Source organism: Elephas maximus, chromosome 25, assembly GCF_024166365.1.
Source record: "Elephas maximus indicus isolate mEleMax1 chromosome 25, mEleMax1 primary haplotype, whole genome shotgun sequence".
NCBI classification, from domain to species: Eukaryota; Metazoa; Chordata; class Mammalia; order Proboscidea; family Elephantidae; genus Elephas; species Elephas maximus.
The window spans coordinates 40,281,194-40,424,421 of record NC_064843.1 but is presented as its reverse complement, the minus strand read 5'-3'; the positions used below and the strand labels follow the sequence as shown (position 1 = coordinate 40,424,421).

General features: G+C 47.1%; 2 protein-coding genes and 1 long non-coding RNA gene across 7 annotated transcripts; 2 read left to right on the top strand and 1 right to left on the bottom strand.

Annotated features, from left to right (window-relative positions):
• Nucleotides 1-53,583: 53,583 nt before the first annotated feature.
• Nucleotides 53,584-104,586, bottom strand: LOC126067442 (tyrosine-protein phosphatase non-receptor type substrate 1-like). Of its 5 annotated transcripts, none has more exons than XM_049869317.1 (9): nt 104,501-104,586; nt 103,582-103,669; nt 81,609-81,980; nt 75,191-75,505; nt 73,673-74,002; nt 70,925-71,035; nt 67,979-68,003; nt 58,710-58,761; nt 53,584-56,247 (listed from the first exon to the last, which is right to left on the bottom strand). In XM_049869317.1, the coding sequence occupies exons 2-9, from the start codon at nt 103,658-103,660 to the stop codon at nt 55,984-55,986; spliced, it is 1,548 nt and encodes a 515-aa protein (XP_049725274.1). In that variant the 5' UTR covers nt 103,661-103,669; nt 104,501-104,586; the 3' UTR covers nt 53,584-55,983. The 5 variants fall into 5 exon arrangements, with proteins under 5 accessions (XP_049725274.1, XP_049725276.1, XP_049725275.1 ...); XM_049869319.1 differs by having other exon boundaries at nt 104,487-104,565; XM_049869318.1 differs by lacking the exon at nt 104,501-104,586 and adding an exon at nt 104,042-104,063.
• On the top strand, nt 103,659-141,454 carry LOC126067347 (translation initiation factor IF-2-like). The gene is made up of 4 exons (XM_049869146.1): nt 103,659-103,695; nt 104,026-104,928; nt 123,896-124,034; nt 135,770-141,454. Exons 1-4 carry the CDS (start codon nt 103,659-103,661, stop codon nt 135,825-135,827), a joined length of 1,137 nt encoding a protein of 378 aa, XP_049725103.1. The 3' UTR covers nt 135,828-141,454.
• LOC126067446 (uncharacterized) lies at nt 105,109-115,803 on the top strand. The gene is made up of 2 exons (XR_007515402.1): nt 105,109-106,464; nt 115,190-115,803. It is a non-coding gene; the product is annotated as an uncharacterized LOC126067446 (long non-coding RNA).
• Nucleotides 141,455-143,228: the final 1,774 nt, after the last annotated feature.

Here is a 143,228-nt window from a genome sequence, read left to right as displayed (position 1 = left end):
TTCACACTGTAGAAGAAGATAAACAACACCCATCATAACTTTATTTGTTATAAGAGCTTTACTTTTTATTGAAGTTATAATTTAATTATCATAAAAAATTTTTATTGCCCTTTGTATGGGTGGGGGTAGGATGGGGTGGGCTGGCTCTTTTGACAATATGGATCAGGGAAGGTCTCTCTGGGGAAGTGACATTTACGGTAAGACCTGAAGTTTGGAGAAGGAGCCAACCACAAAAGAGCTAAGCAGAGAGCATCCCAACCGAGGGGACAGCAGGTTGCAGTCCCTGAGCCGGGAACACACTGCATGGCTGGTGGCGTGGAGTGGAAGAGGTGAGGTGTAGGCAGGCCTTTCCGGCCACAGTTAGCATCTGAGATGTCATTCTCAATGCTCTGGGAAGCCACTTGGAACCTTTAAGTGGGACTGAGGTGGCTTAAACACTGCCAGGTGTTTGCAGGCATTATCTCAGAGATGTTCTCAACCCCAGAAAACTGAAGCTCAAGAGGAAGAAGGGTCGCACTTCCTGTCTACCTTGACTTTGGGGATGTTACAGCACAGAGTCCAGAAAGGGGCCTGAGAGAGATGCAGAATCCAAAAGGCAGCATCTTATCTCCCCATGTTGCAGCCTGGGCAGACAGCAAGGGCAAGAAAAGGCTGCAGAATTCAATTAGGTGGTAAGGAGATTATCGAAGGAAGCTGGCTTTGACCTCCTGAGCAGGGGGGTGGACAAGGCGGGGAGTGTGTGGGGGGGCTGTAGTCTCAGATCAGACAGAAGAATTAGGTAATGGCACGATTAGAATCTAATTGCTCACAAGACCAACCTCCTTAGAGGAAATGGAGTCCCTTGTTGTTATGGAAACCAATTTTAAAAGGGCTCAGCATGTCCATCAGCAGCAAGAAAGAACCGCTGTGGACATTGAGGTGTCACCTCCCTGCACAAATCTCTGGTCCACAGGTGCCTCAGGATTCAATTCAACTGAGGCCCAGAGCAACAGTGGTTAAAGAAGACCAAAATTTCTTTCCTTCTCATGAAAAAAAGTCAGAGGTGGGCAGCCTAAGGCTGTTTAATTTAGCTCTTGCTGCATAAACAAGCCCCCCTAAAACTTAGTGGCTGGAAACAGGATTCTGTGTGCTGGTGGAGCACTGCCCTGCAGGTATTGCTGGGGCTCCCTCCTACAGCTGTAGTCGGTGGCAGGAAGGTTCACAGGACCAGGAGCTCCAACATGGCCTCACTCGTGCATCTGCAGCTGGTGCTGCTGGCTGGGACCTCCATTTTCCAGTAGCCTGGTCTGGATTCCTCACACAGGGTCCCAGGTCAGCGTTCCAGAAGGGCAAATGTGGAAGACCTAGCTTCTGAAGCCACCCAGTGCCAATTCTGCTGCATACAACTGACCAAAGCAAGCTCTAGGACCAGCGCAGGTTCAGGGGGAGGGAAACAGACCTCATCTCTTGATGGGAAGAGGGCAAAGTCACGTGATCTTTCCAAACAACCTGTTACAGGTGGAAATGAATGTCCTGCCCCATGAAACTGTCAAGATCCCAGGCTCCTTCTAGCTCCCTCTCCACCATCCCTAGAATGGGACCCTCGTCTTCCAGGTTCAAGGTAGTGACTAGAGTCCAACTGTCATACCCATAGTCCAGGTGGCAGGTTGGGGGGATGGACAAAAAAGATGAGAAAGGACACATACATAAGCGGTCTTTTAAGAAAGGTTTCCAGAAGTTGCCCCATTACATTTCTCCTTATATCTCACTGACCAGAGTTAGGGACATGGCCACACTTAGCTGCCATGGAGGCTGGGAATACAGTCTTTATTCCAGGTGGCCAAATGCAGGTTCAGAATCTAGGGTTTTATTTCTAAGGAGCGAGGGGAACACGGACATTTGGAGCCCAGCAGTTTCTGCCACGGCATGGAACTTCTGCCCCTGGGACGGTATAGTGTGCTGGAGGAGGTCACCCCAATTCCCTTAGGATGGAGAACTTTTCCCTGCAAACGTTTAGAAATAAAACCCATACCTATGGTATATTTAAGGAGCCCTGGTGGTGCAGTGGTTAAGAGCTATGGCTGCTAACCAAAAGGTCGGCGGTCTGAATCAACCAGCCGCTCCTTGGAAACCCCATGGAGCAGTTCTATTCTGTTCTATAGGGTCACTATGAGTCAGAATTGACTCGACGGCAAAGGGTTGATGGTGTATTTAAAGTATTCATAACACTGAAGAGATTTTCTGGCATGTTAAAGTATGAACAAATTAGCCTTGTGACTCCAATTTAAAATGTGTAATTGATTTTAGACTTGTGATTCTCCCATCAAGAAGTGTAAGACTCTTCTTATACTAAAGCTCTAAGTGATTCCAGAATGTATGAGAGACCTGGAGATGCACTATATGTATACATTTTTAAATTAGATTTTCCAAAGTGGTTTAAGTACTTGGGAAAGTTTTGCTTTTTGGGTCAGGCAATGGAAATGTTTAAAAAGGAAATTGAATGTATTAAATTAGTAAACCCTGTGGAAAATGTTGAAGATAATTTAATTAACCAAGTTTGCAAATGGGCTGGATCATTTAACTGAGTCTGAGTAGATTGACCATGAATCAAAAGCCCCTTGAAAGTGACTGCATCGTGTAGAATAATAACTTCTGTAAATTGAACTTGTTTAATTACTACTGAAATATGCTGAGTGTTAATTAAATAACAAGCATTGACGAGGGGCCTTTTCTGTATGTGAAATTTCTCTCCCACACTGACATTCCCAAGATGATTCAGGTATGAGTTGGGGTTTCTGGGTGACCCCAAAGTCCCTGCTTGTTCCCCTGGCCACACAGTGGCTGCCAGCCTGGGTGGGGGACATCAATGCGATGGATTGGCAGGACATGGTCCCTGACTGGTTGAGGCAAGCCAGGGAGGAGGTGTGGAGAAATAACTCCCCATAGGCTGCACCCGCACCAGTGCACATGCTCAGAGAGCCCACGTGGGCTGGGAGCCCACAGAGTGTCCCTGCCTCTGTCTCACCTCATCTGAACTTCTCGAGGTTACACATTGTTCTTCACTGGAGACTTTCCTTTGGAGAGAGGAATGGGCTCCTGGAAGACGCTCATAAAAGAGTTGAGGCTGAGCATGGAGGCCTCAGAGGAGCCCTGGAAGAGAGGGCATCTCCCAGAGGTGCCTTTGCACTCTCTGCCTGGAAAGGGCTGAATCCTGGACATAATGACGCCCATAATGATGTTGTTAATTGCTGTGGGGTCGGCCTTTGACTTATGGCAGCCCCATGCACCACAGGATGAAATGCTGCCCAGTCCTGTGCCAACCCCATGATTGGGTTTGGATCAGATTATTGTGATCCGTAGGGTTTTCATTGGCTGATTTTTTTTGGAAGTAGATTGCCAGGCCTTTCTTCCTAGTCTGTCCTAGACTGGAAGCTCCACCGAAACCTGTTCAGCATCACGGACAGAGGGGTGGTGGCTGTGCTTGAGGTGCGTTGGCTGGGATTCCAACCTAAGCCTCCCGCATGGAGGGTGAGAATTCTACCACCGAACCACCACTGCCCCGATACCATAACCTGACACCAATCACCGCTGACCTTAGGAGTAGATGCTGTGGGGGGCCACATCCAGGTCCCCATTTCTGGCTGGTGCTCCCCTCCCGGGTTGAGCCCAAGCTGCTAAGGCTCACAGCGGTCCCCTTCTCTGGAAAACTGCCGGCTTCCCCAGGAGTCTGCCCCCAACCCCGGAACTGGGGGTACAAAGGTCCAGTCCCTCACCTCCTGGTAGTGCAATTTACACTCCAGAGCTTATCTGGGACCAGGCTGAAGCTGGTCCCCAGCGCGGACGGACCATTTTTTTTAGCAAAATGCTATGGAACGTCGGACTGGCTGCCAATAAAACTCATCTGAAGGCCAAACTTCCCCCTCGACCCTCAGCTTCCTCACCTTGCTGGACAGTGAGCCCCTGGAGGGCAGGGACCATAACTTAGTGCACAGATGGACTAGGGAGGTAAGCACAAGGCCTGCCCCTCGCCGCTGGCCTCTAACGTGTGTAGTGAATGGCTTGAGTTATGGAAAAACCTGGCGCACAGCAGGCCCACAGCTTCGTTTCTATCGCCCAGCGTTTTTATAGTTACCCAGGGAAGTCTCTAGGAACGTCCTGTCCCTGCGTCTGGACTTCCTGGAGATCTTAAGGGGCAGGAGACCCCTGGCCCTTTTCTACCGGGCAGATCTGCAAAGAAGCGCCTTCCCCAGGAGGTGGCAGCAGCAGGGCAGGTGGGCTGCAGCCGCCTGTGTCTGATCTGGGAGTGCCCCCTCGTGGCGAGACAGAGCAATGCACATTGAGGGTGTTTTTCCCAGCAGTCTAGATGGCCTTGCTGTGAGTCGAAATCCACTCAACCGCGACGGTTTTCGGTTTTCGTTTAGATGGCTTTGTGGTTTGAACTTCAGGGGACAAAAAGAAAATGAAGGGATTAAGGAGGGAGCTCAGGGGCTGATATAAATGGGCGGCCGTTATCGTTAAGTTGAGAAGTCTCCATACTTCCTATTGAACGCTCTTCTCCAGTGCTGTCTTTTCTCTTTGGCTGCAAATATATGATCAAGCAATTTCCTCGTCACAGAGAAACGGAAGTAAGGTTTGCCATAGCTCTCATCTGCACCACTGGAGAGTGAGCTTCAACCATGGGCTTTCAGAAATGTAAGCCTCACTCCAGAACAAAGCACCTTTTCCCCCCACCCACTCCATCCTTTCTCCACTGGAAATTAAAAACAAAACAAAACAACAAGAAAAATAGGCCCCCAGAACAGTCCACTTAACCCTGCCTGAAGCTCTGGGGAAATTTTAAACAGTGATGATGATGATGACGATGATGATAAAGGCAACAATAATAAACTATATAACTGATAAGGGCTCTCAACCAAGACTGAAATGACCAGGATGCAGGGAGGAGCAGTGGGTTAAGGTCAACTGCTTAGCTGTATGAATGAGAAAGTGCACTTCTGTTAGAGACAAGGGCATGCTAGGGGCTTTGTAAGAGGGGAAAAAAAAAAAATCCTGGAAGGATTTCAAGTTATATACAGTCTCTTCCCAGGAAGGAACTAACATTTGCTGAGCCTCTGTTAAGGCCATGTAGAAGTAAGGATAATTATGCCCATTTTACAGATGGGGAAACAGAGGCTCAGAGAAGAATACAGATGAGCTCAGAGTGATATTGCGTAAAAGTGAAGGGCTGGAATGAGAACCCAAGTCTCATCTTTCTCTCTGTCTTTTTTTTTCTTATATGATTTCATTTATATAAAATGTCCAGATTAGGGAAATCTAGACACAGGTTAGTGGCTACTTAGGAGTGTGGGATGGAGAGGGATTGAGAGATAGGAGGGTGATGGCTAAAAGATCTGGGATTTCTTCTAGAGTTGATGAAAACATTCTAAATACGACTCTGGTGATGGTTGCACATATTTGAAAATACTAAAAACCACTGAATTGTACACTTTAAATGCACACATTTTATGGTACGTAAATTATATCTCAATTAAACAAACAAACAAAAAAACCCAAACCCACTGCCGTTGAGTCGATTCAGACTCATAGCAACCCTATAGGACAGAGTAGAACTGGCCCACAGAGTTTCCAAGGAGGGCCTGGTGGATTTGAACTGCCAACCTCTTGGTTAGCAGCGGTAGTACTTAACCACTATGCCACCAGGGTTTCCCATATCTCAATTAAGCTGTTACCAAATAGAAGAAGTAGTAGTGCACATACTTATTAAGTAAAGAAATGGGTTGAAGAAACCAATTTTTACAAGCTTCTTGACTTTTTCTACAAAGGGATCTTGTGGGTTGTTGAGGGAATCGATGTTCACTCCAAATGATGAGCTGGTGATCGCATCCATGCTGCAGGCCCTGAAGATGCTTTTTAATGCCACAGGCTTGCCTTTCTCTGCTTCTTCTCTCAGATGCTTCACCAACACGTCTCCATACTGGCTGATGACGGAGAGCCCAAGCCTCTTAATATCTATGTCCCAGTGTTTACAACTGCACTGGATCAACTGGTCATTAGTTCATTCATTTATTCAACAAATGTTTACTGAGGACCTTCTATGCACTGAGCACAATTCTAAGCACTGGGCATACAGCAACGCACACAACCAGCTGAAGAGATTAGGACTACAAATGTTGCTTGGGTGGCCCGAATTACCCATGGCGTTTACTCATTCACCACTCTCAATTGTTTACTTACTCACCCATTCACTTGCTCTTTGTTTTGTTCATGCACAGTTTATTTAATTCTTTATCCATCCCTTCATTCTCTGGATCAGTTAGTTCCTCATCCGGTATTCTCTTCCCCACTCGTTCACCAGTTTGCTTGTTTATTCCTTCTTATGGTCATTCTCTGATTTACTCATTTGTTTATTCACGTGCCCATTCTATTACCCCCTCAATCACTCATTCATTTACTGATTCTCTGACTAATCCTTACACTCACCTATCTGTGTATCTTTCCTTCCTTCCTTCCATCCATTGATTCATCTACCCATTCCTTCATCCATCAATTCCTCCATCAGTCCCTCCCTTTCTCCTCACATCTACCTACCCATCCATCTTTCCATCCGCCCTCCCATTCTCCCAGTCTTTATGCTGACCCTGAAAAGTCAGAAATGGATAAAACCCAGCTCCAGTCTCAAGGCACCACCAGCGAGTGGTGGCCTATGACAAGAAGAAAAGCCATCAAATCACTGTGATTAGAATGATGACAAGGGGGTGGCAGAGCACAGAGGAGGGACCCTAAGTCATCTGAGAAATGGGAAAGTCCTGGAGCAGATGGGGGTTGAGCCCCAAAAGAGGCGTTAGCCACAAGTGGAGCAGGATGGAGGCAGCAGGGCTTTCAGGTAGAGAGAGCAGCATGCACACATGCTTGGAGGTGGAGCAAGCACAGAGCTATTGGGGACCTGCAAGTGGGACTGGATTTACATACAAACAGGGCAAAGGGCAGGGAGGCAGCCGAGGGTAGGTCTGGTTGCCTGAGATCACACTCGTCTCTCCCTGAGGTTATTGCCTCCTAAGGCTCTCGGCTTTGTGTATTGTGAGGATGGCCATGTTTGGCCTCCATCAGCCCTGTGTCCATGGTAACGGAGCACACTCTCCTGACCACTGAGAGCCAGTGGCCAGAATCATCCTCGTTTGTGCTATTGCTCTGGGCAGTTGCACCTCCCCACGAATATCTTCTAGATCAGCTCCAGTACAGCCTTCCCCAGCGTCTGCTTCCTGCCCCATGTCTGCTAGATTATCAGGCCCCACCTCTTCCACCTCTTCACTTCACCCATTCCTCCTTGTCACCCACTGATATTTACCTAAGCCAGATCCCCATTATCTCTTGCCAGCATCTCCCTACCTGCCCACTGCCTTAGCTCTCTGCCTTCAGTGGCCTCCTCAGCCCCTGCTGGCCATTCCTCTGCCTCTGGAGTGGTCTCTATGAAGCTCTAGTAACCCCCTACATAAAACTCTTGTTCCAGGCTAAGGAGTCAAGTCCAAACTCTCCGGCCTGGCATTCAAAGTTGTTTACCATTTGGCACATTCTATTTCTCCAAGCTTACCTGGCTCTACTTCCTCACATGTACCCTCCATGCATACCACACCCCTAGAAGCTTCCCAACACCTCCTGCTCTTACTCACCTCTGCCTCTTGGCACCTGACTGCCCTCTGCCTGAAGTGGCCTTCCCTGCTTGGCTACCCAGAAAGCTCCTGCTCATCCTTCAAAAAGGTGCTTCCACTATACTGCTATTTCACTGGTCATCATGTTCTATTGCAAGGACTTCTGTCTGTTTCCCTCAACTGGACTGTGAGCTCCTGGGAGTCAGAGACCTTTTCACAGCCCTCGCCTATTCCCATGTCTAGAACAGTGCCTGGCACACAATAGGTGCTCCATAAATATTCTCTGAAAGAATGAATGGACGAGATATCTCTATGGATGCCTGGGTCTAATAACTCTTTCTTGGTCCTCTGAATTTGTGTCTAGCAGCTCTGCAGACATTGACAAAGGTCCACTACTCATCACCAGGGGATGCAACGTCAATCTGGTTGTTCGACATTTAAGGCAGCTTTTGAAGAGCTTGTCTGTACAGGAAGACCCTTTCTCTAATGCTGACCCAACAGAACACTGTCTTGAGGGCGGGCTGGGCCACCCAGAGGTTACAGGCTGCTGGGCTGACAGTCAGCTGAACTCTGGAATCAGAGCCAAGGCCCTGGGGCAGAAGGTGGTGGCAGAAGAAGGTTGGGAGGTGCTGGCAGCTGTTGCCCGAGGCTAACTTGCCTGAGGCTAACTTGCTGCTGCTCTGCGCTGATACTCTGTAGCAGATGCTGGGAAGGCTCCTACATTCTCAGCCCCCAGCACAGATGGCCCTGCCTTCCACTTTGATCCCACAGGAAAGGGACCACACGTTCAAGAGGAGGCAGAGTGAAATGTCAGAGGACAGCTGCTGGGACCAGCCGGCTCCACCTCTTACTAGGAGGTGACCTTGATAAGCTCCTTCAATCCTTTGGACCTCAGTTTATAACCTCAGCCATAAAATAGGATCTACCTCATGGGGCTGCTGGGAGGATTAATTTTAGGTGAGATAATATCTCAAACTGTACCATGCATTACATTCCTATTGTTGAGTCGATTCCAACTCATAGTGATGCTATAGGACAGAATCCCATAGGGTTTCCAAGGAGTGGCTGGTGGATTCAAACTGCTGACCTTTGGGTTCACAGCCTGAGCTCTTAATCACCGTGCCATACATTAGCTGTTATCATTTCCCAAGTCTTTACTATGAGAGTAGCAAACCCAAGTGCCTAAAGAGGCCAAGCAGGCAACCCAAAGTCATCCAGATGGAGATTTACGCTCCAGCGAAGGCCAGGGTGAGAACACCGCTGACTGCACGTTGGAGGCACCCAGGGCTTGAATCACAGACACCAATGCCCAGGTCCAAGCCTAGATCAATTGTCTTAGTCATTGCGTTGGTCATTTAGTGCTGCTATAACAGAAATACCACAAGTGGATGGTTTCAACAAAGAGAAGTTTATTCTCTCACAGTCCAGTACGCTAGAAGTCTGAATTCAGGGTGTGGCGCCAGGGGAAGGCTTTCTCTCTCTGTAGGCTCTGGAGGAATGTCCTTGTCATCGGTCTTCCCTTGGCCTGGAAGCTTCTCAGGTGCAGGTCCAAAGGACGCGCTCAACTCCTGGTGCTACTTTCTTGGTGGTATGAGGTCCCCCTGTCTCTCTGCTCACTTCTTTCTTTTATATCTCAAGAAACTGCCTCAAGACACAATCCGATCTTGTAGATTGAGTCCTGCCTCACTAACACAACTGCCACCCATCCTCCCTCATTAACATCATAGAGGCAGGATTTATAACATGTAAGGAAGTCACACAATACCAGGAATCATGGCCCAGCCAAATTGATACACATATTTTTTGGGGGGACACAATTCAATCCATGACAGTTGTGCAGTGCTGCTATAACAGAAATACCACAAGTGGATGGCTTTAACAAACAGAAGTTTATTCTCTCACAGTCTAGGAGGCTAAAAGTCCAAATTCAGAGGACAGGGGAATGCTTTCTTTCTGTGTCGGCTTTCTGGGAAAGTCTTTTTATCAATCTTCCCTGGTCAAGGAGCTTCTCAGCTCAGGTACCCCAGGTCTAAAGGACGCTCTATGTTCCCGGAGCTTCTTTCTTGGTGATATGGGGTCCCCATGTCTCTCTGCTCACTTCTCTCTTTTATATCTCAAAAAAGATTGGTTTAAAACACAATCTAATCTTGTAGATTGAATTTATAAAACTGCTGCTAATCCCATCTCATCAACATCATAGAAGGGAAATTTACAACACATAGGAAAATTACATCAGAGGACAAAATGGTGGACAATCATACAATACTGGGTATCATGACCTAGCCAAGTTGACAGATATTTTGGGGGTACACAATTCAATCCATGACACCAGTGAAGTCAAGATCCCTGAGAAATGGGCCCAAGTCATTAATATCTTATGAATTGACTCCTTTATCATTATGAAACAACTGTCTTTATCCCTGGCAATATTCTTTTACCTGAAATTAATTTTATCTGAAATTTATATGGCTACACAAATTTTCTTTCTCTCTCTTTTTTAACTGTTGTAAATACAATATGTAACAAAACATTTGCTATTTCAACACTCTTCCCATGTACAATTCAGAGCTGTTTTTTTTTTATTATTGTTTTAAGTGAAATTTTACAGTTCAAGTTAGTTTCTCATACAAAAATTCATACACACATTGTTATGTGACCCTAGTTGCTCTTCCTATAATATGACAGCACACTCCTCCTTTCCACTCTGTATTTCCCATGTCCATTTGACCAGCTCCTATCTCTTTCTGCCTTCTCATTTCATCTCTGGTCAGGAGCTGCCCGTTTAGTCTCATGTATTTTTTTTTTTTTAATTTTATCTACTTGAGTTAAGAAGCACGCTCTTCACAAGTATCATTTAATGTCTTATAGTCCAGTCTAATCTTTGAAGAGTTGGCTTTGGGAATGGTTTTAGTTTTGGGCTAACAGACTGGGATGCCTCCAGTCTCAGTCAGACCATTAAATCTGGTCTTTTTACTAGAATTTGAGTTTTGCACTCCACTTTTCTCCTGCTCTGTCAGGGACTTTCTGTTGTGTTGCCGGTCAGGGCTGTCATTGGTGGTAGCTGGGCACCATCTAGTTCTTCTGGTCTCAGGCTGATGGAGTCTCTGGTTTAAGTGGCCCTTTCTGTCTCTTGGTCTCATATTTTCCTTGTGTCTTTGGTGTTCTTCATCCTCCTTTGCTCCAGGTGGGTTAAGACCAATCAATGCATCTTAGATGGCCACTTGCCTGCTTTTAAGACCCCAGAAGCCACATTGGTGGGATGCAGAATGTTTTCTTAATATGCTTTGTTATGCTAATTGACCTAGCCATCCCCTGAAACCATGGTCCTGAGAGCCCTGCCCCTGTTACTCTGTCCCTTAAAGTGTTTGGTTATAATTAGGAAACTTCCTAGCTTTGGGTTTAGTCCAGTTGTGCTGACTTCCCCTGTATTGTGTGTTGTCCTTCCCTCCGCCTAAGATAATTTTTGTCCACTACCTAGTTAGCAAATAACCCTCTTCCTCCCCGCCCCACCCTTGTAACTATCAAAGAATATTTTCTTCTGTGTTTATACCTTGTCTTGAATTCTAGGAGGTCTCTCACAGTATTTGTCCTTTTGAGACTGTTTGGTTTTTAATTTCACACAGCATAATACCTTCCAGGGAAACCCTGGTGGCATATCGGTTAAGGGCTATGGCTGTTAACCAAAGGGTCGGCAATATGAATCTGCCAGAAACTCTATGGGGCAGTTCTACTTTATCCTATAGGGCCGCTACAAGTTGGAATCGACTCGACGGCACTGGGTTTGGTTTTTGGTTTTAATGCCTTCCAGATTCATCCATGTTAGGAGATGTTTCTCGGATTCATCATTGTTCTTTATTGTTGTATAGTATTCCTTTGTGTGAATATACCATAATTTGTTTATCCATTCATCTGTTGATGGGCACCTAGGTTGTTTCCATCTTTTTGCTATTGTGAACAGTGCTGCAATGAACATGGATGTGCAAATATCTGTTAGTGTAAAGGCTCTAATTTCTCTAGGATATATTCCAAGGAGTAGGATTGCTGGATTATGTGGTACTTCTATTTCCAGCTTTTAAAAATTTTTTTTATTGTGTTTTAAGTGAAAGTTTACAAATCAAGTCAGTCTCTCATTCAAAAACTGATACACACCTTGCTGTGTACTCCTAGCTGCTCTCCCCCTAATGAGACAGCACATTTCTCCTCTCCACATGTATTCCCCACGTCCTTTCAACCAGCTCCTGTCCCCCTCTTCCTTCTCATCTCTCCTCCAGACAGGAGTTGCCCAAACAGTCTCATGTGTCTACTTGAGCCAAGAAGCTCACTCCTTACCGGTAATCATCTATCTTATAGGCCAGTCCAATCCTTGTCTGAAGAGTTGGCTTCAGGAAAGGTTCCAGTCTTGGGTTAACAAAGGGTCTGGGGACCGTGACCTCCAGGGTCCATCTAGTGTCAGTCAGGCCATCAACCCTGGTCTTTTTATGAGAATTTAAGACCTGCATCCCACTGTTCTGCTCCATCAGGGATTCTGCGTTGCGTTCCCTGTCAGGGCAGTGATCGGTGATAGCCAGGCACCATCTAGTTCTTCCAGACTCAGGCTGTTGGAGTCTGGTTTATGTGGCCAATTCTGTCTCTTGGGCTCATCTTTACCATATGTCTACGATGTTCTTCATTCTCCTTGCTCCAGGTGGGTTGAGACCAATTGATACATCTTAGATGGCTGCTTGCTTATTTCTAGATTTTTAAGGAGGCTCCAAATCAATTTCCAAAGCGGTTGTATGATTTTGCATTCCCATGAGCACTGTATAAGTGTTCCAGTCTCTCTACAATGTCTCCAACATTTATTATTTTGTGTTTTTTGGATTAATGCTAGTCTTGTTGGGGAGAAATGGTATCTCATTGTAGTTTTGATTTTCATTTTTTTTTTTTAATGGCTAGTGATCGTGAGCATTTCCTCATGTATCTGTTAGCTACCTGAATGTCTTCTTTGGTGAAGTGCCTGTTCATATCCTTTGCCCATTTTTTTAATTGGGTTGTCTTTTTGTTGTTGAGGCTTTGCAGTGTCTTGTAGACTTTAGAGATTAGACGCTGGTCAGATTTGTCATAGCCAAAATTTTTTTCCCAGTCTGTAGGTTGTCTTTTTACTTTTTTGGTCTTTGAATGAGCCTGTTTGATTTTTAGGAGCTCCCAGTTATCTAGTTTCTCTTCTGGTGTTTGTGCATTGTTAGTAATGTTTTGTATTCTGTTTATGCCATGTATTAGGGCTTCTAACATTGCCCCTATTTTTTCTTCCATGATCTTTATGGTTTTAGACTTTATATTTAGGTCTTTGATCCATCTTGAGTTAGTTTTTGTGCATGGTGTGAGGTTTGGGTCTCGTTTCATTTTTTTGCAAAGGGATATCCGGTTGTGACGGCACCATTTGTCAAAGAGACTGTCTTTTTCTCAGTTAACAGACTTTGAGACTTTGTCAAATATCAGCTGCTCAAAAGTGGATGCATTTACATCTGAATTCTCAATTCAGGTCCATTGGTCTGTGAATCTGTTGTTGTACCAGTACCAGGCTGTTGTGACTACCATGGCAGTATAATAGGTTCTAAAATCCGGTAGTCTTCACATGTGCAATTCAGTGACACCAATTATTAATTGTTTTTATGTTGTGCAACCATCATCATTATCCATTTCTTAATTTTTCCATGACCTGTAACAGAAGCTCAGTATCCTCTAATTGAATCCTCCTTTCTCCCTCCCTCTCTCCCACCCCTGGTAGCCACTAATAAACTTAAGTCTATTATATACACTTGCCTATTCTATATATTTCGTATACATGGAATCATACAGTATTTGTCCTTTTGTGACTTATTTTCACTCAGCATGGTGTTTTCAGGGCTCATTCATGTTGTAACATGCATCAGGACTTCATTTCTTTTTATGGCTGAGTAATATTGCATTGCATGTATGTACCATGTCTTTTTTAATTTTTTTTTTTTACATTTAACATATTTGTACTTAAAGTGGGCTTCTTGTAGGAAGCTTTTTTTCCTTTTCTTCTGCCTTCTTTTTGATTGATTATTTTTTATCATCCTATTTTATCTACTTTGTCAGCTTATTAGCTATAACTCTTTGTTGAGCTATTTTAGGGGCTGCTCTGGAGTTTATAGTACACACCTTTAACTTCTCACAGTCTACATTCAAGTCATATTGCACCACTTCACACGTGAGGACCTCACAGCATTATACTTCCTTTTTTCCCCCAGTCTTTGTGCTATTGTTATTACATATTTTACAGCTATATACAGTATAAACCCCACAGTACATTGTTGTTATTTTTGCCTTAAAGAGTCAATTATATTTTAAAGAGATTTAAAAAATAAGAAAGTATAACTACTGTACCACTAGTTTTTCCTGATTTTGAACTTCGTAATATGTCTTTGTATTCTTTTGGGACTGGCTTTTTTGGGTCCAACATTATGTCTGTGATATTCATCCATGTTATTGCATGTAGCAGTATTTTGTTCATCTCATTGTGTAAATATATCACAATTTATCTATCCAAAGGACAGTTGAGATGCTTCCAGTTTTTGGCTTTTATGAATAAAGCTGCTATAAACCAAAAAAAAAAAAAAAAATTTTACCCAAGTAGTTACCATTTCTGATGCTCTTTGCTCCTTTGTGTAGATCCATGTTTCTATCTGATATCATTTTCTTTCTGCTTGAAGGACTTCCTTTAATATTTCTTGTAGTGCAGGTCTGCTGGAGATGAATTCTTCCAGCTTTTATACCTGTGAAAACATTTTGATTTCCCTTGCATTTTTTTAAAAGATGTTTTCGCTTAATGTAGAATTCCAAGCTGACATTTGCCCCTGTTTCTTTCAGCACCTTAAAGATGTTACTCCTCTGTCTTCTCACGGACATTGTTTTTCTGAGAAATCCAACAGCCTTTTTACATTTGTTCCTTTGTACATAACCTGTTCTATTTCCTCTGGCTGCTGTTATGGTTTTGAACAATTTGATTATGATGGGCCTTGGTGTAGTTTTCTTCATGTTTCTTATGCTTGGGGTTCATTGGATTTTTTTGGACCTGCGAGTTTATAGTTTTTGTCAAATTTGGAAAAATTTCAATCATCACTTTCCTTTCAGGGGCTCCAATTTATTTCTCTCTCTGTGTGTGTTTGTGTGTGTGTGTATGTTTAAGATCCCCCGGTGGTACAAATGGTTTGCACTCGCCTACTAACCTAAAAGGAAGCCCTGGTGGTATAGTGGTTAAGAGTTCGGCTGCTAACGAAAAGGTCAGCAGTTTGAATCCACTAGGTACTCCATGGAAACCATATGGGGCAGTTCTACTCTGTTCTGCAGGGTTGCTATGAGTCAGAATTGACTCAATGGCAGTGGGTTTGGTTTTATTTTACTAACCAAAAGGTTGGAGGTTCAGGCCCATCCAGCAGTGAAATGAAAAAATAGCCTGGTGATCTGCTTCCATAAAGATTACAGTCAAAAAAACTCTATGGAGCAATTCCACTCTGTAGTATATATAATATATGGGGTCACCATGAATTGGAATCCACTTTACAGTTATATATGTATACATATGGTTGAAGTTGTCTCACAGCTCACTGATACTCAGATTTCTTTTTCAAGTCTTTGTGTGTGTGTTTTTTGTTTTTGCAAGGTGTGGAATACCCATGTAGAAAGCAATGTGGTCTTTGTTCTCAGTTCTTTTGAGCTGGCCCCACACCTGAGGCTAATGAGTGGAGGCTGACTACACCAAGGTGGATCACTGGTGGACTGATGTTGACTAAGCCTCAGGAGGCATGAAGTCATCCATCATGACCACATTCTGAGGCTGATAAAAGCTTACTGGCTGGTGACCATATGGGAGAGAGTAGTGTGTCCCTCTTTTGGATGTGAAAACTTCTCATTGGGACTCCTCCCAGACCTCACTCTATGTGTCTCTTCATGTGTATCCTTTTAGGTAGCTTTAAGTATGGTAACTCCCCATGAAGTTCTTTGTGTTGTTCCAGTGAATTAACGAACCCACTGGGGCAGTGAGAGGCAGTAGGGGCTGGCATCTGCCTATTTGGCAGTCTGAAAGAAGGTATAAACTTGTGTGCTCTGATCCACCCAGGTGCCTAGCGTTGGAGAGAGAGAGTGTACCACTTGGGCGGCTGGTGACAAGGATGAAGAAGTGCGATGGTGAGGACTGGATCCATTTCCACACGTTGGGAATTGGGTTCACTCTGATCTTTACCAGGCAGTTAGTAACAAAGGTGCAATTTTGGATAATATGTCTTGCTATATCTTCAAGTTCACTAGTCTTTTCTTCTGTGATGTCTAATGTTAATCCCATCTAGTGCATTTATCATTTTACACATTGCATTTTCATCTCTAGAAGTTTGATTTGGGTCTTTTTTATGTCTTCCTTTTCACAATTTAACATCCTCCATCTTACCTATACCTTCCTGGACATATGAAGTACAGCTATAATGTCAGTTTTAATGTCTTTGTCTATCTATGTCATTTCTGGTTGATTTCCAGTGGCTGCTTTTTTCCCCTCCCCATTGATATGTTACATTTTCTTGCTTCTTGCATGCCCAGCAATTTTTTTCTTTAATTTAAAAAAAAATTTTTATTGTGCTTTAAGTGACAGTTTACAAATCAAGTCAGTCTCTCATACAAAAATTTATACACACCTTGCTATATACTCCTAATTGCTCTCCCCCTAATGAGACAGCACACTCCTTCCCTTGGCTCTCTATTGTCGAGTCCATTTGGTGGGCTTCTTACCCCCTCTGCCCTCTCATCTCCCCTCCAGACAGGAGATGCCAACGTAGTCTCATGTGTCTACTTGATCCAAGAAGCTCATTCTTCACCAGAATCATTTTCTATCCCATAGTCCAGTACAATCCCTGTCTGAAGAGTTGGCTTTGAGAATGGCTCCTGTCTTGTGCTAACAGAAGGTCTGGGGACCATAACCTCTAGGGTCCTTCTAGTCTCAGTCAGGCCATTAAGTCTGGTCTCTTTACGAGAATTTGGGGTCTGCATCCCACTGCTCTCCTGCTCCCTCAGAGGCTCTCTATTGTGTTCCCTGTCAGGGTAGTCATTGGTTGTAGCCAGGCACCATCTAGCTCTTCTGGTCTCGGGCCGATGCAGTCTCTGGTTTATGTGGCCCTTTCTGTCTCTTGGGCTCATAATTACCTTTTGTCTTTGGTGTTGTTCACTCTCCTTTGCTCCAGATGGGTTGAGACCCATTGATGCATCTTAGACGGCTACTTGCTAGTGTTTAAGACACCAGAAGCCACTCACCAAAGTGGGATGCAGAATGTTTTCTTAATAGATTTTATTATGCCAATTGACTTATATGTCCCCTGAAACCATGGTCCCCAACCCCTGCCCCTGCTACGCTGGCCTTCGAAGCATTCAGTTTATTCAGGAAACTTCTTGGCTTTTAGTTTAGTCCAGTTGTGCTGACCTCGCCTGTATTGTGTGGTGTCCTTCCCTTCACCCAAAATAACTCCTATCCACTATCTAACCAGTGAAAATGCCTTTCTCTCCCTCCCTCCATCATCCCTCTTGTAACCATCGAAGAGTATTTTCTTCTCTGTTTAAACTATTTCTCCAGTTATTATACCAGCGGTCTTATACAATATTTGTCCTTTTGCAGCTGACTAATTTCACTCAATGTTATGCCTTCCAGATTCCTCCATTTTATGAAATGTTTCACAGATTCATCATTGCTCTTTATCAATGCTTAGTATTCCATTGTGTGAATATAACATAATTTATTTATCCATTCATCTGTTGTTGGGCACCTTGGTTGCTTCCCTCTTTTTACTATTGTAAACAGTGCTGCAGTGAACATGAGTGTGCATGTATCTGTTCTTGTAAAGGCTCTTATTTCTCTAGGATATACTCCAAGGAGTGGGATTGCTGGATCGTATGGTAGTTCTATTCCTAGTTTTTTAAGGAAGTGACAAATAGATTTCTGAAGTGGTTGTACCATTTTACATTCCCACCAGCAGTGTATAAGTGTTCCAGTCTCTGCACAACCTCTCCAACATTTATTATTTTTTGATTTTTGGACTAATGCCAGCCTTGTTGGTGTGAGATGTAGTTTTGATTTGCATTTCTCTAATGGCTAATGATCATGAGCATTTCCTCATATATCTGTTAGCTACCTGAATGTCTTCTTTAGTGAAGTGCCTGTTCATATCCTTTGCCCATTTTTTAATTGGGTTGTCTTTTTGTGGTTGAGTTTTTGCAGTATCATGTAGATTTTAGAGATCAGATGTTGATCAGAAATGTCACAGCTGAAAACTTTTTCCCAGTCTGTAGGTAATCTTTTTAGTCTTTTGGTGAAGTCTTTGGATGAGCATAAGCATTTGATTTTTAGGAGCTCCCAGTTATCTAGTTTCTCCTCTGCATTGTTAGTAATGTTTTGTATACTGTTTATGTCATGTATTAGGGCTCCTAACATTGTCCGTATTTTTTCTTCCATGATCTTTATTGTTTTAGATTTTATATTTAGGTCTTTGATCCATTTTGAGTTAGTTTTTGTGCATGATGTGAGGTATGGGTCTTGTTTCATTTTTGTGTAGATGGATATCCAGTTATACCAGCACCATTTGTTAAACGGACTATCTTTTCCCCTATTTAATTGACTTTGGGCCTTTGTCAAATATTAACTGCTCATATGTGGATGGATTTATGGCTGGATTCTCAATTCTGTTCCACTGGTCTATATATCTGTTGTTGTACCAGTACCAGCCTGTTTTGACTACTGTGGTGGTATAATAGGTTCTAAAATCAGACAGAGTGAGGCCTCCCACTTTGTTCCTCTTTTTCAGTATTGCTTTACTTACTCAAGGCCTCTTTCCCTTCCGTATGAAGTTGGTGATTTGTTTCTCCATCTCATTAAAAAATGTCGTAGGAATTTGAATCGCAACTGCATTGTATCTATATATCACTTTTGGTAGAATAGACATTTTTACAACGTTAAGTCTTCCTATCCATGAGCAAGGTATATTTTTCCACTTATGTGGGTCTCTTTTAGTTTCTTGCAGTAGTGTCTTGTAGTTTTCTTTGTATAGGTCTTTTACATCTCTGGTAAGATTTATTCCTAAGTCTTTTGTCTTCTTGGGGGCTACTGTAAATGGTATTGGTTTGCTGATTTCCTCCTCGATGTTCTTTTTTTTTTTTTAATAACTTTTATTAAGCTTCAAGTGAACGTTTACAAATCCAATCAGTCTGTCACATATAAGTTTACATACATCTCACTCCCTACTCCCACTTGCTCTCCCCCTCTTGAGTCAGCCCTTTCAGTCTCTCCTTTCTTGACAATTTTGCCGGCTTCCCTCTCTCTCTATCCTCCCATCCCCCCTCCAGACAAGAGTTGCCAACACACTCTCAAGTGTCCACCTGATATAATTATCTCACTCTTCATCAGCGTCTCTCTCCCACCCGCTGACCAGTCCCTTTCATTTCTGATGAGTTGTCTTCGGGGATGGTTCCTGTCCTGGGTCAACAGAAGGTCTGGGGAGCATGGCTGCCGGGATTCCTCCAGTCTCAGTCAGACCATTAAGTTTGGTCTTTTTATGAGAATTTGGGGTCTGTATCCCACTGATCTCCTGCTCCCTCAGGGGTCCTCTGCTGTGCTCCCTGTCAGGGCAGTCATCGATTGTGGTCGGGCACCAACTAGTTCTTCTGGTCTCAGGATGATGTAGGTCTCTGGTTCATGTGGCCCTTTCTGTCTTTTGGGCTCTTAGTTGTCGTGTGGCCTTGGTGTTCTTCATTTTCCTTTGCGCCAGGTGGGTTGAGACCAATTGCTGCATCTTAGATGGCTGCTTGTTAGCATTTAAGACCCCAGGCGCCACATTTCAAAGTGGGATGCAGAATGATTTCATAATAGAATTATTTTGCCAATTGACTTAGAAGTCCCCGCAAACCATGTTCCCCAGACCCCCGCGCTTGCTCCGCTGACCTTTGAAGCATTCATTTTATCCCGGAAACTTCTTTGCTTTTGGTCCAGTCCAATTGAGGTGACCTTCCATGTATTGAGTGTTGTCTTTCCCTTCACCTAAAGCAGTTCTTATCTACTGATTAATCAATAAAAAACCCTCTCCCACCCTCCCTCCCTCCCCCCCTGTAACCAGAAAAGTATGTGTTCTTCTCAGGTTTACTATTTCTCAAGATCTTATAATAGTGGTCTTATACAATATTTGTCCTTTTGCCTCTGACTAATTTCGCTCAGCATAATGCCTTCCAGGTTCCTCCATGTTATGAAATGTTTCAGAGATTCGTCACTGTTCTTTATCGATGTGTAGTATTCCATTGTGTGAATATACCACAATTTATTTACCCATTCATCTGTTGATGGACACCTTGGTTGCTTCCAACTTTTTGCTATTGTAAACAGAGCTGCAATAAACATGGGTGTGCATATATCTGTTTGTATGAAGGCTCTTGTATCTCTAGGGTATATTCCTAGGAGTGGGATTTCTGGGTTGTATGGTAGTTCTATTTCTAACTGTTTAAGATAACGCCAGATAGATTTCCAAAGTGTTTGTACCATTTTACATTCCCACCAGCAGTGTATGAGAGTTCCAATCTCTCCGCAGCCTCTCCAACATTTATTATTTTGTGTTTTTTGGATTAATGCCAGCCTTGCTGGTGTGAGATGGAATCTCATCGTAGTTTTAATTTGCATTTCTCTAATGGCTAATGATCGAGAGCATTTTCTCATGTATCTGTTGGCTGCCTGAATATCTTCTTTAGTGAAATGTGTGTTCATATCCTCTGCCCACTTCTTGATTGGGTTGTTTGTCTTTTTGTGGTTGAGTTTTGACAGAATCATATAGATTTTAGAGATCAGGCGCTGGTCGGAGATGTCATAGCTGAAAATTCTTTCCCAGTCTGTAGGTGGTCTTTTTACTCTTTTGGAGAAGTCTTTAGATGAGCATAGGTGTTTGATTTTTAGGAGCTCCCAGTTATCGGGTTTCTCTTCATCATTTTTGGTAATGTTTTGTATTCTGTTTATACCTTGTATTAGGGCTCCTAGGGTTGTCCCAATTTTTTCTTCCATGATCTTTATCGTTTTAGTCTTTATGTTTAGGTCTTTGATCCACTTGGAGTTAGTTTTTGTGCATGGTGTGAGGTATGGATCCTGTTTCATTTTTTTGCAAACGGATATCCAGTTATGCCAGCACCAATTGTTAAAAAGGCTATCTTTTCCCCAGTTAATTGACACTAGTCCTTTGTCAAATATCAGCTGCTCATACGTGGATGGATCTATGTCTGGGTTCTCAATTCTGTTCCATTGGTCTATGTGTCTGTTGTTGTACCAATACCAGGCTGTTTTGATTACTGTGGCTGTATAATAGGTTCTGAAGTCAGGTAAGGTGAGGCCTCCCACTTTCTTCTTCTTTTTCAGTACTGCTTTGCTTATCCGGGGCTTCTTTCCCTTCCATATGAACTTTGTGATTTGTTTCTCTATCCCCTTAAAATATGACATTGGAATTTGGATCGGAAGTGCGTTAAATGTATAGATGGCTTTTGGTAGAATAGACGTTTTTACTATGTTAAGTCTTCCTATCCATGAGCAGGGTATGTTTTTCCACTTAAGCATGTCCTTTTGAATTTCTTGTAGTAGAGCTTTGTAGTTTTCTTTGTATAGGTCTTTTACATCCTTGGTAAGATTTATTCCTAAGTATCTTATCTTCTTGGGGGCTACTGTGAATGGTATTGATTTGGTTATTTCCTCTTCGGTGTTCTTTTTGTTGATGTAGAGGAATCCAAGTGATTTTTGTATGTTTATTTTATAACCTGAGACTCTGCCAAACTCTTCTATTAGTTTCAGTAGTTTTCTGGAGGATTCCTTAGGGTTTTCTGTGTATATAGTCATGTCATCTGCAAATAGTGATAACTTTACTTCTTCCTTGCCAATCCGGATACCTTTTATTTCTTTGTCTAGCCTGATTGCCCTGGCTAAGACTTCCAACACGATGTTGAATAAGAGCGGTGATAAAGGGCATCCTTGTCTGGTTCCCGTTCTCAAGGGAAATGCTTTCAGGTTCTCTCCATTTAGAGTGATATTGGCTGTTGGCTTTGCACAGATGCCCTTTATTAGGTTGAGGAATTTTCCTTCAATTCCTATTTTGGTAAGAGTTTTTATCATGAATGGGTGTTGGACTTTGTCAAATGCCTTTTCTGCCTCAATTGATGAGATCATGTGGTTTTTCTCTTTTGTTTTATTTATGTGATGGATTACATTAATGGTTTTTCTGATATTAAACCAGCCTTGCATACCTGGTATAAATCCCACTTGATCAGGGTGAATTATTTTTTTGATGTGTTGTTGGATTGTATTGGCTAGAATTTTGTTGAGAATTTTTGCATCAATGTTCATGAGGGATATAGGTCTATAATTTTCTTTTTTTGTAATGTCTTTACCTGGTTTTGGTATCAGGGAGATGGTGGCTTCATAGAATGAGTTGGGTAGTATTCCGTCATTTTCTATGCTTTGGAATACCTTTTTAGTAGTAGTGGTGTTAACTCTTCTCTGAAAGTTTGGTAGAACTCTGCAGTGAAGCCGTCCGGGCCAGGGCTTTTTTTTGTTGGGAGTTTTTTGATTACCGTTTCGATCTCTTTTTTTGTTATGGGTCTATTTAGTTGTTCTACTTCTGAATGTGTTAGTTTAGGTAGGTAGTGTTTTTCCAGGAATTCATCCATTTCTTCTAGGTTTGCAAATTTGTTAGAGTACAATTTTTCATAATAATCTGAAATGATTCTTTTAATTTCATTTGGTTCTGTTGTGATGTGGTCCTTCTCATTTCTTATTCGGGTTATTTGTTTCCTTTCCTGTATTTCTTTAGTCAGTCTAGCCAATGGTTTATCAATTTTGTTAATTTTTTCAAAGAACCAGCTTTTGGCTTTGTTAATTCTTTCAATTGTTTTTCTGTTCTCTAATTCATTTAGTTCAGCTCTAATTTTTATTATTTGTTTTCTTCTGGTGCCTGATGGATTCTTTTGTTGCTCAGTTTCTATTTGTTCAAGTTGTAGGGACAGTTCTCTGCTTTTGGCTCTTTCTTCTTTTTGTATGTGTGCATTTATTGATATAAATTGGCCTCTGAGCACTGCTTTTGCTGTGTCCCAGAGGTTTTGATAGGAAGTATTTTCATTCTCGTTGCTTTCTATGAATCTCCTTATTCCCTCCTTGATGTCTTCTATAACCCAGTCTTTTTTCAGGAGGGTATTGTTCATTTTCCAAGTATTTGATTTCTTTTCCCGAGTTTTTCTGTTATTGATCTCTAGTTTTATTGCCTTGTGGTCTGAGAAGATTCTTTGTAATATTTCAATGTTTTTGACTCTGCAAAGGTTTGTTTTATGACCTAATATGTGGTCTATTCTAGAGAATGTTCCATGTGCACTAGAAAAAAAAGTATATTTTGCAGCAGTTGGGTGGAGAGTTCTGTATAAGTCAATGAGGTCAAGTTGGTTGATTGTTGTAATTAGATCTTCCGTGTCTCTGTTGAGCTTCTTACTGGATGTCCTGTCCTTCTCCGAAAGTGGTGTGTTGAAGTCTCCTACTATAATTGTGGAGGTATCTATCTCGCTTTTCAATTCTGTTAAAATTTGATTTATGTATCTTGCAGCCCTGTCATTGGGTGCATAAATATTTAATATGGTTATGTCTTCCTGATCAATTGTCCCTTTTATCATTATATAGTGTCCTTCTTTATCCTTTGTGGTGGATTTAAGTCTAAAGTCTATTTTGTCAGAAATTAATATTGCTACTCCTCTTCTTTTTTGCTTATTGTTTGCTTGATATACTTTTTTCCATCCTTTGAGTTTTAGTTTGTTTGTGTCTCTAAGTCTAAGGTGTGTCTCTTGTAGGCAGCATATAGATGGATCGTGTTTCTTTATCCAGTCTGAGACTCTCTGTCTCTTTATTGGTTCATTTAGTCCATTTACATTCAGGGTAATTATAGATAAATAAGTTTTTAGTGCTGTCATTTTGATGCCTTTTTATGTGTGTTGTTGACAATTTCATTTTTCCACATACTTTTTTGTGCTGAGGCGTTTTTCTTAGTAAATTGTGAGATCCTCATTTTCATAGTGCTTGACTTTATGTTAGTTGAGTCGTTACGTTTTTCTTGGTTTTTATCTTGAGTTATAGAGTTGTTATGCCTTTTTGTGGTTACCTTATTATTTACCCCTATTTTTCTAAGTAAAAACCTAACTTGTATTGTTCTATATCGCCTTGTATCACTCTCCATATGGCAGTTCAATGCCTCCTGTATTTAGTCCCTCTTTTTGATTATTGTGATCTTTTACCTATTGACTTCCATGATTCCCTGTTATGTGTATTTTTTTTTAATTAATCTTAATTTGTTTGTTTTTGTGATTTCCCTATTTGAGTTGATATCAGGACGTTCTGTTTTGTGTCTTTGTGTTGTGCTGATATCTGATATTATTGGTTCTCTGACCAAACAATATCCTTTAGTATTTCTTGTAGCTTTGGTTTGGTTTTTGCAAATTCTCTAAACTTGTGTTTGTCTGTAAATATCTTAATTACGCCTTCATATTTCAGAGAGAGTTTTGCTGGATATATGATCCTTGGCTGGCAGTTTTTCTCCTTCAGTGTTCTGTATATGTCGTCCCATTCCCTTCTTGCCTGCATGGTTTCTGCTGAGTAGTCAGAACATATTTTTATTGATTCTCCCTTGAAGGAAACCTTTCTTTTCTCCCTGGCTGCTTTTAAAATTTTCTGTTTATCTTTGGTTTTGGCAAGTTTGATGATAATATGTCTTGGTGTTTTTCTTTTTGGATCAATCTTAAATGGGGTTCGATGAGCATCTCGGATAGATATCCTTTCGTCTTTCATGATGTCAGGGAAGTTTTCTGTCAGGAGTTCTTCAACTATTTTCTCTGTGTTTTCTGTCCCCCCTCCCTGTTCTGGGACTCCAATCACCCGCAGGTTATCCTTCTTGATAGAGTCCCACGTAATTCTTAGGGTTTCTTCATTTTTTTAAATTCTTTCATCTGATTGTTTTTTTTAGCTATGTTGGTGTTGATTCCCTGGTCCTCCAGATGTCCCAGTCTGCATTCTAATTGTTCAAGTCTGCTCCTCTAACTTCCTAGTGTGTTGTCTAATTCTGTTATTTTATTGTTAATCTTTTGGATTTCTACATGTTGTCTCTCTATGGATTCTTGCAACTTATTAATTTTTCCAGTACGTTCTTGAATAATCTTTTTGAGTTCTTCAACAGTTTTATCAGTGTGTTCCTTGGCTTTTTCTGCAGTTATCCTAATTTCATTTGTGATATCATTAAGCATTCTGTAAATTAGTTTTTTATATTCTGTATCTGATAATTCCAAGATTGTATCTTCATTTGGGAAAGATTTTGATTCTTTTGTTTGGGGGGTTGGAGAAGCTGTCATGGTCTGCTTCTTTAAGTGGTTTGATATGGATTGTTGTCTCCGAGCCATCACTGGGAAACTAGTTTTTCCAGAAAATCCGCTAAAAAAAAATGCAGTCAGATCCCTATCAGAGTTCTCCCTCTGGCTCAGGCTATTCAGATGTTAATGAAGCCGCCTGGGGAGGGTGGGGGAGGGAACAGAGAGATAGGAGAGTAGCACCTCAGAATATAGCCCGAGTTGCTTGTCTTGCTTGGAATGACTATTATATCTGAGACTCCCGTGGGGCGCGTCGCCTATGTGTGCTGGCTGTGTGGAGATTGCCCCCGGGGGGTCTGGCCAGCTGGAGTCACGGTCAGATCCTCCTCTTCCAGCCCCACGCCCAGCGTCAAGGCTTCCCTACTGGGACGGTGCACTCTCGACTCCAAAATCAGTCGCTGCCTCCCGGGGACTTCTCGTCCCTCCAGCCGCGTGGCCGTGCCGCCCCCGAGAGTCAGTTGGGCCTCCTCCCGGGGTTAGTTCAGATGGGTGGAGCAGCTCCCCTTGCTTGTGCCGTGACCGAGTGTCCCAGCTGGGACGCTGTTCTCCCCGCTCCAATACCAGTCGCTGCCTCCCGGGGACTTCTCCTACCGGCTGCGTCCCACGCCACCCGCGCGACCCAGCTGGTCCCCTTCCCAGGGTTAGTTCAGGGGGGTGGAGCAACTGTCCGTGTTTATGCCGTACCTGCGTCCAGTCCAAATCTCTGCGGGACGGCTCCCCGGCTCAGATGCTGCTCTTTCTGCTCCAATACCAGTCACTGCCTCCCGGGGACTTCTCCTACCGGCTGCGTCCCACGCCGCCCGCGGAACCGGCTGGTCCCCCTCCTGGGGTTAGTTCAGGGGGGTGGGGCAGCTCTCTGTGCTTGTGCCGTACCTGACTGGTACGCTGGCTCCAGGCTCTGGAAACAATCGCTGCTTCCCCGTATTAGTTCGTTCTCCATCTCTAAATCTGTGTTTGTTGTTCAGGGTTCATAGATTGTTATGTATGTGATCGATTCACTTGTTTTTCCGTGTCTTTGTTGTAAGAGGGATCCGAGGTAGCGTCTGCCTAGTCCGCCATCTTGGCTCCGCCCCCCTCAATGTTCTTTTTGTTGGTGTAGAGGAATCCACCTGATTTTTATATATTTATCTTGTATCCTGATACTCTGCTGAACCCTTCTATTAGTTTCAGTAGTTTTCTTGAGTATTCCTTAAGGTTTTCTGTGTATAAGATCATGTCATGTGCAAATAGAGATACTTTTACTTCTTTCTTACCAATCTGGATGCCCTTTATTTCTTTATCTAGCCTAATTGCTCTGGCTAGGACCTCCAGCACAAAGTTGAATAAGAGCAGTGATAAAGGGCATCCTTGTCTGGTTCCCGATCTTAAGGGAAATGCTTTCAGGCTCTCTCCATTTAGAATGATGTTGGCTGTTGGCTTTGTATAAATGCCCTTTATTATGTTGAGGAATTTTCCTTCTATCCCTGTTTTGCTGAGAGTTTTTATTATGAATTGGTGTTGAACTTTGTCAAAAGCCTTTTCTGCACCAACTGATAAAATTATGTGATTCTTGTCTTTTGTTTTATTTATATGATGGATTACATTAATTGTTTTTCTAATGTTGAACCATCCTTGCATACCTGGTATGAATCCCACTTGGTCATGGTAAATTATTTTTTTTGATATGTTGTTGAGTTCTTTTGCCTAGAATTTTGTTGAGAATTTTTGCATCTAAATTCATGAGAGATATAGGCCTATAATTTTCTTTTTTTGTGGTATCTTTACCTGGTTTTGGTATCAGGGATATGGTGGCTTCCTAGAATGAGTTTTGGAGTATTCTGTCCTTTTCTATGCTCTGAAATACCTTTAGTAGTAGTGGTGTTAACTCTTCTCTGAAAGTTTGGTAGAACTCTGCAGTGAAGCCATCCGGGCCAGGGTTTTTTTTTTTTTTGGGAGTTTTTTGATTGCCTTTTCAATCTCTTCTTTTGTGATGGGTCTATTTAGTTGTTCTACCTCTGTTTCTGTTAGTTTAGGTAGGTAGTGTGTTTCTAGGAATTCATCCATTTCTTCCAGGTTTTCAAATTTGTTAGAGTACAATTTTTCAAAGTAATCTGATATGATTCTTTAAATTTCAGTTGGGTATGTTGTCATACCACCCATCTCATTTCTTATTAGGGTTATTTGTTTACTCTCTTTTCTTTTGCCAGTTTGGCCAATGGTTTATTGATTTGTTGATTTTTTCAAAGAGCCAGCTTTTGGTCTATTAACTCTTTCAATTGTTTTTTGGTTTTCTATTTCATTTAATTCTGCTCTAATTTTTATTATTTGCTTTCTTCTGGTGCCTGAAGGTTTCTTTTGGTGCTGTCTATTTGTTCAAGTTGTAGGGATAATTCTTTGATTTTGGCCCTTTCTTCTTTTTGGATGTGTGCATTTATTAATATAAATTGACCTCTGAGCACTGTTTTTGCTGTGTCCTAAAGGTTCTGATAGGAAGTGTTTTCATTCTTATTGGATTCTATGAATTTATTTATTCCATCCTTAATGTCCTCTATAATCCAGTCACTTTTGAGGAGGGTATTTTTCAGTTTCCAAGTGTTTGATTTCTTTTACCTGCTTTTTCTGTTATTGATTTCTACTTTTATGGCCTTATGGTCAGAGAAGATGCTTTGTAATAATTCGATGTTTTGGATTCTGCTAAGGCTTGCTTTATGACCTAACACGTGGTCTATTCTAGAGAATGTTCCATGTGCACTAGAAAAGAAACTATTCTTGGCTGCTGTTGGGTGGAGTGTTCTGTATATGTCTATGAGGTTAAGTTGGTTGATTGTAGCATTTAGAACTTCCGTGTCTTTATTGAGCTTCTTTCTGGATGTCCTGTCCTTCACAGAAGGTGGGGTGTTGAACTCTCCTGTTATAATTGTGGAGCTGTCTATCTCACTTTTCAGTGCTGCTTGGATTTGTTTTACGTATCTTGCAGGCCTGTCATTGGGTGCATAAATATTTAATATGGTTATATCCTCCTGGTATATTGTCCCTTTAATCCTTATATAGTGTCCTTCCTTATCCTTTGTGGTGGATTTAACTTTAAAGTCTATTTTGTCAGAAATTAATACTGCCGCTCCTGCTCTTTTTTGATTGTTGTTTGCATGATATATTTTTTCCATACTTTTTTTTTTTTGAGTTATAGTTTGTTTTTGTCTCTAAGTCTAAGGTATGTCTCTTGTAGGCAACATATAGAATGGACCATGTTTTTTTATCCAATCTGCCACTCTCTGTCTCTTTATTGGTGCATTTAGTCCATTTACATTCAGCATAATTATGGATAGGTATGAGTTTAGTGCTGTCATTTTGATGTCTTTTTTTTGCATGTTGTTGACAGTTTTTTATCTTTGGTTTTGGCAAGTTTGATTATAATATGTCTTGGTGACTTTCCTTTAAAAATCTTCCATATGTGGAGTTCGATGAGCACCTTGGATAGGTATCTTCTCATCTTCCACTGTGTCAGGGAAGTTTTCTGCCAACAAATCTTCAGCAATTTTCTGTATTTTCTCTTATCCCTTCCTGTTCTGGTACTCCAATCACTTGTAGGTTATTTCCCTTGATAGAGTCCCACATGATTCTTAAGTTTTCTTCATTTTTAAAAATTCTTTTATATGATCTTTCTTCAGTCATATTGGTGCCAAGTGCTTTATCTTCAAGTTCACAAATTTTGCCTTCCACTTGCTCAATTCTGCTCCTCTGACTCTCTATTGAGTTGTCTGATTCCGTAATTTTATTGTTAATCTTCTGAATTTCTGATTGCTGTCTCTCTATAGATTCTTGTAGCTTATTAAATTTTCCATTATGTTCCTGAATAACCTTTTTAATTTATTCAACTGCTTTATGTGTGTGTTCTTTGCCTTGTTCTGCCTATTGCCTAATCTCCTTTCTAATCTGGTTCCTGAGGTCTTGAAGAGTTCTGTATATTAATCTTTTGAATTCTGTGTCCGGTAATTCCAGGAAACCACCTTCATCCAGAAGATCAGTTGATTCTTTGTTCTGAGATCTTGTTGAAGCAATCATGGTCTGTTTCTTTATGTGACTTGATATTGACTCTTGTCTCCGAGCCATCTGTAAGTTATCATATTAGTTTATTTTATACTTGCTTATTGTATCCTACCTTATATGTGTCTGTCATTTTGTCATACTGTGGGGGCTTGTGTGTTGCTGTGATGTTGGAAGCTATGCCACTGGTATTCATATACCAGCAGGGTCACCCATGGAGGACAGGTTACAGCGGAGCTTCCAGACTAAGACAGACTAGGAAGAAGGACCCGGCAGCCTACTTCTGAAAAGCATTAGCCAGTGAAAACCTTATGAATAACAGTGGAACATTGTCTGATATAGTGCTGGAAGATGAGCTCCCCAGGTTGGAAGGCACTCAAAAGATGACTGGGGAAGAGCTGCCTCCTCAAAGTAGAGTTGACCTTAATGACTTGGATGGAGTAAAGCTCTTGGGACCTTCATTTGCTGATGTGGCATGACTCAAAATGAGAAGAAACAGCTGCAAACTTCCATTAATAACTGGAACCTGGAATGTATAAAGTATGAATCTAGGAAAATTGGAAATCATCAAAAATGAAATGGAACACATAAACATCAATATCCTAGGCATTAGTGAGCTGAAATGGATGGGTATTGGCCATTTTTAATTGGACAATCATATAGTCTACTCTGCTGGGAATGACAGCTTGAAGAGGAATGGTGGTGCATTCATCGTCAAAAAGAACATTTCAAGGTGTATCCTGAAGTACAATGCTGTCAGTGATAGGATCATATCCACACATCTACAAGGAAGACCAGTTAATACAACTATTATTCAAATATACACACCAACCACTAGGGCCAAAGATGAAGAAATAGAAGATTTTTATCAGCAGCTGTAGTCTGAAATTGATCAAACATGCAAACAAGATGCATTGATAATTACTGGTGATTGGAATGCGAGAGGTGCACACAAAGAAGAAGGATCAGTAGTTGGAAAATATGGCCTTGGTGATAGAAACAATGCCGGAGATCGAATGATAGAATTTTGCAAGACCAACGACTGCTTCATTGCAAATACCTTCTTTCACCAACATAAACGGCAACTATACACATGGACCTCACCAGACAGAACACACAGAAATCAGAGTGACTGCATCTGTGGAAAGGGACGATGGAAAAGCTCAATATCATCAGTCAGAACAAGGCCAGGGGCCGACTGTAGAACAGACCATCAATTGCTCATATGCAAGTTCAAGCTGAAACTGAAGAAAATCAGAGCAAGTCCACAAGAGCCAAAATATGACCTTGAGTATATCCCACCTGAATTTAGAGACCATCCAAAGAATAGATTTGACACATTAAACACTAGTGACTGAAGACCAGATGAGTTGTGGAATGACATCAAGGACATCATCCATGAAGAAAGCAAGAGGTCAGTGAAAAGACAGGAAAGAAAGAAAAGACCAAGATGGATGTCAGAGGAGACTCTGAAACTTGCTCTTGAGCGTCGAGCAGCTAAAGCAAAAGGAAGAACTGATGAAGTAAAAGAACTGAATAGAAGATTTCAAAGGGCTGCTCGAGAAGACAAAGTAATGTATTATAATGAACATGTGCAAAGACCTGGAGATGGAAAACCAAAAGGGAAGAACACGCTTGGCGTTTCTCAAGCTGAAAGAACTGAAGAAAAAATTTAAGCCTTGAGTTGCAATAGTGAAGGATTCCATGGGGAAAATATTAAAAGATGCAGGAAGCATCAAAAGAAGATGGAAGGAATATACAGAGTCATTATACCAAAAAGAATTAGTCGATATTCAACCATTTCAAGAGGAGGCATATGATCAGGAACCGATGGTACTGAAGGAAGAAGTCCAAGGTGCTCTGAAGGCACTGGCAAAAAACAAGTCTCCAGTAACTGATGGACTATCAATTGAGATGTTTCAACAAACAGATGCAGTACTGGAGGTGCTTGCTCATCTATGCCAAGAAATATGGAAGACAGCTTCCTGGCCAACTGACTGGAAGAGATCCATGTTTATGCCTATTCCCAAGAAAGGTGATCCAGCCAAATGTGGAAATTATAGAACAATATCATTAATATCACACGCAAGCAAAATTTTGCTGAAGATCATTCAAAAACGGCTGCAGCAGTGTATCAACAGGGAACTGCCAGAAACAGGCCGGTTTCAGAAGAGGGTGTGGAACCAGGTTATCATTGCTGATGTCAGATGTATCCTGGCTGAAAGCAGAGAATACCAGAAGGATGTTTACCTGTGTTTTATTGACTATGCAAAGGCATTCGACTGTGTGGATCATAACAAATTATGGATAACATTGTGAAGAATGGGAATTCCAGAACACTTAATTGTGCTCATGAGGAACCTTTACATAGATGAAGAGGCAGTTGTTCAGACAGAACAAGGGGATACTGATTGGTTTAATGTCAGGAAAGGTGTGCGCCAGGGTTGTATTCTTTCACCATACCTATTCAAACTGTATGCTGAGCAAGTAATCCGAGAAGCTGGACTATATGAAGAAGAACGGGGCATCAGGCTTGGAGGAAGGCTCAGTAACAACCTGTGTTATGCAGATGATACAACCTTGCTTGCTGAAAGTGAAAAGGACTTGAAGCAGTTACTAACAAAGACCAAAGACCACAGCCTTCAGTATGGATTGCACCTCAATATAAAGAAAACAAAAATTCTCACAACTAGACCAATGAGCAACATCATGATAAACGGAGAAAAGATTGAAGTTGTCAAGGATTTCATTTTACTTGGATCCACAATCAATAGCCATGGAAGCAGCAGTCAAGAAATCAAAAGACACATTGCATTGGGTAAATCTGCTGCAAAGGACATCTTTAAAGTGTTGAAGACAAAGATGTCACCTTGAAGATTAAGGTGTGCCTGACCGAAGCCACGGTATTTTCAATGGCATCATATGCATGTGAAAGCTGGACCACAAATAAGGAAGACAGAAGAAGAATTGATGCCTTTGAATTGTGGTGTTGGCGAAGAATATTGAATATACCATGGACTGCCAAAACAACAAACAAATCCGTCTTGGAAGAAGTACAACCAGAATGCTCCTTAGAAGCAGAAATGGCGAGACTGTATATTACATACTTTGGACATGTTGTCAGGAGGTATCAGTCCCTGGAGAAGGACATAATGCTTGGCAAAGTACAGAGTCAGCGGAAAAGAGGAAGACCCTCGATGAGGTGGATTGACACAGTGGCTGCAACAATGAGCTCAAGCATAACAACGGTTATAAGGATGGCTCAAGACCGGGCAGTGATTCGTTGAGTTGTGCACGGGGTCGCTATGAGTTGGAACCGACTCAATGGCACCTAACAACAACATCCTAGCTTATTGCTTTGTTTTGTTTTGATTTGCCCAGATGGGTTGCTTGAGTGAGCTAGCTTGATTACTTTTGTCTTTGAAGCTCTGACATCCTGTCAGGAGATGGTTTGATCTATTATCAGGTATATCAGTCTAGGAGTCCATTCACTTGTGTGAATTCAGCTCATGTGTCCAGGTAGCTCGTCATCATTTGTGTGGTACAGCCTCTGTCCTACAGTCTTAGAGGGGCAGGGGTAATTGATGTAGGTACCGGTATGTAGTTGAAGCAGGGGTCATGCTCTGAACAAGGCAGGGGGCTGGGAACTGTCCCCCAAGTGTCTGTGAGCAAAGCGTGTCCCTGTTCTCTAGAGTGTACAAGTGGGTGGGTTCTGCAGGCAGACCATGGGCACCCAATGCTTTTGGTTGTAAGGACTGGGAGGTACCACTTTTCCTTGAACCCATGTCACAGGTGGCTGAGTGACCCAAGTGGAGCCACCAGTCCTCTGACCCCTGATGTGGGTAGGTGAGGACTCTGTTCAATAGGCAAAGCAGTGTCAAATATCAAACACCCACCTCTTCACCGCACAGCTGAAATGGTTGCACTCTGCCAATAAGGGTCTATTCTCCTGCAATAGGACTACACAGGTCCATGCAAGGGAGAAAGATATTCAAAGTCCATGGACCATTTATGCCTGGACAGTAGCTGCTTCTGTTCTGAGCTCCCCAGCTTAGTGGAGCTGGCACATTATCTTTTCCCCCAATTGTAAATTTATTCCTACTCCAAGGCTGGCAGGATGGCTCCGGGTGGTCAACAGGACCTATCTCAGGCCTAGGGAAATCAACAGCCTCTGAAGCTGGCTTGGGGGCAGGGGCATGGTAAAATATATGCAAGTACTTAGCTTTTGCTGAGTGCACCATTCTTCTCTCGTTTCAGAGGTGTGAGTAGGCTGTGCGGCTGGCTGCTTCTCCCTGAGGAAACTGCGGCCAAACACTACTACCAGCCCACCACAGCCGCTCACAGGGATGGTGCCTGAGGGATCCGGCCAATTCAGGTCCAGCAGCTCCTCTCCACTTCTGAACCGTATCCCCCTCCCCCTGCTGCTCAGTCCGTTTCTAACTTTGCCTTTGATGTTCAGGGCTCCTAGCTTGTCATAAATATAATCATTTCACTTGTCTTTGTTGTAAGAGGGATCACAAGAAGCATCTGGCTATTCCTCCATCTTGGCCCAGCCTTTTCTTTTTTTTTTAATTTTTATTGTGCTTTAAGTGAAAGTTACAAATTAAGTCAGTCTCTCATACAGAAATTTATATACACCTTGCTATATGCTCCTTGTTGCTCTCCCCCTAATGAGACAACACACTCCTTCTCTCCACCCTCAGTAATTTTTTACTGGATATCGGACATTGTGAATTTTACCTTGTTGGGTGCTGGATTTTTTTTTCTTAATTTCTATTAATAATTTTGACTTTTTTTCTGGGATGCAGTTAAGTTACTTGGAATCAGTTTAGTCTTTGCTTTTAAGCTTTGTTGGATCTGACTATGGCAGTATTTAGTTTACAACTAATTTTGCCCCACTACTGAAGCAAAACCTTGTAAGTATTTTGCATTTTGCCCTGTGAATTTTCAACTTCAACTTCTGGGCACAGAAATTATTCCCAGCCCTGTGTAGGCTACTAGGAGTATTCCTTTTAATCCTTCCAAGTGGTTCTTTCCTGGACTCAGAAGCATTTGGTCATCAGTGCTCAGATGAAGACTTAAGGGGTCCTTCTGCAGATCTCCGAAATTTTCTCTCTTTCTGCAGCTCTCTCCTCAGTTATGCTCAGCCCTGTGGACTCTAGCTGCCTTAACCTCCCAGGTGCATCTTTTCGACTCCGGGTGACCACTGGGCTCCACCTGGGTCCCCCTCTTGTGATGTAGCCTCCAGAGAATAAGCTTGGACAATTGTAGGGCTTACAATTTTTGTTTTCTGTCTCTTAGGGATGTCCTTTGTTACCTGATGCCTAATGTCCTGAAAACTGTTGTTTCATCTATTTTGCCCAGAGTTTTGTTTCACGAGAGGATAAATCTGTTCCCCATTACTCCACGTTAGCTGGAAGCAGGAGTCAGTGAATGAGCTCAGATCTTTTCTAAAAAGGAATCAGTATATCTCTAGGTATTACTATTGAGTAACTAGCATGGAGAACTATTAATCGAAACTGTTCTCATTTCTCTTTAAACTTTTTTTCATAAACACTGGATGGACCAAAAAAGACCTTCTTTAAGCTATATTTGGCCCTTGGGCTGCCATTTTGAGACTTGTACCCTACCTATTTCCAGACATTTTTTTAATTGTAATTGAACTAGTTCAAGCCTCAAAATAGTCTTTCCATTTCACAGGTGGAAAAATGAAGACTCAGAGACATTAGGCAACTTGCCCAAAGTCAAAAGCTGGAAGAGACAGGGTTTGAGCCCAGCTTCCCTCTGACTTCAAAGCCAGTACAATTTCTTCCATGAAATTTCTACCCCTCTGTCCCCATCTACACGGTTACATTTCACATCGTTTTGTTCCCTGTGTGCACATCTCCTGGACTTCGAGAACCTTGAGGAGCCGGGTGCTCTCTTCCCTGCCTTTGCACCTTAGGTGTTTGGCAGAGCGCCTGATCCACGGGAGATGATGAGGAATATTTGTTGAACAAATGACTTCTCTCCGTTTCCCTCTTAATGATTCATGGTTTCTCTAATCCACACCTGCCTATTAAGTGGGAGGCATGTTATCGGCAGCATATGTGGGGTTTCAATCAGGCAGCTGTTACCTGTGAGACAACACCTCTGCTTCCACAGGGGTGAGGAGTGTGGAATGACGCCCAGAGAGAGAGATTCAGTTCATTAGAGGGGAAAAGGGCTGGTTGACATCATGTAAACACAACCTTTGAGGGACCGTTTTTTTAACTTAAAGTCCTAAGAAGGGGGGAATATTCAACTTCAATAGTCATCAAAGAAATCCAAACCAACAACATATTGACGTAATTTTTAAAAACAGTAACACAGGGTATTGATGTGAATATCCTTCGTAAAAGTGTCCTCCTGTGCTGCTAGTGGCATTATAAATCAGTATTATTTTTCTGGAAGGCAATTTAGCTAAACTTATCAAAAGCTTTAAATATGTTCATGTCATCTGACTCAGCAATTTCATACCAATAACATTATATCCTGAAGAAATAATCAGACAGGTGCACCAAGATTTATCTACCAAAATGCTCATGGCAGCACTGTTTATATTAGTGAATCCATTAACGCGAAGGACAACCCTGCAGCCTTTATAAACAAATATGCAGAAGAATCTCCACCCACTGGCGTCGAGTCAATTCCAACTCATAGCAACCCTATAGGACAGAGTAGAACTGACCCATGGGGTTTCTGAGACTGTAATTCTGCCACATCTTTCTCCTGCAGAGTGAAGGGTGGGTTCGAACCACCGATCTTTTGGTTCGCAGCTGAGCACTTTAACCACTGTACCACCAGGGCTCCTTTGCAGAAGAATAATGGCATGAAAAGTGTTTAGGAACAATTTTTAAGAAAACTCAATTATAAAATGACATGTATATTAATCATAATTAATGCTGCCTGTGTACTTTACAGCTATGAACTCATTTAATCCTCATGAAAGTCTTATAAGGCAGGTACCATACTTGTGGATAGAAACCCTGCCAGTGTGGTGGTTAAGAGCTAAGGTTCCTAACCAAAACATTGGCAGTTTGAATCCACCGGGTGCTCTTTAGAAACTCTATGGGGCAGTTACTCTGTCCTATAGGGTCGTTATGAGTTGGAATCAACTCAATGGCAAGATTTTTTTTTTTTTTTATCCTTGTGGGTATAGAAACTCGAGTATGGAGAGGCCAACCGACTTCTCTGTGGGCAGGTAGCAGGTGACAGAGCCAGGATTCCAACCTGGTTATTCCCGGAGTCCAGGCCCTCAACCTCTATACCAGTGGTTCCTGAAGCGTGCCCCCTGGACCAGCAGCTCTCTCGGTATCACCTGGGACTTGTTAGAAATGCTTATTCCCAGGCCCCACCCAGACCTCCTGTACCAGGCTCTGTGTGGTGGAGCCCCACAATCTGTGTTTTAACAAGTCCTTCAGGTGATGCTGATATTCACTCAGGTGTCAGGACCACTGCTCTGCATGATTCTACCTCTCCTTGGAGTTTTGTTTTAAGAAAAGTCTATATGCAAACAAAAAATGTCTGATGGACTGGGCACTAAAATAGTAATGGTGTCATTTCTGGATGGTAGGATTCTGGATGATTTTATTTTTTTTCTTTGTGTGTGTGCGTTGTATTTTGTTTTGTTTTTTGCAGTTACCAAAAGTTACACAATGAACTTTTGGGACCAGGAAAAAAAAAACATATATATATAATTTTTTATATATACAGTAAAGTGAAAAACAAAAGCCTGAACCCATATGAGGTGGAAACCTGTCAGAGAAAGAAAACTCAAATACTTTCCACTAATAGAGAGTGAGGGAATGGGGTAAGACTGCACCCTGCCAAAAGAGGCAAAAATTGCAAGACCTGGAAAAACAAGGCAGTCCTATCAAGTTCTGACTCTCACAGGTTTCGCTGTACCTGTACAGGTGGTCCCCAACTTACAGTGGGGTTCCATTCCCATGACTCTGTGGTAAGTCAGTTCTAACACAAGCCAAATACGTCTTTTTTTTTTTTTTTTCATTATTTTTGTCTTTTATTATCAGTATCTTTATAAATCTGATCTTTAGTTGTCTTGGGATATCACAAAAAATACATACAAATTTACAGATATATTTTAATATGTACATGCATAAAAAAATACACAAATCATAAAAATTAACTCTGACAATGAAGAAGAGTTGGATGACATTGGCATTTTGTCAGTTGGGGTAATAACTCCACTTGTGGAAGGATCTGGATCATCTGGATTATGCCTGGGAATGGGGATGGCATTTCTCTTCAGAAGATTAGTGAGCGTTGTCTGTATGGTCTTTTTCTTCATCAACTTCAAATAACATCTCACTGCTTCCTGAATCTGCCTATTAGCTTTAGCAAGGTGATCAACGTTTGGGTCCATGTTTTTAAGCAACTGATTTAGTTTAGAAAAAACTCCAGCCAACCCTTCCACTGAAAAATCTTCTTGACAATCTCTCTCCTTCCTCTTCCTCATTATTTCTTTCTTCTTTAGCATTTCTTTCCTCTTCAAAATCCATTAAGTCCTCATCTGTCAATTCCCCTTCTTCATTGATCTATGAGCTGTTCCATATCAGTAATATCAAGTTCTAAACTCAGCTTTCTCACCATATGGACGATTTTTCCACTGATCTCTTCCACCATATTATCCTGATCAAATGCTTGGAGCGTGTTCACATAACTCAGTAAATTTTTCCATAGCCCCTGCGTACATTTCCTCCCAGGAAAGTGCAATGTTCTAGATACACTGACTGTCATAGCGCAGTTCATCGTAACTCGAATACATTGTACGTAAGCCAGGGACTACCCGTATATAAAAGTTCCCAAGGAGAAGGAGCTCTTTTCTTTCGGTGAGGTATGAAAGGAAATAATTTTCCTGGAGCATATAGAAACACAAGCAGTGGTCCTGGAATATGTGCCAGTCACCAGGGCTCTTGTTAAATGTAGATTCTTATTCAGCCCGTCAGGGTGGTTCAGAGTCTGCACCTCTAACAAGTTCCCATGTGATGCTGATGCTGCTGGCCCAGAGACCACAGTTGGAGTAACCAGGGATCAGAGAGATGCAAGCTGTCAGCTACCAAAATGTAAGCTCCGTGGTGGGAGGGGCACTCTCTGGTCCAAAGTCATATTCCCAGTGCTGAGAACAGAACAAAAGTATCGTTACTGAATAAATGAATAGAGACAATGCAGCCCCAGGGGCCCTGATGGAACCTAGGAAACTGCGTTTTGGTCAAGGTTCTACACCTGCTTCTGGTGTCCCCTGGGATACGCTGTGGCCTCCTCATGATGATGGTGTTCTCTGGGCAGATGACAGCTCTGGGGACTCCTTTTCTTTGACACAATGGCTAAGGGCACCCAGGACCCCTATCCCACCGAGCCTGACCCAGGTCTACCCAAGATTTTGGCCTCGCTTAAATCAAAAAGTACCCAGGAAACTTGGGTTCACTAGGCCAGGTAGAGTTCTGAGAAGCCCAAGGAAAGAAGTCAGAAGTGAAAATCGAAGCTGAGGTTTCCGTAGAAACATTAACTCATCCACATAGCCTGCGTGCTGCATTTGGATTACAGGTTAGGCTTGTGAGCCTGAAATAAATTGCATACTCTTCGTATTATTCAGCTCCATACTGTATAATAATAAATTATACAGTTATAGGCCTCAGCCCAAGTTATAACAAATTACACCACAGCATATAATTACTCTGCACTGCACCATATAATAATAAATTAGACAGCTACAAACCTAAGTTGTGATTCCAGAAAGAGATATGAGAATGAACGGGTGCTATTGATCCATTCCTCTGACCAGACCCTTGTTGCCAGACAAGCCTGCGGCCAAAGAGAAAGGGGTTGACCAATCCCTCCCTCCTTCCTTCCTCCCTCCCTTCCTCCCTCCCTCCCTCCCTCCTTCCCTCCTTCCCTCCCTCCCTTCTATCCTTCCTTCCTTCTGTCATTCCAGGCAAGGAGAAGAATAAAGATCAAGTCTTAGGCTCTAGGCGAACATCAGGTTCTTCCAGGTTGTTGTGTGAGCTGGGCAAGAGATGAGCTGGGGTGCAGGTAGGTCCTTGAAAGCCTTCCTAAGGGACTCAGACTGTCTCCTGAGAGCAATGGTGATCAATGTGAGGAGTATGGGCTTCTTGGGGACTTTCCAGATTCACAAAGTGATCTAAGATGGGGTAAACTGAGGCCCTGCCGGGACCAACCTCAGCTACTCCATCCTCCATGGCTCTTACATGCTGATTGAGTGCTTACCTGCTCTTCTCGTCGTGCCTGGCTAGTTGAAGATGCTTAGTTAGCTCAGTCTCTCTGGAAGGGCATCCATTGGGGGGTGGAGATAGGGTTGTCAGATAAAATACAGGATGGCCAAGTTCAGTTAAATTTGAATTTCAGATACACAACAAGTACTTTTTAGTATACTCTACCAAAAGCCAAACCTGTTGCCATCAAGTTGACTCTGACTCATAGTGACCCTATAGGACAGAATAGAAGTGCCAGCAGCTGAGCACTTAACCACTGTACCACCAGGGCTCTTTTTTAGTATAAGTATATCCCAAATACTGCATGCGATGTACTAAAAAAGCATTCTTTCATTTAACTGAAATTTAAATTTAACTGAACATCCTGTGTTTTCATGTGCTAAATCTGGCAGCCTTCAGAGAAGAGGAGCGGACCACTTTCCAGATAAACTTCAAAGCCCCGTTCGTCAGTCAGGGTCCGTCAGAGAAGCAGAACCTTAATCAATGTTACAGAATAAGGGGTTCACCATGGGGTGTGATGGCAGGTAGTGTGGGAGCTGGCAGGGCAAGCTTTGCCTCTGTCTGCACCTTGTGCTGAGCTGGGAGTTTCTGAAGGTCACCAGAAGAGAGAGCTGCCTGTGGACAAGAGCACAAACTAGAACAGCAAGTGTCTTTCACCACCTCCAGCCTTGACTCCGCTGTGGTGACCTGCAGGACAACCTGGCGCCCTTCCCCATGGAGCTGCTCGCACGCTTGGCCCAGGACTCAGAAGCTGGAGAAGGGTATCTGATGGGAGCCGCAGGAGTCAAAGGCTTAGGATGCTGCCCGGTGCCAACAAGATGAGCCACAGATCAGTGACAACACACATGAGTGGCCACTCTGCCTGACACCTTGCATTGGCCTTCAGAGTGTAAAATTATGGTGGCGTCTTCACCCATGCTTTCAAAACCTTGAGCTAAATGTCACTTGTGGCCAGTGCCAACCCAGAACCACACAGGGAAAGGAATCCTGGAAACATAGTTCCAGCTGTGCCAGGCTGACACTCTACAAAGCCCCTACACCCAGCTATGATGTTGACAAACGAGAGAAAAGCCAGCGGTGAAAACCGTGATTGCAAAGTGAGGGCACTGGTGAGTACTGGGTTTGCACCCCACTTCTGTCCTCCACTAACTCTGTACCTTGGGCAAGTTACTTGGATGGTGCTTAACTTTTCAACGTCCCCATTTCCTCATCTGTAAAATAAGTACAAAACTCAGACCTCCCTTATTGAGTTGCTGAAGATAAAATGAGACAATGAATCGAGCCTGGCACCTGATATCTCATAAGCAGTTCATTAATAATTCCTATTTGTGTCAGCACGTTTGCTGTTCTTCTATTTTGCTATGGGAAAAAAAAGTCACTTGTCTTAAAGGATAAAATATTAAGAGGCAGTATGTTGCAATATCCTCTCTCACTTAAGTAACTCACCAGGTCAGTCATGGAAAGATGAGATAAACCATCTTCAAAAACATCTTCAAATGCCAACATTAAAATCAGACACTGCATGCATGCTAGTTATGAATTTCTGAAGTCTTGTTGTTGTAAGGTGTCTTCGAGTCAGTTCGGACTCATTTGACTCAGTCTGTGAAAAAACAGAATGAAACACTGCCTGGTCCCGTGCCATCCTCACAGTCATTGCTATGTTGAGCCCATTGTTGCAGCCACCGTGTCAATCCATCTCATTGAGGGTGTTCTTCTTTTTTGCTGACCCTCTACTTTACCAAGAGTGATGTCTTTCTCCAGTGACAGGTCCCTCCTGATAACATGTCCAAAGTAAGTGAGATGAAGTCTCACCATCCTCACTTCTGATGAGCATTCTGGCTGTTCTTCTTCCAAGACAGGCTTGTTCATTCTTCTGGCAGTCAATATTCAATATTCTTTGCCAAAACCATAACTCAAAGGTGTCAATTCCTCCACAGTCTTTTTTATTCATTGTCCAGCTTTTGCATGCATACAAGGCGATTGAAAATACCATGGCTAGGGTTGGGTGCACCTTAGTCCTCAAAGTGACATCTTTACTTTTTAACACTTTAAAGGGGTCTTTTGCAGCAGATTTGCCCAGTGCAATATGTCATTTGATATCTTGACTGCTGCCTCCAGGGGCATTGATCGTGGATCCAAGTAAATTGAAATCCTTGACAACTTCAATATTTTCTCCATTTATCATGAAATTCCTTATTAATCCAGTTGTGAAAACTTAGCACCGCCCCCCCCCCCAGAAAGTAAAACTAAAAGAAACAAGCCCTTAAATGATGGGAAATAATAAAAGAATGTTTAAATGCTGTTGCAGATGTTGTGGCTGCTGATTAAAAAATACTTTCTTGAAAAAAAAAAAAGGAAAGGACACTCTGGCGGCAGCGTGAGCATGGAATGGAAGCTGGGAGGTAGACCAGCCTGCCACAGCCAAAAACAGGGGACACAGATGAGGTATGAGGTGGGGAAGTCGGGGGTGGGGGTGGGACCCAGGGGGCTGAAAGGTAGAAGATTCAGAGGACCGGGCTTCCTACGTTCCTGGGATTCGGGAAGCAGCGAAGAGAAGGGTGTTCCAACTGCCCTTCACCATTTGTAAGGGCTTATTTCCACTGCCCCCTTCCTCCTCGCTGCTTGCTTTCAAGGCTGAACAGAAAAGAAGCAAATGCCCTGTCTGTGGAAACCAAAACCCGTTGCCGTCAAGTTGATTCCTACTCACAGCGACCCTTTCGGATAAAGTAGAACTGCCCCATAGAGTTTCCAAGGAACACCTGGTGGATTCTAATTGCTGACCTTTTGGTTAGCAGCCATACGTCTTAACCACTATGCCACCAGGGTATCCTGTTGGTAGAAGAATAGTGATAAATTGGCCCTTTTCAAGGTCTGACTTATGTGGAAAGAGGGGGACTTTGGGTGGTCTTTTTAGCCACTTAGCCTGGTTCTGAGCCCCTGGGTGGTGCAGTCAGTTAAAATGCTTGACTGCTACCCAAAAGGCTGGAGGTATGAGTCCATCCAGAGACACCTCAGAAGATAGCCCTGGCACTCTACTTCCGAAAAGTCAACCATTGGAAACCCTGTGGAGCAAATGCCTCCTTTGCTATGAAACCAGAAGACCTGGATGGTGCCAGGCTACCACTACTGAACATTTTGATCAAAGGTTCTATAAAAAAAATCCTGATCAAAAGAGGGAAAATGTGGAACAGAATTCAAAATTCCCATGGAACCCAGCATTTCTGAAGCCATAGAGGCAAGATAAACCCCCGAAACTGTTAACCTTGAGATAATCTTTAAACCTTCAACCAAAAATATCCTCCAAAGTCTTTTTTAAACCAAAAAAAAATTTTGCTTATTTAGTCAAGAATGTTTGCCTTAAACACTGTGCTCTTTTGAAGAACTATCTATTTAGGAACAAACTGATGACAGCAACTTGAAAGGTCAGACAGGAAGCTTTGGGGGCAGTGAGTTCATGCTAATGGGGGAGGAACACCTTAGAAAAGGAGGGCAAGAATGGTTGCACGACTTGGAGAATGTAATCAATGTTACTAAATTGTAAATGTAGAAATAGTTGGTATAAGTTTTGCTGTATATACTTTCAACAACAATAAAAGAAACAAAAGACAAGAAGAAAACCCTGTGGATCACAGTTCTACTCTGACACACAAGGGGTCGCTGGCAACTGGTACTGATACTAGGCTAGTTCTTAGGTTTTCTTCTTAACAGCTTATATGCTTTATATATTTTCTTCTCACTTATTGACTGTCTCATTATCTGACATTTCACATTTATGGCAATTGTAAAAAATCTACTATCTGACTATTTTGCACATTAACAATGTATGTCTGACAGTAACGAATGTTGAAGTGCTGGTTTGGATGGTTAAGCTTATGTGTCTACTTGGCTGGACCATGATTCTCAGTGGTTTGGCAGTTTTGTAATGATGTAATTTGGCAGTTATGTAATGATGTAGTCATCCTCCATTTTCACATAACACTGATTTTGCGTGATGACCTGGTCTTTGGAACCTAACCATGTCGGTAAGTGAAGAGAGAGTGTAATTCCAGATTGCAACGAGAAATACAAACGCATTCAAGATCCTGGTTATGTTGGGGTGGAGGAGGCTGAAAGGAGGTGGGCAAAGTGTTCCCAAGAGCACAGCAGGTGGAGAATATTCAGAGTGAAAACTGCCAGTGTTTGACGGGAGTGAGATGGAAGGCAAGTTGGCAGTTGGAATATAAAAAATGTTCATGCCTTTAACCCAACATTCCATTCTAGGAATTTGTGTGCAGTGATGTTTATTACAAAATTACTTACAAGTAGGGAAAATATAGAAACAGCTCAAATCTCTGCCAATGGGGAATTTGTTAATTAAATTATCATGGTGACATCATTAGTGGTAACTTGTTTCTCCTTTCTCTTCCACTTCTTCTCCCACCATCACCTGGTCCCGTGGCTCTACCATGGAGAAGAGTGCTAAGCTGGAGGCTCCCTCCCTGGTCCCTTCCCCACCATCAAGCCTCTGAATTCTGCAGTCTGCCCGCCTTTCTCATTCCTCCGTTCATTCCTCTCCAATCCACTCCTACATAGTGGCCAAAGTGGTTTGCAAAAATACCTGTCAGAGCATGATGCCCCCTCGCAGAAAACCCTCAGGGCTTCCCATGGCCCTTCATGAGAAAATCCAAACTCCTCACCGTGGCCTCCCCGCCCTACCTCATCAGGCTTGGCCTGCCTCATTTCAAAAATCCTCTTTCCCTTCATTCTCTCCCTCCAAGCTCAGTCCATCCTCACAACTTTTGCCGTTGTTATTCCCTCAGCCTGGAATATTCTGGCTCAGGTCCTTTCCGTGCTTACTCCTTTTCTTCCTCCGGGTAGCAGAAAAAATGCCATGTTCTCAGGGGCTTAGAAGGCTGGTGGCTGGGTTCAAGGCAAGTGTCTCCCCTCAGAGCCCCAGGCACTAGCAGCTGTCTCCCCACAATGCCACTCCCACTGCGCTGGAATGCGCTCCCTGGGTGGCCCAGCCCGTGGAATGCGCAGGGGTCATTTTTGAAATAGCTGAGCTCAGGGGTACAAGTTGCCAAAAGCAGGAAGGCAGGCGATTTCGAAGGGGCTTTGCCGCATCTTCTGAAAGACAAGACTTTAAAACTTGTCTGCATCCACTGAATACATAGCTCGGAAAGGAAATCAAGTTACCAGAGGTGGCTCAGGAATTTGGGGCAAACCCCGGCAGGCAGCTCATTCCACACAGATCCGTGAGGAGGGCAAAGGCCGGGTTGGGATTGCGCGTTTAGGTTCCCCAGGCCTCCTCTCTGAGCTCTTGTCACCGACTGCAACTTCACACTTATTTTTCTGATGATTTGCTGGTCGCCTCTCTCCCCCACTAGGCCACGTAGTCCACAAGGGCTGGGGACTTGTGTTCACCATGGGACCCAGAGTAGACGCTGAGTGTTTCTTGAATGAATGAAATTTCCCCTTCTGCCAGTTTCATCATGTTGGAAAGTCCCTGAGATTTAAATCCTGAGATTGCATCTGGCCTCTAGGGCTAATTAGCTGGGTAACTTTGAACTTTGCCTTTAAAGGTGTGGGCTTAGAAGTCAGCCTGCTAGAATTTGAATGCACTTCATGTTACTTCTCTGTGCCTCAATGCCCACAACTGGGAAATGGGGCAGTAACCGTGCTTACGTCATGGGTTGGTGTGAGGGATTAAGTGACTTAATAGATAAAAAGCGCTCACACCAGGGACTGGCACACAGTCACGTCTAGTTAAATATTGACTTGTATGATTATTATTTATTTTAAACAAAATTTATTAAGGAATGACTTACAAACAATAAAATGGGCACATTTTAAATATACAGTTTGATGAGTTTTGACAAATATATACACTCAGGTAATTACCACTTCAGAGTCCCTGAGGGGTGCAAATGTTTAAGTGCTCAGCTATTAACAAAAAGCTGGTGGTTCAAATCCACCTAGAGGCACCTTGGGAGAAACCCCTGGGGATCTACTGAAAAATCAACCACTGAAAACCCTATGGAGCGCAATTCTACTCTGACATACATACAGTTGCCATGAGTCAAGGTCAACTTGATAGCGATTGGTACTGGTCATCATCTCCTAAATCAAGATAGATAACATTTCCATTTCCCCCAAAAGTTCCCTGTGCCCCTTCGAGTTAATTCCTCCCCCTACCCCCAGCACCCACCTCTCTGTCACTAGAGATTTATTTTGCAGGTTCTAGAATTTTATATGGAGCCCTGGTGGCACAGTGGTTAAGAACTCAGCTGCTAACCAAAAGATCGGCCGTTTGAATCCTCTAGCTGCTCCTTGGAAACCTTATGGGGCAGTTCTACTCTGTCCTGTAGGGTCGCTATGAGTCAGAATCTATTCGATGGCAACGGGATTAGAACTTTATCTAAATGGAACTGCACGGTATATACTGTATAGTGCCTGGTGTCTTTTGCTTAGCATAATGTTTTTTGAGATTCTTCCATGTTGTTGTGTTCTTTTTTGTTGTAGTTTGTTCTTTTTTTATTGCTGAAACTCGTGTTACAGTATTACCAATTATGTTCTGAGTCTCAGTTTCCTCCTCTGTAAAATGGGGTTAATAATTTCCACCTCATAGGATGTGGTGAAGATCAGCATGACTGTGGAGAGAGTAACTAACACTGCTGTTGCTAACACCATTTACTTCACACTCCAGAAATGCCAACTCCCACCACCTACGCCCTTCTTCCCCTTTCAACGTTACAGGAAGCCTGGAGCCAACAGGGTCAAGGGCATTGCGGAGTGGACAGGGGAGAAACCTCAGGAATGGATGTACAGCTGCGAGATGATAGCCGTGTTTATGAAGCAGATTAGTTTCTAGTTCTTTGCCTTGTGTTCTTTCCCTACTTCCCTCTTTTAAGGATAATTAAAATGCAAACTGGCACTCCCTGCAAGGAGACAGCTGAAGATTTAATTGCCCCAAGAAAAATTTCCCAGTGAAAGGTACTGAGGTAATGGCACCTCCCCGGCCTGGCTGCTCCTCGCCTTTCCATCCTGCACATAACATTAGCGATAATGCATTAATCTGCCTGACCACGGGGTCCATTTACAGGCACCAGGGAGCGTTGGGAGAGCAGAGCTGACAGCGTCAATTGGGCCACAGCCTTCTCGCCTTTGACTCTCACCCGGCCTCGTTCTGGAGACAGGTCTGTGGCCCAGATCCATGAGGCTGGCTGCTGCACCAACTGACCTTGCTCAGAGCTGGCCACAGGGGCAGAAGGCCCGGGAGGTGGGCTGGAACCTTTTACCACGAGGGCTTGGCCTGTTGTCCTTGACATGGGGCTAGGAGGACTGTTTTGCTGTGTGGCCAAGCCCGCCAGCTCTTGAAGTTGTGCCATTTTCAGGTAGCTCCAGGGTTATGCAGTTTCAGCGTGGAGAAAGATGCTATGGTCTTTCATCCTGATTTCTTAAGTAGAGCCCCAGTTTCCCCAGATGAGGCACAGTTGGCTCAGACAGGGGTCACTGGTTCCTCGCCGGTTGGGGAGCATGCACCACTTTTTAAAAAGTGATTGTTCTGAACTCAGGATCAGTAGGAAAGGCAGAGTAACTCAGTGGGAAAAGTCAGAGGTACTGGAGTTTGAATCCGGGTTCCTGCCACTGGGGGGCTTTCAGTTCTCCTAAGACGCCAGTCTGCAATGTCCAGGCTTTTTTCAAACTCTCCTTTCTTTTCTCCCTCCCTTCCTCCCTGCCTTCCTTCCTTCCTTCTTTACTCCATGTTCTCACACATCTGTTTATCCATCCATTTATCCTCCTTTCCATTCATCCATTGCTCCATCCATCCTCCCATCCATCCAATAAGTATTTATTGGATGTTTCCTATGGGCTGAGCACAGAAGTTACATTGGTGAGTGAAACCAACACTATCTTTGCCCTAATACAGCATCCAGGGCAGTAGAAAAGACAGATGTGAATCAAGTACTGTATTTTTTATGCAAATAACGTACACCTTCTTTGTTTGCCAACCGCCCTCCCCCCGCAAGTATTTTTGTAAGCAAGCTATGCTAATTTTTTTTACAGCAATATGTAAAAAAAAAAAAAAAAAATTGGCACAGTGGCACTTACAAAAATAACTCTTGTTGGGGAGGGAGCAGTTGGCAAACAAATATAGAAGACATGAGTTATTTGCATAAAATACAGTAATCAAGAGGCTAATATGTAACTATAAACTACAGCAAGCATTACAAAGGAGAAGTTCTGGATATGGTTACTACGGTGTATAATAAAGGAACCCGGCCCAATTTCTGGATTACAGGGCAAGCAGGAGGGAACCAGGCAGAGGGAACAGCATGTGCAAAGGCCCTGTGGTTCTTTTCAGAAGCTGTCAGAAGGCTGGTGTTGCCAGTGCAGGAAGTGATGGGCTTGCAGGTCTTGGCAGGGTCCAGCTCCTACAGGGAAGTCTTGCCTCTGCTTGGCATTGGCTCATTTGCACCCTCTTTATCTGGCTCATTCTTACTCATCCTTTAGATATCAGCTCAGGGATTTCCTCTTCAGGAAGACTTTTCTGCTTGATGTAGGCTGAGTAAGGCCTATGTATTTTCCTTTAATAAGAAAATTTATTCAAAACTTGGAAATAAGGCAAAGGGAGGTAGCATTGTCTAAAACACCTACTAAAGGATTAATTACAAGGTCCCCACCTAATGGTACTATGAAAGAAAAAGCCTGGTGACCTGCTTTCATTAAGATTACAGCCAAGAAAACCCTATGGAGCAGTTGTACTCTGTAACACGTTGGGTCACTGTGAGTTGGAATCAACTAGGTAGCAACTAACAACATTATATCAGAGCTTGACTTTGATATTTGATTAGGGCCCAGATGTTGTACAGTTTTACACTAATTTGTAGATTTTTGTCCAGTAGAGATGGAAATGATTTCTGTCTGGTAGAAAAGAAAACTTGAAAGGATATGGTTTTATTGTCCTGTAGCACATTGAGTAGTTTTGTATCTAACCTAGAAATCTTACACTAACATTCTTTTTTCAAAAGCCTGCATATACCCATTTACTCTTGGAACCAGCTCTACCCTCCTGCTGGCTCACTCATGAATGTGTTCACTCTGTATTTGCGTCATGTTTCATAACTTCCTGGAAATCACATGTTGACATCTCCTTGTCCTGGAGGCATTCATCCAAGTGTTGGGACTGGCAGTTGCTCTGGCCCCCTCACACCCCACGAGCTCATGAGGCTGTGGCCCATCTTTTGTCAACATTATATCCTCAGAGTCTTGACCGATCCAGGCTCACAGTAAGAGCTTGAGAAATAATGATTGAGAATGAATGCTCTTGAGCTTATCCCTTCACCTCTCTGAGCCTTGATTGTCTTATCTGTAAAATGGTCATGATAACATGATATCTCCAAAGGATGTGAAGACTCTGTGAAATGAAGAGTTCCAGTGCCTAGTATCCTGTTTGGCACATGCTGGGCTTTAGTCCCCCTTTTCCTAGGGGTTGGACCCCAAGGGTAGGAAATGAAGTTCTGGGTGGGGAGTTCATGATCTGGTTGGAGGGATACCAAGTCACAGGGGAGCAACTCACTGTGGGGCCAGAGCAGTCAAAGGCGGCTTTCTGGAGGGCATGGGCCTGAACTGGCTGGAGAGGATTTCACCGAAGAGTTGGGTGGTGAGATCCAGAGTGTCCAGTCTGGGCTGGGGAGGAGCAGGGAACGCCCTTATATAGGTCAGGTTGGGTAAAGGAATAGGGCCCTGAAAACTAAGCTGGGGTATTGGACTCCCCAAACCTGAGAAGATGGAGCTTTCCCAGGTTAATGAGGGAAGGAGGGACTTGATGAGATTATTTCAGTGAGGAGAGAGCCACCATTGTTGGTGTGTGCCTGTGAGTGTTCACGTGTGCATGTGTGTATATGTATGTGTGGGTGGGTGCACACTTGGGCATGCCTGTGCATGTATATGTGTGCGTATGTTGACTGCTCACTTTGCTACTATCTTAAATCTATTGTATCATTTAACCACCATTAGAACCTCATGCAAGGATCCCTCGTGGTGCAGTGGTTAAGCACTCAGCTGCTAACCAGAGGGTTGATGGTTTGAACCCACTAGCTGCTCTGAAAGAGAAAGATGTGGCAGTCTGCTCCTGTAAAGTCCTATGAGGAAGTTCTACTCTGCCCTATAGAGTCGCTATGAATTGGAATCAGCTTGATGGCAATGAGTTTAGAATTCCATGTGGTGAAGACAGCTTCTATCTCCATTGAGCAGGTGAGGAAATGGAGGCTCAGAGAGGTGAAGCCGTTTACCCAAGATCACAGGGCAAGGAATCTGTGATCTGAGTGCCTCCTCTGATACCCATAGGTAGAGGGAAGAGGGGTGTGGGTCATAGAAGAGTGGGGAAGGAGGGGAGAGGAATTCAGGGTGTCTCAGTAGATGAAGCGATGACAGCTAAATGGTTTTATCCTTGTAGCTGTCCTTGATCTTCGAGCCCAGTTTAGCACTTTTTTTTTCAATGTTTCATGTGCTATTTTGGTCAGGGATGCTATCTTTTCAAATTAACTCAACAACATTCCTCAGGCCCTTTGCCAGGGCCAGGCCCTGGGCTGGGCCCAGGGGACCAAAGATAAGTGGTGACATCATCTTCAAAGCTGTCAGTCTGGGGCATCAAAGGGCCAGGTGGGGGGAGGTGTTTGAAATCTCAGGGGGTTGGGGTCCCAGGCTCTCTTAAAAATTTGAGGTACAATTTACACTCAGGAAAGTGCAGAAATCTTAAGTGTGCAACACTATGAATTTTAACGTGTAAACCTGCATGTTAACGGGTGAAGATATAGAGCACCCCATCACCCTCAAGGCCTCCCTCCATGGGTGATCACTCTCCTGGCCTCTATCACCAAGGTTTGGCCTGTTTGTGAAGATTTGGGACACATGTCTTTTCAAAAAGCATTTTCAATTTCATAATTCTGTATTCAAGAAACAAGCTCAAACCTCAGTCAAGCATAGTGCCATGGTTAAAGGGAACAGTGGGGAACAGAGGTGGTGGGCTGAGCCCTGGGGGGGTGTAAGCGGGTGAACAGGCGATGCAGGACCTCCTTGACATTCTCATGCTTTGGTGGAGAGCCCATCTGTGTATCTTCTGGCTACCAACCATGCCCGTGCTCCCCAATCCTTACTGTCAATGGCTCTCACTGTCTTGCTAGTAACCCAGGCCCCAGCACACCCAACCAGTGTGGGACTTGGCCACGCCCACAGCAGTATCACTTTGCAGGTGGGGGTCTTTGAGCAAGATGCGCACCATTATTTTTGCGCAAATAACATTTGCGTTATATGGTTTTTTTTTTTGTAAACGAGCTGTCACGTGTAATATGACTGTGCACATCATTTGTGTGGCACATTTTTGCACAAAAAATACAGTAATCTCTCTGAGCTTCCATTTCTTTATTGAATGGGGCTAATCATAGTACCTACCTTGGAGGTTTAAAAAGATGGAGTTAATATTAAACAACTTAATAGTGTCTGTTATGTAGCAAATGCCAAGTCAAAACTAAAATAAAATAGACTTGGAGGGAATATGCCAGAATTCTCAGGGGCTATTCCAACTAGGCATTAGAATCTTGACGAAGAGCAGAAATTTTGCTGATGATTGTATAAAGTGGGCAGAGGCTGCAGAGGGCAAGGGCCTCCAGCTGGCCTTTGTGGAGGGAAAGTCCTCTCACTCTCCTTTGCACAACAAGGAACCCAGAGGAGGGGCGCAATAAATGCCAAATGGTTGACTGGTTTCCTGGAGGGCAGAAAAAGGATCACTTGGCTCCCATCAACTTTCATTTTACCTGCCAACTTCCAGCCCTGGAGATTTGGGCCGTGGAGAAGTGAGGCCCCAGAGCTGCATAAAATACTTCCCCCAAGTCTCTTTGCCTGGACACACAGGTCATCATCCCCACCTGCCCTAGAACAGGAGGGCAGTGTCCTGCCTACTTGGCCTTGATGCCCACTGTGAACAGCCCAGCCCTGCAAGGGCCACAGTATTTCACTGGCTTAGCCCCCCAAGGAGAGGCTGAGAGCTGAACCTGGGTCAAGGGCCAGGAACCTGCAGAGTTCTCGGTCATGGCTAAGGTCGTGGCCTGTGAGGCAGATGACCTCCCTGAGCCTCACAGGAGGCTCTTTGACTCAGAGGTCCCTGATCACATGGACCAGGCCAACGGTGCAGAAGAGATCCCTGGTGGGCTTGTGGGTCTGAGTTAAAGTCCCGACTCAAATAAAATTCACTATGTGATTGGCCAGGTTATGTGCACTTCCCAAGCCTCAAGTTTACTTCCCTGCAAAACGGGCACAACCGAGCCATCTGACAGTTATAAGAATTAAACAAGGCAGTAAGGTGTGGTGGGGAAGAGCCAGATTCTCTGGGTTCCAGCCCTGGCTCTGCCGTGGGACACTGGGGAAAGGACCTAACTTCTCTGTGCCTTGGTTTCCTCATCTGTAAAACAGGGATAATGAGATCCTACCTCACACGGAGGTTAGGAGGATTACACAAGTTGATTCATGTAAAGCACTTAGCATATTACTTACCAAAACAGGTATTAGCTATTACAGGTAGTCCCTGATTTACGACAGGGTTCCATTTTGATGACTCTCCCGTCAGTTAGTTCTGATGTAAGTTGAATACCTCTTTTTTTTTGTTTTCATTATTATTGCTTTTTATTATCAATGTCTTTATAAATCCGATCTTTGTCTTGGGAGGCTGGGTCAGCAAATTATGCATTGTAACATTGTATGTAGTACGTAAAGATGTTAAAAAAAAAAAAAAAGGCTAGCTTTAAGTGTGATTAGTCATGACTTCAGTACATCCTAAGTCAGGAACTACTTGTATCAAAGTTGTTGTCAGCTTGGCACATAGCGCCCACTGCACGGTGTATTGAGTTAGGCTCAAGTCAGACATCTGCAGTTTGACTCTTAGCAACATCACACATCAGCTGTGTGACCCTGTACATGTTACACCACCTTTCTGTGCCTTGTCTGGAAAAGCGGGTCAATAACATTACCTACCTCTTCGAGTTCTGAAGTTTAAAGGAGTTAACATGTAAAGTGCTGGCACATAGAAAATACTAAGTATTACTGTATTAATATTGTATTATAATTACATGATTATCATTATTAGCATTCCAACGGAGGGAGGGTAAGGAAATGAATATTTATTGAGCACCTACTATAGGATTGCTGTTAGTCAGAATCGACTTGACGGCAACGGGTTTTAATGGGTACTACATACCAGCAGGAAACCCTGGTGGCATAGTAGTTAAGAGCTATGACCAAAAGGCTGGCAGTTCGAATCCACCAGGTGCTCCCTGGAAACCCTATGGGGCAGTTCTACTCTGTCCTTTAGGGTCACTATGAGTCAGAAATGACTCAATGGCAACGGGACATATCAGCACTTCACAGGATTTGTCTTCTAAGCACCAGCACATCACATGCATCATCTTAAGAGGATTACCATAGGGTAAGCAATAGATTTCTGCATTTTTAGGAGAAGAAAGTGGGCTCCAAGAGCTCCAGCCAGCTGCCCAAGAGCCCACAGGTAGTGAGGGGTGAGTGGCTCAGTTGGGCGATGTTTAGGGCAGAAAGGGAAGAACTAGCGCTTAGTGAGAGCCTGCTATGCACTCAGGATGGGGCTCAGTGCCTTGTCATATCCTTTTATCCTCACAGCAACCCTAGGTGGTGGTTATATTCTTATCCCCATTATACAGGAGAGGGCCTGAGTCTCAGAGAGGAGAGTCGTTCCAATTCTCATAGCTACTAAGGGTGAAGGAGCCCTGGTGGCACAGTGGTTAAAGAGCTGCTAGCCGAAACGTTGGTGGTTCAGGAGAAAGATATGACAATCGGCTTCCCTAAAGATTTACAGCTTTGGAAACCCTATGGGGCAGTTCTACTCTGTCCTACAGGGTTGTTATAAGCCAGAATTGACTCAACAGCAGTGGGTTTGGTTTTTGGTTTTGGTTACTAAGTGGTACAGCCAGATTCAAACTCAGTTGTTTGTCTGGATTCTGCTTAAGCAGGTATTTTGGTCACAGTCATATATGACTCCCACTGAGCAAGGGGACCCAAAAGCCTTTATCTACAGCTATAAAATGCAAGTGAGAAGACTGACCACTGGGGCCACACTGGATTCTCTTCCAGGCTCTTGGGCACAGGCTGTCACCTCCAAGGAGGCCCCCAGACACACTCATAGCGACAAAGACGATCAACATCCAAAGGGATCATTGTTACCCAGAAATCTTTATTACAAAAATATTTTGCAAGCCAAAAAGTTTAAGTTGCAACTATATACAAAATGGGGCCTGTTTCCTTCCCAGCAGTCTGAAAATAAACTCCCAAAACCACGCTTCTTCCGCGGCGTTTGTCAGCCTCTTCCTCTTCCTGAGGTTCAATACACAATTAGTGGCGGAATCGCCAGGCTGCCAGGCTGAATGAAGCTGAAGCTACATGTCTTCCTTGGCCTCATTCCCTTATGCCCCCTCCAAAAGTGAAAATAAAATCAAAGAAAAATGGCACCAAGAAAACGTTCTTTTTAAATTCTGTGTGCGTGTATCTGTGTATACATATGTGCAAAAATGTGTATCTGTGTGTATGTAGGCATGCATGCCTGTGTGTGTACGTGTCTATGTGTATGTGTGTGAGTATGTGTATGTGTGTGCACATGTGATCTCTCTGGGTAGAAGAGAGGGAGACCAAGGTTTATAAGCCAACCCTTTGGAACCAGAAATGATAGAAGCCAGGTGGCTGGGCCACTGTGGCTCCAGGATGCCACAAAGGAGCCCTGGCTCGTCGGGCCAGGTGTGCCCACATGGCATGCAGGCTCAGTTAACTCCTGGATGCCATTATGCGAAACATCACCCCATCATCCCCCAGAGAGCTGGGTCTGTGCTGAGTTCCCCAAACTCCACCTGTAGGTCCCACCAGCGCGCCAGATCACCAGCCTCTCGCTCTGACGGACTGGGCCAGGAATCCCCTGGGCACTGAATGCCTAGGCCAACCAAGGGGGCCGTGAATATTAGCGCTTTTAACTCTACGAGTTGATCAGTTACAGCGAAGACTGAATGAATGGGGCTTGCTTGTGCTGGGGCATCAGCTCCCCGAATTGGAAGGGGTCACTGCTTCTATCAAGCCTCCTGAGATGGAGGGACAGAAAGCAAAACAGCCCTGGCTTCATAGCTGCTCAGTCTTCCTGGCTGTCTTTGATTTATTCCAGTTTGATCCCAAGAGGCTTTGAGAGAAGAAATGGAAGGTTCCTCGTTGAGGGATCAGCTCAGAGAGCTGGGGTAGGGAAGGTAGCTAAAGGGGTGGAGAAAACAGCCAGGCTCAGCTTCCCCACCCTGCAGATTCCTAAAGTGCTTGTGAGAGATGGTGGGGAGGGATGGCATCTTTCCTCTCCCCATTCTACAGATGAACAGACTGAGGCATTAGGTCTTGAAAAGACTGTACTGCCAAGGAAGTGGCCAAGAGAAGCACTGGAAGATTGGGACTTACCACAGTGGGTCAAGGACGGCAGGAGTACCAGCCACATGGCTCCACTGAGAACTTGGCCATTTTAGTCCTGGACAGAAGGCTTAGTGTCTCCACGGACCAGCCAAACTGGCCCTTCCTCCCCATCCTCAGGGCTCTGGGACTTGGTGGAATTCAGTCTCTGCGATAAGAAAATCCTTTCAGGACAACATACTGTTAAACTTTAGACTTCACAAGACCCAACCATGTACTTCAACACATGACAAAGAGTCAAGACAATGTCATTGTTGTCTTAAGGAAAAAAAAACAAAAAAAAAACACCACAGATCAAAATTTCTAATACCTCAGTTTCAAGATTGCACATTTCACATTTCTCAATAATTTACAGGCATCCACAGCAAGATGTTGTGAATTAGTACTAGCTGGAGAAAGCAAGCTGGGCTAGAGAGAAGAGGTGGCTCTCCGTGGAGTGCCACAGTCAGGGCGATGGGTCCTTGAGGAGTTTTGGAGGGACACAAGGAGGAAGAGGAGGAGGAAGAGAAGGGGGTTTCACTGGTGGTCCTTCGAGGGGGTTCCTGGGAGGGTTCCCTCCTCCCCCAGGGCCTGCGGTTCCTCAGCCCAGGGATGAGGAAGTCCAGGACTATTGGCAGCAACCTCACCAGGGGTTGGGATGTGGGTCCCAGGGTTTTTGTCCAGCTTCTCCACGGATGGAGCAGTTCGGTCCAAAGGGAAACCTTTTTCCAGAAGTCCCAGTTGGGTGGTGGTGGCAGCAGAGGAAGTGGAATCTTCTCCCTCCTCACCCTGTGAGATCAGGCTGTGGAGCGTCAAGGGTGTCCAAGACCGTGACCAAGATCCAGGCATTGGTGGAGCAGAGGCATGAGTGCTCTTGGGCTCCTGGCCGCTGTGGTCAGTCCCCAAGTCAGCTCCCCAGTTGGTTTGGCAACACCAGCCTCTATGTGTCGGAACGTGTGGGGCCGTGGTGGGTCTGAAGTGTTGGAGAGCCAGGGTGGTGGGGAGACAAGAGCTGCCCTCACCCCTGGGTCCCAGGGCCTCGCCATCCTGGTGTTCCAGGGACTGGGCTGCTGTCCCCATAATGGTGGCTCCACGCAAGACAGGAAGCTTGTGGGGAACAGCCCTAAGATGACCAAGGCCTCTCACTTCCTCTGGACCTGGACGCTGGCATACTCTGAGAAGGAGGGCTCGGGCTTGGGGGCAGGGTGCTTGGGGGCCCGGTTGAGGTGGACCATGTCCAGGTCGGCATAGGTGAGGTTGTCCTCCAACCTGGGTGGTGGGCTGGCCCGAATGCTGGCATACTCTGTGTGGCTGTTGGGCTCAGCGGCCTGGGGTGCAGGCTTCCTCCCCTTGGGCAGGTTCAGGTCTGCATAGGTGATGTTGTTCATGTCATTTTTGTCTTGTACCTAAACAAGAATGAGAGGGTCATTCTGGAGCCTCTAGCCCACTCACCGATCCACCGGGTACCAGGTCCTGATGCTCTGTCTTCCCTTGGCCCTTTCTGGCTCAGCCCTAATTCAGGCACCCTTTACTCTTGCCAAGGTTATCCTACCAGCCTCCTCCCTGGTCTTCCTGCCTCCAGCAATTACGTCCTCCAACCTACCTTTCTCCCCATGGCCTGAGGGTCATGCCACAGCCCTGCTGCAACGCCACGTCCTCCTGCTCCTCCTCCTCCTAGCCTGAGCCACCTGTAGTTCTCTTTGCCTTTCCCCATGCTCCTCCCTCTGCCTGGAGCATCCATCGGCCTCCTTCTCCAAAATTTAGCTCAACCATCACTTCTTGCAAGACCCTACCTACCTCCACTCCCCCTGGCTGGGTCCAGGGCTCCTTCTCTGTGCTCCCTCAGTCCCTGCTGCTCCAACACGGCACCCACCACCCAGATCTGTGAGGGTCTGTTTGGGGGCCTGACTAGATGCTGATCTCCCAGTGGGTGGAGACATTCATTCATTCACTCATTTACTCAACACATGTTCACTAGGGCATCTGTTATGGTGCAGAAGATGCCGGATCAATGTTGAATGAATGAATGAATGGCAACAATGTCAGCTACGAGATTTTGGTAGCCTTACTCTGGGTAAAACTGGGGGCTTCGAGTGAGAGAACAGGGGCTACGTAAGAATGAGACCAACAGTTTGTGGGTGGTACAGGTTCTGGAGTCAGATGGGCTGGGTTTGAATCCTGGGTCTGCACTCTCTAGCTGAGGCACTTTGGGTAATTCACTTAGCTTCTCTGGGCCTCAATTTTTCCCAAGTGGGGATAAAAATAGTATCTATCACGAGGATTGCTGTGAAGATTGAATGAGATTATCCAGCCAAATCTCTTAGAACAGGGGCTACACATAGTAAAGCCTCAATAAATGGTATCAATCATCAACTCCTTAGCAACTTTAACCTCATCGCCCCCAACTGCTGTCTTAAAATGACACATGATGAATTAGCAACTCTGTGGCACCTGGGCTATAGACATGGAGTGAAACTACCAACAACCACCACGACTCATTCTTGTCACACAATAACAACCGCAGCTCTCAGCCACCGACAGCTGATAAGCACCACCCTTTCACATGCATCACCTCAACAAGGCTATGCCACAACCCTGCTAGGTAGGAATTATTAACCCCATTTTACAGGTGAAGAAACTGAGACCCGGGGAGGTAAAATAATTTGGTTAAAGTCACCCAGATGGTAAAGAACCAAAGTCTGTTGGATTCTAAAGCTGTGTCCTCTGTCACACAGGTCCTCTGTCCTGGACCTAGCACGCTCCCTCCCCGGAAAGGGCTGGTGTCTGACCTGGGAATCTGAGACACAAGACCACAGCTCCAAAGAGCTGGGCTGTGATTGCCTTGCTCACCCCACAGGGTCAGGCACATAGTACGTGCTCAGTAAATCTTTGCTGAATGTGAGTTCTATAGAGGCTTCAGTGACCAACTCTCACCACTGTCCTTTCCCCAGAAAGTTCCAGAAGGAAATTCAGAAGTAAAATGCCTGAGGAAAAAGCATCCCACTCTCACCATTGGAAATTATTGTGTTTTTCCTAATTACGACCTGAGCTTATGCCCGGAAGGCCAGGACTCAGGACTGCTGTTGGGGTGGCAATGGGTCAGGAGATCAGGCCACCGTGTTCCAGCTGACAAAGAGCACGCCTTTCATCAGCCTGACTCCCTTCCACAGATCACATCTAAAATGATGACAACCGCCTGGGAGATGTCAAGGACAGCTGGTGCTCTCTCGTTCTTGGGTTCAGAGCAGGGCCTGCCTCATTACCAGACGCCAAGAAGCCCTCTGCCTCCGAGGTCTGAAAGCATCAGTGGGTCGTAAGTGGGGCTAAGTTTCTCGGAAACGGGCCAACCATGTTGATGGAGAAATCTCAGCTGGAGGGAGAGTGTCCTCGCATGGGGTAATTAATGACACAGGGTCTTCCCATCAGCAAAGACTACAGAGATTCTGGCAGTGCTGGGCGGCATGGACTCTGGTTAAGCTGGGCTGCAAGGAGGTGGTGGGGAGCCTGGGGAGGGTGCTTCTGGTGGAAGGACTGGCCCGGGCACACGCACTGAGGCAGGAAGGCACAATCCACACCAAGGGAGGGCTGCAGCCTGACTCCAGGGCACCATTTATAGAGAACACGTTGTGAACAGTGCCCCCTGGAGTTGTACAATGGGTGGCAGTGAGTTAAGGAGCCTGTGGCCGACTCCCATGCTGGCTGGGGCAGAGAGAGGGAGTGTGCGAGGACAAGGCGGGGGACCAGGGATGTAAGGATCCGCGTCACGTTCCCACCCTGGGCAGGGAACATGTCTTAATTTAGAACAGGATCCGCAGCTCCGGCTGATCTGAGGAAATCACTATCTAGGTTCCCCAGAAGGGTGTCTCACCAAGGACTGTACCTGGGTTATCTCTCTGGAGTTCTTCTCAGGCTCATGCAACCTAAAAAGGAAAGAGACGAACAGATAAAAATATCCTCCCTATCTCAAGTGCTCACACAAACTGATAAGAATAACATTTAAGTTATACTTCCTTTATGGGTGGAGGACATGGATGTACAATTCAAACAAGAAATACAGCCGCTTATCAAATGTGAGGCAAAAGGGTCAATCTCAGTAAAAAGGAGTTTTAAACAACGCACTATCATTTTTCTGCCTACTATATCAGCCAGTTATCTTGAAAAAAGTTATAATACTCGGTGCTGGGGAAGGTGTGGTGAAACTGGCACTTTCACGCTGGCGACGGTGGGGAGCAAACCCATAGGACCCTTTTGGAAAGCAGCTTGGTAATACAGATCAAGAGCTCAGAAAGTGTCCTCAGCTTTTGACTCATGATTGCACTTTTTTTTTTAAATCCAAAATGCAGGAAAAGCTTTATGCGCAGACATTTGTCACCGGTGTGTTTATGCGGCACAGCTCTGCCAATTGGGACTGGTTACGGAAAGGTGGGTGGGCTCAGGCACAGATTTAAGAGGCTTCTAAGGACATTTTTCTTATTACAAGTAATTATATTAAAATGGTAAGTGAAAAAGCAAAATTCTCTGTGGAAAGACCTCAATTATGAAAAATGCATGGATAACACTGAAAGGAAATGGAAATGCTAACAGGTTTTCAGGTCTTCAGGTGGCATTTTTTCTTCTTCCCAGTTTCCCATATCCTCCAAACATTCTATATTATAAATATTTATGTATTATCATAAAAAAGAAAAAGAAAGACCAAGACATCTTGGCAAAGAGGTTGGTTCATACACTTGATTCTGTAACTGGAGGCCAGGCTTGGCTTACTTGTGGGGTCAAGGTGGTGAACAAACCTGCACCGCTGGTCCTGCTGAAGCCTGATGATTCTCAAGCCAGAAACCCTGGGGATGTGAGCCTGAATAATGTCGGAACTGAGCAATGGGGCTTCCAACAGGTTATTCATGGCGTGAGTGCTGGCCTGAGAAGGCAGTTCTGGAGCATGACAAGCCCCATGTGGCCACAGGGACAGCCCATCAGGAGGGGAACAAGTCTGGTAGGGGATCACACAGATCTACCCATACCTCACCAGCTTCAAAAACTTCTGGGGTTCAAGCACAGCTCCTCTCTGGTTCAAGGGCAACTCCTGGCCATGCTCATAAGCCCCGCTGTGGTCTGGCCCCTGCTGACTCCCTCAGGCTCATTCACTATCCCACTTATCTACCTACTGAATATTTAGTGAGAGATAACGTACTTTATGCTTTAATAAGAGCCTAGATTGACCTTCTTGGCCACTTCTTCTCCTAACTAATTCCTGTTTATCCTTTAAGACTCAACTATGGCATTGTTTCCTTGGGAAAACTTCTCTGACAGCACTGGGCTGGCTGGGATGCCCCTCCTTGTCTATTTTTATACCTAGTTTATATATCTGTCTGCCATGCTTCCTCAACAGATGGGAGCAGGTGCTCAAGAGGAGACTTGGAATGAATACCAGACTGGCCCAGGGCCTTTGCTCACTCAGTCCTGCCTTTCTCTCTATCTGCTTCATGCCATCTCTTCCTTAGATCCTCCTAGAGTCCTTTCTTGGGATACCATCACTGAATCCCCCAACCCCACTCTCAGCACACTGGGTTCCTCTGTCAGAGCAGTATTTCAGGCTGTGATCAATTATCCATTTTCCAGGTTCATTTCCCCTTCCCTGTCTTTCCTATCCCAGTGAATGACACCCACAAGATCCATCCTTGTGCTCAGACTCAATTGGGGTCATCCCCGATTCTCCCTCCTATTACAGCCCATGTCTAATCCATTCCAAGGCTCATCAGCGCTGCCTCCAAAATATACACCAAAACCCACCACTCTGTCATTGTCACTATCCCCATTCCCTCGTGTCCTGAAGAGCCTCCTCTCTGGTCTCCCTGCTTCTATTCCTGTCCCTCTGCATTCCACTGTCCACACTTCAAACACATACATGATGTCACATCACCGTTCTACGCAGAACCTTCAGCCCCTTCTCACCAAGCTATCTGGCCAGTCTTGCCGACTGCTCTAGTCTTCTTTCTCATTTTCTCTCCCTCGCTCCACTCAGGCTGCCCTGACCTCCTTCTCGATGCTTTGTGAACATATCCAACTGCTCCCGCCATGGGCTCTGTGCCCCACTCTTCCCTCTGCCTGGTTCATTCCTGCTCCAGATCTCCCCATGGCCAGAGACTGCTTGTCCTTACAGTTATTTTCTAAATGTCACCTCTCACCTCCACAGACATGCCTTTCCTGACCCTCCCACCTCCCTGCTCTGTTCCATCCCCTTAAAAAAAAAAACAAAACTCATTGCCATTGAGTCGATTCTGCCTCATAGTGATCCTATAGTAGCACTGCCCCATATATATTTCCAAAGAGTGCCTGGTGGATGTGAACTGCTAACCTTTTTGTCAGCAACCATAGCTCTTAACCATTACACCACCAGGGTTTCCTCCATCCCCTTATGTGGGTGTATTTTATTTAGTCAGCACCTGCATGACATCATTTCTTAACCTCCCAGCTCTTCTGGTGACCTGCCTCCCTGCTGGACCGTGAGTGCCATGCGGGCAGAGACTCTCTAGGAACATGAGAATGGAGTTTGAGGGATGGAGTTCTGAGAGTGGAGTGTGGGGGTTCAGCACAGGTTTCCTAAGAAACCTGTTTAAAACAGGATCTGAGGAAGAGACATAGTGAAGCAGATGAAGAGACAGGGAGGGCTGAGTGTGCAAAGGCCCTGGGCCAGTCTGACTGGCATTCTAAGTCATCTCTTGAGCACCTGTCCCCATCTGGTGAGGAAGCATGGTAGACAGACAGACACATACATCAGATATGAAAACAGGCAAGGTTTGGGATTGCTATGGAGGGGCATCCCAGCCAGCCCAGCACTGTCAGAGAAGTGTTCCCAAGAGGGTAATATGAGAGTTAAGTCCACCGCCAAAGCCCCAGCACCTAGTACTGAACTAGCACAGGCTGGAACTCTCGAATACTTGCTGAATGAATGAATATCTCTCCCACTGTATCACAGGTGCCATGAGACCAGGGCTACTGTCTTCTTTGTTTCCCTCTGCAGTCCTCCAGCTCAAGGCCTGGCACCGAGCTGGGCTAATCCAGATGAATAAATGAAAGAACCAGGGAAGCTCTAAATATTCCAAGAATAAGTGCAGTGAATGTCTGACAAGTGAATGAATGGCTGACTGAATGAGCCCCAGTGCCCAATTAAGGGAGTAGAGCCACATTTTTCTCTCGTCTGAGCTGGGGAAGATTACAATGTTCTGCTTCTATGTTCCTAACCCAGAGAGTTAGCAATCACCAATCCCTCCATGGCCTCCTTGCAACCGGAAGGGCCCTTTGAGCTCACAGCAGTGGCATTCCCCCAACACCCCCACCCCCCGCCGCCCCGGCACCCTCTAGGCTGGGTTGTTACCGTGGGCAGCGTCCTTTGGAAAGTGTCTGATCCTGACAAGCAGAAGCTGAAAGTGGTCTCTGAGAGGGAAGCTACCATTACTGCTCGCTAGCTACCACTTTGGTTTAGCCAGATGAAAGGGAGCGCACACTCTCATGGCTCCCTTGGTAGGCTCATTTTAGAAAATAAAAAACAGGCCAAAAATGGCTGGCTTCTCTGGGGAAGATGAAATAGGCAGTAAGAAGCATCCAAGCAGTGATGAAAAGTACCCGCTTTAGGCAGTCCTTAGCAAGTGGCACCTGGACCTGTAACTCCACTGTGCGCCAGGCGCTCAGGTCCCGCTGCGCCAATTTAGGAAATGAGAATGTCCACAGGTCTGTAAAGTCACAGATTCTGACAGTGTTTGGTTATATTGCCCTTGCTATTGGTAGAGAGTTTAAAAAACACCTTGAGGTATTATTGAACACTCTTCAGCGGGGCTCGCAAGCCCAGGTGGGCACGTCAGACTATGACACGGGGCATTATCTGAATGAGCTAAGGAAAGGCTGCTTGGAAGCCTATACTGGAATTGTCCAGGGATTGAAGGGAGATCAGGAGAACGTACACCCGGATGTGGTACTGGTCTAAGCCAGAGCAGAATTTATTGTTTTTCACTGACCACGCTCCTGAAAAAGAGGATTATAGAGATGGAGCAGCAGCTCGTCCTGTTGGACTGACAGAGGATTTATGTACAGCGTTTGGGAAGGGCATAGTACAATTAGTAGAAACTAGGCCCACAATTCATGAACTTTTAAATGAAGGAAGGAGATCAAAGACTAACAAAGCAGAAACCCTTGCTACCTGAGCAACAAGAGAACTGAGGAAAGTGAAGAACCAAGCTTCATCTGTTACCGTTGGGATGATAACCAGACCCCCACTGGAAGTCTCCACTCTTCTGAAAAACCCGGAAGTGAGGACAGTACATGGATGCTGAATGTTTGGGAATGAGAGGATGAGCAGGTGAGGCTTGGAAACACACCACACTGAAAACCCTCCCACAGCAGCCGCTGTAGCTTCCAAGAGCAGCGCTGTCATGAGGTTAAGTAAGCATTGGTTTTGTAGAAAACCATAATGTCAGCCATCTTGGAAAAGAGAACAAACAATGGACTTACCAGGGAGGGAGGGAGGGAAGGAGGGAAGAAAGCAGGAAGGAAGCCAGCCAGCCAGCCAGCCAGCCAGCCTTCTCTTCCCAGGAGAGGCTAAAATCATCTTTTCTGTTTTTTGGCTGGTGCTATGTGGAATAACTGGTTTGGGAGAAGAGGGACTGGGTTCAGCTGTGGTGCTTTGTTATAAAACGCAGCCTGGCCTTTGCTATCGATAAGAAAGATGAAGCCTGGGTCTCAAGCCCACCTTCAGTGTACTTTTGCCACATAGTACTTATACGGGTGCTGGCTAAAAGGAGGGTAAGGGATTCTTTTCAGTCTGAGAATGCATGTGTGTGAGTGAGGCAGTATCCATATTCTCCCCTTGAAGTCACTGCAGTTTCTTCACCTTCCCCCGCCCCGCAAAAAAAAAGGGGGTTAAATATTGCAATTCATAAAACTAACCGATGTTCTGTCTACTGATGCAGCACCAGTGATGTTAAAAAGAAAAAAAAAAAAAAAGGAAAGACACTCTTTAGGGTTTGTTCTGTTGTTGTTGTTGTTTTTAAATTATTATCTTTTAGGGAAAACACTAATGGTCAGAGCTCCCATCCTGATATTTTCATCCAGGTGCCCTTCCTAATAATATGGTTCAACTGTGGATACAGAAGTGGGAGAGGCCAGGGTGGAGGGCCGTGAGGTAAGCGAGGCCCAGCAAGGGGAGCGCAGAATGGTTGAGCCAAGGACTGGGCATGGGTCATGAGGGGGTCTGTCCAGTCAGTGCGTTTAGGCCAGGGGGTGCCTAAGGGCCTGGTTAGGGAGTCAGGACTTTATCTTGAGGGGCTCGGGGAACCACTGAAGGCTTAGGGAGAGGGTGGAAGTAGTGCTTTGCCCTTGGAGAGCATGTACCAGGTGTGGGGCACACAGTGGGCAAAGGTACGGTCAGAGGAACACAATTCCTGGGAGGCATGAGGGGCCTGTTCTACTGTGGGGCTGGCTCTGCCTGCTTAGGGACTAAGAAGGGAGGGTAGGCTGGGAGAGTAGGCAGGGCTCAGAGGAGAGAAGAAAGCCAGGGTTTGCCTGAGGGTGCTGCAGAATCTGACCACTTCTCATCCACCCCGCAGCCCCACCCTGGCCCAGGCCACTATCCTCTCCCGCTTGGGCCACTGCAGCCACCTCTCACTGGTCTCTGCCGCCCCCTCACCTCCAACCGTCTGGTCTCCGCATGCAGGCAAGTAACCCGTTTAAGATGAAGTCAGTTTATGTCGTTCTACAGCTTCTGTTTCTGCTCATAGTACATCCAGAGTCCTTATAATGCACACAGACCGCCGGCCTTCACTGCAGGCTCTCCAGCCTGATCTGCATTTCTGAAGTCACAAAGCTCTAGGACAACGAAAGAGTCCCTAAACCCACCTGGTGACAAATCTGAGCTGAATGGATACAAAGCTATTTAGCTTTTATTTACCCCAAGTATGGATGGTCACAACATAAACGGCGACTATACATGTGGACCTCACCAGATGGAAGACACAGGAATCGAATCGACTACATCTGTGCAAAGAGATTATAGAAAAGCTCAATTATCGTCCGTCAGAAGAAGGCCAGGGGCTGACTGTGGAACAGATCATCAATTAATCATATGTAAGTTCAGGCTGAAGTTGAAGAAAATTAGAGTAAGTCCGCAAAAGCCAAAGTAGGACTTTGAGTATATTCCACCTGAATTTAGAAACCATCTTTAGAATAGATTTCACACACTGAACGCTAATGACCGAAGACAAGACGACTCGTGGAATGACACCAAAGATATCATACATGAAGAAAGCAAGAGGTCATTAAAAACACAAGAAAGAAAGAAAAGACCAAAATGGATGTCAGAAGAGGCTCTGAAAGTTGCTTTTGAACACAGAGCAGCTAAAGCAAAAGGAAGAAATGATGAAGTAAAACAGCTGAAAAGAAGATTTCAAAGGGCAGCTCAAGAAGACAAAGTATTATAATGAAATGAGCAAAGACCTGGAGATAGAAAACCAAAAGAAAAGAACACGCTCGACATTTCTCAAGCTGAAAGAACTTAAGAAAAAATTCAAGCCTTGAATTGCAATAATGAAGAATTCTACAGAGAAATATTAAACGACACAGGGAGCATCAAAAGAAGATGGAAGGAATACAGTCACTGTACCAAAAAGAATCAGTCAACATTCAATCATTTCACAGGGTAGCCTAGGATTGGGAACCAATGGTATTGAAGGAAGAGGCCCCAAGCTGCAGTGAAGGCACTGGCGAAAAACAAAGCTCCAGGAATTGATGGAATACCAACTGAGATGTTTCAACAAACAGATGCAATGCTGTTTAAGTGCTCACCCATCTATGCCAAGAAATTTGGAAGACAGCTACCTGGCCAAATGACTGGAAGATATCCATATTTGTACCCATTCCAAAGAAAGGAGATCCAAGAGAATGAGGATCATCAAACAGTATCATTAATATCACACACAAGCAAAATTTTCCTGAAGATCATTCAAAAGTGGTTACAATAGTTCATCGACAGGGAACTGCCTGAAATTCAAGCCGGATTCAGAAGAGGATGTGGAACAAGGGATATCACTGGTGATGTCAGATGGACCTTGGCTGAAAGCAGAGAATACCAGGAAGATGTTTACCTGTATTTTATTGACTATGCAAAGGCATTCGACTGTGTGGATCATAAAAAATTATGGATAAAATTGCAAAGAATGGAAATTCCAGAACACTCAAGAGGAACCTGTACTTAGACCAAGAGGCAGTCATTCGAACAGAACAAGGGTTTAAAGTCAGGAAAGGTATGCATCGGGGTTGTAGTCTTTCGCATGCTTTCAATCTGTATGCTAGGTAAATAATTCGAGAAGCTGGACTATACGAAGAAGAAAGCAGCATCAGGATTGGAGGAAGACTCATTAACAACCTGTATTATGCAGGTGACATAACCTTGCTAGCTGAAAGTGAAGAGGACTTGAAGCACTTACTGATGAACATCAAAGACCATAGCCTTCAGTATGGATTACACCTCAAGATAAAGAAAACAAAAATCCTCACAACTGGACCAAGAAGCTGCATCATGATAAACGGAGAAAAGATTGAAGTTGTCAAGGATTTCATTTTGCTTGGATTCACAATCAACACCCATGGAAACAGCAGTCAAGAAATCAGGTGATGCGATGCATTGGGCAAAATCTGCTCCAAGAGACCTCTTTGAAGCATTGAAAAGCAAAGAAATAATCTTAAAAACTATGGTGCACCTGCCTTAAGTCATGGTGTTTTTAATTGCCTCATATGCATGTGAAAGCTGGACAATGAATAAGGAAGACCGGAGAAGACTCTTACGGTGTTGGTGAAGAATATTGAATATACCATGGACTGCCAGAAGAACAAACAAATCTGTCTTGGAAAAGTACAGCCAGAATGCTCCTTAGAAGCAAGGATGGTGAGACTTCGTCTCACTTACTTTGGATATGTTATCAGGAGGGATCAGTCCCTGGAGAAGGACATCATGCTTGGTAAAGCAGAGGGTCAGCAAAAAAAGTGGAAGAGAGATGGACTGTCACAGTGGCTGCAACAATGGGCTCAAACATAGCAAAGATTGTGAAGATGGTGCAGGTCCAGGTATTGTTTCGTTCTGTTGTACACAGGTTGCTATGAGTCGGAATCAACTTGATGGCGCCTAACAACACCATGGATGTACACATATTTCTGTGCAGGTGCACCAACGCGTTTGATTATGGGGTGCAGCCCATACCCTGCTGGGGTGAATATGGGCCTTCCTAAATGCAGAAAATCTGAATTCATAGCATATTTGGCTACAAGGGCTCCAGATAAGAGACTGTACCCCTGCAACTCCAGGACCTCACGTCCTCCCTCCCCTCCTTCCCTCTGCCACAGCCACACAGACCTCCTCCCTGTTCCTCGTGTCTACCACCCACACCCACACCTATACCAGGGCCTTTGCAGTGGCTGTTCTCTCACCCAGCATGCTGCTCCCTATCATAGCCCCCTAGCTTCAAGTCCCTGCTCCCATCACTTCTTCAGAGGAGGCCTCCTTCCTCTATCTAAGACCGTCCCCCCATTAGCCTCCAACTCCTTACCACGTCTGATCCTTCCTTACGGCCCTCACACCCTGACACGACATTCCACAGCGCTTTGCTTCTGTGCTCTTGCCTGTTTCTCCCACTAGTGCCTAAGCCCCATGCAGGCCTGGCCTGTGTCCCTTCCCTGGTGAGTCTCCGGCTCCTTGACAGAGCTGACACATTGTCAGGGCCAACCCATGCCGGGTACTCAGTGGATATTCAATGAATCAAGGAAAGAGCAAAGTATACACCTAGGGCCTGGGGATGGAGTCTGGAGTGTGTGTAGGGCGTCTGGGAGTGCAGGAAGCTTGGGAAGCTTCTGTCACTGTCCAGATGGGATTTGATCAGGGCCTGAATGTCCGGGAACAGCAGGCAAGAACTCAATGCCTCAAATCAAAGGAACAATTAAAAACAGCCCTGGCACGAGGAGATTACAATGAATGACAAGGAATAAAAACACTGCATGGCACCAAAGTGAGGGTCAGTGGTGTGGACTATGCTTTGCAGTGCTTGGGGTTGTCAACGACCAACTAGTAACAGAAAAAGCATCTAAGCCCAATGAGGCACTTACCTTGTAGAAGAAGTGGAGCCCTTGGCTGGAAGAGAAAACCAAAATCCAGTTATTTAACTTAGAAACACACTTTTCTTATGTAACTTTTTTTTTCCCCCTAAAGGTTTGCCTGCAGGGAGAAGGAATTGTTGAAATCATACCCTCAGAGCCATGGTGAGCCATCATGGGGTGGCCCATTATCTCCTACAGGGAGTAAGCTGCTTCCCTACTGCTGGGAGTTGCCGTGAGTCAGATCCCAAAGCAGCCTCCAGCCTGGGAGGAGCCAAGTACTCTGCCTCTGTCTGGGCCTCACTTCCATTCAAACACAAACCTTAAGGAAGGCGCTACTCCAAGCCCAGACTAAGACATACTAGGAAGAAAGTTCTGGAAATCTATTTCTGAAAAATCAGACAATGAATATCCTATGGAACACAGCGGTCTGATCTTCCTGTGCATGGAGTCACCATGAGCTGGGGGACAACTTGATGGCCCAGCTCCCAGATGGGGCCCTTCACACTGGGTAACAGATTCCAGGGCTGGGAGCCAAGGACACCAGGCTTGAATCCTAGTTCCAGCACTAACTTACTGTGTGACCGTGGGTATGTCATTTCCCCCTCTGTGCTTGGATTTCACCTCTACGACTCACAGGGCTGGGCTGGTAACTGTTTATCCACACATCACCACTTTCCAAAAAAGGATCTCAGAAGGGAAGAAATGGCCTGTCTGGCTCAGAGGTTTTAAACCTGTGATATGGGGCACCCCACAGAGAAGCCTCTGGGGTTAGCAGCCATTTGACTCCCATTTCACTGTAAAACTGTAATTAAAAAGCAACGTGCATGCTCAGTGTGCTCTGTGCCGCACGCTAACAGGCTGGAGGCTGCCGTGACACAAGGATTCTTGCTGCCGGGTTAACGCCTGGAGCCCGGGCAGGCACTGGAGCTTAGGTGAGTGGGCTCCTGGTGGGAAGGCTGCAGCTTAGCATCCAACCTCTGAATGGAGGTGATGACTCGCAAAGCACTGGGACACGAGCTGTCTCTGGGGAACCCAGTGACAGAACGCTGGTCATCCCCATTTTACACTGTGGACACTGAGTGACTTACCCAGGGGCACACAGTTGGTAAGTGGTAGAGTTGAAATAGGGCATCCCGTGATGGTTACTGAAAGCCCAACAAGGAGAATGGGTGCCTCATTAGGGTGGAGGAGGTAGGCAGAATAGTCCCATATGTGGTCCCTGGAGACCTGCTACCTAAGTTTGAATCCTGGCTCCACCACTTAGCAGCTGTGCGACCCCAAGCAAGTATTATAACTTCCCCATGCCTTGGCTTCCTCATCTGTAAAATGGGGTTAGTAACAGGACCTCAGGGGTCTGTGGTAAGGACTAAGTCACCACATACAAAGCACTCTGCACAGTTCCTGGCGCATCCAAAGAGCTGAGTGAGAGCTGGTCGTTACTGCCACTGGAGCCTGTGTCTGTGAGCTGGGCTCTGCAGACAAACACCTGCCACAACACAGCGACTGTGTGTGCAGCTCTCCCAGGCTCTGCTCCTCTTCTGGAGCCCCGGACTGTTGATGCTTAGCCCCAACGTAATAGGATCACGCATGTCAGGGATGGGAGTAGATGGGCTTCAGGCAGAGGGGCTGCAATTTCACTAATGACCGCCAGGAAGGCTTTATCAGATAGGCTGGCTTGTCACCCTGGTGGGCAAGGGACCCTTGCTTCCCCACCCAAGGAGGAGTCCTCCCCATTTGGGGAACCACTGGGTGCATCTCCTGCTGGGACGCCGTGCAGCTTCCAGCCCTCAAGGCGGGGCTGACACCAGCCCTCCTGGGTGGGGAATACTCGAGACCAGCCAGTGTCTAAGAGCAATGAGTTCATCCAGCCATCCCAGGAGGAAGGGAAACCTGTGAACAGAGGCAGAGGGGGTACAAGACTGATGTGACAACTTGCCCATCCAGGGACAAAAGGTCCACTCAGGACTGGGTTTTTCACTTGCACACTGTGGCACAGTGGGTTACAACTAGCATTTGAAAAAGAAAATGGAATAGAATGTGATGAAAAGGAAAAGAGATTTTCAAATTTACATATAGCTGTGTGTGTGTGTGTTCTGATGAGATGGGAAATGTACCTCTACCTCTTGTAGTCAAAACAGTTTCAGGAATACCGACTTAGAACTGTCTCCTCTAAAAGTGAGAAAGAGAACACGTGTTTACTGAGGTCCCACTATGTACCAGCCTGTTAATACACAGGAGCTCACTTGGTTTTCTTAACTATCCTCTGAGGTAGGCATTGCTATACCCATTTTACAGATGAGGAAACTGAGGGCCATGGAGGCCAAACTGTTCAGATAGTGTAGCAAAACCCTGGAACCTTGGTTGGTGTGAGTCCAAAGTCAGAGGCCTTTCCATAGCAACAACCCCCCCCCCACCCACTCTACACATGCCCAGAAATAAGGGGAAGACTTGAACTTGTACCCTCCTCCCCTAGAGTTAAAGGCTACATGTCTTGCCTTGGTGAGGGGGGCTTTCCAGGTAGGTGACTCACTGCTTCTGGGCTCACATACAATCCTGACTCCTGGAGCTAATACTTCCATTTCACAGGTAGTCAGCCATTTAATCTTTTTTTACAGCTTGGGAAGGTTGCCCGGGGTGCCTGGGAAAGATAGTTTCTCCCTGAGACAGGTGAGATGAGTCCCCCGTCCATATCACAGCTCCTTGGTAGGGTCCTGCAAGGACATGAGCCCGTTTTGCAATCACGAGGGGAAGGCCATGGGAGTCACTGACTTGAGTTTACCTGGTGAAGCTGTTACAGCAACTTTGGCACTGCTACCTCTGGGCTTCCTGTTCCTTGAAATAACTGGTATCCTTACGGTTTAAGCTCCCTGTAGCCCAAAGCACTCTCGTGGTCTCTCCCTCTGGAAGGAGCCCAGGGCAAAATGACCAGGGGGCTGCGGACGGGAATCCACGCACCTTTCTTCTGCCGGATTCGGAGAAGGTAGAGGGCCGCGATCAGCAGGGCCACCAGCAAGGCACACACCACGCCCACCACGATAAAGATATTCTTATTCTGCTCAGAACCGTCTAGGGATCACATGGAATAGAGCCTTCATGTTCACAGAGTAAAAACAGACACAACGAAAGCCCACCACCCCCCTTTCACCACTACACAGGCATCATTACTGGTGAACATCTGGCTGGGCATTCACAGATGTTCCGAGCTGCACAGGGACACTGGGGGATCTGCAAACACATCCCATGTGGGTCAGTCATGGGCAGCACAGAAACGATGCCGAGGTTCCAGGAGGGAAAATATTTGCTGCTGACAGCCCCGGGGAAGCCCCGACTGTAGGATGCTGAGAGAAACATCTTCTTCTCATCTGGAGTGAACCACAGACCAGGCACCACAGCACCACAAATGCATCCAAAGCCCCGCGTCACTATCAGGTGTAGGGGAGGGAGGGGAGAAGGAGACAGGTGAGGACCAGTGGGTGTACATGGTACCAATGGAGGGCAGAGGGCTTGGCTCCTTGGCTGGCCCCAGGGCACATGTTGGGGATTCTAGACTGATGCACAGTAGTTAATCAGGAGCAGGGCTCTGAGGCACAGAAATGTGGGCTCAACTCAGTACCCTTACTAGTTATGACCTTGGGCAAGTCTCTCACCCTTCAATGCCCTCTTGTTATTGGGGCCAACAACAATCTCTGCCTCACTGGATAATACTGAGATTGGATAACACTGAAAACTAATCAACCAACCAACTCTTTCATCCTTTCTAAAAGTGTTTACTGAGTGCCTTCTATATGCCAGGCTGTGCGCCAGGCCCTGAAGCTGCAGTGCTGAACAAGACAGTCACGGTTGCTCTGAGCCAAGATTCAGAGTTGGAGGGGTCAGGAAGCTCATCACCTCCAACACTCTTGTGAGAAAATGGTGCCCCGAGAGGGGAACTGACTTGCCCAAGGCCATAGAGCAGTCTGTGTTGAAGCCAGAGTGCAGGTCCACACATCCTGTCTCCCAGTGCAGCGCTCATCCCATGAAAACCAGGCATCAGTGAAATCACAGGGCCACCTTGATACGACCCCAAGGCTTTACACACTCGACTGCTAAGTGAAAGTTCTGAGGTGCGAGTTCACCCAGAGACATGTTGGAAGAAAGGCCTGGCAATATAGGTCCAAAAACTCAGCCACTGAAAATCCCGTGGAGCACAGTTCTACTCTGACACACATGGGGTTGCCATGAGCTGGAGTCAACTTGAAGGCAAAAAATTTGGATTGGTTTCCCTTGAAGGATGCAGTAAGGAATGAAACAGCTTCAAATCTAATGCATTCAAAGGTACTTCTATATACCAGGCATTAGCCACGTGGCTGGCGGGAAATGGAACATTCTACAGGGCACTGAAGCGCCACTAGGTGCTTCCATTTTGAAGAAAGATGAGAAATATATGGATAACAGGTTGGAAAAAAAAAAAAGAGAAAAGCATACCCACACCCTCTTACTCTCCCAGGGGAGTGAATCAGTACAACCCTTTCAGGGGACAACATGGCAGTTTTACCATCATCTTAAATAGGCATGCCCTTCGGCCAGAAATGCTTCTTTGGGAATTCATCCCACAGGAATAGTCACACATGAGAGAGATATGTACAAGGATGCTCTTTGCCCCATTAACTGTATAAGCTGCAATCATGCTAAGTGCAACCCGCAACCAGTGGGATGTTTGTATGAACCTTAGGACAGCCTTGCAAAGCTGTTAGGTAGATGAGGCAGAGGTTAGAAAGAGCAAGGAGGAGGGCTGTGGGCTCACATGGGCCTGGGGAAGTTGCGATTGTTAGGTGAGGAAAGCAAGGGGCAGGCCGCTATGAACAGGATGATTCTCTCCTTCCTTCCTTCCCTCCTTCTCTTTGTCTTTCCTTCCTTCTTTAATATGTATTTATGTAAAAATATCCATAAAGATATATGCCAAACTCTTACACTGGTAGGTCACCTTGGGCTGTGGGTTTTCGGGGAAGGAAGCTCACTTTCAACTTCTGCTTTATGTTTTCAAGCATCTAGATTACTCTACAAGGAGCCCTGGTGGCGCATGAGTTAAGTGCTCGGTAGGTGGTTCAAATGTTCCTACCAGAAGAATGTGGCAGTCTGCTTCCATAAATATTTACAGCTTTGGAAACCCTATGGGGCAGTTCTACTCTGTCCTATAGGGTCACTATGAGTCATAATCGATGGGTTTGGTTTTGGGTTAAAAACAATAAGCATGAACGAAGGAGCCCTGGTGACACAAAGTTAAGCCTGGGTTGTTAACCGAAAGGTTGGCGATCTGAACCCACCCAGAGGCTCTGTAGGACAGAAACTGGGCAATCTGTTCTCGTAAACACTGCAGCCTAAAAACCCTGTGGGGCAGTTCAGCTCCGTCACATGGGGTCGCTATGAGCCAAAATCAACTTGAGGGAACCTAACCAAAACAAGGTGCCCTGCTGGTGTAGTGGTTAAGAGCTCAGCTGCTAACCCAAAGGTCGGCAGTTTGAATTCACCAGCTGCTCCTTGCAAACCCTATGGGGCAGTTCTAATCTGTCCTATAGGGTTGCTGTGAGTTGGAATTGACTCAATGGCGATGGGTTTGGTTTTTTTTTTTTAAACAACAAGCATGATGGCTATTTTAACATTAAAACAATAAAGATAAAATTAATGTATGATTTAAAAAAGAGGTGGTGGGAGTGGAGGCCTCACCAGGGGATGGCTCTGTGGTCTGGTCCTTCGAGGGGGCGGTGAACTTCAGGGTCAGGTTTTTCGTGACTGCTGGCTGCCCGTCATGCACCACCTGGCAGGTGAGCACCACATCCTCCCTGTGGGCAGATGAGTTCACCAGGATCCAGTTGTTCAGGTTATAGGTCCCATCCTTGTCCTCGGTGGAGATTGAGACTGAATCTGTTCGGGACAGATTTCCGTTCTCCAACCAGGTCAGCTCTAGGCTCTTAGGGTAGAACTTCTTCACCTGGCAGGAGACGTTCACCCGGTTCCCTTGAGTGGGGAGTTGGGTAACCTCCAAGGTGGGCGGAACTGAAAGAGCACAGGGCAGAGGCTCTCACCTCTTGGAACAGACAGATCACGGGGGTGAGGGATGGGAGAGAGGGCTTGGCAACGGTTAGCTCCCACCATCATGGCAAGGGAATCAGCGAGGACAGTGCTAAGCATGCAGCAGGTGCTCAAACAATATACGTCCTCTTTGCATAATGAATGAAATCACTAGGCACAGTGCCTGGCACACAGTAGGTGCTCATGGACTGGTAGCTCCTATTAGGGGTAATAACGAGTGAAATCAACAAGCACAATGCCTTGCATGCAGTCGGAACGTAATAACTAGCAAAATAAAGTCACCAAGCACACAGGCGCTTAGCATGTAGTCAGCGCTCAATAACTGCTGTTGCTATTGGTAAAATAAATGACACTAACACTGTGCTTGGCCCATGGAAGGTGTTCAGCTGGAAGGTGCCATTAAAATTGCAGTAAGTGAACGTGCTGAGCGCATTGTAAGTTTACGGTAATCGGGAGGGACTACAGACATTCCTCGGATACCAACGGTTCCGTTCCTAAATCTGTCTTTAAGCCAAATTTGTACTTAAGCCAAACAGTTACATGTGGTTCCTACCTAATGTCAGTTATTCAAATGTTTGTCTTAATAATATAGTATACAGTGTATCATCCTATGTGTAAAAAACGTTAAAGAAACACTTCCAAATACAGGAAAACATTTTAACATAATAATACAGTAACAATAGTAATGTTTTGATGCACTGTTGCAGAGTATCTCCTGTTTGTTATTATGAACTATTGTATGTGCCTTGAATTTTTAACAGGCTTTATAGAAAGAGCCTTGGTGGTGCAGTGGTTAAAGCACTCAGCTGCTAAATGAAAGGTCGGTGGTTTGAACCCACCAGCCGCTCTGCAGGAGGAAGATGCGGCAGTTTGGTTCCCTAAAGATTTAGCCTTGGAAACCCTTTGGGGCAGTTCTACTCTGTCCTGTAGAGTCCCTATGCATTGGAATTGACTCAACAGCAGTGGGTTTGGCTTAGCCTTTATGGGGGTTGGTTCATAACTACAGGTTGTACGTAACTTGGACATTCCTAACCTGGGAACTGCGTGTATCAGGAATTGGATTCCAGGCACTTCGAGCCCTGTAGCAAACCCGGGGGGAGCAGCAGGCTTGGGGCTGGGTGGGGGTCTGGGCTGGTTGTGAGTGTCATCTACCTCGGATGGTCTCAGACAAGTTGGCCGTCCCACGAAGAGAGCCCTGTAAGGTACTGTGAGCCACTTCGCAGATGACCTGACCGTGGACGTCCTCTCGGGTCAGCGTCACCTGGGTCCTGCTGGAGACATTGTAGGAGACGCTGTCGCCCGGCGGGACCACGTTGGTCTGGAGGACTGGGAGCTCATTCCCATTTTTGTACCACTTCAGGGTGACATCTCTGGGGGAGAAGCCATGGGACTCGCAGGTGAAGTTCACTGTCTGCTCAGGTGTGGTCCTCACCGAAGGGCCCAATACCACGGGGGGAGAGGGCTTGGCTACAAGAAGGAACATTTGTGAACAATAACCATCACTGCATCGTCACCATGAACGATATGGGTGTGACACTGTTCATATTCTTCATGCTTATTATTTTCTAACCCTGCTAATAGTGCTGGGAAGGAGGGGTCACTGTCCTCACCTCATAGAGCAGGAAACAAATATTCTGAGAGGTGAAGGGACCTGACCGAGGGCAGACAGTGAGTGACGGGGCTGACATGGAATTCTAGGCCTGAGCCCAAAGTCCGCCTTCTTTTCCCTGCACCTGGACTGGAGCAAAATCACTCATCAGTCTCATTCTTTGTATCAACTATTCCTAGCTGGCCTCACCCAGAAACCTTCCCATTTCAGAGAAAGCGTTTATAGAAGTAATCGCAGGGAAAGAAGTGGCAGAGTAAGAATGACATGAAAGCAGGATACAGGGTGACCAGACTGGCAGTGTGGCTGCTGCACATTGCAGCTTCCCCATCTGTAAAATGGCACCATAAGCATTCTCCCAGGGCTAGCGAAGGTCAAATGAGGCAAAGCCAGCATTTCTGCTCTGGGCAAACGACAGAAGACGCTTAACAGAAATAAACAAACACAGACCTATCTTTAACCCAGACTTATATCCAGAGCCCCCTCTCCTTCAGGTATTTATTAATTATTTCATCCTTTTCATTGCTTCCTACCAATATGCCAAACCTGGACATTGAAAGGAGGGGGCAGTGAATGTTTCTCTGAACCTGGGGTCTTCTTTTGGGTCAGTTTTGGGTGGAAAATGGAGACCACTGAGTGCTGAGAAAGCCCAAAGATGGTAATTTATTAACCGTTAATTACAAGACGCACACGCACACACTCTCTCTCCCTCTCCCTCTCTCTCTAAGCCCTGAAGCACTTCCAGTGCCCTGAAAGCTTCCAGGAGTCAAAGAATCTAAGAAGCAAGGCAGTCCATACCGGTGGGCAGGTCCTAACGGAGCATCTCTGGAGTTTCCAAATTGTTAATTATTGCTCAAATTTGTGCACAGTCACTGGTCAGCAATAGTACAAATATTTGCATTTGTGACTATTTAACTTGCCTCCTAATACCCACGGATCATTTTCAGGCATAGTAAGGAGGGTGTCATGAGAACACAGGCTGTCTGGATATCCCTAAAAGCATGACATGGGGTGGCCAGTGTCCATTTACTGAGAGCTCCTGGGTCCTGATGCTGGGCTGATCCCTCCAGCCCCTCAGCTCTTTCATCCTCCCACCAGCCCTGTGCACTAGGAGACAGTGACCCCCTTTATTGGATGAGACTCAGAGAGGCACATGCTGGCCAAGGACACACAGTGGGTAATAGCAGAGCTGGCCCTACACAAGGGCTAATATTAGCATCTCTGTGCTTCATCTTTCTAAGCCTCAGTGTCTGTTTCTCCAAAAAGTAGATGAAAACACCAACCTGCTAAGATTGGGCATGGTGTATGTACAACGCAGAGCCTGGTGTGTAGTAGACGCTCAAAAAATAATACCTACCATTGAGATCGTAAGATCTGCTCATTAGAAGTTCTTAAACAACATATTTACACTTAGGCAGTAAGAAGGCAAAAAAAAGCACAGAAGAAACACCAAAAACAGTCCCAAATCCTGCTCCCCACAGCTACCAAAGAAAAAAAAAAACATGAAAAAACAGTAGAAACCACCAAATTATAATTCTTTTTTAATAATGCCCTCAGGAAGCATGTCTGGCTGATGGGTTTTCAAAACACAAACAAGATCACGGGCGTTTTCCTCCAGATTAGCTCTTTACGGAAGCTGGAAGCATCCTGAGGAGTGAGCGGACTTCGTCAGCGACATCGCAGTGTGCTGAGGCGGGGAGGGTCCTGTGGTTGAACGGCGAGGATTTGTTGAAATTCCCTCACCTGTTCAGACACAGACCTGTTTAAAGATGGGAAGGTTCCTCGACAATGAGCTGGATCTGAACCCGGCTTTGTCTGGGCTTCCCCTCCTGGTGGACAGAGAGGGTGGGAGCCCCTTCTCAGCCCCAGAGGCATGTCCATGGGTGGGGTGTCTGCACCACACGCCTGGGCCATATTTTCTCAGGCCCTCCATGAGCTGTCCCTGACACGTGCTAATATAATGCACCCACACCCTGGAAGCTGTTCTGAAGCCCCAGATCCTTGGAGAAGCTCCCTTGTCAGGAAGAAAAACACAACTTTCCTTCTGTGATCCCAGAGAACATGTAGCTCAGGGGCTCTCAGCCCTGGCTGTGTATCAGAATCACTTACAGTTATTTAAAAATTCAGATGCCCAGGCCCATGCCAGACCAATTAAATCAGAATTTCTAGAAAGGGGCCTGGGTCCCGGGATTTTTTCCAAAGTTCCCCAGGTGATATAATGAGCAGCAAAGATTGAAACCACTAAGCTACTGAACCCTCACCCCAAACCCTGCTTATAGTAGAGCCCTAGAGAGAAAACGTGACCTGTCTAAGGTCATGTGGTTTGGCATAACATTTATAGCTGACATTTACTGAACGTTTACTACATGCTGGGCACTGTTCTAAGCACTTTAACACACATATTAACCCCTCTCCTCCTTGCAGGCTCTCTAGGAGGTGGAATAAACACTGACAGATGAGGCCACTGAGGCCCAGTGTGGTAGCTTGTCTGAGGTCACAGGCAGGAAGTGGTAGAGCTGGGATTTGAACCCAGGCTGTCAGGCTCCAGCCTGTGCTTTTGTAACCACTACACTACTGATGCTCAGTAATAATCACAATCTGCTGGTGCAGTGGTTAAGAACTTTGCTGCTAACCAAAAGGTCAGCAGTTCAAATCTACCAGCTGCTCCGTGGAAACCCTATAGGGTGTTCTATTCTGTCCTATAGAGTCACTGTGAGTCAAAATGGACTCGATGGCAATGCGCCCAGTGCAATTTTCGGTTTAGGGGCTTATATACATCCTCTCTAATCCTCACAGAACCCCCAAGTGGTAGCCAGGATTATCTCCATTTCACAGATGGAAAACTGAGGATTCAGGGGAAAATGATACTTGCTCAAAATCACAAGCTTTGAGATGTCAATGACCATCATTTATTGAAGGTCTAGGGTGGTGCAGGGGTTAAGCATTTGGCAGCTAACCAAAAGGTCAGCAGTTTGAATCTACCAGCCACTCTTACGAAGAACGATGTGGCAGTCTGCTTTCATAAAGATTTATAGCCTCGGAAACCCTATGGGGCAGCTCAACTCTACTATAGGGTCGCCATGAATTGGAATTAAGGTGATGGCAACAGATTTTTTTTTTTTAAATTCTTGCACTAGGCTCATTATATTCCTTATAACATCCAGAAGGATGGGTATGATTATCCCCAGCTTACATATAAAGAAACTGAGGCTCAGTAAAGGGAACCAGGTTGCTTGAGGTTGCACCACGTTGAAATAGCACCTGGATTTTCTGAGTGCTTCCTCTGTGCTAGGTGCTTTTACACAAAGGACCTAAAATCTTTTCAACTCTCCTAAAAGGAGTTCATGATTATCCCCATTTTGCAGATGAGGAAACTGGGGCTTCAAGGGGTAAAGTGAATGTGTCAAACTGGGAATTTCCTGGTGCCCCTAAGCTTTCACATGCCATCAGCAGAGCAGTTGTCCACCTTCAGGAGCCCTGACACTGACTGCCACCCTCCCTTTTCCCTCTGCGATCCTTGGCTTCAGCAATTACAGTGAGAACTCGCTCTTTAGTGCCCAGGCTGGTTACTCTGCAGCAACAAACAGAAGACCCTGGGCTCCCGACAACCTGCATCTGGAATGTAAACACTTGCCCATCAGAACCCCAAGCCCTCCAGGGATTGCCTTCCTCTCAGCCTCCTCAGTCTTCAGAGCTGTGCAGTGGGTGCTCGTCCTCTGTGGGTTGCCCTGGGCCCCTCTCTGTTCCATCAGCACTGCCTTTTACAGAGCTGGCTCCCGGGCTGCTCGGGGGAGGAGCAACATCACAGCAATGGGGGAAAGGACGCCTCTTGAGGAGCAGGTTCAACATATCCTGAGCTGTCTGCAGTATCTTTAGGACCTGGGTTGCAAAGTGAACCCCTCCTCACCCTGTGGGACTTTTTTTTTTTTAATGCTTATTGCTGCAAAACAGAATCATACAAGATTTTAAAAGGAGAGGGCTGGAGCATTCTCCACACTTTGACAAGCACAGCAGGGCGTGGCAGAGAGCAGAGGCTGTGGAGTCAGGCTACTTGGGGTTCAAATCTCAGCTCCCCTACTGGCCACAGACAGGTCCCCTCTCTGAGCCTCATGTCCTCACCTGTAAAAGGGCAGTGAAGGGCTGCTTCCTCATAGCTCTGGTTTAAGTGTAAATGCCATCATGGGGACACGATAGAGCTCCTGGCCCCCCTTCTCATCCCGGCCATCACTTGGGAAGACAGTGTGGCGGAGAGGGACGGGCACTCACTAGGAGTTAGCACTGAGTCAGGGTTGAGCTACTTGCTACTGTGGCCGCTTCCACAAGAGAAAGGGACGCACATCTGGAAACTTCAGTGTCCCCACCTGTAATGTCTGTAAATCACGATGAAGCTGCCTTCCCTGCCTGTGTCCGGGGTTGTAGAGAAACTCAGATGCTGTGTCTGGGAGGGATTCTAGCCCTATCCAGGTAAACTAAACTACCCACTATCCACGTAAACTAAACTACCCACTATCCACCTAAACTACCTGTGCTCTCTGACCCAGCAGCGCCATCCCGAGTGGACATCCCGCGTGACGAGGGCGATGCAGGTGCAGGTCACCCCTGGCAGCACTGTGTTAACAGTTGGAGATTGGGGACAGCCTACATATCCATCCACAGAAGACTGTAAAATAAGTGATGACATGTCCATACGAAGGGACATCCTGTAGTCATTCAAACAAAGGAGAACCTCTATATATACTGCAACGGCTGACAAGGAACGCTCTGACTTAAGTTAGAGAGATTTTCCAATCACCTATGGGCCTCAGGGTCTGAGTGTGAGGGGCATTTTCGACTTTTGGGAAATTGATGAAAAGGAACAATGCTGGCTCCTGCTCAGTGGTTGGGTTCCATGAGATTTTATTCATCGCTTACTGTGTGCCAGGCTCTTCTGTGGACAGAGCATCTAATGGTGGAGCAGTATGGAGCCTGGCCTGGAGCCAAATCTGGGTTCTAGTCCAGACTCTGCCACTAACTCACCCTGTGACCACTGTCAGGGCCCTGTCATCTCCTGGCCCCAACTGTGAGTGGGGGCAGGGCTGGACAGTATCTGAAGGTTCCTTGAGGCTGAGGTTCCAGGATCCAGGAGTTGGGAAGAAGATCCTGGGCCTCTGGCAGAAAAACCAAAAGGAGCGTCTTCTGTGTTGCCTCAGCTGGGTAACTCCTAAGTCACCCACATGGGGGGTCTCATCCCTAGGGTGAGGGACATTCTGAGATGACTGGCCTGGCTCCGAGCCTCTGTGCTCAGTGGGGGTATAGGTCTTGAATCATGGGGTTTTCCCAACACAGACCTCAGCCAAGCCAACCCTCTTGGCATCTCCCCCAACCAGGGCTCTCAGATCAAACAGTGAGTCTCTGCCTCTTAGGGCTTTCTGCTTGGTGTGATGTTTCTGAAGACTAAATAAAGAAACTCACATCTGCTCTCTGCCCTGGACCGACCCCCTCCTCCTTGGAGGGGAAGAGAACAGAAGCTTCATGGGAGGAGAGCTTTTGCCCGCCTTGGTCCTTGCTGTTTCAAACAAGAGCAGAGCCTGGCGCACAGTAGGTCCTCAGCAAGTTTGTGGGATAAGAGAAGACATGATCACGATGCAGGAAAGGAATCTGGGGGCAGGAGGTGAGGTTTCTCCCTGTGACTGGGCAAGCTGCCCAAACTGTCAGTCCCCTCATCTACAGGGACCAGACTGGGAAAGGCAAGTGCTTGGAGCTAGGCTGACTAGACTTTTCTCCATCTACTATCAGCAGTGAGGCCTTCAGCAAATAGCGAGCCCTCTAGGTCTCAGCTCCCTGCTCTGTAAAAAGGGGTGAAAGGTGACCGTGAGTATAAACACCCACCACCACACCTGAAACTTTGTTGTTGCTCAAAGAATAGAGGGTGTTATTATTGAGTTGTCATCACACACCGGCGGAGGGGAGGCCCACAGTACTCACCACTCACAGTCACCTGTGTCCCAGGACCAGACTTAAACTCTACGTCCTCAGGGCTCCCCTTCCTGAACTTGACACAGAAGTAGGTGCCGGCGTCTGCTGGGGTGATGTTCCTGATGCGGATGGAATAGTCCGTGTTGCCTCTTATTGTCTGGTCTGTAACATTTGTTACTCGGGGGAAGAGGCGTACGCGGTCTAAGCCTCCTTTGAAACTGTAGACTAACTGCCGATCTGGTCCATTCCCCTTGAACCACTGGACGGGACCCACGGGTTGTGGAGAGGAGACTACACAGGACAGAGTGACCGCCTCTCCAGCCGCGACCGACACCGACGTCTCACGCTGAGTCACCTGCAGCTCCTGCTCACCTGTCACTCCTGCAGGGAACACAGGCCATTATTAATCCTGCGGGATCCTGTCTGTTGTCTCGGGTGTTTATCAGCAACAACTTCCGCTGACCGAGTGCAGACCATGAGCTGGGCTTGTGCTCAGCACGTCCCATGTACCATCTCATGTAATCCTCACCACAAACCTACCCAGTGAGACTGCATGACAAATGGGGAAACTGAGACACACTTTTTTTTTTTTAATGGCCTGGCAGATGGGGGTGTGGACCTGGCCTGAGTGGAGCCCCGATTCCTCTCCGGAAGAGGCCTGTCCAGGCTGAGCTCTGGAGTTCAAATCTGGATTTACCAGGAAGAAAGGGGGCCTGGTGTTCCCGGCAGAGGGAACAGCCTGGGCTAAGGCTCGGAGGTCTGAGGCAGCATGAGTGCCTGGGGCTCAGAAAGGAGCTTAGTTCTGTTTTCAGCCTGGCCCAGGAAGCAGGCCCCAAGTAGGGAGCCATACTCAGTGGTTTGGGCTTGTCCAGGCAGTGGAGCCGTGGAAAAGATGCAGGATTTGAAATAGGAGAACTTGGGTTGGAGTCCTGGCCTGGTGGCTTCCAGCCATGTAACCTGGGCAATCAATCGCTCAGGTGACTGATAGGGTTGGAGAGGGCGCTCACGAGTGAGCTCTGCAAACTGCCTTGATTTGGGTGGGTCCCTGTACTGCTCCTGAGCCTTAATCTCCTCTTCTGTGAAATAGTTACCATGACCCCATCTCGACTCTCTGTGAGGATTAGAAACGTCTAGGGCATTAAAAAAAAAAAAAACGGGCATAGACAGTGCCAAAAGGAAGAGTTTGGCCTCTGGAGTCATCAGACCTGGTTTGAAACCTGGCTGGACCCCTTATTCCTGTGTGAATAAGTTCATCCATCAGTTTTGAGTGTCCGTTTCCTTATCTATGAGATGGGTACAATAATCCACCCCTCTGCTTTGTTCTGAAAAGACAATGAGATCATACATAGAAATCACTTAGCAGAAAGCTGGCACAGGGGAGGCTATTCTTGTCATTATACAAACAGCGAATGAATGGGGAGGGGCTGCTGCTCAAATGTCACCCCACCAGCCCTGGCTCATGCCCCTACAGGCCAAGCCCCTGCTGGATATGGGATACACAGGAGCTGGACCCAGTCCAGATACCAGAGCTCCCGGGCTGGGCAGGTGGGAAGGAGTCTGAGGCCCAAATCAAAGGCCACTGGATGCACATGAGACAAGGACCCCGTTAAAGTGACTGGGGGGACGAGGGGAGGACACAGCCAGGATGATGAAGGAGCAGGAGGAGGATGAAGGGGCAGAAGGACGTTGTTGTGATGTGTAGAGACTGGGGTAGAACAGCCCAGGGCCTGATTCTGAACACACTGAGGGGTGAGGGGACAGGAAATGGAAAGAGACAGATCACAGTGACCAGCGAGAAACAAAGAGAGAAAGAGACAGAGAGAGGGAAAGGCAGACAGAGACAGAATTATAGAGTGAGGTGCAGTGGGGTGGGGGGGAATGAACCAGACAGAGACGGGGCATGGTAACAGCCTGGTGTGTGGAGAGACAGGGGTCCGGTCCCAGCCTACGCTCTCCACTGCCCCGAGATGTGCCCTTGGCCAAATCCTGCCCTGACCTAGGCCCCTTTGCCTTGCACATCAGCCAGGGCTGCAGCAGGTGCCCTGAGCAGCCCATTCTGGCTCTGTCCTGGGCAGGAGAGAGACCTTGTGAATTTGCCCACCAGCCTGTGGGCCTGGTACTGCCCTGCCAGCAGGGACAGGTGACCAAGGGAAAGGAGGGCCACAGATCCCAGAGCACCCTCACTGGGCTAGCCCAGGGCCTGAGAACAGGTCTCATCCACCTGTCCCTCTCCCCCTTCCCAGCCTCACCCCGCCCTGGCTCCTGGGCCAGGGATCGCCCTTGAGGCCTAGTTCTCATAGCAGGTGAGCAGAAGTCTCAGAGAGCAGCCTGCTCTTCACAGGACAGGGGGAAAAGCCAGGGCCCACAGAGGCTGGGGCACAGCCAGCATCACCCAGGTGAGGTGGTGGTGCTGGTACCAGGTGTGTGAGAGACACAGAGGGGTACAGGCGCACCGTGGCAGAGACAAGAAGCAACCCAGTGACATCAGAGGCAGCGCTGCAGCTGCTAACAGCAGTGAGCCAGGCACATTCCCAGTGGGTCAACACTTCAGCATCGGAGACAGGATGGACTGGAAATGCTGCTTGGAAGAAGTGCAGGCTCTGGGGCCAAGGAGCAGATGAGGAGAGGAGTTCCCCTCTCAGCCAGCTCAGAACCCACCCTCTCTGGGCCTCATCTTCCGTAAGGTGGAGGACCAGCATCTACCCCCTGGGTAGTCCTGAGGACTGCATGGCCCAGTCGTCCACACTGCCTGCCACATAGGGGGTGCTGGCCAGCTTCTGGTTCCTGTCCCACTGTTATCATCACACGGATACGTTATATTTGATTTTCTCTTAATCATCATACCCCCTCGCTAGCTTGTAAGATCCACAAGGGACTGTTTCTAACTCCTTGCCTGAATAGTGTCTGAGACAACACTACAAAAAACCAAGAGCTGTTGGATTGATTCTGACTCATGGTTCCCCACGTGTCACTGTAGACCTGTACTCCATAAGGTTGTCAGTGGCTGATTCTTGGGAAATAGATCGTCAGGCCTTTCTTCCGAGGTGCCTCTGGTGGACTCAAACTGTAAACCTTTCAATTGAGAGCCAAGCATATAACTGTTTTACCACTCAGGAACACGCTAAATCAAAAAATCCAGGTGCCATCGATCTGACTCATGGTGATCCTCTGTGCGCAGAGTAAAACTGTGCTCCAAAGACTCTTTAAGGCTCTTTTTGGAAACAGATTGCCAGGACTTTCTTCTTAGGCACCACTGGGTGGGTTCAAACTGCCAACCTCTCGGATAGTTGCAGAGTGCTTAACTGTTTGTGCCACCTAGGGACTTCAACCACAAACACTAGATCCTCAATAAATATATGCTGAATGAATGAATGAGGGAGGGATTGTACATGCTCCGTGAGCCTAGGCAAATCCCCCCTCTGAGCCTCTCTCCTCATCTGTGAAATGGAACTAAGGTTGGCATTTCCAGGAGACAGTGCAAGCCTGGAGCCTGGGCTGAGCGGCTCACAGATTGAGTGTAGTAACTGGCAGTTATTATTATCCTTATCAATAACACCATGCCGGGCTGTGAGTCAGCAGTCGGTGCAGTGGGAGGGGAGCCGCGGAGTCAGGCAAGCGGCAGGCTGGAGCAGGGCTATTCTTGTGGTGCCACCGAGGCCTGTAATCACACCCCAGCAGGTGACAATAAAATCTGGAGTTGTGGAGGGCTGGCTCTCCCCTTCCCCCCGCCTTTTTTTTTTTTTTTTTAGCTCTTCTTGAGCTCTCTCTCCACCAACTGCAGCCAGATTTAGGCGGCTTAATTAATTATCTAGTGTTTATAAGGTGTTTGAAGAACTTTAAAAGTGCGATGTAAGTGCCAAATATTATTTTAATCTGTGTATGTGTGTGTTTTTTTCTAGCAGAGTTCTATCTTTCTTCCTTTCTTTTCTTTTTCTCTGCAGGTTCTGTTCTGGGAAACAGGCTTGTTAAAAATCACTCCTGCCGCTCTGGGCCTGGGGTCATCACGCTGGTATAGTTGACAACACCATTTCCCGCTGCGCCTGTCCTCCTGGCAGGGAAAGCGACTGTCGGGGGCCAGAGAGGTCTCCCGGAGATGAGGGTGGCTGGGCAGGCGTTCTCCCACGCTGCTGGTGGGAGAGGAGATTGGAACCTCCTGAACGGTCCCTTGGTGGCACAGACGATTTTACACTCAACTACTAACCTGAAGGTTGGCAGTTCAAACCACCCAGTGGTGCTGCAGAAGAAAGACCCGGTGACCTGCTTCCAAAAGGTCACCGCCATGGAAACCCTACGGAGCACAGTTCTCCTCGGCAACACATGGGTGACGATGAGTCAGAATCAACTCGATGGCAATGAGCTATGGGGAAAGTGGTTTGGCAGGATGTACTGAAGGTGTGAAAACTGTTCACTAGCCTTTTTGCTGGGCTGGTCCACTCCTGGGACTTCACCAAATATGGAGTGTCCTTTCTGCATAACAATCTTCAAAAAATTGGAAAAAAGCCCAAACGGCCAATGATAAGGAATGGTTAAGTGAGTTATGGCCTATCCCCTACGTGGAATAACAAGCAGTAATAAAAAGCCATCACTATGAAAACTATGGTAATACAGAAAATTTTATGGTATAATTTTAAATGACATTGTGATTACACGAATAAAACATGTTCACCGCAAAGCATTTAGAGAAAACAAAATAATCTCACATAATACCATCTAAGATAACTACAACCAACATTTTGACGTAGTTAAAACATAATAAGTAGGGGGAAAGAAACCAAAATCGTTCCATTAGGTAACTAAGGATATGTGCAAACATTCAGCTTTGTTCATTCAGGTGTTCTTATAAAAACAAAGAATTGAGAGTAACTTGAAACCCTGGCGGCATAGTGGTTAAGTGCTACAGCTGCTAACCAAAGCGTCGGCAGTTCAAATCCACCAGGGGCTCCTTGGAAACTCTATGGGCGCAGGTCTACTCTGTCTTATAGGGTGGCTATGAGTTGGAATCGACTTGACAGCAACGGGTTTGGTTTTGACTTTAACATCCAAAGAAAGAGGGCCAGCTGATCCCACGACAGTGAGTCCACATGATGCCAAGTCTACAGCCACGAAAACTGACAGTGTAGACTTACTACGGTCAGTGTGGAAATATGGTATGAGAACAGTGTTGGTTGCCAAGTGGCATATTTGGTGTGATTTCAAACTTTTTTTTTTTAAATGAATATATATGACATTAAGGATTAGCTGTGATTAATTTTGAGTAGCAGATTTACTAGGGATTTTGCTCTTGTTCATATTTTGTTTTTCTTTTTAAATAAAGTATGCATAATTTGTACAATACGAAAAGATGAAGGAAAAACACGACTAAAATAAAACTATTAGCTATTTTATACTATATGTTTACAGTAAAATAAATAAGAATGTGTATAAAATACACATATAATACAGTGATACAATTTGTATAAAGTACAAATAAAACTATATGCATAAAACACGAATATATGCACACGTATGTACATAAACAACTACAAGGTATTATGCAAATTATCATGCACTGCCTGTATTATATGTGCAATTTCTTTGAATCATGAATCAAAAACTCAGGGGATTTTTTCCTTCCTTCCCTTCTACTTTGGGTATTTTTCTGATTTTCTGAACTGGATGAACATTTTATAGAATCTGGGTTTGTTTCTGTAGAAAGCTGTACAGATACATGTGTTCCTTATGTGTTTATTGTCTGAATGAGCTGTCCCCAGGGACTGAGTCTCTTGCTCACTGTATTTCCCTAGCTCCTGATAGGAGGTTTGGCACAGAGTAGGTGCTCCATGAATATCTGCTAACTGACTAAAGGCTGAATGTACAGAGAAAGGGGTCTAGAATGGAAAACGCCCAAATGTTTCAGTGTGTCGCCTCTGGGAAGTGGGACGGGGAGGTGGGCAGGTTTTCTTTTTGTTTTATAGTAAAAAAAAATTAAAGTCTTTTTTTTTTTTCTCACGGTGAGCATTTATTGCTTTTGGGAAAAAAATCAAAGTAATGAAATAAAACACATGACTAAGTTTTCTAATGGGAGAAGTCAGCACAGTGGATGGTGACGGCCCCCTGTATTTGCTGTACAGGAACCAGTGTCACTAGGACGCTGGGCGCCCACAGCACAGGGCCAGTCAGGACTTCATTCCTGGATCCCACTGGGCACCAGGCGCTGAGCTCAGGGCTGTGAAGCAGCTGTGGCCCCTGCCCTCACCGAGCTGACGTGCTAGCCGGGGAGACAGAGGTTGAGGAAACAATTCAAATGATTACATCTGGAAGGAGCCCCTAGTCCCCTTAGCCATGTGGCTCCTGCTGATGTTTTGGCCCCCATCTCCTGCCCCCTCCCTGTAATCCACTGTGCTCCCTGCATCCCACTCTCCTTCCTCTTCCTCAAATAGCCAAGGAGGGCAAGGCCCCTTGTAAATGCTGCGGAGAGATGCAGCAAGATGGGGGCTGAGAAGTGACCACTGGGCTAGGGAAAATGTATTTGATACAGTGATCCTGTGAGAGCCCGAAATCGATGGGACTGTCTTATTTGTCTGGGTCTCGCAGGTTTTCCAGCTTTGACAGAGTGCAGTCTTACCACTTTTCTATTGCTCGTTTTAGTGGAAAATATTTTCCTTCTCTGACAGGTTACTACCTTACACAGGTTCTGGCTTTGGCAGGTTTTACTATATATATATTTTTGCAGTGCATATGTTTTTTATGTATAGTTTTTGAGATTAAAAAGATTAAAATAATTTTTATAAGTGAAAAAATAAACATGGATACTTTTTCTTAGGCGAAAACAAATCAACTTAGAATCAAACTTGCCCAGAGGGAGACAGGCCAACTTGATCCCTGGATGTAAATCCTCCGGAGCCTGTCTCATCTGGGGTACAAAGAACAAGCTGAAATCGCCCTTTCCAAGAATCAGCCTTGTCCAGGATGGAGCTCACTGGCACTTGCATGAGTGCTATCTATCCATCGGTAAGCAGCAGACAGCAAGGTGACCACCCTTAGGTGGCCCATGAGCCAGCCAGGCTGGCACCCCACGAAGGACGTGCCAAAGAAACAGGCTGGAAGCCACCCCTCAGGTTTCAACAAATCCAAGCAGCCCAGGGACCTGGGGGCCTGCAGCAGAGCTTGGCAGTGCCCAGCACTCAGCATCCTAAGACGGCTAGAATGACACCCCTCCCAGCACCCACAGCAGAGGCAGCTTGGCATTCACCCTTCCCAGACCACAGCCATTATCCACATTCTCAGGGGCTTATCATCATGCCCATGGCAGCACCTCATCACGTGTTATACCTTTCCTATACCTATACCTCTCATACCTTTTGGGTTGTGATTAGTGGCTGTGTGTGTGTGTAGAGCAAGAGTGTGCAAAATACACATGCACGTAAGTGTGTGTGAAACAGTATGCACGGAGAATGTACTCCAGGAGTGTGCAAAACAACATGTAACCACAAGTATGTGTGAAATACGCAACAGGATGCAGTGCAGGAGTGTGCAAAAACACATGCACACAAGTGTGCTGAGTATGCATGAATGCACACACAGGAGAGTGGCAGTGGATGCCAGTGTGCACACATATGCTCCCTTTTCTCTAAGGCTCCATCGCCTCATCTGTAACAGGGGATATGGCCCCGAACCCCTGAGGTGGAGGCCCAGTGGTTAGGAGGGCTGAACTGGGAACTGTACGTCTCTTAACTCCTCGCTCTCCCATGCCCCACACACCACCTATTCGCAGATCCTGCCACTTCACCTTTGAAGACATGACCAAACCCTGCCCTCTTTCCACTATGTCCACGGCACCACCGTCCCCCACTTTTGCAGCTTCCAAACTGGCCTCCCTGCCCCCACCTTGCCCCTCTATACTACACACTCTCCTTGCAACCAGTTGTTGTTAGGTGCTGATGAGTTGGTTCCGACTCATAGCGACCCTATGTACAATAAAATGAAACACTACCAGGTCCTGCACCACCTTCAAAATCGTTGTTATGCTTGAGCCCATTGTTGCAGCCACCGTGTCAACCCATATTGTTGAGGGTCTTCCTCTTTTTCACTGACCCTCTACTTTACCAAGCATGATGCCCTTCTCCAGGGACTGATCCCTTCTGATAACATGTCCAAAGTATGTGAGATGAAGTCTCACCATCCTTGCTTCTAAGGAGCATTCTGGTTGTACTTCTTCCAAGACAGATTTGTTTGTTCTTCTGGCAGTCCATGGTATATTCAGTACTCTTCCCCAACACCACAATTCAAAGGCGTCAGTTCTTCGGTCTTCCTTATTTATTGTCCAGCTTTTGCATGCATACTAGGCAATTGGAAACACCATGGCTTGGGTCACACACACCTTAGTCTTCAAGGTGACGTCTTTGCTTTTCAATACTTTAAAGAGGTCTTTTGCAGCAGATTTGCCCAATGCAATGCGTCGTCTGATTTCTTGACTGCTGCTTCCACGGATGTTGATTGGGGATCCGAGTAAAATGAAATCCTTGACGACTTCAATCTTTTCTCTGTTTATCATGATGTTGCTTATTGGTCCAGTTGTGAGGATTTTTTGTTTTCTTTATGTTGAGGCGTAATCCATACTGAAGGCTGTGGTCTGTGATCTTTATCAGTTAAGTGCTTCAAGTCCTCTTCACTCTCAGCAAGCAAGGTTGTGTCATCAGCATAAAGCAGGTTGTTTATGAGACTTCCACCAATCTTGATGCCCCATTTTTCTTCATAGAGTCCAGTTTCTTGGATTATTTGCTCAGCATATAGACTGACTAGGTATGGTGAAAGGATACAACTCTGACATATGCCTTTCCTGACATTAAACCATGAAGCATCCCCTTGTTCTGTTCGAACAACTGCCTCTTGATCAGCATACAGGTTCTCATTAGCAAAATTAAGTGTTCTGGAATTCCCATTCTTTGCAATGTTATCCATAATTTGTTACGATCCACATAGTCGAATGCCTCTGCATAGTCAATAACACACAGGTAAACATCTTCCTGGTATTCTCTGCTTTCAGCCAGGATCCATCCAACATCGGCAATGATATCCCTGGTTCCACATCCTCTTCTGAATCCAGCTTGAATTTCTGGCAGTTCCCTGTCGACGCACCGCTGCAGCCATTTTTGAATGATCTTCAGCAAAATTTTACTTGCATGTGATATTAATGATACTGTTCGATAATGTCAGTATTTGGTTGGATCATTTTTCTTGGGAATAGGCGTAAATATAGATCTCCAATCGAATGGCCAAGTCGCTGTCTTCCAAATTTCTTGGCATAGATGAATGGGCGCTTCCAGTGCTGCATGTGTTTGTTGAAACATCTCAGTTGGTATTCCGTCAATTCCTGGAGCCTTGTTCTTTGCCAGTGCCTTCAGCGAGCTTGGACTTCCTTCAGTACCATTGGTCTGTGATCACATGCTACCTTCTGAAATGGCTGAACGTCGACCAATTCTTTTGGGTATAGTGACTCTGTATAATCCTTCCATCTTCTTTTGATGCTTCCTGCATCATTCAATACTTTCCCCATAGAATCCTTGACTATTGTAACTCGAGGCTTGAATTTTTTCTTTCAGTTTGAGAAATGCCGAGTGTGTTCTTCCCTTTGAGTTTTCTACCTCCAGGTCTTTGCACATATCATTATAATACTTTACTTTGTCTTCTCAAGCCACCCTTTGGAATCTTCTGCTCAGCTCTTTTACTTCATCATTTCTTCCTTTTGCTTTAGCTACTTGATGTTCAAGAGCAAGCTTCGGAGTCTCTTCTGACATCCATTTTGGTCCTTCTTTCTTTCCTATCTTTTTAATGACCTCTTGGTTTCTTCACGTATTATGTCCTTGATGTCATCCCACAACTCGTCTGGTCTTCGGTTATTAGTTTAAAAAAAAAAAAAATTTTTTTTTTTTTTTTTAACATAGGGGCCTCTAAAACCTAACTCAGGTAATATGCCTCCTTTGCTCAAAACCTTCCTGCAGCCCCCACTCACTCAGAGTGAGATCCAGAATCCTTATGGTGGCGCATAAGGCCCCGCTGCCCTGCTCTTCTACAACCATGCCAGGTCTCCACTCACCTCAGGGCCTTTGTACTTGCCATTCCTTCTGCCTGCAACTCTTATCCCCTAGATATTGACAGGGCTGGCCTCCTTGCCTCCTTCAGGCCTAGCTGAGAGGCCTTCCCTGGCCACCTTGTATAAAATACTCCCCATTCTGTGCCCCTTGCTCTGCTTTATTTTTCTACACATCACCCACCACCTGTCATATAACATATAGAGTTGCTAACTTCTGTAGCGTCTACCTCCTCACCCTAGATTTATTCATAACCAGCTTGAGAGCAGGGCCTCAGTTTGGTTCCCTGCAGTGTCTCCCAGGCTTAGACCAGTGCTTGGCATTTGCTGAATGAATATTTTGGTTAGAATTTCAGCCACGAGACCCAAGGACATTTCTTAACCCCTCTGGGCCTCTGGTTCTTCATCTGTAGAGTGGGAATGATGATGACGATGATGATACTAGGGCTGCTCTGAGCATGAGATGGGCTAATAAATGTCAAGGACTTAGCACCATGCTGACAGAGTAAGCACTAAATACAGGGCAGCCGTTGCCATGCAGCCGGATATTTAAGGATGAAGGGATGACAGATGATCACAGCCTTAAGCCCAGGAGGCTAAGGATTCTCACAAGGCAGACCCAGCCCTCCCCAGAATATGCTCGCAACAGCTCTGGAGCGGGACCTGCAAGCAGGCTGAGAATGCTGGCTGCAGGAAGCCAGGGAGGCAGGGGTGCCAGAGACCCCACTGAGCACTTACTGGGTTGGGACGGAACCTGGAGGTGATGAAGCAATGTTTGCAGTGTGGCCCTGTCTGCAAGGTGGCCAGGGAAGAACTACAAAGAAGTCTGCACTGGCAACACCTTTGTATTCAACAGGCCTAGGAGAACCGGGGGAGGCTAGGAGAGCATCCAGGGGATACCACCACCCACCAGCCACTGGGCTCGTTGCCTTGACAACCCGAGGACCTTCTGTCCCCCCTTGCACTGGTATTTTGTATTCTCTGATATTTTAGCGCTCCCTAACGATGGGCAGGGATTTGTGGTGGTCACCAATCTGGCCACAGAGGCAGGGTGGTATACTGGCGAGAGCAAAGGCTCTATTTTTTTGAACTAGGTTGCTGCCCAGATGACCTCATGATGCTTAGCCTAGTACCCACCTTGTTCCTTCATCCAACCAATATGCATTAACCCACCTACTGTGTGCCAGGCACTGCACTAAGGTTCTGGGAAGCCCAGCACTGAATAAGCCAGATACAGCACCTACCATCACAGAGCTTATATCCTAGTGGGGAGACAGGGCTGAAATAATGAAACAAACATGCAAATGGCTACGAGAGCTGGGAAGCAAACAAATTTGGCACAGTGATAGAAAACAAGGGAAACCTCCTTTAAAATCAGTGGTTAGGGAAGGACATCGCTAAGACCTGAAGGAAGCAAGCGAGGCCAGGGATGTGTTCCAGGAGGAGATAACAGAAAGTGCAAAGGCCCTGAGGTAGGAAAGAAGCTACATACGAAGACCACAAGGAAAGCCACTGTGGCTGAAGCCCATGAAGGAAGGGGAATGCAGTATGAGAATAGGTTGCCAAGATAGATGGGGCCCAGATAATACCACACCCCATAGGGCATGGAAAGGAGTTTGACTTTAAGTGTAGAGGAAACCACTGGAAGGTTCTGAGCAGGACCTGAAATGATCTGATTCACGCAACTGCTATGGGGTGAAAACACTGAAGGGGGTAAGGGTGGAACTGGGAGCCAGGGATGAGGATGATACAGGCTTCAGCGGCCTGGATTAAAATCCCAGCTCTGCACTCGGAAGTTGTGCAGCCTCAGGTAAGTCAGTTCGCCTCTCTGAGCCTCGGTTTCTTCGTCTGGCTAATGGGTATAATAATTGTTCCCATCTCACAGAATTGAGGTGAGAATTCACTGAGATAATGCAAGGAGTAACGATCCAACTCATGAGCTGGCATGCTCGCTGCCAGGTGCTCAACAAAGGAGATTTCACTTGGTCTGGGCCTGATACCTCTCCTAACCCATGACACCCTCACTTCCCTCCCCTCCAGCCACACTGGCCTCATTGCTATTCCCGGAATATTCCAAGATCATTCTGGCTTTAGGGCCTTCTGCCTGCAGTGCTCTTTCCCTGATACCCCCATGGGTGCTCCCTCAGTTTTATTCAGGCCTCCGCTCCTCGGAGAGGCCCTAGACTGTCCCCATCCGCCCACTCTCTATTTTCCTCATTCTGCTTGGGTGTCCCTCCTGGAACCTGTCTCTCCACCTGACATGATTTGTTCACTTGGGTTTGTTTTTTTCTTAAAAAAATTTTTTCTTTTTTTTATTAAATGCCACCTCCTTGAGGGCAGGTGTTTTTGTTCATCTTGTTCATGTTTGTATCCACGGCACTGAAAACCACTCTTCCCACATAGCAAATGCTCAAAAATATTTTTTGAACAAATGATTATAACTGAAGTGGCCATGACAAGGACAGCACAGTGGTTAGGAGCAAACAGAGGCTGGGAGCCAGGCTTTAACCCTCACCAGCTGTGTGGCTTTAGGAGGAGCCCAACTTGGCTTTGAGGAGCCTCAGTTTCCTTATCTGTAAAATTGGTGAAGGACTCCATGCTTCTTGCCTCATTGTGGGGATCAGATTACAATGCACACCCAGAGATGCACACTGGAGTATCGATGGGTGGAACGATCCATAGCGTCTAGCATTCGCTTTAAAATGTCCCAGCAAAGCGAGGGGCAGGTGGAACAAGGATGGCAGACGGTGATAGCTGCTGTTTATCACATCATTTTTATTTTCCAAAATAAAAATACAAGGAAGAGCTAATAGGTGCTCAAGGCTCAGCCCAGGCCTGGCACACATTTGGTGCTCCACAAACATTAGTATTTCCTTCTACTCTGGGCTTCCATTTCTGGACATGGCGGCTTGAAGCTCAGAGCCGTCCTGACATCCGCACCCACCTACTACCCCAGCCATCCTCCTGGTTGGAGCCCCATCGCTCACTCCTTGATTCCAGTCTCTCTCCTGACTGCACACTGATCTCTGGCTCCTGGCAACAATGGGCAGCATAGCACCTGCCCTCAAATGGATGTGTCAGGAAATCTCACACACAGAGAGAACCAATTCTGTAGCATCGCCAGTTCCCACCTCAGCTGTTTTGCATCTCCCTGGACCGAGAGCCTGGTGAGACACCTGGCAGGGAAAATCCACCTTGCGGAGGACTTGATCAGAAGAATTGCCCAGGAGGGCTCAATCAGAAGAGCTGCCCAAGACGGCCTGAAGTAAACAGGAAAGCAGCCTCAGCTGTGAAAACAGGTACCTCCTTCTCCATTGAGGGAATGGAAACATATCCTGGGAAAGCCTGACACCCCACCTCCTGGGAGGGTACATTCATTAATAGAAATATGAGAGACACACCAAGAAAGCAGAATGCCAGCACCTCTGGGCCTCAGTTTCCCTACCTGTCAAACACAGTGAAGTGATATCTAAGGAATGGTGGTGGTTGACAACATGGACTCTGTGGTCAGTCTGGTCTGGGTCACCAACTCAACTGTGACATTAACTGTGTGGCTTTAAGCAAGTTGCTTTGCCTCTCTGATCCTTGGTTTTTGCATCGGTCAAAAGGGCCTGAAGGTAATTGTACACACCCCTCCAGGATGACTGTAAGCACCACTGGGGTCATACATGCAAAGTGCCAGGCCCAGTAAGTGGCTGGGAATGATAATTCCTATTATTATTTTAGTATTTTCCCATGGCATTTGGGATCCTGTCTGGCTTTGAACAGTGGGAACCTGCACAGCCCAGTGTAAAAAGCCTCGGAGTGGACCACAGGCGGCTTAGCATCCCATCCAGGCCTGCCAGAGCTCTGTGGGGTGAGTGTGGTCAGTCCCTCCCTGTCTCTGGGCCTCAGTGTTCTTCCTTTGATAAGAGAATGGCCACCTCTCTCAGGTCTCCTCCAGCTTGGGAATCCACCTGGACAGAGACACCTAGAGGCAGACGGTGCCCACAGTACCAAGTCCCAGTAACAACTGAATCACATTAGCTGGGTTTTCATTCCGCTTGTCCATCCCCCAACAACATAAAAGCTATGGGGGGTGGGAGGCGCATCAAGCTGAAAGTCATTCATCCATCCACTTAACAGCTTTTGTTTTTTGAGCACCTACTGTGTCCAAGGAGCTGTGCTAGGCGCCTTATAACACCAAAAGGACAAACACACAAACCACTGCCGTTGAGTCAATTCTGACTCACAGCAACTGGATGTGTTTCAGAGTATAATTGCTCCATAAGGTTTTCAATGGCTGTAATCTTATGGAAGTAGATTATCGGGTCTTTATTCAGCTGTGCTGCTTCGTGGATTCAAACTGACCACCTTTTGGTTAGTAGCCGAGAGCAAATGGTTTTGTGCCACCCAGGGACCTAGGTGCCTTAAGATGGGCAGTCCCAGTTTTACAGATAAGGAAATCAAGATGGAATCAAATAATGAAGATGATTACAATGCTAACAGGTATTGAATGCTCATTACAGACTAAGAACGGCTTCAAGCATTATATCTATATTAGTTAACTTAACCCTTGCTTAAAAGAGTTGTTAATATCATCTCTTTTTTACAGATGGAGAAACTGAGACACAGGAAGTTCAGTTAATTGTCCAAGTAGGCAGCGGAGCTGGGGTTCACACTGAGTTCCGGCTCCAAGCCCACACCTTAGCACTAGGCTACACTGTAGCTCTAAGCGGAGAGGCTAGATAGCTCACCAAGGTTGCACAAGAGTGATGTGAGGCAGCTGTTAAACATCCACGTATACAGTGATAAAACAAGGAGAAAGTAGCAAGCAGCCTAAGAGAGGAACAGAGAAACACCTGGGGTGAGGGCTCAGAGGAGGGAGAAGTCCCCTGGAGCACCAGGAGGAGGTGACACAAGCTAAACCTTCAAGGATGATGATCTAGACACATGAAGGCAAAGCTTGTTGCCATCGAGATGATTCTGACTCATGGTGACCCCATGTGTTTCAGAGGAAAACTGCACTCTATAGGGTTTCCAATGGCTATAACCTTATGGAAGTAGACTGCCAGGCCTTTCTTCCACAGCACCCTAGGTAGATTCAAACTGCCAACCTTTCCATTACTGGCCAAGCGCAAACCATTTGTACCTCCAGCGACCTAGGAAGACAAGGAGGTATTAAAAAAAACAGTGGCCATGGAGTTGATTCCAACAATGGCGACCCCATGTGTGTCAGAGTAGAACTGTGCTCCATAGGGTCTTCAATGGCTGATTTTTTAGAAGTAGGTTGCCAAGTCTTTCCTCTGAGGCATCTCTGGATGGCCATGAGCTTCCAACCTTTCAGTTAACAACTGAGTGTAACAACTGGATGTACCACCCTGGGAGGTATAGGGAAGGGTATTGTTGATGGCAGGACAGCTAAAGCAAGGACACTGAGACGGAAGGAGAGCTTTCTCAAGTTTAGCTGAGGGCATGAATTCGAACAAGAACTTTTCCTGAACAGTGCTGGGTCCCATGTTAGTGGGCGTTATGCAAACCAAAAGACCTCTTGTTCATACATGATAGGAGAAAATTAGAGTAAACCTGGACCAACATATAATTCCACACTGCAGGACTTCTCAGGACCTTAAAGGTGCTAATGTACATGAATGGCCAAGCTTTGGCCTGTAGGAGGAAGCCTTGTCATCCTGCAGCATCTCAGCAGGCCAGTGCTTTGGAAAACACGTGGCTAGAAATAAGGCCAGCGAGGGAGAGGGCCCAGCCCTGCTGCTCAAGTTATTTTTTTTTTTTTTAAGAAATGTTGGACCCACTCAACAGCTTTGAGCAGGAGAGTGACATGATCTGAGTTGTGTTGACAAGCCAGAAATCGGAGCACATTTAAAAAGAGAAAGAGAAGAAAAACCTCAGTCAGTCCAAGACAACAAATAAGAAAATAACCTGTCGCAGGAAGCCACTGGAGGTAGCGAGCGAATGCGTGTGGGTTCCGTGTAACACTTTTAGACTCCCTTCCTCTTGCACACCCCCTCTCCATCTGTCGCAAAGGGCACCGGGAAGACGCAAGTAGGAATATTCCGACTCTGGGGGCTCCAGAGCTCAGCAGCCCAGATGGGGGGCTCTTACGGAGCCACGTCACTCCCCAGGCGCTGTCAAGCTTAGAGGGCCAAGGGGCTGTCAGCATTTCTGAGAAATACTGACTCAGTTAAAAGCTTTTGCCCCAGGAGGAATTCTTCTACAAACCTTCCTCTAAACCCAGAGAGGGCTCCTGCCTTGCTCTCCAAACCCTCCAGCTTTGACAAAGTAATAATGACTGAGTCATTAAACTTTTTCTTCCCTCAGAGACCACCCAAGGAGGCCTGGATTCAAAACCCAGGCTTCTTACCACATACCCCTTGGACAAGTTTTGGACTGGGTAATCAGTTTTGGGGTTAGCTTTGGAGGCTGCAGAATCGAGTCTACACAGAGGCACCTTGGAAAAAAGCCCTGGCGATGTACTTCTGAAAAAAAAATCAGCCACTGAAAACATTATAAACCAAACACCTCACAGGATTTGGATCCTTGGTTTGGAGATTTAGGGTCATGATTTCATGGGACATCCCAGGTAATTAGCCTAATAACATGTTTAGTGCTTCTATTCTACCTCCTAGTTCACTGCGTAGTGCCTGGGGTCTTAAAAGCTTGCAAGTGGCCATCCAAGGCACAACAATTGTTCTCTATTTCCCTGGAGGAAGAGGGGAAGGAAAGTCAGGAATAACCCAAAACCTACAGCAGTGTAGATGAGTCTGACTCATAGCGACCCTATAGGACAGAGTAGAACTACCCCAGAGGGTTTCTAAGGCTGTAAATCTTTACAGAAGCAGACTGCCATATCTTTCTCCTGAGGAATGCTGGTGGGTTCAAACCGCTGACCTTTTGGTTACCAGCCAAGTGCTTTAACCTCTGTGCCACTGCGGCTCCTTGAGTCAGGAATAGGAAGAGAAAATGGAATGTGTGGCTAATTGCTTTCATGAACAACTACCTCCTTTGCCATGAGACCAGAAGAACTGGGTGGTACCCAGCTATCACTACTGAATATTTTGATCGAAGATTCTACAGAAGACCCTTCAGAGCAAAGGAGAGCAAAGAAAACCAAAGACTAAAGGGAGCAACTAGTCCAAAGGACTAACAGATCACATGAACCACAGCCCACACGACCCTTGGACCAGAAGGACTAGATGGTGCCCGGCTACCACAACTGACAGCTCTGACTCCTTTCACAACAAAAAGTCCTGGACACAGCAGGAGAAAAATGTAGAATAAAAAATCAAATTCACAAAAAAGACCAGAATCATTGGTCTGACAGAGACTAAAGGAACCCCCAAGACTATGGACCTAAGACACCCTTCTGACCTGGAACTGAAGTTATTCTTGGAGACCACCCTCCTGCCAAACAATAAGCCCATAAAATAAACAATAACGCATGAAAGAATCATGCTTCTTAGAGCAATTAATTATATGAGATCAAAAGGACAATGTCTTTTTTAAAATTGTGCTTTAAGTGAAAGTTTACAATTCAAGTCAGTTTCCCATACAGAAACTTATACACACATTGTTATGTGACCCTAGTTGCTCTCCCTATAATGTGACAGCATACTCCTCCTCTCCACCCTGTATTTCCTGTGTCCATTCAGCCAGCTCCTGTCCCCCTCTGCCTTCTTATCTCGCCTCCAGACAGGAGCTGCCCACATAGTCTCATGAGTCCACTTGAGCTAAGCATCACACTCCTCTCCAGTATCACTTTATGTCTTGTAGTCCAGTCTAATCTTCGAAGAGCTGGCTTCGGGAATGGTTTCAGTTTTGGGCTAAAAGAGAGTCTGGGGGCCATGACACCTGGGATCCCTCCAGTCTCAGTCAGACCATTAAGTCTGGTCTTTTTATTAGAATTTGAGGTCTGCATCCCACTTTTCTCCTGCTCCATCAGGGATAAAAGCACAGTATTTGCCCAAAAGCTGAGAAGGCAGGAATGGGTAGAAAATGAGGACGAAAGGTACCCAGAGTGGAAATGGGGAAAATGCTGATACATTGTGGGGAATGAAACACTTTATGTAAAACTATCAAATGGGAATCTCACACACACAAAAAAAGTATGCTGTAGAAGTCATGACAATCCATATATACACCAAAAAAAAAAAAAAGATTCTGTAGAAGAATCCTAATCAAAAGGAGGAAAAATTCAGAACAGAATTTTAAATTCGTATGAACTCCAGACTTTCTGGAGCCAGGGAGGCTGGATGAACCTCTGAAACTACTGCCCTGAGATAATCTTTAAACCTTAAACCAAAAATATTCTCTGAGGTCTTCTTAAAACCAAACAATAGTTTAGCTTAACTAGTAAAGAATGTCTGCCTTGAGCCCTGTGCTCTTCTAAGAACTACCTATACGGGATCAAGGTGACAACAGCAACTCAAAAGATTAGATAGGAACATTAGGGGGCAGTGAATTTATGTTAATGAAAAGGAACAACTCAGAAAACGAGGGTGAGAATGGTTGCCAGCTCAAAGAATGTAATCAATGTTACCGAATCGCACATGTAGAAATTGTTGGATTGGTGTATGTTCTGCTGCTGTGTATATTCTCAAGAACAACAAAAATAAATTATAAAAAAAGAAAACCCTATGGAGCATAGTTCTACTCTAACACACATGAAATCACCATGAGTTGGAGTCGGCTCAATGGCAACTGGACTGGTAATCAGTTTTGGACTCAATTTTCCTCATCTGAACAATGGGGATAACAGCCACCTCATGCTTTGCTTTGCTGATTAATGAGCTTATGCTGATAAAACGCTGAGCACGCAGCCTGGCATGTGGCTGACATTCCGCGAACACTGCTTCTCCCCCCTTCTCTCAACACATGGTTTACATCAGGACTTCATACGTGCTGAATGACTGCAAGAAAAGGAATGAATCACACCACGTGCCTCCACGGGGTTGCTAAAGAAATAGCAAATGGCCAGAAAGTACCCAGAGAACACCACAGCTTTAAAGGGCCTTCCAACAGCCCGAGCCCATCAGGGCCAAAGCCCCCTCCACCTTCTCTTATGAAAAAGGAAACGAGATTAACTTTATCACTTAGGAAAGTATAAAGGAGCCACCAGCACGCTGCCCTTATACACAAAGGGTCACAGGTTCGCCAGAGGGCCCAGATGCCCCCTCAGCTTGGCCTGAACCCCAACTTGGCCTGGCCTCTCCAGGCCAGAGGAGAGGAGTGAATGGGAACTCCTCTGAGCTCTGCTGAGAAGGGCGGTGGGGGGGGGGGGGGCGGTGATCCAGAGCTCCCAAGGCCTGGGGGGGGCCAAGCGAGCACCCTACAGGTTCAATGTGCAGGCTGCAGCCCTGGATGCACCCTGCAGGTGCTGCAGAACCAGGCTGTCTAGATGTCCCCAAGCTCCGGCCCCTTGCCCTCCTCGGTTACAGCATCTCCTTCTGCGCAGCTGTTTTAGAACACAGGCCTCACATTGGCTCCAAGAACACAGGTTGGTGACTTCACCAGCATCTTTTTAGAATTCCTCTTTGGCAGCGTTTGTGCTGAAAGCAATCTTTAGAAACTTCTTTCCCTGCCTCCCCCAACCAAGATAATTCACATGACCAGCCCCCTTCGCATGGTGATCATGTAAAGCTGTAGCCATCACGTGACACCTCCCAGGCTGACAGTTCTGCCTGAGACACTAGCAGTCATTCACTCCAAAGCCGCCTTGCTAAGCCTGACATTTGAGTTTCTCACTCGAACAAATCCATTTTCTTAGGAAATTGGAGAACAGCCTGCTTCTACCTTCCTGCCCTTCTGTCCTGCCTCTCCTCTGCTTTGTCATAAATTCCATGCATGAAGGAGGGGCAAGAAGCCCCAGCCTTTAGCCAAACCAGGTGAATTCCATGGCCAGGCCTAGAGGGTGACAACAGGACCCTGCAGAACAGGGTGAAGGTTGCTGGGAGGCGTGAGCTACAAAGGTGAAACGTCCTCCCCTCCCCACCACCCTCAACTAGGAAATTCATGCTTACCGCCCAAGATTGATTTATTGCAAAGTTAATTTCGGCCCCTCTGCTGCTCCCACTTTTTCAGGCTATTGATGCTGAATGGATTGGAACAGAAGTTTTATGGCCTAATCTTTACCATTTTATAGATTGTTTTTATAGGCACAAGGGGGAGACTTGCTCACAAGAAGGGTGGTGGTGTTCCCAGCCAGCACCCCTGGAAAGGCAGGTTGCCCGTCTGAACACTTGTTAATCAGCACCACCGCTCATTTGCCAAGGACTGAACCACAGGGTCTAGTCGGAGAAGGGTCTGGAATAGACATTTAGAAATTAACTTGGGCCCAGTTCCCAGCTTCAGGAAAATTAAGCACTGGTGAGAGAAGCTTATGCATTTCCAGAGCAGGAACTCGGACTTTCGCAGGGGGCAAATGACCAGTTCAGGCAGGAAGGAGCAGATTGGAGATACCACTCACTGAAGACATGAAATATATCAGTACTTCCTCCCACCCTGGTGGCACAGTGGTTAAGTGCTACAGCTGCTAACCAAAGGGGGTGGGCAGTTCGAATCCGCCAGGCGCTCCTTGGAAACTCTACAGGGCAGTTCTACTCTCTCCTGTAGGGTTGCTATGAGTCGAAATCAACTTGATGGCACTGGGTTTGGTTTGGGTTTTCCTCCCACCCAGCAAGGACCCAACTGGAACTGAAAGAGCTGGGGAGGGGGGAGGGGATAGAGGGGGTACCCATGTGGATTCCCAAGGTTCAGGCGAAACTGCAGGGCAGAGAGAAGCTGTTGTCCACCGCCACTTCTCCCTCCACCCACTCTTTGCTAGTTCTCCCTTTTTCCCTGCTATCTGATGGTTACCAGTCTCCAGGCAAATGCGGGGTGGGGGGTAGGGGGGGAAAAGCAGATACTGAGCTCATCCTTACCTCCCTCCTGGAGGGTAGGAGGTACAGAAACTTCTCTGCCAACACAGAGATCTCCATTCTGCCCCCGCTCCCTTACATGCCCAGTTGTCTGAACCCCACACCCTCCCAGGAGACCTGGTGTTTTGCAAAACCCCTTTAAGAAGCGGGACTCGTGAATGGTGACCTCACCTCTTGGCGAATACACACACAGTAGCCTTCAGAGCCCGTCTGCTGGTGACAGCTAGGTGTTTGATGTAGGCCAACAAAAAGACATGCTCAGAGCCACAGGTAACAGCCCCACAGAGCACCTGAGCTGCAGGGAGCTGCCGAGAAGCTGGGGAAGGCAGGAGGAAGTAGGGAGCCCATGGGAAGGAAAGTGGTAGGAAGGGAGAGCAAGGAGCTCAACTAGGCAGCTTTGGCAACCACAGGGACAATCTGGGGTGTTTTCACTTCAGGATCTGTGGTTTGCAGCAGCTCACGCCAGGGTTGCAGCAGCCTCCTCTCCTCTCTTTCTCTCCCCCGCCACATACACTAAGGCTGTTTACTCTGTGTAACAGAGTCCCCTATTCCTGCATTTTTGACAGCCGGTTTCTGTTCCATGCCAGGCAGCCTAGGGATGACCCCTCTCAGACCCAGAAATCAAACATGTGGAAAGGGTAAATCCTGGACCAGAGAGCTTCTAGAGAAGCAGGGCGCCTTGCTCTGAGAACACAGATAGCCTGCTTCCCCCATGGGGCAGGTGCCTGCTGAGCCAACTCATCTGGTATGCCTCAGCGCCGGGTCAGTTCAGTGCTGGCACGGTCAGGGTCAAGACAAACAAGACTACGCGGCAGGGACCTGGGTTCTGTCTTTCTTTGGCTGTGTGACTCTGGGCAAGTGGCTGGCCCTCTCTGGGCCTCAGTTTTCGCATCTGTAGCCCATCTCTCCCCCTAGTACTGATCGACATTAACCGAGGAGCTCCGCGTGGCACTCTGAAAGGCCTGAATCTGCAGTTTGGGGAGGGCAGGGAGGTGCTTACCTGGCCAGGCGCAGGACGCGGCGAGCAGCAGACAGAGCAGCGTCCCGAGGCGGCCGGGGGCCGGGCCGGCGGGCTCCATGGGCCCCGGCTGCGGAGCGAGGAGGGAGAGCGGCCGTGAGTGCGCGTTCGGGCGGGCGCGGGCTGGAGCGGGGAAATGACTAAGGCTCCCCCCTCCTCCCCCTCCGCCTCCCCTCCCGGCCGGGCTGCCCACTCCCCGTACCGACGCCCGGGGCGGTGAGAAGCCGCCGTCCCCGCCGCAATTTTCGTAGAACCCCCCCAGGAGAGACTGAGAGCCGGAGAGGGGAGACCCCAACTGCGCGAGAAATAAAGCCGGAGACGGGTAGAGAGGCGGCGGGGTAAAGAAACAGACCCAAGGGAGCCAGGCAGAGAGCCAGAGACAGGGAGGGAGAGAGAGAGGGAGAGCGCGCGAGAGAGAGGAGTGAGCAAGCAGCGCGCAGACCGAGGCAGAGCGGGAGAGAGGAGGACGGGCGGGCAGCGGCGAGGAGCAGGCACTGCCGCCCAGGCCGCCCCCGCCGCAGCCCACTTGCCCCGCCCGGGCTCCTCCGCGGCGCCGGTCGCTCGCTCGCTCCGGCCTGGAGTCCTGGCCGCTGCCCCCGCCCTCCAGCAGCCCGGCCGCCTCCTCCTTCCCTCTCCTCCTCCCTCTTCCCGCCGGAGGAGGTTGTGGGCTCCGGCCCTCCGCACCTTCCCGCGAGCGCCCGCCTGCGCGCCCGCCGGCCGCGCGCCCCGGGGGAGAGAACGCGCGCGGGCCGCGTGGCGCACCGGGCCGGGGAGGCACCCCCGGCCGGTCCGCGGCCTCGCGCTCCCCGCTTGAGGTCAACTCCGAAGCGCCGGCGGCTCGCCCCCCAGCCCCGAGCCAGCCTGCTCCCCCCGCCGCCTCCACTCACTGCCAGGCTCGGACCTGCGCCGCCTGTGCGGGCTGGAAGACTGTGGACGCGCCGCCGGGGGCTGCCCAGAGGCTGGGCCCCCCGCTCCACTTTGCGCAAACTTGTTTTTCTAAGGTCAGCGCCGCGAGCTGGCGACAGCGTCCTTTTAAGGTGGACTGGGGGAGTCGCGGCTGGCCTCCCCTCGCCTCCGGACTCCACTCCGGCCGCGGACAGTCCCCAGTTAGCCCCAGCTCCCCGCTGGCGAGAGGCTGGGGGCGACGAAAGGGTGTGTGTGTGAGTGTGTGCGAGAGGGTGTGTAGGGGCGGAGGTGGCGCCGCTTTTGCTCCTCCCCGAGTGGCCCTGCCCCTGTGCCCCAAAGCTGAAGGGCCCCTTTCGGGGTTGGGCGCCGGCGAGAGGGGCCCGATTCTTTCACAGCTGGACCGAGGTGAAGGAAAAGCAGGAAGTAAGTGAATGTGGGGGGAGGGGGGAGAGGAAGGAGTGAGTGGTGGTACAAAAATAGCGCGTGTGTAGGAAGGACTTCAGTACCGCCTGGAAAAGAGGCGCTGGAAGGAGAGTGGAGCGAGGAGGGGGGCTGTGGCAGGCAGGCGAGGGGAAGAGTCCGGGTCTCCCCGAGGAGGTGGGTTCTCTGGCCAGGTACCTCTCGGTCTGGCAGTGGGGTAGGCCCTGGCGGGGGTGTGTATTGGGAGGAGCTTGAAGGACTGGGCTCCAGTTAAGGGGAAGACGACAGGCAGTGAGGAAAATGAGGGGCCAGGAGGAGAGCAAGGGAAGAGGCCTGGAAGCTGACAACAGAGCCTTGTCGTGAAAAAAACAATCCCGCGCTCTTGTTCCTTGAGGGAACTCTGTGTTCTCAATGGAAGCCAGGTCAGTGATGGGGAATGGGAGTGCTGTGGACACCTGGCAGAAGGCTCCGGACTTTGGGAGGGGAAGGAGTCCAGGACCTCTGCTAATTGGAGGGCTCTTGAGTTGGAAATAAGCTCGGAGATAACCAATTTTGCTTCCCTATGCAGCGAAGACAGAGTCCACATGGCGTAGCGGTTGAGAGTTCAGCTGGTAACCAAAAGGTCGCAGTTGGAATGCACCAGCGGTCCTTGGAAATCCTATGGGGCAATTTTACACAGTCCTATAGGTTCGCTGGAAACTGTGGTGGTGTAGTGGTTAAGTGCTACGCCTACTAACCAAGAGTTCGGTAGTTCGAATCCGCCATGCGCTCCTGGAAAACCCTGTGGGGCAGTTCTACTCCGTCCTATAGGGTCGCTATGAGTCGCAATGAACTCGACGACAGTGGGTTTGGTTTTTGGTATAGGGTCAAAGTCGACTCCACCACAACTGACAACGGCAACAGTCAGTTAAGTGCTCTGAATGAATCCGGGTTGCGGGGGAGCAGACGGTCAGGGGGAGGCCCAGCCCTGCAGACAGAAACAAATTGAGGCCCACAGAGGGAGTGGACTTACCTAAGGCCACACAGGAAGGCCTGGAGTAGAAACAAGATTTGAATTCCTGATTCTCAAGCTAACAATCCTCTCTTCCTTCCCCACCAGCCTCCTAGTCCAATGCTTGGTCCTGCTGTTATGCTAAGACAGGGAAGCAGGCAGGGTATAGCTACTGAAAGCATGGGCCAGGCTCCCTGGGTTCAAATCCCGCCACCACCTCTTATGAGCAGACTTGGGAAAATAACTTATCCTTTCTGTGCCTCAGTTTCCTTGTATGAAATGAGGCCAACATGAGTAGTGACTAAAGGTTGTTGTGGGAATTAGCAAATTAATGTTTGTAAAACACTTAAAACCGTGCCCAGCACACACCAAGTGCCATATCAGTGTGTGATAAATCAAGTGCTTGACAACAATCCTTGGGCACCCACAGGGTTCTGGGCAGCATTTGAAGTGCAAGGGAATTTTCATTTCTGTGGATGTAGAAGATACAACAGCAGCCCATACTAGGTCCCTGTTAAGAGGAATTTACATTCTCATAGGGGAGACAGGTAAGTAGACAAGTGCAAATAATTAATGAACAACAGAAGGTTGAGCTGAGAGAGTGAGAGGAGAGCTAATTTAGATAAGGGTGGTCAGGTCAGGCCTCCCTCAGAAGCTAGAGGCCGAGTCACATAAAGGGGCAGCAAGCCGAGGACTGGGGGAGAAAGATGTTCCAGGAAGAGGGAATAGCAAATATAAAGGCCCCAGGCTTGTGGTGCAAGTTGTTAAGCACTCAACTCCTAGCTGAAAGGTTGGCAGTTCAAGCCCACCCAGAGGCACCTTGGGAGAGACAGGCCTGGTGATCTGCTTCCAAAAGGTCACAGCCTAGAAAACCCCATGGAGCAGTTCTACTTTGCACACATGGGGTCACCATGAGTCACAATCATCTTGACAGCAGCTGACAGCAACAGGCCAGCTTGGTTGGAGGGGAACAAGTGGAGGGTGAGGAGGGCTGGGCAGCCCTGCAGACCTTGGTAAGGAGCCTAATTTATTACCATTGGAGGACTTTATGCAGGAGAGTGCCATTGCCTGATTTATGTGTTTAAAAGGCCACTCTGGCTGCCAGTGGAGAATGGGTCAGGGAGGGGAGCATGGAAGTGGGGTACCGGTGAGGTCCTCAGCATCTGAGGTGGGCGGCAGGGAAAAGGTTCTGACTCTTCGGGCAGGGCCTGGCTGGGACTATGAAGGTGACCATCACCTGTATCCAGGGGTGCTGAGGAAGGTCAGAGGGGAGGCAGCTCCCTGGCCTGGGCTTCCAGAAGGCTCTGCTGGCTCACTATTCTTTACGACACAGACACGCAGAAACCTGCCCAGGATTAGGAACCTGCCTGGATTAGGGAAGGATAATAATTGAACCACCTGCTATTTATATAGAGCACCTTTGGCAAAAGCGCTCAACAGGGCTTTCTGACACAGGGGTCATTTTCACCCTCACCCCCACTCCAGGAGGGGCCCTGGGCCTTGTTCTCTGGATTCAGAGTCCACATAAAATCACCCTTGGCCGACTGTCAGCCCTGGGAGGTCATTGAGACCAATGGGCAGATGGGTCAAATGAGGTGGAGGAGACACCTTGCCTGAGGTCCTCTAGAGAGATTACGACAAATAATTGATGTGAATCAGCCACCCCCATAGCAGGCTCCTGGGATGCCCTGGATCAAAATAGAACTGTATTCATACATGTGTCATTCATTCATGTACTCAACATTATTTATTCGGCATCTACTATGTGTTGGCCATTGTGCTAGGCATTGAGAGGTAGCAGCTGGAAAAAAAGACAAAAATGTCCTCAAAGAGCTGACATTCTAGTGGGGAAAACAAATCAGCAAGTAAAATATTTAGATGAGGTTAAGTGCTACAGGCGGTAATAAACCAAGGAAGGGGCCCAGGGGTGCCAGTGAAAGGGGTGGGGTGCAATTTAAAAATGGGTCAGGGAAGGCTTCACTGAGGAGGTGGTTTTGAGCAAAAACTGAGAAGAAGGTCTATGGGAAGCCAGAGGCAGCCCCACCGTCCAGTTGTTCCCCATGTGTAACCCACCAACAAATCCTGCTGGCTCTGCCCTCAGGTCTCATCCAGAACCAAACAACTCCCCCTCTGCCACTGCCCCTGGTCTGAGCCCCCAGCTTCTCCCCCTGGGCTCCCTGCTTTCACGCTTGTCCCCTCCTGTCTCTTTTCCCTTCAACAGCCAGAGGGACCCCTTTAGATAAGTCGATCCCGTCCCTTTCCTGTTGTCAGGATCTGCTGGAGGGAGGGAGGATCGGGCCAAGGCTGCCAATTTGACTTATGTGATGTGGGGGAAAAAAAAATGTTTTGAACCTCAGTCTCTTCATCTGTGAAATAGAAATAAAAAGGTCTACCCTGATCTGAACAAGTCGACAAGAGCTAAAGTACAATCTTGACTATATCCTACCTGAATTTTGAGACCATCTCAAGAATAGATTCGACACGTTGAGCACTAGTAACTGAAGACCAGATGAGTTGTGGAATGACATCAAGGACATCATACACGAAGAAAGCAACAGATCATTAAAAAGACAGGAGACAAAGAAAAGACCAAATTTGATATCAGAAGAGACTCTGAAGCTTGCTCATGAACGTCGAGTAGCTAAAGCAAAAGGAAGAAATGATGAAGTAAAAGACCTGAACAGAAGATTTCAAAGGGCAGCTCGAGACGACAAAGTAAAGTATTATAATGATACGAGCAAGGATCTGGAGATAGAAAACCAAAAGGGAAGAACATGCTCGGCATTTCTCAAGCTGAAAGAGCTGAAGAAAAAATTCAAGCCTCAAGTTGCAATAGTGAAGGATTCTATGGGGAAAATATTGAATGACTCAGGAAGCATCAAAAGAAGATGGAAAGAATATATAGTCACTTTTTTATACCAAAAAAAGAATTGGTCGATGTTCAACCATTTCAAGAAGTACCATATGAGCAGGAATCAATGGTACTGAAGGAAGAGGTCCAAGCTGCACTGAAGGCATTGGCAAAAAACACGGCTCCAGGAATTGATGGAATATCAATTGAGATGTTTCAACAAACAGATGCAGCACTGGAGGTGCTCACTAGTCTATGCCAAGAAATTTGGAAGACAGCTCCCAGGTCAACCAACTGGAAGAGATCTGTATTTATGTCTATTCCCAAGAAAGGTGATTCCACTGAATGTGAAAATTATCAAACAATATCATTAATATCACATGCAAGTAAAGTTTTGCTGAAGATCATTCAAAAGCAGCTGCAGCAGTATATTGACAGGGAGCTGCCAGAAATTCAAGCCGGATTCAGAAGAGGACGCGGAACCAGGGATATCACTGCTGATGTCAGATGGATGCTGGCTGGAAGCAGAGAATACCAGAAGGATGTTTACCTGTGTTTTATTGACTATGCAAAGGCATTTGACTGTGTGGATCATAACAAATTATGGATGACATTGCAAAGAAGGAGAATTCCAGAACACTTAATTGTGCTCATGGGGAATCTGTACATAGATCAGGAGGCAGTCATTCAAACAGGTCAAGGGGATACTTCGTGGTTTAAAGTCAGGAAGGGTGTGTGTCAGGGTTGTGTCCTTTCACCATACCTATTCGGTTTGTATGCTGAGCAAATAACCTGAAAAGCTGGACTATATGAAGAAGAATGTGGCATCAGGATTGGAGGAAGTCTCAGTAACAACCTGTGATATGTGGATAACAACCTTGCTTGCTGAAAGTGAAGAGGACTTGAAGCACTTACTGATGAAAATCAAAGACCACAGCGTTCAGTATGGATTACACTGCAACATAAAGAAAACAAACATCGTCATAACTGGATCAATAAGCAACATCCTGATAAATGGAGAAAAGATTGAAGTTGTCAAGGATTTCGTTTTACTTGGATCCACAATCAACAACCATGGAAGCAGCAGTCTAGGAATCAGACAATACATTGCATTGGACAAATCTGCTACAAAAGACCTCTTTAAAGTGTTGAAAAGCAAGGATGTCACCTTGAAGAATAAGGTGTGCTGACCCAAGGCATGGTGTTTCCAGTCACCTTTTATGCATGTGAAAGCTGGACAATGAATAAGGAAGACCAGAGAAAAATTGACACCTTTGAATTGTGGTGTTGGGGAAGAAAATTGAATATACCGTGGACTGCCAAAAGAACGGATAAATCTGTCTTTGGAAGAAATGCAACCAGAATGCTCCTTAGAGGCAAGGATGGCAAGACTGTCTCACATACTTTGGTCATGTTGTCAGGAGGAATCAGTCCCTGGAGAAGGATATCATGCTTGGTAAAGTAGAGAGTCAGCAGAAAAAAGGAAGGTCGTCAATGAGATGGGCTGACACAGTGGCTGCAACAATGGGCTCAAGCATAACAAAGATTGTGAGGATGGCGCAGGACCAGGCACTGTTTCATTTTGTTGTACGTAGGGTTGCTATGAATCGGAACCAACTCGATGGCAGCTAACAACAACGACACCCTGATCCGAGGGGTCCGTAGCAGCATGGATGAAAGTGACCATAGTGGGAACATGATGTCTGTCCTTTTGCTTCTGCCAGGAGAGGTGATAAAGCCCCCTGCCATGGGCCAGGCACTTTGATATCCATCATCTCTCTGGGGTCCCAGAGACAGGAAGTGAGCCCAGAAAGTGACCGGACCAGGGTCACTTCACTGGGGCACTGGAACCCGCACGACCCCCTCTGCCTGGCACCAGGGTCTGCCTGGGCTCTGCTCCCCCGTTTCCGTAACCCTGGGCTGGTGTCAGCAGGCAGGCTCGCCAGGCTGCCTTTGTGTGGGGCCAGGCTGGAGCCTGGAGCTGCCAATGACCTATTTTTCTGGGGAAGAGGTGCCATTTGGAGCCAGAAGCCTCAGCTGTGGAGACAGAATAATAAAAATAAAGACAGTGAGGACTCCTGAGTGGCCTGAACCAGGGAACCAACTGCCCCAGAGAGGAGCTTCTGACTGGGTTAGAGAGGATGCAGGGGTGGGGGGCAGACATTCCTGAGCTCTCGCTGTGGCCTCTGACCTTTACATGGGTCACTGCCAAGGCTCCCAAGAGCCTCTTGCAGGGAGGCTGTTCTCTTTCCCGTTTTATATATAACTGAGGAAACTGAGGCTCAGAGCAATGCAGTGACTTGCCCATGACACACAGTTGGTGAGTGGCCTAGCCAGGCAGGATTCAAACTCAGTTCTACAAATAGCAAGTTGCCATCTGTTCAGCACCTATTTTGTATGTAAGCATGTTCTTGTGAGATACACTATACCTTGCTAATAAGGAAACCCTCGTGGTGTAGTGGTTAAGAGCTACTGCTGCTGACCAAAAGGTGAGCAGTTTGAATCTACCAGGCACTCCTTGGAAACCCTACAGGGCAGTTATACTCTGTCCTGTAGGGTCACAATGAGTTGGAATCAACTAGATGGCAATGGGTTTGGTTGTCTTTAGTTTTTCCTGCTAATAAAGGAGCCCTGGTGGCACGGTGGGTAAATGCTTGACTGCTAAATCAAAGGTAGGCAGTTTGAACCCACCAGCTGCTCTGTGGGAAAGAGATGTGGCAGTCTGTTAACATGAAGATTAAAAAAAAAAGTTGCCGTCAATTCTGACTCCTAGTGACCCTACGGGTCAGAGTAGAACTGCCCCATAGAGTTTCTAAGGAGTGCCTGGTGGATTTGAACTTCTGTCCTTTTGGTTAGTAGCCATAGCTCTTAACCGCTATACCACCAGGGTTTAACGTAAAGATTATAGCCTCAGAAACCAGGTTTGGTTTGGTTTTTGTGCTAACCCAAATAATTCCCCCATTTTACAGATGAGAAAACTAGGACTTAGAAATTTCTCTACTCACGTCGTTTTCTCAGAAAGGCCTTGCCAGGTCATCTTGCTAAAATAGTCACCCTACCGCTGCCCCACCTCACCCTGTTCCCTCTCCTACTTTATTTTTTCTTCATAGCGTGCATCACAACCTGCCATTATTGTGTATCTTTACTGCGTTTTGTCCTCTCCCTAACTAGCCACGAGGAGTCCATGGGTGGTGCAGATGATTAATGGGCTCTGCTTCTAATCCAAAGGTTGGCAGTTCAGGTTCACCCAGAGGTACTCAGAAGAAAGGCCTGGCAGCCTACTTCCAAAAAATCAGCCACTGCAAACCCTATGGAGCACAGTTTTACTCTCACACTCGTGCGGTTACCGTGAGTCGGAATCGACTTGACTGCAACTATTTGTTTTTTTGTTTTTAACTAGCCACAGGTCAGTCTAGCCTAGTGGCTCTGTGCGTGGCCCTGAAAGCAGATCCTACAGCTTTGCCAATCTGTGCTTTGCCTGCCCAGGTGGGGGTAATGATGGAACTGTACCTAAAATGTTTCTCATAGGGGTTAGGTGAATAACTGTATGTTAAGATGTTGGCTGTGACCACTGTTTTGTCCCAGCGCTGCAGCCCCAGGACCTTCAACAGTCAATAGTATGTTGTAAATAAATATGTATTGAATGAGTAAAAATCGTGACCTGGCCAAAGCACCCAGTAAGGAACCGGGGCAGAGTCTGGATTTGAGGGGAGGTCTGTGAGCCTGTGCTTTGGTCTACCGTACCTCCCCTACAGCTGCTCAGGAATCAGAGTGGTGGGTCTCCAATTTAATCGGGCATCAGCAGCTCCTGGAGAACCTGCTAACTAACACACAAATCCCGGAGCCTCACCCCCAGAGTTTCTGATTCAGTAAGTCTTAGGTGATGGTGCTGGTTCTGGGACCACACTGCACTGAATAGACTGAAGTTCAAGCCCTGGTAGGACCAGTCCATGAGGCAAGTCCTACCTTCCCAGTTAGTTGGCCAGACCATCACTCTGGCTCCTGTCCTTTCCACTGGCTCAGAGGCTCCAGCCAGTGCCCCAGAGCAGGGGAGCTGTGACAAATCATGGAGCCAGGGCCTAGGGGAGCCACGTTGTAATTAGAGCTTTCCCAGAGAAGGCAGCGACTCAGCAACTGATTGGGCAGGCAGGCAGCTCGCCCAGCTCCTCAGGGGTGGGTCTCAGGCTCTGGGGATCTGGCTCCGCCTGAGCCAAGCCCAGCTGTACTGAGCAGAGCCTCCCCCCACGCTGTTGGGTGGAGGTCCCCTGCCAGGTGGGGGTTCAAGGGTTGCAGCAGGACACGGAGCAAATGGCCTCAGCGTGCATGGGGAGACCTGGGTTCCAGTGCTGACTCTGCCTAGTAATAATACTGTTGTTTTGTGCCATGGAGTCAATTCCAACTCGTGGCAACCCTGTATGTGCAGACTAGAACTGCTCCATAGGGTTTTCAAGGCTGTGACCTTTTGGAAGCAGATCACCAGGCCTGTTTTCTGAGGTGCCTCTGCGTGGGTTTGAACTGTCAAACTCTCAGCTAGTAGTTGAGTGCTTAACTGTTTGTGCCCTCCAGGGGCTGACAATAACAATACTATTAATAACTAAAATGCAGGAGCTGTTACCAAGCCCTAGGCATGTGGATTCTCTCATGACCCCTCACCATGACATTGTAATGCAGACCCAATTCTTTTATTTGTTTATTTATTTATTGTGCTTTAGGTGAAAGTTTACAAATCAAGTCAGTCTCATACAAAAAGTTACACACACCTTGCTATATACTCCTAGCTGCTCTCCCCTTAGCTGAGACAGCACACTCCTCCTCTCCACCCTGTATTCCCTGTGTTCATTCAGACAGCTTCTGACCCTCTCTGCCCTCCCATCTCCCCTCCAGACAGGACCTGCCCACATAGTCTCATGTGTCTACTTGAGCAAGAAGCTCCCTCCTCACCGTTATCATTTTCTATTCTATAGTCCAGTCCCTGTCTGGAGAGTTGGTTTCGGGAATGGTTCCAATCTTGGCCTAACAAAGGGTCTGGGGACCATGACCATCAGGGTCCCTTCAGTCTCAGTCAGGCCATTAAGCCTGGTCTCTTTATAAGAGTTTGAGATCTGCATCTCATTGTTCTGCCCCATCAGGGATTCTCTCTTGTGTTCCCTGTCAGGGCAGTCATTGGTGGGAGCTGAGCACCATTTAGTTCTTCCGCAAACCCAATTCTTATCCTCATTTCACAAATGAGGAAGCCAAGGCACAGAGAGGCTTAGGGGCATGTCCGAGAGCACACAGCTTGTGAGCTGCAGAGCTGGGCCTTGATTCCAGGAGTTCTCCTTCCACAGCACCTGGTCTTGACCTCTGCACATTCTAACCTCACTTTGCTACAAGCTTGGGAGGCCCCATGGAGCCCTCACTAAGTTTCTGCCACCACCGAGGGGCTGGTGTGATGATTTCCAGGTCCCAGTGCAGGGCCTGCTGACCCGGTGTAGGCACACAAGTGTTTGATGAATGACAGGTGACTGGGACCCTTTCCAGGACTGATGGGACGATATGGCACAGTGGCGGAGAGAGCTGCACTCAACTCCTGGCTTGCCCCTCACTGCTGTGTGACCTTGGGCGGGGGCGTGTCTCAGCCTGTTTCCTCATCTGAAAACAGCTGGAGGGAGGATTAATGCATAATAGAGAGAGAGATCAACACAGGCAGCTGAGAAGGATGTTTGGGGCCTGCTCCTGCCCCATCTTCCCCACCTCAGTCCCCTCATGCAGTTGCTCAGATGAAACATTCTCATGGCCTCCTGGACTCATCTTTCTCTCACTCCCCACTCACAGTCCTGTCAATTAGCCCTCTTGGCTCTACCTCCACATAAGTGCAGATCTGATCGCTCACGCCGCACCCTGTCCCTGCACCTCCGTCTCTCACCTGGATCGGTGCTGGCATCTCCCTGGCCTCCTGACTATTCAGACCCTGCACATCAGCCAGAGATATCTTGTCCCTCCTTCCATCAAAATCTCCCAATAACTTTCTATCTCCTCTCTTGGAATAAAACCCCAAGTTCTCAGTGTGGCCCATAAGTCCCCACGTGATCTCACGCCCTGCCTCTTACTGACCTCATGTCCCCCTTGCTCATTGCATCTAGCCATACTTGTCTTCTTGGCACTCCTTCAACATGTCCAGCTGGCATCTACCTCAGGGCCTTTGCACTTGCTATTCCCTGTGTCTGGAACTCTATTCACTCAGTTAGCTTGCTCTGGCTCTTCTTTGGGGTGTCTGCTCAAATGTCACCTCCTCAGAGAGGCCTGTCCTGACCAGTTCATCTAAACTTGTCCCCTGTCACTTCCTGTCCACTTATGCTGCTTTAGTTCTCTTGATAGCATTTATATTTCTTGGTAGCATATAAATATTATATATTGATTGCTTTCTGTCTCCCTCTCCCCAGCACCTGGAGCAGTGCCTGGCACAGAGTAGGGACTCAGGAGATAGCCGCTGACAGAGTAAGAGAAGAAGCTGAGCAGAAAGCAGGAGGCAGCTCTGTCACCCGGGCACTGGCAACTGAACTGAAGGGTTCAGGCCCTCCTTCTTAAGGTCTCAGTGTCATGGATTGAATTATGTCCCCCCAAAAATGTGTGTATCAACTTGGTTGGGCCATCCTTCCCAGTATTGAGTGGTTGTCCTCCATTTTGTGATTGTAATTTTATATTAAAAAGATTAGGGTGGGATTGTAACACCACCCTTACTCAGGTCACCTCCCTGATCCAATGTAAGGGGAGCTTCCCCGGGGTGTGGCCTGCACCACCTTTTTATCTCTCAAGAGATGAAAGGGAAGCAAGCAGAGAGTTGGGGACCTCATACCACCAAGAAAGCAGCACCGGGAACAGGGCATGTCCTTTGGACCTGGGGTCCCTGCACCTGAGAAGCTCCTCAACCAAGGCAAGATTGACAAGGAAATCTTCCTCCAGAGCTGACAGAGGGAGAAAGCCTTCCCCTGGAGCCACACCTTGAATTTGGACTTGTAACCGACTAGAGTGTGAGAGAATAAATTTCTTTGTTAAAGCCATCCACTTGTGGTATTTGTTATAGCAGCACTAGATGACTAAGACACTCAGCTTGGCCTGGGTTTCCTTGAAAAACAGGCATCCTCATTGAACCCTGGTTTCCTTCTCAGGCAGGGAGGGTGGGAGTCCAGTTGGCCTCATTACTGTTTTTGAGAGGAAGTATCCATCCTCGAGCAGGAACAGGCCTGGCTCCCGGGGCAGCTGAAGCAACATAAACCACTTTGTCTGCTGCTGGCTTCTGGTGAACCTGGACTCTGGCCTCTGGAACGAGGAGGGCAATGGGCCTAGAGGTGGTTTCCAGAGCTCTTCAGCCTGTTACTTCATGGGAGTCGCCAGTTATGTGGTGTTTTCAGAGTGATTTCCAGAGCCCTTTAGCCTGTGACCTCAGGAATCTCCCAGCCACGTGGTGTGAAGGCTGGGCCCAGAAGCTGGCCTCACCTGACCGAAGTTTGTCCCACTCACCTCTGACCACTTGCACAGATGTGCGAATAGAGCCTCTGCGAGAGGGAGAAGGTGCCTGGGTGGCAGAATGAGCTAGTGCCAAAGTAAGGCAACGAATCCAGATCTTTTGATACCAAATACCTTATTCCTCCTCCTCACTCCCAATCCATCCACTCCTCGGCCCTCAAATGCCCTGGGCACTGGGCTGGTTCATGCCTGAATGCCACCATGTCACTGAGTCTCATCCCCTGTTTACCAAAGAAAGTCATCACGTAGACAAGAAAGCGAAGCTCAGAGGGGTGATGCGTAGCCTGAAGTCTTGCTGTGTAGACACGTGACAGGCCAAATTAGAAAGTGTTAGTCTGTGTTTGTCCACCTAATGTTTCTTCTCTCCAATTTCCAGGAAATAACTGGGCCTAGTGTGTGTGTGTGAGTTAATATGTGGAAACCCTGGTGGTATAGTGGTTTAGAGCTATGGCTGCTAACCAAAAGGTCGGCAGTTCAAATGTATCAGAAGCTCCTTGGAAACTGTATGGGGCAGTTCTACCCTGTCCTATAGGGTTGCTATGAGTCGGAATTGACTCAGTGGTAATGGGTTTGGTTTGGTTTTGGTTTGGTAAATATGTGCTACAGGGAATTTGGCAAAAGTGTGCCCAAAATTACCACCCCCCACCCCCTGGTCTTTGTGAGGAGTCCTGGTGGTGCAGTGGTGAAGAGCTCGGCTGCTAACAGAAAGGTCAGCATGTCAATCCACCAGCTGCTCCTTGGAAACCCTATGAGCAGTTCTACTGTGTCCTATGGGGTCGCTATGAGTCAGAATCAACTTGACGGCAACGGGTTCTTTTTTGGTTTGGTCTTTGTGAAAGCCTAAAACCCAAGAGATTGCCAGGGAGAATTGGGAGAGGCAGGAGTGGGGGTTGGGAGGGCACTTTGAAGAAGCTGGAAGGTCTCAGATGGGCAGGGGGGTGCTGCCCTTACCCCATCAGGGCTTGGCGAGGGGTTGGGAGATGGGCAAGGCTTCTGGGGCCTTGGTGCCCTGGAAAGCTGGACCACAGAGCTGCTGAGCCTGGAGGGCCTCCTGGGCCGGGACAATGCACACAGTGAAGTAATACACGGCCTGCAATCAGGCAACAGATGTTTACTGAGCACCTGCTATGGGCCAGGGCCTGTGCCAGGTCTAGAAATTACAGTCACAGCTCCTGCCCTCAAGGCCTGCACCTTCTAGTGGGGAAGATGGAGAGATAAATGCGTGAACGAAGAAATACAGTGCATGCTTTGTAGGGACAAGTGCTGAGACAAAGGCATCAGGGTGAGGGGACAGAGAGGGATGGGGGCTGCTATCCTACACAGGATGGCAGGGAGGGTCTTGCTCAGGAGTGGAATTTCCTGAAGAAGTGAAAGCGAGAGCCACAGGCAGGCCTGGCAGAGGGGACAGCCAGTGTGGAGACCCTGTGGGGGCATGTTGAGGACAGCAGGTGGCCAGGAGGTGGAGGGAGGGAGAGTGGTGGGAGAAGAGGGTGGAGAGGGAGTAGGGTCTCCCGGGCTACGGTCAGGCCTTGGGGTTTTACTCAGAGCAAGTCTGAGCTGCTGCAGGGTTTTGGGCAAAGGAGCTACAGAGAGAGCATTTGGACAGGCTCCTGGAAGCCACCTCAAATGCTGGAGCACTGGAACTGAGCAAGCTCTGGAGAGGAAGGAGCCCAAAGAACGACAAAGTTTGGGATTCCCAGCATCCCAATGGGATAGGACCATAGAACAGATTAATTTAATGGCTTCTTAAACTCTAATGTGCATCCGAGTCACCTGGAAACCTCGTTAAATGCTGATTCTGACCCAGTAGACCTGGGGTGGGCCTGAGATTCTGCATTTCTAACATATCCCAGGTGAGATTGAAGCTGCTGGTCCATGGACCACATTTTGAGCAGCAAGGATTTAAAGGCAATTTGAGTCCCTGGGTGGTGTAAATGGGTTAAGCTCTAAACTACAGCTGAAAGGTTGGTGGTTCAAACCCACCCAGAGGTACCTCGGAAGACAGGCCTGGCTGGCGATCTGCTTCCAAAAGGTCACAGCCTCGAAAACCGTAAGGAGTACAATCCTACTGTGCACACATAGGGTTGCCATGACTCGGAATTGACTTGACAGCAACTAACTGCAAAGGCAATTAAGAATAACCATGCCTTGCCCACGGTGCCAGTGGCCTGAGGGTCAGTTGCAAACGCTAATCCTTTAGGGTGACATCTGGGGCCTTTGCAGGTGGAGCAGCCCCGGCCACTCAGCTGGAGAACCCCCACCTTGAAGCTGTTGCCTACAGAAGTCAAATGGGTCTTTCCCCAATCCACGCAAGGCCCACACCTTCCCTGCACGACCTGTGAACAGCAAGGGGATTAGAGGGTGGGATATGGGCTCTGGGCCAGCCTGTGAGGGTCCAAATCCCAGTCCTGCCAGCTACAGGCAGCGTGGCCTCAGGTCAGTGACTTTTCCTCTCTGTGCTTCAGCACAGCATCTATAAAATGCAGAAAAACAAACAAACAAACAAAATAAAAACAAAGGAGAGCCTCTTCACAAGGATATTTTGAGGATTAATAGAAAAACTAAATCAAGAGTCTGGTAGATCAGAAAAAACAAACTCATTGAGTCGAGTTGATTCTGACTCATAGCAAACCTAGAGGACTTAAAAAAATTGCCCGCAGGGTTTCTAAGGCTGTAAATCTTTACGAAGTCCAGCAGAGTAGCTGGTGGTTTGAACAGCCAACATTCTGGTTAGGAGCCAACCACTTTAGCCACTGTGCAACCAGGACTCCTTCTGGCACGCAAACAAACAAACAAACAAAAACCCAAACTCGTTGCCGTCAAGTCCATTCCAACTTACAGTGACCCTAATAGAACAGAGTAGAACTGCCCCATCTGGTTTCCAAGGACTGGCTGGTGGATTTGAACTGCTAATCTGAGGAAGTATTTAATAAATGCTACATCACTTTCATTCCAATGCTTCCTATCCTTTAAGACAGTGTTCTACATAGTTTTATCTCATTATTTAAAGGTTTTCTATTTTTGTGTATATTCTATGAACTACGTATTTGTCCCAAAAGTACATATTTACAAATAAACAAATGTACATGTGTTGGGGTACCTCCTTAAAATGTTTTTACTGATAAAGTAATAAAAAAAAATTGAAGATCACTGTTTTGAAGCCCAGTGGAATTGATAGAAATACAAAATATCAGAGTTAGAAGGAATTTTTAAGGTCTTCAATTGCCCCAGCACTCCCTCTCCCATCCGATGTACAGATGTCTGTTTTACTAGATTGCCTCCAGTGACGGGGAGCTCACTACCTATCCACCAAAACAAACCAAACCTACAACTGTCGAGTCAATTCCAACTCATAGCTACCCTATAGGCCAGAGTAGAACTGCCCCATAGGAGTTCCAAAGCCATGAATCTTTATGGAAGCAAACTGCCACATCTTTCCTTCATGGAGCAAGTGGTGGATTTGAACCACTGACCTTTTGGTTAGCAGCCAAACACTTTAACCACTGCACCACCAGGGCTCCTTTCTTTTGTACAACCCTGGAAATGGTTTCCTTAAACCAGTGCTTACATGTGTTCCAGCTGTCTCTGAGCTCCTGCAGCACGACTGGACTGTCCCTTCCCCCCCACTACCCAGTCCACTGTGTCACAGCTCTGCAGGCTTCGTACGCTGTAGGCTGTGTGCATAGTGGGTTATGTGTCTAATGTCTGATGAAGGAGTGGGAGTGGGAGAGGTATGAGAGGGAAATGGAAGGGTGAATTTGCTGCCATCTTTATTTGGAGGGGACACTCAGTGCCGTGGCCCTGGGAGTGTGTTGGTCTGTGTAACTCCAATACATAACTACGTGTGGGTTTGTTTGCCTGTGCACGTCTGTACACATGTGTGAGTGTGTATGCCACTGGGTGTTTCACCGTGTGGCTGTGTCTCTGTGGGAGGGTGAGTGTGTGTGTTTGAGTGTGTGTGTGTGTATGGCTCTGCAAATCTCCATGTGTGCTGTGCTTTCTCTCTGTGTCTTTGGATGTCTGCGTGCTGGTGTGTGTCGCTGGGAAGCTGTGTCTGTGTCTGTTTGCATATGTGTGAGTGCTGCACACGTGTGAGTGTGCACTCAGTGTGAATGTCTGCATGTGGTATGCATGTTTCTCTCTGTGCTTTTGTATGTCTGCCTGCCTGGAGCCTTCCTCTGTGTGTGTGTGTGCGTCTGGATCCTCGTGTGCATGTCTCCCCTCTCCTGCTCAGCCCTTTCTGGGAGCCTGAGTGACTCCTGCAGCCCGGCTGACTTAAGGCTGCCTGACTGGCAGGCAGCAAGGGCTGCACACCCCTCTTCTCCTGCTCGGCTGTGCTAATCACTGGGTTACATGCAGATGGCAAATGTGCGGCTGCCAGGCTTGGAGGAGGGACCGTGGAGGGGGTGTGCAGATGAGCAGACACCAAGGAGTGAGAAGACAATTTAAAGGCAGAAAGGGGGAAAACAAGCCTGTTTGGCTTAGGAGTTACGGGGTGTGGGGTTCTCTCCAGAGGCGTGAATTTTATCAAGAGGAGGTGATGGCTGTGATGTTTCACTTTCCCTAATCAAGCTAGTCTTAGAATCACAGGATTCTAGACTCTCAGAATTTTAAATCTATAAATGCTAGAATCTCAGCCTAACGCAATTCTAGACTCTTAGAACCATATTCAGAGACTCTAACCCCCTAAGATCTTGGCATCTTCAAATGCAGCTCTTCTCATCCTTTCTCCTTCCCTGACTGTTCTTTGCACAGAATCATGGCCAAGGGATGACCTTGAAAGTTCATCCCGTCCGTCCCCCTGGCTCCGGGCAGGGCAGCAGAGAGAGACCCTGACAGCTGGGGCATTTTTACAGATGTTGAACTGGAATCTTCCCTCTGCAAGGACTTGTTGCTTGAAAGGCCTGTGTTTCATATTACCTGTCCCCCTCCCCCGACCTCTGCAGAGACTGGGTTCTCAGTCAAAGACAAAGGCGCCTATGTTCTCAGGATAGGTTTTCAGCAGCTCAGGAACTGGTGTAACAGGTTGCAGGTGTGAGGAGAGCGAAGGGGTGGACCCTCAGAGGAGCTCTGGCTGCAGCACGGCACGGGCACCGGCTTCAGTACCCAGCCTGGGTGGGGGTGGGCGGCTCACCAGCAGCCACATTCCACTTCCGCCAGGTCTGTAGCAGTGCCTCCTCCTCTCACTGCCTCTCAGAATGGCAGCTTAAACGGCCAGTCTAAGTCCTATCCCAGGGACCCTGGGAGCCATGGACTATCCCTGAGAGAGGTCGCTCCACTGTTCTTTGAAATCCTCCAGAACTCACCCAAACCCTTTAGTATGGCAGCTTTTCAGGCCTCATCTTCTACCCCTCCCATCCCTCCCTCCCAGCCACACGGGACTCCCTACTCACCTTGAGTTTACTTCTTGTCTCCAGATCTTTGCCTTTCCTTTCTGCCTTTCTTCATGGTGAAGCTCTTATTCATTTGTAGAATGCAAGCTCCTGCTGAGAGAGCTGTAAGGGCCATGAGAGAAAGATTTGATAATTTAATACTCTACTTCCTAGAACCTATAACAATTTTTGACACACAGTAGGTATTCCATGAATGTTTGTTGAATGACTAACTGATTGAATGTATCCTTCAAAGTCAGTTCATTTCCCCTACCCACTTCCAAGTGTTTCCTGGGGCCCTCGCTAAGCCTGGGATTACCTGTGGCTGTGAGTCTTTGCTTACTTTGCCTGTCTTCTTCACCAGATGGGGAATCCCTGAAACCCCACGTCTGGTCTTTCTTTCTACCTGCAGCCCCCCGTCCAGGGCCTGGCACCCAGCAGGTGCCCAGTCAATACCGGGCACTTGCCAGCAGCTTGACTTGATGACTTGAAATCCCCTGTTGGTCCCAAGTGCGCGCCGGTCCAAGCTGTTGGCAACATCTGCTTAGGAGTCTTATTTGCAGTTATACATTCCCATACTCTTGCCACTTAATATTTAATAAGCAGAGGGCTGGCCTTTTCCAGCAGCCACTTAAGCCCCTGATTGCCTCTCGTCTGAACCTGGCCCCAAGCGAAGTGGGGGCCACTCTGGGGTTAAGTATAAAACCCGTATCCCAAGTCTGGGGCCAGCAGAAGGCTGGATCCTTGGGGACTGGAGGAAGGAATGCCCTCCTAGTGACCTCACCAGGCAGGAGGCAGGTTGGGTACCGGCTTCAGCTGGCTCCACCTTGCCTCCTCTGCCCTGTGGGCTGTGCCTGCTCATACCCTCATACCCTTGTGGGCAGCAGAGGAAGAGACAGGAACTGCCAGTGGGACCTTCCCTGACTCACAACCAAGTTGGGTGAGGAGGAAGAATGGGGGATTCCACCTGGGCTGTGTCCCAGCAGGAAAGGTGGTTCTATCCTGTGTGGCTCAGCCCCCAGGAGCCAGAGCATTCACGTGGGGGCCCATGGCGCCATGAAGTAGGGTGTTGGCAGCTATGCCAGCCTCCCCTGGCATAAAGCTAGGGAGCCCTTCCAAGTCGGCTGTGGAAAGAGATGAGGCAATGGTAATGGCCTGCCCCGGATTGCCCAAGCGGATGCCCGACGCTGGGAAATCCACAGGCCAGGGGAGGCCTGGTCAGCACTGCAGGCTGACCTCAGCAAGGCTGCTGGGGCAAGAGGTGGCGAGGGACAAGGATCACCGTCAGCATGCTGAAGCCCTAGGGGTCCAGATCGGGGTCAGGAAACAGCCTTCACAGCCAGTCTTTCAGCGGATGTTGGAGGAAGATGCTGCTGGAATTCATGCCTGGGAATTTCAAACTTACGGGATCCCAGAGGGGATTTTACAGGATCAGCAGACTGGATTTCCTGTTCTTCCTCCACATTTTACAAGCCCAATGACCTGGGGCAAGTCCCTGCCCGGTGCTCATGCTGTCACAGCAGATGTTGGACAACATGACTGCCTGACCCTCCCACACTCCCCTGCACGGTCATCTGGTCCAGCCCAGGAAACTGAGAGCAGAAATGCCACCCTGCGTGACCTGCAGGGCTGGGCCCTTTAGAAGGCTGGGCTGGGTACTGATGGAGTAGAATCCCTGGCAGCACGAACGTGAAGCGCTGGGTACTAACCGAACTGGCTAATGGTTCAAACTCATCCAGAAGCACCTCGGAAGAAAGGCCTGGTGATCTACTGATGTAAGATTAGAACACTGAAAACCCTGCAGAGCACAGTTCTACTCTGAAACATACAAGTCACCATGAGTGAGAATCAACTGGCCATTTATCAAGCACTTACTATGTGCAAGGTGCCATGCTAAGCCCTTTACCAGCAATCACGATCTTATTTAATCCTTGTCATCCTTGTCCCCTCACTAGCCCTCACCATTCGCAGGCTGTGTTGACAGTACCTTTGGAACCCAGCTTCTTTCTGTCCCACCCAGCACTGCCCTCATCCAAACATTGCTCTTGCTCAGGCCAGCTCCCACCCAGCTCTCCTGCTCCCACCCTGGTCCCTCCAACCCATTCCCTCCCAGCAGCCAGGGGCCTTTGAACAATGTAAATCAGATCATGTCCCTCCCTGCTCTGGCCTTAGCGGCTGCGATGACACCAAAAGTAAAACCCCACATCCTCCAGCCGGCCCCGTGACTGGCCCCTTGTTCTGTCCACACAGAAGCTGTCTTATCTTCACTGCCTACTGTGCTTCAGCTGTGCCGGCCTCCTTTCTCGGCCCAGACGTGCCCGTGGAGTCTGACCCAGAGCCATGGTGCTTGCCACTCCCTCTTCCTGAGAACTTCCCCTGACAGCAGCAGGTAACTTGGGCCTCAGTTCGAATGTTACTAACTCAGAGTGGGCTTCCCTGATCACTTTCCAAAATACCCGGGCTCCCAAAGGGCCACATAAACCAGAGATTCCATCGGCCTGAAACGGGAAGAACTAGATGGTGCCCAGCTACCACCAATGACTGCCCTGACAGGGAACGTGATGGAGAGTCCCTGATAGAGCAGGAGAAAAGTGGGGTGCAGAACTCAAATTCTAGTAAAGAGACCAGACTTAATGGTCTGACTGAGACTGGACAGACCCCAGAAGACATGGCTCCCAGATTCTCTGTTAGCCCAAAACTAAAACCATTCCCGAAGCCAACTGTTCAGACAAATATTAGACTGGACTATAAGACACAGTGGCTACAACAATGAGCTCGAGCATAAAAACCATTGTAAGGGTGGCATAGGACCGGGCAGTGTTTTGTTTTGTTGTGCACAGTGTGGCTTTGAGTTGGAACTGACTCAATGGCACCTAACAATGTAAGACATAAAATGATACTGGTAAGGAGTGAGCTTCTTAGCTCAAGTAGACACATGAGACTATGTGGGCAACTCCTGTCTGGAGGCAAGATGAGAAGGCACAAGGGGTCAGGAGCTGGTTGAATGGACACGGGTATACAGGGTGGAGAGGAGGAGTGTGCTGTCACATTACAGGGAGAGCAGCTAGGGTCATGTAACAATGCGTGTATAAGTTTTTGTATGAGAAACTGACTTGAATTGTAAACTTTCACTTAAAGCACAATGGAAAAACACAAAAACAAAAACAAAACACCCCTGTTACTGACAGCCAGTCCTGTGTTATCCCATTTCCAAATTTTATAGCACTTATGGCCTTCTAATATTTTTCTTATTTATTCCTATGTCTCTCCCTCCCCCTCCCCCTCCTCCCACCCCGCTGGAACGTGAACTTCATCAGAGCAGGACCTTAGTCCATTCTGTTCCATGCTGGATCTTCAGAGCCTAGAAGGTGCCTGGCACATAGTAGGTGCTCCATGGAATTTTTTAGAGTATTGATTACATTGCCTTAATGGATGAGACATGTTCTTATAATTCCATTTCATGAAAGCTCTTACAACTCACCACCTTGTAGAGGGTGTAGTCAGGAGGCAAAGCCTAGTTTGACTGGCTCCAGAACTTCAGCTGAACACTGGGAGGCTAAATATCGGGTCTGAGCCCTCAGGAGCACAGAGCTCGGTTACAGGGGGGATGGAGGCACTGGCAGTGGTGGGCTAGGGTTGTGCTTATTGATTTTGCCCCCAGTGGGGTCACCAGGGAGACTTAGAGGTGCAGTGGTTAAGAGCTTGGCTGCTAACCAAAAGCTCGCCAGTTCTAATGCACGAGCCTCTCCTTGGAAACCCTATGGGGCAGTTCTACTCTACCCCATAGGGTTGCTGTGAGTTGGAATCAACTCGATGTCAACTGGTTTGGTTTTTTTGGGTCACCAGACTCAAGACTGGAATGGGGCTTCCATTTCCAGGATAGCAAGTCCTGGGGGCTGAGGGTTTAGGATGAACTCGGCTCCACACACACCTCTGTGTCCAGAGGCCACCCCTGCAGTTCCAGCTGAGCCTCCAGGTCAGCCCCAATTTGGTTGCTGGTCAGGGATCTCAGCCCCACCCCCTTACCACCCACAGTGTAGGTTTCCAAGGCTCCTTCCTTCTGCTGCAGTCGTTGCTACACACGTTAATGAAATAACAAGGCACTTCACTCATTATCTGATGCAAACACCTATTGTTGCCCAAGTCAGCTCTATAGCTCAGATCTCCCTGCAGCCCAGTGCACAGGGCCTCCTGTTCCAGTGAGGCAGGGCACAGGCCCCTAGGGGAACACAGCCGTGCCCCGCTGCACCTGCACCGGCAGTGTTCGGGGTCAAGGAAGGAGGCAGTAGAAGGTGTGTTGCTGAATGAAGGCGGGGTGTCCCAGAGGTGGGGTATGAGGCATCCCTAGGGGTAAGGGCACCAGCACTTGTTAGGGGCACTGTAAAGTGAAACGTAATAGCAGCTACTTTGTAGGCTGGCCCACTGGGTATTTGGCATGTGGAATCTTTACATGATTACATTTGTGATTCTCGTTGTGCAGACTTGGAGACAGAAGGCTCATTCAAGAGTGTCTAACCCTCAAGTGGAGGTCAAGGCTGGTCTGGCCCACTCTCTCTGCTCTTGTAACCACACCGGGACTTGACCCCACCTCCCATTCACTTCCTAAGGGTCTTATCCATTTGATCCCATTTGGACCCTATTTTTTCTAATAGTCACATATTTGTTGCTATTTTTAACTCCTGCCAATTGGCCTCCGAATCATGGTGGCCCCATGTACAACAGAACAAAATACTGCCTGGTCCTGTGCCATCCCCATAATTGGTTGTGGATCTGGCTGTTGTGAACCACAGGATTTTCACTGACTGATTTTTGGAAGTAGATCACCAGGTCTTCCCTTCTAGTCTTAGACTGGAAGCTCTGCTGAAACCTGCTTAACATCGTAGAAATACACAAGCCTCCAGTGACAGATGCGTGGTGGCTGCCCATGAGTGCATTGGCTGGAATCAAACACAGGTCTCCTGCATGGAGGGTGAGAATTCTACCACTGAACCACCAACCACCTCAGCCACTTATTAGCGTCTCTATTTTACAGATGAAAATGAAGAAGACTCAAAGAATGCTAGAAGGTTGGCGTCCTGCTCACAGCCACATTGTTAAGTGGGGCTGTGCCCATGCTGGGGAGCCCAGGAAGGAGGATGTATGAGGTGGGGGTGGGGTGGAGTAGGGGTGTTTCTAAAGCTTGTCCCCTTCGAAGCTTCCATCTCTGACCTGTGCCACTAAAACACGCCTGGCTTAGTTCACCTTTAGTGCCTGAGACATGTACAGGGCACTTGCCAGATACTGGGGTCATCCAGAGCGAGGGCTGTCATCCCCCAGTCAATTGTTTGAATCTCAGAGGACAGTGAGAATGGGAAGAGGAAAAGGAACGTTTGAACACAGGCAGGAGGAGAGGGGGTTTCTCAAGAAGAGGGCTCCTGGAATGGGCAAAAGCTGGGAGGCTGGACAGTGAGGGGTGCCTCAGAGGCGCTTCTGTGCTTACATTCTAGCTGGTAACCTTATCCGGCCTCAGCTGGAAGGCCCACCTCTACGCTGATGACTCTCACTCAGGTATCATTAGTTTCTTTGTGGACAGCCCCCTGGGTCCCCACAGGCACTCAGATGCAGCACGCCTGTTATGGACTCACCATCTCCCCCTAGCCTGCTCCTCCCGGTGCCTTTGTCTCCTGGTTGCCGACATTTTCACAAACCCCTTTCCCTGCCGCCCTCTCCTTCTCCATAGCTACCTGGCCCCAGTCCTGTCTGGTTTGCCCCAGAGTGTCCTCCTATCTGCCCCGTTCTCACTGCTACTGCTCAGTCCTTCTGCATCCCTGAACCTCTAATCTTCCTGCCTCCAGTCTCTCTGTCTTCAATTCAGCCTTGTATGCTACAGGTCCAAAAACCCAATGCCGCCGAGTCGATTATGCTACAGGTCAGGCTTACGAAAAGTAAAGACTGTCATCTACCCTCCAGGGGCATTGTGGGATGCAGTCCAGGACTTTAAGGCCTTTCTAAGTCACCAAATTCTCCCCCACCCACCATGTGACTGTCACATGGCATTTCTTTGAACAGGCTTCCAGGTCTTCATACTTGTGTTTCCTCTGCCAAGAACACCATTCTCACCATATTTGCCTGGCTGGCAAACTCCTATTCATCTGTGAAAGCCTAACTCTCCAGGGCCTCCTCTAAGAAGGCTTTTCCAACAAGCTCCCTCTTCTGGGCTAGGGGTCCGTTTCCCATGCTTCCCCAGCTCATACAGCCCCCTCCATTGGTGCACATGTCTACGAACTGTATGGCCTGTGCATGCTTCTTGGTTTCCCACTAGCCTATAAACTGGGGAGGGGTGGTGGAAAGTCAGCTGAAGATAGGACCAGTAAGAGGGTAGGCTCTGGAGCCTCCACCTGGATTCAAATTCTGGCTCTGCCACTTTTTAGCTATGTAATGTTCTATAAGAGAACTTAAGCTCCTTATTCCTCAACTTTCTGGGAAAAATTATAATATTAGCCCTTCCTTGGGGCCGTTTTAAGGATGAAGTGAGCATGAAACACTTAGCAAAGGGCATAAAAACCAAAACCAAACCTGCTGCCGTTGAGCTGATTCTGACTCACAGCGATCCTATAAGACAGAGTAGAACTGCCTCATAGGGTTTCCGAGGCTGGGATATTTATGGGAGCAGACCACCACATCTTTCTCCGGTGAAGCAGCTAGTGGGTTTGAACTGCCGACCTTTTGGTTAGCAGCCAGCAGGGCTTCTTCAGCAGAGGGCCAAAAAAAACAGCAAACCCGTAGCCGCCCAGTTGATTCTGCATCACAGTCCTATAGGTCAGAGTAGAACTGCTCAGGAGCGTTTCCAAGGAGCAGCTGGTGGATTCAAACTGCCAACCTTTTGGGTAGTAGCAGAGCCTGAACCCCTGTGTCACCAGGGCTCCTTCAGCAGATGGCCTAGCACCTAGTGAGTGCTCAGTAAACCATGGTGACACCTCTGGATCTTACATAGGCAGCTCTGCTAAAGGTCTGTTCACCCAGCCAATAAAAAGCTGTTTTTTTTTTTAATCTGGGTCAGAGCTGACTCTAAGCCAGTAGTTCTCAAACTCAGATGTGCATCAGACCCACCTAGGATTGTGTGGAAAGCGTAGGCTTGCCAGGCCCAGCTGGTCTGGGTGGGCCTGAGGACTGGCCTTTCTAACCTGTTCCTGGTTCTTCTGGTGCGGTGTCCCGTGGCCGGATTCTGAGGGTGATAGCTCAGGGCTCTGATGTGAATCAGCCTCACTCCTGGTGGCCAGCTCCTCCTCACCCCCACTTCCTGCCCTTTCAAGGAAGCTTTGGGATATGGCAGAGCAGGTGAGGTCCTGCCTCTGGAGCCAGGGAGCTTGAGTTCAAATCCTGACTTTCCTCTTCCAGGCAAGAGGCCTCCTCTCTCTGTGCCTCTGAGAAGCAGAGATTCCACCAGTTCGCACCTCCCTGGTGAGGGTGTGATGAGTCCACACTCAGAGATGCCAGAGAGCAAGCTGGCCTAGCGAGTGCTCAGCAAGCTGCGCCCGACAATACCTTCTCCCACAGCAGTTTGTCTTGTGAGGGCTGCTCTCTCTCAGTGTTTTATTTTCTATTGATGGATTCCAGCTCATGTGCAGGGCCTGCACCTGCATACAAATGCCAAAAGGGGCTGGGCCTGCCCTCAGGAACTATCCTCATCTGCTCTCAGCCAAGCACCAGGCTGTGAGTTCCCAGCAGGCCCGGAAGGCCGGGACCACCATGCCCGCCCGGCCTCCCTTGGCACAGCCAGAAGCAGCCAGGCTGCTGGCCCCTTTGAGAGCCAGTGTCCCCGTGAGAGAGTGGCCACTGGGAAGTCTTTGGGGGACTTGGGAGCAGCTGGGACAATCAGTTGCTGTTTGGGGGAGTGAGGTTGGCAGGGCCCTGCCCTTGGCACTGAGCCCCTGCCAAGCCTGGGCCTAGTTTCCCACTGCCTACCAGTCCCAGGGCCCTCAGGGAGGGGGTCCAGGGGAACTCACTGTCCCTTCCTTCAGAGTCCTTGCTTCGGTGGAGGAGGCCTGAGCCATCGTCAGCTCATGGGCAGCAGATTTGCACAGCGTGGACATGCACTAACTTGGCTTTGCTGTCTGCTGGGCTCCGGGTGGCATGCTTACAGCCAGCCCTCACGGATGCCTGGGTGATGCCTCTGCTGCACTGCCAGGGCTCTGTGCAGACATGGGGATGCAGACAGCCTGGGTTGAGCCCCTGTAGCTCGCTTGTTAACTTGGGGTGGCCCTAATCAAGCCCTTTGGCTGGGGAGACAAGGATGCACAAAGCAACCTCGCCACTCTCCTGCAACTTCCGTTCTTGTGTAGGGAGACAGGAAGAAGAGCTGGTGATAGTGCGTTGGGCAAAAGAAAGCCAGGTGGGGGGATTCAGTCCCAGGTGGTTCCAAAGCTGAAGTGCTCAGCTACTAACAGAAAGGTTGGTGGTTTGTATCCACCCAGAAGCACTAAAGGTCACAGCCATTGAAAACCTTATGGAGCACAGTTCTACTCTTACACATATGGGGTTGACACAAGCCAGAATCCACTTGACAGCAACTTGTTTTTCGAGCGGGTTGCAGGGGATGGTGCAGGAGCTATTTTAGCCAGGGTGATCAGGGAGGGTCTCTCTGAAAAGGAGATATTCGAACAAAGACTTGAAGGGAGTAGGAGAGTGAGACATGATGATATTTGGAGGAAGGGCATTCAGGCAGAGGGAACAGCATATGCAAAACTGTTGAACGGGAAATGTGCCTGGCATGTTTGAGAAGAGCAGGGGAGCCAGTTTTGCTGGGGCTGAAGATGGAGAGGAAGGGAGAAGGCGATGAAGCTGGAAAGGTATAACCCAGGCAGTGGTACCACTATTATCCCCATCTTACAGACATGAAAACTGAGCCCAGAGAAGTCAAGTAACTTGCCCCAGGCCACACAGCTAGTAAACGAAGGTGCTTGGCCCAGGACCCTAGGTCCAGAGCCTCCTATCATAAAATAACACCTCTTATCATTATGATACTGAAATGCTGTATTATAAAATGCATATGGCATCTTGTAACCAGCAAGACTGGGCTCATTGAGAATTAGTTATTTGTTTCCCCTTTGTCATGGATTGAATTGAGTCCCTCCCCCCACAAAAAATACGTGTCAACTTGGTTAGGCCATGATTCCCAGTATTCTGTGGTTGTCCTCCATTTTGTGATTTTAATTTTATGTTAAAAAGGATTAGGGTGGGATTGTAACACCACCCTCGCCCAGGTCACATCCCTGATCCTGACGTAAAGGGAGTTTCCCTGGGGTGTGGGCTGCACCACCTTTTATCTCTCAAGAGATAAAAAGGAAAGAGAAGCAAGCAGAGAGGTGGGGACCTCATACCACCAAGAAAGCAGCACCAGGAGCAGAGTGCATCCTTTGGACCTGGGATCCCTGTGCCTGAGAAGCTCCTCGAACAGGGGAAGATTGAGGACAAGGACCTTCCTCCAGAGCAGACAGAGAAAAAAAGCCTTCCCTGGAGCCGACTCCCTGAATTTGGACTTGTAACCTACTAAGACTGTGAGAGAATAAATTTCTCTTTGTTAAAGCCATCCACTTGTGGTGTTTCTGTTATAGCAGCACTAGATGACTAAGCCACCCTCTTAACTGCAAACACACTTCAGCGGGGCTACGTGTTGGGCACCCAAATCTGGAGTCCAGCAAGCCCGGGTTTGAATCTGTGCTAGTCGCTGGGGTTTTCTAGGCCTTGGTTGTCTTATCTGTAAACTGGGGCTCATTCTACCTCCTTCAGGGGCCTGGTGAGAGGTGAATGTGCTCGAGACTTGGTGGCTCAGTATACCGATGTTCACTGCAGCACTATTCACAACGGCCAAAAGGTAGAAACGACCTAAATGCCCATCAACAAATGAATGGATAAACGAAATGTGGAACACATATACCACGGAATACCACTCAGTCATAAAGAGAAATGAAGTCCTGATACAGACTACAACATGGCTGAACGTTGAAAACATCATGCTGAGTGGAATAAGTCTGTCATAAAAGAACAAATATTGTATGATTCCACTTCTATGAAACATCTAGAACGGGCAAATGTACGCAGACCAAGGATTATTAGTGGTTACCAGGGGCGGCCCAGAGGAAGGGGGAAAAGAGGGCTCACTGCTTCAGAGAAGCTGAGTGTCTGTTAAGGGGGATGGAAAAAACTGGAAATGGATACTGGTGATGGTTGCACAACATGCTGAATACAGTTAATGTCACTAAATTGCACATGAGAAGAATGTTGAAACAGCAAATGTTTTGTTACAAACGTATTTACCACAATTTAAAAAAAAGGCTTGTGAGTGATTAGAAAACATGTACACGTCCTCCCTCCATTCCTGTTCCCTGGGCCTCTGAAGCTGTGATTCTCTGACCTCGGAATGGCCGTCCCTGGGCAGCAAGTTCAGGAGGAGGCCCCCTCCCTGGGGATGCCCAGTCTGCTGGCCCGGGGAGAGGGCGTTAAACAGGGCTTCCAGGTGGTTCTGGTACAGGGGCAGGAGGACTACTCTGGCACCGGCTGCTGTAAAATCGTGTATAAATGAGAGAAGCTGGCATCCCTTCCTGTTCCCTTCCCAGGGCTCTGTCTGCGTTTCTTTTGTGGCATCCATCACGCTTGTAATTACTTGTTTAGCATCTGTCTGCTTCTCTGGACTGCGCACTGTCTCGTTCTCGGCTGGCCTTGTTCATGGATGGGTCCCCAGCACCAAGCAGCCTGCCTGGGGCGCAATAAATGTTTGCTGGGAAAACAAACAAGCAGACGCCTGGCTGATGGAATGAACGCACGGACGCTCGCTGGAGCAGCTGGACTCAGTGTACCCCCAGGGCCCGGGCTCGAACACTTGCTCTGCAGCAACTTCGTGTGTGATCCTGGGCCGGTCACCATGTTCTCTGGAAAATTTAATTGATTTGTGAGCGAATGAGGGGCAGAGGATCTGGAGAGTTCTGGAGGAAACTGTGGGAATGGGTTACAGTGAGCAGGAACCACTTGAGCAAAGGCAGGGAGGCCTGAAGCCATACACAAACCTCCTTCAGGGGATGGCCAGCTGTCCAGGGGTGTGTGTGGGGGAGGGCATGTGTGTGTGGTGTGCTGCTGTGTATGGGAGTATTGTGTGTCTCTGTATGAGTGTGTGTATGGGTGTGGTGTGTTACTGAATGTGATGTGTGGTGTGTGTCTCTGTGTGAGTGTGTATTTATGAGTGTGGTGTGTTACCGTATGTAATGTGTGGTGTGTGGTGCCTCTGTGTGTGTGTGTGGTATATGTTACTCTGTGTGAGGATGGTGTATGATGTGTGGTGTGTGCTCTGTGTGTGTGTGAGTGGTATATTACTGTGTGTGAGGGTGGTGTGTGATGTGTGGCGTGTGTCTGTGTGTGAGGGAGGTGGGTGAGGTGTGATGTGTGTGTTGTATCTCTCTGTGTGTGAGTATAATGGTGTGTAGCTTAGTGTGTGTGAGGAAATCGGGGCACTGGGAGGGTAAAGCACTTGCCCAATGGCTCTCATCTGGTGGGGTGAACGTTACAGCACCCCCTCACCCAGAGTGGCTTCTGAGCCAATGCTCTTATTCCCTACTATCCCCAGTCTAACAGAGTGCCAGACACTGCGTGTCCAGTGGCGACGGAGACAGACACAATCCCTGCCTCACAAAGCTATGGTCTGAGGGGAGATGCAGGCAACCCCAAGGAGGCAGACTTACGAAAAACATTCTGCAAGTTGTGAGAAGGTTGTGAAGGAATAGATTGAGAGGGTGGGGCAGTTGAGCAAGGGGACAGGGCGGGCTTCTCTGGGGAGCCTATCAGGCTGACCTGGGAGCCTTGAGTCCAGGCTGGAGGGCTCAGACTGAGGCCTGGAGCCTTGGGGAGCCTGGGGAGGCCTGGAAGAGGACCTAAGTCCCCTGGCCAGTGGTGTGCTACAGCAGCTGCAGACCCTGGGCCTCTGAGATGGAGTAATCCCCAGACAGTGCTCACTTCTCCTTCCCTTCCTGGAAGAGAAACCTCAACCAGGGTCAGGCAGGTGTCCACAGCTCAGTTCAGTAGCTGGTGTGTGAATGTGTGTGTGTGTGTGTATATGCGTGAGCAAGCATGGCTCACAGTGGACCCTGGGCCTCTGTGAGGAGAAATTCTATCATGGAAATCATTTGGCGGCCCTCAGGTGGCACAGGGTCACGTAGTAAACTGGCACTAGAATATTTTGAGCTCGCAGTAATGAAAGCAAACGGCAATTTGGCGTGTCTTCAGGCTTGAAAGCCGCAGCTCAGCGTTCAGTCATTGGCGGCTGTTATTACCCACCACCAATGGGGGCTGCTGCTCCCAGACCGGTGAGGGAGAGGAGGGATCAGAGAGGTTAAGTGACTTGCCCAGCGTCACAAGGGCTTCAGTAATGGGAGGGCAAAGTCCAAGGCACAGAGTTTGATCTCTCCCCCTCCCCCAAGGCCAGCTGCTCCCCCGAATGTATTGGCTCTGAGCGGTTCCTAAGCACTCGTTTCCATAGCAGCAGAGCCATTCCCGCACAATGGATCCCCCCATTTTCCTGGGCTTTGCCGCAATGGGGCTGCATGGCAGGAGATGAGCCCTGTTGGGGGACTGCCGGGTAAAGGCTGGGAGGAGTGCAACAGGCCATTTGAGTGGTCGTGGGTCCTCCAGCCCTTGCGAAAGGGCCACTCTTGTACAATTCTTCCACTTCTGGTTTGGTGTTGGGTCCACCTTCAGATAGGTGGTGGGGAGCAAGGAGAGAGGCAGAAATATGAAAACACCAGGATCAGAGAATGAGAAAGTCAGAAACCAAAGACATTATACAAAAGACAAGAGAAAAAAATGGAAGGAGCTTGCACTATTTTCCAGAAAAACTATTCCATTTCATCTTTACAGTCTTGGGAGGGGGGTTCTATTCATCCCCATTTCACAGAAGAGAAGACTAAGGGCAAATGTGTTCTTAAAGCATAATTCAAGAGTGTACTCCTTATTGGGGGCTGGGGGTGCTGGCTGCAATGAAGATTCCTGACCCCCTCCTGAAGCTCCAGAACTAGAATCCCTGGAGTGGGGCCAGGAATCCATCTGCAGGGAGTTTTCTAGAGAGTACAGTTTGAGGAGATCCTGTCAGGATGGCTGCTGTGTTCTCTGCTTAAGTTTATGCAGCGCAGAAATGCAGAGCCAGGATTTAGGACCCAGAAGAGAGAGAAAAAGAGAGGAAACTGACAAAGAGAAGCTTTCAAAACAAGATAGAAATGCCTCCTAAGATATGGCAGAGAGAGAGCAAGAGAGAGAAATGAGACAGGAAAGAGACACCCGAGAGAAGAGAGCAGTAAGCTGGCATAAGAGTGAGCTTGTAATGAACATGAACTGTCTGTCACTTTAAGTGCAGCCCAACATTAATTCTCACAGCACCCCATGGAAGTAGGTCCTGTGGCTCCCATTTTCTGGAGGAGGACACTGAGGCACTCAGAAGCAAAGTGGCAGAACCAAGCTTTGAACCCCAGTGGCCTAGCTTTGGAAGAGATCAAAGCTTTATCCACCAGGCTAGGCTATGGGAGCGAGGAGAAACCAGCCAGAAAGCCAGCCTATGAGAGACAGGAGAGCTCACCCTCTGCCCCGAGAACAGACCTCAGACAGCCCCAGGCAGGAGCCTGTGCTTGCTGTAGGCAAGCAGAGGGCCAGGCTGTGGGGAGGTGCAGGCTTGTAGCCTTTCTACTTCCATTCCTCCATCCGGTGAATGGAGCAGGGGCTTAGATTTGAGTTCAAACCCTGGCCCCACCACTTATTAGCTACATGACCCTGACAAATTACTTGACCTTTTTGTTTCCCAGTTTCCTGTCTTGCAAAATGTTCACATTAAACAGGAAAGGTTTTCGCAAGGCCTTGTCTGACTCGGTATATGAGACACGTGGTGAGTGCTTAGTAGCAATTAACTGTTAGGAAGTACCTAAAAAGCCCAGGAAACATATAGAAGCTCTCAAAATGGCGGGTTTCTTGAGGCTATCTTTGCTGGGAACTGGAGTGGGGATAGGGAAGACTCCCAGTGAATCCTGCTCCTTTCTGAGCCCAGAGCAAGCCTACCAAATGCAGAAGCTTGGAATACAAATAATGGCACTCTCTCACCCCCTGCTGCCACAGGCCCTCAGACCCCTGTGAGCCTCACCAGATTACATCCATCTGGGAGCCCCTGAGCTGAACCTCACAAGAGCTCACACTCAATCTGCTCCGCACAGATGCTGCTATGGCTCTGATGGGCACCACCATGTCCATGTCCATCGGACACCTGCTGGACACTCTCCAGGTACTTGGGCCCCCCACCTCCCAGTGCAGCTGAGGCACAGGAGCTGAACCAGCTACACGCCTCACCAGGGAGGAGCGATTCCTTCCATTTTACAGATGAGGAAACAAAGGCTCAGAGAGGCAAAGTGGCTTGCTCCAGGCCACACCTCTGGGAAATGGTACAACCAGGACATGGCCACTTCTGGCTGTGCTCTGATGCTTCCAGCAAGCACTTATTGAGCCCCTGCTGTATTGTAGGTGTTGACAATCCAGTGTGAACCTGGTCACTCCCCATATCTCTCCCATGGGCTAGGGGGCAAGGCAGAGAAGGAAGGAAGTCCTTCCATGCAGAATGATGGGGCCTGTGGCAGCAGCTGACCTTCACCAAACATGTGGAAAACACTAGGCAACTCCCAAGGGTGTTTCCTATATTCACCCATGGTCCCTCTGCCCCTCCTCCTGCCCCCAGCCAATGGGAGAATAACTGGGGTGGTGGTGAGCACCCCCCACTGGCCCAGCCCCTGCCCTCTGGCAGGGTGGTCAGGGGTTGCTGTGGGAAATGGGAATGGGAAGAAGTGAGGAAGTGAGTCCTCGTGACAACTGGGCATTTTTCCAGTGGTGATGAGAGGTAAAAGTTTCATGTTTTTACTCTTGTGACAATACAGGCAAATCAAAAGTTTGAGTTTTCATGAACCTTGTGGTCACGCCATGCTGAATTTTATGCAATTGGAGTCTTAGGATTCCAATTGCCATGTGAAGGTGGGTTTTCAGTATTCCGTTATTATTGCCCCCATTTTACAGGTGAAAAACACTGAGGTACAAAGATTCTAAATAAGGAAGATTTGAACCTGGCACTGTGACGCCAGGCCTGTCCCTAACCCTGCATGATCCTGCTTCTTGGTTCTCTGGGGTGAGAAACACAGGGGGGATGAGGACCAGCCTGAGGCTTGGGCTGCTCCCCAGAAGAGGTAAGGTCCACTCCGAACCCTGAAGCATAAGCAGGAGTTAGAAAGGAGACCCTGGGGTAAGGGGATTGAGAAAAGTGTCCCAGCCTGAGAGAATGGCACACAGTTGGGTAGAGGTGGGAGCCCACAGCTGCTGGGTGGAGCCAAGGGTGGCCAGAGTGCAGAATGGAGGGCAGGAGCAGCTAGAGATGGTCCAGAGAGGCTGGCCAGAGCCTGCCAGCCCCTCCACGTGTTCTGCGCAGTGGAGGAGACAGCTGGACTCTTGTCTTGTCACCTGGGTTATGCTCTGTTAGCAAAATGAAAGTGAGGTCACGCCCTCCTCTGCTCAGAAGGCTCCTGGGCTCACCGTTGCACACAGAGGAAAGATGAAGTCTTCACAGTGGCCTGCAAGCCTTGCGCCGCTGACTCCCGCTGCTCCTCTGACCTCACTTCCAGCCACCCTCTCCCTTGCTCACTCATATCTTGCCACCTGTTCATGGAACATGCCGGGCACACTCCGGGCCTTCTGCCTGTACAGCTATTCTCTGAGATATCTACATGGCCTCTCGCCTTGCTGAAGTCTTTGTTTAGACAGGGCTTTCCTGACACCCTAGTTAAAATTACATCCCTCTTTCTCCACCCCCATGCCCACCCCCAGCACTCCCTATTGCCCTTCTTGGTTTAATTATTACGTTTTCACAGCACTTACCACCATCTGATAACCATGTATTTTACCTTTTTATTTGTAGTGCCTGGCAGCCCCTGTGATAATGTCAGCTCCACGAAGGCAGAGGTTTTGCCTGCTTAGTTCACTGCTGTATCCCCTGTCCCTAGAACAGTGCCTGGAACATTGTCGATGTTAGTTCCTGTTGAGTTGGCTCTGACTTGTGGCAACCCATGTACAACAGAGCAAAATGTTGCCTGGTCCTGCACCATCCTCACAACCATTGGTATGTTTGAGTCCATTGTTGCAGGCACTGTGTATTCTGAGTGTCTTCCAACCTAGGTGGTTCGTCCTTCAGCACTAAAACCAAAAAACAAACCCAGTGCCTTCGAGTCGATTCTGACTCATAGCGACCCTATAGAACAGAGTAGAACTGCCCCATAGAGTTTCCAAGGAGCGCTTGGCGGATTCGAACTGCTGACACTTTGGTTAGCAGCCATAGCACTTAACCGCTATGCCACCAGGGTTTACTATGTCAGACAATATTCTGTTATGATCTATAGGGTTCTCACTGGCGAATTTTCAGAAGTAGGTAGACAGGCCTTTCTTCCTAGTCTGTCTTAGTCTGGAAGCTCTGCTGAAACCTTGGGTGACCTTGCCGACGTTTGAAATATCAGCGGCTTAGCTTCCAGCATCACAGCAATACACAAGCCACAACCGTATGACAAACTGACAGGTGGCAAACCTGAAACACAGTAGGTGCTTCATAAAAGTAATTGTTGAATAAATAAAAATAACAGTGATGCTCTCATTTCTCTTCTTTACTTTGCAAGTCATTTTCTTATTTTACAGATGAGGAACTTGAGGTTCCAAGAAGGCAAGTCGCTTACCCAAGGTCACGTAGCAAGTAAAGGCACGTGGTGGACACTTAATACCCAGCCTATAAGCCCTCAGGAAGGAAGGACTTACTGCCCAGCTGCTGGAGGGCAGTCAGCAGAGACCCCCCTCTGGGGATTGCACAGCTGAGGAGAGCTGCCTTACCTGAGGTCACAGTCCCTCCCCAGGCAGCACATGTCCAATGACTGACCCATGCAGGGGCCAAAGGCCCAACCCAGTCACTGACCACTGTCCTAGGCTCTGCAGGGGGTGGGAGAGAAGCCCAGTTCTCTGAGCCCCATTAGGTGACAAGCCCTGGGTGGGCTGCATTAGCCCAGCCAGCCCATCCTCACAAGATCTGCAAGGAGAGTATTATAATTGCCTCATTTTACAGATGAGGAAGAAGGCTCAGAGAGGGGAATTGACTTGCCCAGTGTGACACAGTTCCCGTTTGCTCTGACTCCAGCAGTAGCATGCTGCCTGGCGGGGGAGTTGGTGGTTCCAGAAGCAAAAATGATTCAGCCCTATCGACCATCTGCCCTGGTAGCTGAGCAAGAGCTGTGTGAGCTCAGAGGACCGGGTGCTCCATGTGGGCCGGGCAGTTCGCAGGGCTCCCTGGGGGAGGCAGAAGCAACGGGGCCCTAAAGAGTGAGTCAGATTTGGTTAAGGGCAGAGACAGGGATGGATTCAAGGTGGAGTCACTGCTGTGCATGGATGTGGAGGCAGAATCCTCATGGCCTCCTTGGGCAGGTGCTTAGAGTGGTTGGTTGGACAGAGCATAGGGTTCAGCTGAAATGGAGGGAGAGAGGAAGCCTACTGAACTGAGGGCAGAGTAACAATACCAAAAAAACCAAACTTGTCCTTATGCTGATACCAACTCGTAGCGGCCCTATGGGGCAGAGTAGAACTGCCCCACAGGGTTTCCAAGGAGCAGCTGGTAGATTCAAACTGCTGACCTTTTTTGGTTAGCAGCCAAGCCCTTAACCACTGTGCTATTTATTAGGGAGTCCCTGGATGGTACAAACGGTAAATGCTCAGCTACTAACTGAAAGGTCGGTGGTTCGCATCCACCCAGAGGCACCTTGGAAGGAAGTCCTGACGATCTACTTTCGAAAGGTCACAACCATTGAAAACTCTATGGAGCACAGTTCTACTGTAACACACATGGGGTCTCCATGAGTCAGAATCAACTCAACAGGGTTTTTTTGTTTTTTTAACATTTATAAAGCAGTTATCAAAAACCAGTGGTTTTCAACTTTTGGGGGCTCTGGCACCCTTTATACTCTTTTTAAAAATTATCGAGGACCCCAAAGAGCTTTTGTTTATTTCAGTTTATCTATTGATATTTACTGTATTAGAAATTAAAATGGAGACACTTTTGAAACACATTCCATTAGTTGTCTGAGCGATGACTTCATCACATGTCCTGGGCACTCCACTGCACACTCAAGAGAAAATGGAAGGGAAAAGGGCAAACGATATCTTAGAATTATTATGAAGTTCTCAGGGACACCCATGGGGACCCTGGACCATGCATGGAGGAATATTGCCTTATGCACCTTACTTGTATTAACTCATTCAATCTTCCCAACAACCCTTGAATGTTGTTAGTAGTAGTATCATCTCCCATTTTATAGATGAGAAAACTGAGGTCCAGATAAGCATAGCAGTCCAGAGTTTCCGTGCTAAAAAGGTGGAAGAGCCAGGATTTGAATCCAGTCAGTCTGGCTCCACAGCCAATGCCATTTATTACTACCTTGGGTGGCAAATGGTTAACACGCTCAGCTGCTAACTGAAAGGTTGGCACTTTGAGTCCACCCAGAGGTGCCTTGGAAGAAAGGTCTGGTGATCCACTTTAGAAAAATCACATGGAGCATATGATGTTCTACTCTGACGCACATGGTGTCGTCATGAGTTGGAATTGACTTGGTGGCAACTGGTTTGGTTTTTGGTTTTATGCTGCTTTGACACCCTGGCTCCCTCCCCAGGTGAGGAATTTGGACTTTATCCTAGGAGTCTTGGGCTAAATCCCAGGAGCCTGTCTCCAACGAGTAGGACTTGGTGCAAAGGGTTAACCTTTACTGAAATGACATTTCAAACGCTAGAGATGCATCAGGCATCCCACACCTACCTCCACGCCGTAGCAGGGGTGATAAGTCTGCTCTCACAGCAAAGCCTTCAGAGTGTTATTTTCTGAAGTGTGGCCTCACCCCTATGACAGCCCAAGCTCCCTGGGACTGGGGGCTTCCTCTGAGAAACAGTTGGTCCCCACCACTGCCCTGTCCTGCCAGCACCCACTGCCTCCCCGGCCTCCTGCCAGCCAGGACAGGAGTGAATTTGACTTTCTGCAGGGCTGGGGGGTAGTGTAAGTCCTGCCTAAAGTCTACCCTCTTTCTGGAAGCCCTTTCCAGCTCATACATCTCTACTTAGCTCATATTTACTCTGTGGGTATTTTTTTATCATGTGCCATGCGGCTTCAAAATTAGAACCTCACTTAAGCCTCACAACAATTTTGTGTATCTGGTCATTTTGCAAATTCCATTAGTCAATATTTTTAAGATTGGGCTTTATATTTTAGAGGAGTTTTAGGTTTACAGAGAAATTGTGCCGGAAGTACAAAAAGGTCTGGTCCTTTTGTTACAATTGATGAACCAATACTGATGCGTTAATGTTAACTAAAGTCCACAGTTTATGTAGGGTTCACTGTGTTGTATATATAGTCCTACAAATTTTGACAAATGCATAGTGTCCTGTGTCCACCATTACAGAACCATACAGAATAGTTTCACTGCCCTAAAAGTGCCCTGTGTTCTACCTATTCATTCCTCTCCCTCTCCCTGGCTCCTTAGCCTATGGCAACTGCTCATCTTTTTACCGCCTCTAGAACTTTGCTTTTTCCAGGATGTCATGTAGCTGGAATCATACAGTATGCAGTTTTTGCAGACTGGCTTCTTTCACTTAGAAATATGCACTTAAAGTTCTTCTATGTCTTTTCATAGCTCTGTAACTCATTTCTTTTTATTGTTGAATAATACTTCATTTATATGGATGTACCACAGTTTGTTTATCCGTTCACCTACTGAAAGACCTCTTGGTTGCTTTCAATTTTTGGCAATTATGAATAAAGTTGCTATAAACATTCTTGGGCAGACTTTTATGTAGACATGCATTCTCAGCTCAGTTGGGTAAATACTTAAGAGCTCAACTGCTGTATTGTGTGGTAAACCTGTTTCTAGCTTTGTGAGAAAGTTCCAGACTGTTTTTCAAAGTGGCTGTGCCATTTTGCATTTCCACCAGCAATGGATGAGGGTTCCTGTTGCTTCATATCCTTGTCAACATTTGCTGTTGTCATTGCTTTGGACTTCAGCCATTCTCCTAGGTGTGTAGTAGTATTTTATTGTTTCAATTTGCAATTTCCTAATGACATATGAATTTGAGCATCTTTTCATATGCTTATCTGCCACCTGTATATCTTCTTTGGTGAGGTGTCTGTGCAGATCTTTTGCCCATTTTTAAGTTGGGATGTTGGTTTTTGTATCGTTGAGTTTTAGGAGGGGTTTTTTTTTTTTTAATTTAATATTTTGAATATGAGTCCTGTATCAGAGATGTGTTTTGCAAATATTGTCTTTTCATTCTCTTAAGAATGTCTTTTGGAAAGCAGATGTTTTTAATTTTAATAAAGCCTAACTTATCAATTTTTGTTTTTTTTTTATGGATCATGCTATTGGTATGGTATCTAAAAACCCAAGGCCACCTAGATTCTCTCCTATATTATCTTCTAGAAGTTGTATAGTTTTGTGCCTTACATTTAGATCTATGATTCATTTTGAGTTAAGTTTTTAAATTAATCAATATTTATCAAGCACTTACTATGTATCTGGTTCTAAACTAGGTATCAGGTTCTAGACACAGTATAGAGGAAGAAGACAGATAAGGTCCCACCTCTTGGGGAGCTTATGGTCCAGATGGAGAAGACAGACAGACAATGAAAGACGCAATTGCAGGCAGTGTAAGATAAAGGGAAGCACAGGGAAGCTTAATAAATATTTTTGGTCAAATGGAAAGGCCTCAGACACTCTCAGGATAATTGCTCCCAGGTAGCTCTCCATGGTGAGAGTCAGGGCAAGATAGATGCTGTAACAAATAACCTCCAAATCTCAGTGGCTCAGCACAATGGATGCTTTTTCTCACTCATGTCACAGTCCAATGTGAGTAGATGCCTCACAGTCATCCAGAGAACCAGGCTTCTTCTGCCCAGCGGCTCTGACATCTTTTGGGGTCTTGGGTCTTCTGGGTCTTCTGTATCCCCCACAAGAGGAGAGGAAATGATAGGGCATGGAGGACTGTGTGGGAGGTTTTATAAGCAGGCTTGGAAGGGACTCACACCAACTCACTTGGTCTGTTTGGGGGTGCAGAATGGCTCCAACAACCTAGGAGCGAAGTTGAGAGTGATGTCAGCATCCACTTAGCAACTCCACCGGATAAAATCAATGCACAAAAGGTGATTTTCCTAAACAATGAGAGTGCTTAGGAAGGGAGCATGGATTCTGAGTGGCCACAACCTCTAGCCAGTAGATGTCTATTGCAGTATGCTAGTCAGAATTGTTTCAATTTCAATTGACCAAAACATAACTCAAACTCACTTAAGAAAAAAGTGAATGTGTTGGTTCTGGTAACTAGGAAGGCAGTTTCAGGGATGGCTGGATACAGGGTCATCGTTTCTCCTTGGCTTTATTTTAAAAGCAGGCTCTCAACATGTGGTAGTGAAGGTGGCCACTAGAAAATGGCCCTGGACTCATGTGCTTCAAGATCAGCAATGCCAGCAAGAAAGATG

Bases quoted from the DNA above. Each gene is read 5' to 3' on its own strand.
- LOC126067347 (XM_049869146.1), top strand. From the start codon at position 103,659: ATGGGCCCCGGCTGCGGAGCGAGGAGGGAGAGCGGCC. The intron at 103,696-104,025 runs GTGAGTGCGCGT...GAGAGGAGTGAG, and splicing joins AGCGAGGAGGGAGAGCGGCC to CAAGCAGCGCGCAGACCGAG. The intron at 104,929-123,895 runs GTAAGTGAATGT...CTGTCCACACAG, and splicing joins AGGTGAAGGAAAAGCAGGAA to AAGCTGTCTTATCTTCACTG.
- LOC126067442 (XM_049869317.1), bottom strand. From the start codon at position 103,660: ATGGAGCCCGCCGGCCCGGCCCCCGGCCGCCTCGGGACGCTGCTCTGT. The intron at 81,981-103,581 runs GTAAGCACCTCC...TGTTCCCTGCAG, and splicing joins CGCGTCCTGCGCCTGGCCAG to GAGTGACAGGTGAGCAGGAG. The intron at 75,506-81,608 runs GTGAGTACTGTG...TCCTTCTTGTAG, and splicing joins GACACAGGTGACTGTGAGTG to CCAAGCCCTCTCCCCCCGTG.